The sequence below is a fragment of the Odontesthes bonariensis genome, chromosome 22 (genome assembly GCF_027942865.1).
Source record: "Odontesthes bonariensis isolate fOdoBon6 chromosome 22, fOdoBon6.hap1, whole genome shotgun sequence".
Taxonomy (NCBI): Eukaryota; Metazoa; Chordata; class Actinopteri; order Atheriniformes; family Atherinopsidae; genus Odontesthes; species Odontesthes bonariensis.
This window is the reverse complement of record NC_134527.1, coordinates 21,799,678-21,942,456: the sequence shown is the minus strand read 5'-3', so window position 1 is coordinate 21,942,456 and position 142,779 is coordinate 21,799,678. Positions and strand designations below refer to the sequence as shown.

At 39.7% G+C, this 142,779-nt stretch overlaps 4 protein-coding genes across 7 annotated transcripts; 3 read left to right on the top strand and 1 right to left on the bottom strand.

Annotated features, from left to right (window-relative positions):
- The first annotated feature begins 21,142 nt into the window (after positions 1-21,142).
- Positions 21,143-34,799, top strand: tbca (tubulin cofactor a). The gene is made up of 4 exons (XM_075455529.1): positions 21,143-21,303; positions 28,282-28,387; positions 30,397-30,483; positions 34,398-34,799. Exons 1-4 carry the CDS (start codon positions 21,251-21,253, stop codon positions 34,476-34,478), a joined length of 327 nt encoding a protein of 108 aa, XP_075311644.1. The 5' UTR covers positions 21,143-21,250; the 3' UTR covers positions 34,479-34,799.
- A 4,711-nt stretch (positions 34,800-39,510) lies between these two features.
- On the top strand, positions 39,511-44,441 carry otpa (orthopedia homeobox a). 2 transcript variants are annotated; one of them, XM_075455624.1, is made up of 3 exons: positions 39,511-39,770; positions 40,309-40,718; positions 43,034-44,441. In XM_075455624.1, the coding sequence occupies exons 1-3, from the start codon at positions 39,734-39,736 to the stop codon at positions 43,550-43,552; spliced, it is 966 nt and encodes a 321-aa protein (XP_075311739.1). In that variant the 5' UTR covers positions 39,511-39,733; the 3' UTR covers positions 43,553-44,441. The 2 variants fall into 2 exon arrangements, with proteins under 2 accessions (XP_075311739.1, XP_075311738.1); XM_075455623.1 differs by having other exon boundaries at positions 39,511-39,809.
- A 12,887-nt stretch (positions 44,442-57,328) lies between these two features.
- Positions 57,329-71,911, top strand: wdr41 (WD repeat domain 41). Of its 2 annotated transcripts, none has more exons than XM_075456263.1 (14): positions 57,329-57,533; positions 57,629-57,707; positions 61,245-61,360; positions 62,133-62,181; positions 62,293-62,421; positions 62,517-62,579; positions 64,093-64,204; positions 64,299-64,361; positions 64,434-64,538; positions 64,638-64,822; positions 66,047-66,168; positions 69,169-69,254; positions 70,810-70,943; positions 71,036-71,911. In XM_075456263.1, exons 2-14 carry the CDS (start codon positions 57,660-57,662, stop codon positions 71,174-71,176), a joined length of 1,353 nt encoding a protein of 450 aa, XP_075312378.1. In that variant the 5' UTR covers positions 57,329-57,533; positions 57,629-57,659; the 3' UTR covers positions 71,177-71,911. The 2 variants fall into 2 exon arrangements, with proteins under 2 accessions (XP_075312378.1, XP_075312376.1); XM_075456261.1 differs by having other exon boundaries at positions 57,626-57,707.
- Positions 71,912-72,329: 418 nt separating this feature from the next.
- pde8b (phosphodiesterase 8B) lies at positions 72,330-135,646 on the bottom strand. 2 transcript variants are annotated; one of them, XM_075456260.1, is made up of 22 exons: positions 135,392-135,646; positions 108,174-108,230; positions 101,704-101,894; positions 100,016-100,075; positions 99,306-99,363; positions 99,038-99,126; positions 98,851-98,929; positions 97,900-98,040; positions 97,722-97,810; positions 97,578-97,632; positions 93,605-93,656; positions 93,255-93,332; positions 92,735-92,811; positions 89,070-89,234; positions 87,945-87,990; positions 87,070-87,199; positions 86,284-86,482; positions 83,334-83,551; positions 81,808-81,946; positions 80,791-80,958; positions 80,439-80,568; positions 72,330-75,302 (listed from the first exon to the last, which is right to left on the bottom strand). In XM_075456260.1, exons 1-22 carry the CDS (start codon positions 135,428-135,430, stop codon positions 75,193-75,195), a joined length of 2,370 nt encoding a protein of 789 aa, XP_075312375.1. In that variant the 5' UTR covers positions 135,431-135,646; the 3' UTR covers positions 72,330-75,192. The 2 variants fall into 2 exon arrangements, with proteins under 2 accessions (XP_075312375.1, XP_075312374.1); XM_075456259.1 differs by lacking the exon at positions 135,392-135,646 and adding an exon at positions 128,850-129,934.
- Positions 135,647-142,779: the final 7,133 nt, after the last annotated feature.

Below are 142,779 nucleotides of genomic sequence, written 5' to 3'. Positions count from 1 at the left end.
CCCAGCGGTCACTTGTTAAATAATCTCTCCCTTTCCCACTCAGTCTTATTCTCTGTCTCTCAGTTTTGTTTGTTTCCCGCTCACCTCCCGGGACACCCAGAGACAGACAGCCTTGCCAGATTCATTTTCTGATCAAAGCTGTTTGATTTGGTCAATTTTGCCACATTGGAGACGTTCTCTATTACTGAGATAAATAGCCTTGGGCTAACTGTCAACGAAAACTTGTAAGCTAATAAATTATTCCAATTTCTTCCAGCTGGATTTCTCTTGGGAGTCGGCCTCTAGGAAATACACTTTTTGATTAGTAAATTTCTGCCCGTGTGTGTCTGTTTGAGTGTGCGACTGTGTGCATGTGTGTATGTCCGGACATTCGGATGTGTCGTTTTTGATTAGCGGGCAGGCTTCTGGAGTGGAAGGCGGCAGAGGGGGCTGTCAGTGGAAGGAGGCCTCTAATGCATAATGCATTGACAAGGCTTTGGATGCTGCCACCTTCGCTGGCACGCCTGGGAGAGGAGGCTGAGTCGAGCTCACCTGAGGGGCCGCAGGACTGCGATCACCTCTCTGCTTCTCAGTCCTTGCTTGCACTCCCGGGAGAGGAAACTTTGACAGAAGCCAGCCCCCCTCGTCAACACCAATGCTCCCCTCTCCCTGACAACCCTCAGGTATGTGCTCTTTCTGTCTCTCCACCTCTGACTGACACACACAAACATGCACACTCAAGACAAATACACACAGCCAGTGTCTTTTCTTGGCCTGGAAATGGGCCGATGGGCAGAGAAAGTGTGTCATCAGCAGAAACGGACAGAGTGAGAGGACATGACTGATAGGCTGGAGGGGAAAATTGATCGGCTCCACATCTCCTAGCCAGGCGGTCTGTCCTTCTTCCATCGCTCCATCCTTCTAAATTCCCCCTTCCTCCTCCTCCTCCTCCTCCTCTGGCCTGTCTCTCCACTCTGCTAGCCCTGGTGACTCAATAAGGCTCAGCATGCTCCGCATCTCTAGCCCTGCTCGGCTGGGTTTAGGCAGTAGCAGATAAATAGGTATGCGTACGAGCACCAAAGCCACACACACCATTCATCAACCTACCAAAACTGTCCCTAGATGATTACCTCTTCCAAGCTCCCCAAAACCAGGGGGAGGGAGATAGAAAGGGGGAGATGGTAAATGAAACTTTTGAGGGGTCAGTGGTTTTGTACTTTGGCTATTCATCTTCTCCCTCACCTCGCAGGGCTGCAGAACGGCAGGAGTGCTGCTGGGTAATTACCTCTCAGCGTGCCGCACTGCTTCATTATGTCCTGCAACTCCAATCCACTGAAACATTTGTAATTTAGACTGGGAAGCTTCACGCAGGCCAAGCTGAGAGCAAGATGGCTGTGTGTAGATGCCTGTGAATGTATTTGAGTGTGAGAGCAGCCATGTGTGCCTCTCAGGGTAATATGTGTATGCATATTATTGGTCGGGATCACTTCTATTTCTACCAGGCCCATTTAGGAAATGAATCAAAATTTAATTCATCAGCTGCAAAGATTGCCCATTATTTTCAACGAGCTTTGTTTTTCAGATCTGGGAATGGATTTACTTTCAGCTCCTCTGGTATACAGGACACATGCAGAGATATGCCGTACATTCTGCCTAAATATTGAGTTATTTTGAGATGATCTGCAGACAGTACTTAGAGGAAACTGGCCAAAACTTGTCAACATGCCATCATGCTTGAATTCAGCAGAGTGCTAAAGAGTCTCCAAGTTCCACATCTCACCTGTCATGACCCACAGCTAATCTTCCACGGTGTCATCTTCCTGGCCAATCACGTCCCGCTTAGCTGGATCCAGACCTGGAAGGAGGCTTCATCATGCAGACAGACTGGTGACAACACACTCATACCTCCAGCCCCTGCGGAGCTGTTGTCCAGGCCAAGGCCCAGCCTCTCAGATGTGGACTCAGATGAGAGGACGGATGGATGAACAGGCCTTTGTTTTGACAGAGCCGATGGGGCTGGGGTTACAGTCCCTGGCATGAGTTTTGTTGTCTGATCTTCTAAAGGCGCCAGAGAAAACACAGAGCTGTCACTCGAATGGGCTTTCTAGATGACACATGTTTTATCTCTCACTTAACAAACCCCAAAGCCCAGCAGGTGCAGGTCTGCTAAAAAAAAAGATTTTTACTATGTTTCACAAAGAAAAATACTTTAAGGGCTTTGTTTAGTTTGTGTAGATATTCCAAGTGTGTAACTACAGTGGCTGTACCAGAGATATGGCTGACATTCTATATGTTTAATTTTGTCATTAAATTTAAAGCCCAAACCAACAATGTATTTCTGTTAAGGTTGTTGGAAATAGTTGAAATTATTTCCTAAAAGAGCTGAGCTCAAGAATAACAAACAACACTTATGAGCACAAGTGTTTGCGCTCGTGGAAAAAACAACAACATTTTGATTATTGTTAATAATGAAATAACCAATTTGGTTAATGCTATAAAAATACCGAAACCAGACAGTCTCCTATCAGAACTTCATTTATGGCACATCTTTCTCAGGATTAACTGATCCTACATATTTTGATTCATACCACCCCTGACTGTTATGAATTCAACCAGAAAAAAAGCCATTGAAGGTATGTTGTCTCTTGAGTAGAGCCCTAGGAATAGTCATGTCATGAAGCCACATTTAGAAAGCAATATAAGTTTAGTCAGCTAACTAAATCACATGCAAGTATCAGCAATCGATAAACAGCAGTAAAAGTAAGTGTAACGTTAAACCTGCAGTAAAACAACCCCGAACACTACACTGCCTTTCTTTCATGACTGCAGATAAACACATACAGAAAATGGTAGTCAAGTCTCAAAGTGTGTAACACCAATCTAGAAGGTGAATGGCTGTTAGCCAACTGCCATTGAAAAAAAAAAAGAAAGCGTGCAACGCATAGCTGAATAGGTGGAAACAACCCCCTATTTTTTGTTCCACCTTTAGTCTCTCTGAAAATCTCCTTTAGCTCCATATTTGTACTGTAATCTCCTGATTTAATCTTCCACTAAGATTAATTTGTAAATCCAAACACTGTTGTTAAAGCTACATAAGTACAGTAGTCAGCACAGCAGGACTCTATCGATATACTGCTTCCGCTTACGGTAAAGTTAAAACCACCAACTCCAGCAAGATTTGCTTTAGATCCATCGCTACCTGTAAGCTCCAAATCCCAGTGCTGTCCTCCACTCCGCAGTCCCTAAAACCATAATGGATATCTGTGTCTCAGGGGGTAGAAAGGTCATCTGCCATTCAGAAAGTTGGTTGTTTGATCCCAGGCTCTGAACCACACAGAGTCCCTGATGCATTTGTTAATGTGAGAGTATGTGTATGACAGAGAAGAAGCACTGCTCTATGAATGAATGAACGTGGTTTATAGTGTAAAGAAGGGCTGTAATGATATCTGATCGTCCCTACATGATTATTGTGAGCACGGTGGCAATATTGACTGAAAACTTGAAGTTTTTAAAAAAAAAGTTATTTGTCTCCTTATTGACATTAAAATAACACTCAAAATATGAGCTGAGGAACTTGTAAAAACTGTACAAAAAAAAATCAACATTGAATAATATTTGGATTTTATTTGCTCAGATCACAATCACAATATTATCGTATCATCAACATGATATCAATATTTTACTCTTTTAATATTACAAAAGTTGTGACTAATATTATATTATAATACCCTACAGTGCATTGAGTGGGTAAGACTACAAAATTGCTACATAAGAGTAGTCCATTTACCATTTAATCCTCAGAGAACCTGTAGAACTGTTTGGTCCAAATGCACCTAATGAAATAGTAATATCTTTTACCTTAAACTATTACTGTAAAATTTAACATATAGGTCCCTTAATTAATAACTGGTACAGTAAGTCAATGTGTCCTCATGTCATTCCCATGACTAACACTTTTTAAAGTCCGGGATCATTTCTTTTTTCCTGTTACCCACCCCCCTCCCTCACTGCAGCCCCCCACTGTCATCTGAGAGTTCCCTCTAACTAAGCAGCTCCCAGCCAAGTCCCTATTAGAGACTGTTGGCCTCTAATCTGCTAATCAGAAAACTCATTTTTCCCCTATCCATGAACTCCCAGCAGACCACAAGAAACACACACACATTTTGCTTGTTCACTTGGATGTTTATACACCCACCCACATGCACACACACAAACACACACACGCGCGCACACGTCTCTGTGTTGTTCCTGTAAAAGGCGGGGCCTTACAGTAGGACGAACAACCCTCCAATCTCCCCTCTTCTCCCCCTCAGTGGAGAGCTGAGAGTGTAGGGAGGGCAGGAGCAGCCAGCTGGGTTGTAGGAGTAATAAAGAAGGAGAATCAATAGGGCATGCAATGGAGCCAAGGTGCTGCCATTCATCACGCCGCCTCCCTGACTCCCATCATTCATCATGCTCAATGAGGCAGCAAATAGGAAAATGACTATTTGTATCAAACACATCTGCACTCATCCACCAAGGTATTTTATTCCCATTAACTCTCAGAGTAAAATACGCACAGGGTTGTTGTTTTTTTCCCCCCCTCCTTCCAGTGATTGTGTGTGTTGGAGTGTGTGTCGTCTTTGTGTTGCACGTGTCTCTCTGTTTGTAAAGAATAGTGGTGAGAAATTTCTCGGCCAAAGAGCGTGTTTATGGTGGAGTTAGTTCCCCCCCCCCCCCCTTCCATTCCCTCAATGTCTCTCTCTGAAGTACTTTTATGATTTAGCCACACCCCCATCTCCACCCACCTCAACCCCTCCCCTCCCAGGTCTCCCACTTACCTCCCCATCATCCTTTATGTGCTGTCATTGGCGAGTTTTCATGGATGTCTTTATTTCTGAACATCGACCACAAAAACACACCAGCGGGCCGATTCTATTTGCCTTTTGGGTTTACACTCCTGTCATAAATCTCCCTGGTTGACTCTAAGTGTGGATTGTATTATTCCAGAGCAGTTTATTCATGCCTTTGCACTATAAATTACCCACGCTAGGTAAGATGGAGATGCAGCTCAGCAGCTAAAGGCTGGATGGGATGCAAATGTTGGGCACTATCATCATTATAGTGTAATACTCCATGAAATGGTGGGATCATTACAGTCTATGGCAGGATCATTATTGTCTATGAGCTTTATGAGGTTCTGGGGAATGGCAGAAAAGTACGAGACAGGGAAATGGGCTTCTGTGCGCTTATGCTCGCACATACTCCCTGTCTGAGGTTCTGTGATCCAGCCCCTCAACCTCTACATTAAACTTGTGCTGTTTGTTTTGAGGCAGCTCCTCCTGTGGCAGCCCCATTACATCATTATAGGCCTACAGTTTTAATTGGATCTGTCAAATTCTAATTAATGTGGATGATCCTCAAAACACAAAACATAAACAATCAGACTCTCATTAGAATGAAAATAATCCAGTTTTTAGTTGCTCCTTTTTTAAAAAATTATTATTCAAATAAATATAGAGACTAAACAGCAGGTAGCAGTAAAGGAAGTATCAGCTGAACACAGATTATTGTCCACATTTCCCAGAAATAAATTGGTTGATAACACTTTATGTAGCCATCTCATTTAGCTATCATACCCAAACTATAAACAACAGTTGAGTACATTATTATAAACCACAGTTTACGCCAATGGTGGAGGAGGTATTCACATTCTTTACTGAGGTAATAGTACTCAAGCTGTTCTATGAAACTATTCTGTTACCAGTAAAAGTATTGGCATTGGAAATATTACTCAAGTAATTGATGCAGAAAGATGTCCCGTATATAATCAGATACCGTGGAATTAATGTAAAATCATGTTACAACAATTCCAATTCCAAATGTGAATAATAAAAAAAAATGTTATTGAAATTTTCATATTTCACGACAAATATGGACTTTTCTTGAATTTGAAATGTCAAAATGTCTGAAAAGGTTTCGACAGGTCCACGTTTCCCACTGTGTACCATCCCCTCTTCTTTTAACAGTCTGTAAACATCTGGGACCTGAGGAGACCAGCTGCCTGACCTTCTTTGTTGTATTTTGTGTTATATCATGCTAAAAATGTTTTGAATTGGTAGATCCATACGATGAAGCCATGCCGTCGTAATAGATGCAGGATGTGGTTTAACATAGTCTTGCTGAATTATGCAAGACCTTCATTGAAAAAGACTTCTAAAACCTGTGTATACCTGTCAGCATTGATGGAGCCTATCTAGATGTGCAAATTGTCAGTTTCATAGGCAGTAATACCCCACAAACCATAAGAGATACAGGCTTTTGAATTGAGAGATTATAACAAGCTGGATTGTTCTTCTCTTTAATCCAGAGGACGTGGGGTACATGATTTCTAAATAGAATTTCAAATGTTGATCCATCTGACCACAGAATAGTTTTCCACTTTGTCTCGGTTCTCAGAAAATGAGCTTTTTGGTCCAGAGAAGACGGTAGTTTTTCTGGATCATGTTCACATATGGCTTCTGCTTTACATGAGCTTTAACCTGCATATGTGGATGGCACGGTGACCTGTGTTCACAGGCAATGATTTTCTGGCCTCTGGATGCAGTGATTTCCTGGACAGAATCATATCATATCTGTTTTTAATGCTGTGCTGTCTGAGGGCCCAAAGGTCACGAGCACCTATTATAGTTTTTATTTTAGGCACACAGCTCCAGTCGCCAGATTCTCTGAATTTCTTTATGATATTATGTACTGTAGATGATGGAATATTCAAAGTCACAAAGTTTTTGCAGATTGCAAGCTGTTTCTCTTTAGTACCACCTACTTTTTCCAGCCTTTTGATGCCCTCTGTCCCGACTTGTTTGAGAAATGTTGCTGCCATCAAATTCAAGGTAAGCTAATATTTTACTCTTGTGAATAGCATATTGGTTTCAGAGCTTTTTAAATCTTTGCATTCTGTTTTCCTTTTATCTAATTTTACACAGCGGTCCAGCTTTTTGGGAATTGCGGTTGTACTTTGTTAAGTCCCAACACTTCATGTAGCAGATAAGTGTTAATTCAGTGCTTACTAGTGGGAAAATAAACTTGTTTAAAACGTTTGTGCTGTTAATGAGTCCAAACAAAGTACTAAAGGCAGACAGATGAAACTTTGTTTTAAATGGGAATGCACTGTTTTAAATGTTGTGCATTTTTAAGACAATACGTAGTCAAATTTGTGTTACGAAAATGTTTGCTTTTGTGACAGAACTTCTGCAGTAAGTTACAAATTGTTCTTACTGGAACATTAAAGAGGCTAAAAAATAAAGAAAATTAAAAAAACTGACTGGATCACTTTTTTCTGTGTTGGAAATGTGTTTATTTCAAGAACGATTATTTGTCACTTTAATACAAATTCACAATGCTTTTCTTGTGAAGCCATTAATTAAATTTCGTGATTGAGCCAAATACTGAAGTTCAGTTCAGTGAAAGATAATCTGAAAATACCTGTGAGACTCAAACATGTAACCTGTATTTATAGAGATTATTGATCTTTTTCCTGTTTCCTAACCCACCTGTGACATTTTATATTGTACTAATGATTGAAAAATGTTTTTGTTTGCCTAAATAAAAGACCAATATGACACATATAAAAAGCAACTTTCAAACCCAATCTGTGTTTTTTTTGTGTAGGTGTTTAAATTTAGTTATTGACTGCGGTACTAAAATACACAACCGATTCGTTGTACAGTTGACCTGATCCTTCGCGATGCTCACCTATGACAGAAACTATATACAAAAACAATATACTCTGCAAGGTTATCAAACGGTAATTAAATGCTAAGATAAAGGACCCTGCTGGCATTGACATGTTTTGAAAAGTACAAACGGTCCGATAACATTGCTGTGCCCCTTTTAAATGGATCAGATGTGAAGTGTCCTTGGGCAAGACACTGAACTCCACGTTGCCTACCGATGCAACCATTGGTGTGTGAATGTGTGTGTGAATGATTAGAAAGCACATAGTGTGCATAGACGTAGACGTGCTGTATGAGTGTGTGTGAATGGGTGAATGTGCCATGTAGTGTTAGGAGCGCTTTGAGTGGTCAGATAGACTAGAAAGGTGCTATACAAGTAAGTCCATTTACCATTTATTTAAAAATCCATTCTAAGAATTTCCTCAAACTGCCTGATACAGTAGGTGTTAACAAAGGTTGGGACTTTTTTCACTGGCGTGTTAATCCATCTTTTTGCTGCTTAGGAATGATTTGCAAGACAGGGAGATTGTTGTGTCAAAAGCATAGAGGCAACAATGGAGCGTTTTTGACACAGTGAAATGGCGTACTGCATATCAGGGTCTGGATATGAAGATAAAACATGCTGGTGAGATGCATTCCTTGTTATACCTTATTTTTATCAGTTCTTAACCATAACAAAAGTAAAGAATCCGAACTGACTTATCATTCCTGTGTGAAAACAAGTAAGTAAATAAATAAATCCAATCTCAAATCAAAAAATGTATTCTTCAGGAGAAGTATGTTCAACTTCACAATAAGCAACTACTGTCACACCTACACTTATCATACACATTTAAAAGATGCCATGAGCAAATGTGATCTTTACTGATATGTATCATGGTAACTGTAGGTGTGAAATGAAATGGTGTTTTATATTCGCTTTAATTGGAATAGGCTAGCAACAGCAATTGTTCCAATTATGGATGACAAAAAAACAATCAAGAAACGTTTATCTTCCATCTTACACTAAATGCTTAAATGCCTTCGGATCATCTTTCATTGAGCGAAAGCAGCTCTTTTTGTTATCATGTTGTTGTTATGTTGACATAAGGATAACTTATATTCTCACTTGTCCACAACTGAAAACTTAAAGTTCTGTTAAAGCCCTTCTTCGCTTTGCCTTTTCTCTTTTCAATCACCTCCATCTGGCCTCCTGCCTGCGGCCCACTTTTCCACCGAGTTCCTCGGGGAGCAGCCAGCAAAGTCACAGACTGCAGGAGCAGGCCTTTCAAATTCATAAAATTCATAGGATTTTTCACAAATGAATGAACACAATTTTCTACCAATTTCCTCATTATGCAAATATGCAAAATATCGCATTTAGACCAATTAGGCGTCCACACAGTTCCAAATTTAACCGTTTAAGCCATAATTGCAGAAACTATCAAATAATTACCGCCTCTAATTGTGAATATTTGTGACAGATACAACAAATTCTCACACAAATTACATTTTATTCAAGTAGCCACTGAAAGGCACATCAACTTTCTTTTTTTTGTGCAAAATCTAATTCAACTTACATAATAAAGCGAATTGAGTGCTTGTTATCAAATTTGAACAATTCATGAGTCTGTAATGTGGAATGATGAAATAAATTGGTCGAAGAACCACACAGTGTTTTACCGATCTTCTTCACTGGCCTTTCTATTTGTGGGGAAAGGTGTCTCCCGCTATGATTGCAGGTGCCACAGAGTCTTTCATACAGTGACAGAAGCTGATAAACGTTGATGGGCTCTTCTCACTAAGCCTCGCTCCTTCATGTGGACTGAGGCTGATTCAAGAAATACTTTTTGTTGAAATGAGCCATTTAATAACAATCTAATAAAACGTTTTGTGAAAAAGCCTTTCTTTCTCCTTTTTCTTTATTTTGCTGTAATAAACTGCTAGGAGCAGCGGGTGCTGCATTCAGGGAAGGTCATCTTTGGACACAGACATCTATTCTACCCCCACTACCAGACGCAGGCATTTATAACTGTCTTGCTAGTGACCCGTTAGCGGATTATGGATGTCCCCCTCGGGCAGTGATTTGTTTAATCCGTGGAAATGGTCCTGGTGCTATGTAAACAAGCCAAGTGCGGAATGAAGGTGGCCGCCCAAGCGTAGCAGGGAGGCCCTATTTGTCAGGGTCCCTTCATAAAATACAGGGCTGGTGTTGGAGATCTGATGTCTTCATTTTGCACCGAGGGCAAAAAACACCCAAAGACAATTCTAGCAAATTTAACAAGAGATTATTTGTTCCCCCCCCCCCCCCCAACTCATTGTAACTGCTGCTGTTGAGAAATTCAGTTTAATTCAGTCAGTGGATTATAATAAATGATTGTTTTTCAAGTTAATTGTCAGGTTGGAGTTTTTCAAAATTACATTCTTCAAAGTTAATTAGCCAACAATAACAAAGAAAACAGAATCATTTTCTTTTAGTGACCAAAATGAGTTTGTCTGACTAACAATCTTAATCTTTAGGGTTATAATCATTTCCCGTGACAAAATCTGCTCAATTTGTACGAATTTTTAGCCGAGATGTTTTATAGAGCCCATACGGTAATAGTTTCTTATAAACTTGCTTTCTTATTGAGGCCTAAATGACAACCGACACACTAAAAATGAAGTTGGAGTAAACAGGCAGTTATCTTAAAGCCCGGTCATAGGAGAAAACCATCAGCCAAGGCAAGCCAGTCTTTCACAGTGCAATTAGTTGTATAATGAAAGCTTTAAAATTGAAAAATACCTGAACTCATCACCTTGGCTACTTAGAAAAAAGGACATAATTTCAGCACGCTACGTTCCCACCACCTTGAAAACAGTGGCTATCGACTTTGTTCCGGTAGAAACGCAACTCGACTCGTCACACTGGCTTTGGGTTCCTCTGACCCCCAAAAATACCTGTTTAGTGGTAGAAGGGGACGATGATGAGGTGGAAAGAATGCAAGACCCTGATGCAATTCATCTGTAATCTGTTATTTTCTGTTCTGTATTGTCACTTTTACTTTTAGTCTTTGTTCGTTAACATCTAAGTGGCAAAAAATGAATAACCATAGATATTTAGCTAAATATATAGTTTAGGCAGCCCGGCCATTAACCCGACAAAGACAATAACTAGTTTTCTGCTTAAAATTAATTAACCACATTAGGTGGTCTTATAGATGTAGGTGACCTCTTCATTCTATAAAGTGGATCAGTGACAAGGTTGCTGCTTTCAGTGGTATTGCCACATCATTTCAACACATATTTTATCTCCATTTCAGGTATTTCTGTGCAAACATTTTAATCCAACTATGATCTTTTCCTAAACACCAAAAAAATCTGTGTCATTCCCCAATTTAACACCAGATGAACAAAAAATATAAAAAATATCGGAAACCAAAACTAAGTCTAATAATTAAATTGAAAAGTTAATCTTAGCAGAATGGTACAAAACACAACATAAATGATAATCTCCTGGGTGAACATCCCAGGACCAGGTCTAGCCAGAAAATAAACAACATAGGGAATGAAAAGTAAAGCAAACAGCAACTGAAAAACAGACCCTAAATGCAAACAAAAGTAAACCTAAAACTGAAATCAAACAAGGTTAGAAAATATTAAGCAAAATAAAAGACCAAACAGGACATTACTCCCATAACACTGGTGAAAGTCCTACAAACAGGCAGCAAGTAAACAAAACTAGAGAACAGTTAAAAATCATAACTCCAAAATGCTAATATGTTGCTTTAAATCCATTTTGAAACTCTAAATCAAGTGAATAGTTACTTTCAAAATCTCTTATTCGATTGCTGCTTTTGATTGGAATTTAGAAGCATTGGACTTGTGACTCACAAGCAGATTCCGGTCTGAACAAGCAAACAATAAACTCATATGACTGACTGGTGTCTTCCCAGATATGATCAAATATTTCAGATATGCCCAAAGATTAAAGTCATTCCTGGAGAAGCGCTCTCTCCATTTTCCTCTTTTGGATGTCCACCACAGTTGTTTTTGTTGTTTTTTGTCCTTTTCCAGGTTTGTTTAAGAGCTACTTCTTCTACTGAATTACAATTTCAAGCAATATACTGCCACCTTCTGGTGAAACTATGCAGCCCAGTTTATTCACTTCAAACGACTTAATGGAAATGTGTCTTTTTCACATTTTTTCTTGCAGCTTTTCTAAAGATTACAGCAAATTTGTTTCGCTTGTGAATGGAAGCTCCGATATTGTTCCTCTCGTATGTTCTTTTAAAGGATGACACACTGCCCACATCACGGGTGGCCAACATTAGCATCATTGCATTCTCATCCGGTTTTATCTGAGACATTTAGATCAAATTTATTTGTGCGGCTCATTTTGCTATATACAACCCAATTAATTTGCTTTGGCTGATTTCTGTGTTGTTGTTGTTTTTTTTGTTTTTTCAAGGTCCCCTCTTCCTGAAAGACACACACGCATATTGTCACACACAAGGCTGCAGAGTTGGACCCTCATGGAGAATGATTTTAGGAGTGAATAGAGATGAAGGGGGGATATTAAGTCACTCTATATAACATCCAGGACACAATGCTGCAGTGATTGATGGGGACAAAGTGGGAACAGCAGGACAGGTGGCGGGGAGGGGGACGGGGGTGGAGGTGTGGCGGTCCTCTGAGACAGCAGGGGGAGTAAATATGGGAAAGAGAAGGAGAAAAAAAACGGAAAGAGGGGGTGAACAGAGAGAAAACACATTTCGGGAGGGACCAGGCAGAGTTTGAAGTCTATTTGTATGAGTAATCAGCCGCCTATCTACCACCTAACACTCACACACACACACACACACTCACACACTGTGCTCCGTCTCTCTCTGTCAGCCGTGTTTACTCACTGATTTTCTCAACAAGACAGCCATTGACACTGGATGGATGGGGCTAATCCGACACACAGAGGAACAGCTCTGCTGGGGTTACAGGTCTGAGATGGAGCGCCCGGGACACACTCCCCTCACCTAATCTTCCGGCAAATATTTATCACTATCAATTTGGCTTGACTCTGTGGCATTAAAATACCACATATAGATAACCTCTTGCTGGAGAATCGATCGGGGGCTCCCGCTGGCTCGTCCGGCCCCGTCTCTCTGTGTCGCAGACCAGCGGATCAGATGGAGAAGGTCACTGTAGTGGCACATCACACCTGGTACCAAACAGGTCATCTGTGCTGCTGCAGTGCCCGCGGAGGCCCTTTGCATTTTAATAAAGGTTCTGACAGACAGTGGTGAGTCTCAAAGAGAGGCTCAGGAGCCAATGGGGTCCTTCAGAAGAGGGAGGCACACCAGCGGCCTCCTAGAAACAAAGTGACAAACAGATTTGTTTCACTAGATATAACGGGACACATGTTTCAATGTCCCTTCACAGAATCCAAGTTCACTTTCTTTGCTTTTAGTCGTATTCATTAAAAGAATTGTAGCTATTATTTAATGCTAATTCTTTGAGTCAGTCTTTTCATTGTCTCACATTCAGTGTGAAGCTGTAAACTTTTTTTTTTTTTGGTATCTTTGGTAATAGTCGCCTAAAACATTTATTTATTCTTGAGGTAAGAACTCAAACAAGAATGAATTTTATGTAAAACAATTTAAAGAAAACTAATTTGACATGTTGATTAATTAAAGTCTATGACTGTTTGTAAATCATTAAAATAATTAATTATGTACAGTTTTAAGAACATTATTGGATGTTTAGTGATCTATAGACATGAATGATACTGTCTAAAAGCCCAATATCAGCACCTTCAAGTGGTTTGCTCAGCATGTCTCCACATGACATACAAATAAAAATGTTTCAGCACGATGCAGCAATGTTGGTCCCATCCTGCTTGTGTAGACAATATGTGGACAGGATAAGAGCTACAGCACACAAGGTAATTAATAGTAAATGGGTCATAATAACTTTTGCGCACAGGTGAAGGTCCAAGTAAAATGTTTTTGTGACATCACATTTCAAAACAAGAAAAGTTCCCCAAAAGTGCTCTACAGTCGAGCAAAATTTGCAAGCCAAACAACAAGGTGATATATATAGGAGAAATATGATAATATAATAAATATAATAAAATATAACATATAACAATACAATTATTGAAAATAAAGGCAAAATAAAACTAAGAGAAACTGGCCATTCAGCCACAGCACTCGTACAGGGGAGTAAATGTTGAGAGGATCTGATAAATAAAATGGTGCCAATCCATTTTAAACTCCAAAAGAGAGCAAACAAATCTTAAAAGCAATCTGGAAATAGACAAGGAGACGTGAAGAGAACGTAATAACCTGTGTGCACAAGGTTACTTTTGCACACAAGGATTTTTTTGATGCAATAGCTTTTTACGGCGTCTGTTTTAATGTTAGCCATTATCTTCTCCTAACCCTCAACCAAGTACTGTTTAATACCCAACCTTAACCGAATAGTTTGTAATGCGTAAAGCGGGAATGAAAGAGCAGGCGAAAGTTTGTGAAAGAAGAACAACTCAAAATAAAGTTAGTTGAAAACATCTGTGGTCAGGATGGGACTCGAGCTTGGCTCTTCAACTTCTTTAGTACTGTCCTCTACACCCTTCAACATCCAAATGGGAACTTTTTGGCTTATTAAATGCGAATTTCAATTTGTGACTTTTTCATGAAATGGTGACACTGCACTTCTCTATAGACGTATTTACGTGTCTGTGTGCTTAAAAAAATGGTAAAAATCATGTCTGTAGACAAGTTGTCATTGTCTATGTCTATGTTACTGAGTTGAATATGCAGGCACTGTACACAAAGTACAATCGAAAAGTATTTGCACATGGGGTCAGTTTAAGGAGAATCCTCATTTTTACTCTATTCATTCAATTTGAATTACGGGTACACCGCACTTTTGATTGGTGCCACGCTTGGACACAGTTTGTATTTTAGTTTTTATCCAAATCACACACATGTTATGGTTACACACTGAATATATGCTTCTTTTCCTTTAGTTTAAAACCTCATGATTACAGCTGAGAGTCTGCACTTTAAGCCAATGTTCATTATTATTTCATTGCAGCTGGAATATGTTTTTATAAAGAGCTAAATCAAGACAACATGTTTCACTTTCTAGACATTTACAGACATATTGAAACACCTTTTTGAAAAACTGCACCTATATTTTAGAAATATTTGAGTGTTATTATCAGCTCAGTAAGCAGGTTATTAAGCTGTTGGAACTTTTCATTGCGATAAGTAGCCCCTATCAATTCTGATAGGAGAAACTATAGGGATTATATCTTGAACAACACCTGAATGTCATTTATCTCTATTGTAAAAGGGCAGAGGCACAAGTGAGAGGATCTGATGTCTCAACAATCCAACAAGTGTTAGAATATGTTTTTGTAATATGAGTGCAATTTATAAAAGCCAATAATGAAGGTTTAAGATAAACAGCTGACGTAAAACACTTCTCTCTCATCACTATGAAAGTTACTATAACATTTGCTGTGTGCATTTAGATTTTTACATAATTTGAAGCTAGTTCTGTTAGAAATGAGCAAAACATTAAAAAACAAACAAAAAAGCTTCCCTTGGCATAGCAAATGTGTTTAGCATAAACGGTATTCAGATTACAATTCTGCTGCCATAATGCTGAACAGGACAAGGGAAAAAAAAAAAAACAGTCAGAAAAGTGTAATTTTATTCCAAGAAACAGCAGATTTGTTCTTCTAATTCAACATTTTGTGCTCTGGTGTTGAAATAATTTAAGTATTATGATTGATATTATATTATCAACCTAATAAGGCCAACAAGCTTTAGGCTAATAAACTTTTTTTTTTTTTTTTTTGTAATTTGAGTGGGATAAACAATCGTCATCACAGTCAGATGTGTTATTTCCCCAACTTTATTCTAATTCAGATGAAATTACAAATAGCTTCTGAGAGGGAGGAAAGACAGAAGGCTGGGGGGAGTTGCTGGTACGTGTGTGTGTGTGTGCTCTCTCCAGGCAGATCTGCACTGTGTGAGCACCAGCTGATTTTCTCACCTCCTGCCTCCTCTTCCTCTCGCTTCTCACTAATTGACCGACAGCGTTCATGCACACATTTCTCACTAATTTCACATTTGCTATTCCAGCAGTGGCCGAGGCACGTCTCTAGGAATACATCTCGCCCTCGCTGCTGCAGAGTCCATCCAAGATGTGCCCCCCCACCCCACCCCCACCGTAATAAATGAGCTGTTTTGTTTGATAATCAAATCTCTTCGATTCAGCCCTGTTCCCTCACGCGCGCACGGTCACGCCCGCGTACACAGTCAATTTCTGATGGCAGAAAACTGCCGAAATGAACTGACACGGGATGCAGCTTGCAGGCGTACAGCATGCAGGACGCAAACAGATACACACACAGGCAAGACAAGGCAGTGGAAAACTCCAAAGTCATCCAGTTTGCTCTAATCATTACAATTAGTCGTGAATTATCACTGGACTCTGACAGACGTTCCTTGTAACTCTCTTTTATTTCCACCCCGCGCTAATCAGCGGCTCTCATTACAAACGCTGATTAAACTGCAAATTACCCAGCAGCGGCCCCGTCCGCGCCTACCAGCGCTTCGCTCAATATCAATTAAGTCGAGCAGCCCGTCTGTACTCTCACGGCGCTTCCAAATGCTTGATAGTGCCACTTATTAGTTTGGAAAACTCGGAAAATACCAATAATCAACGGCCATGAAGCTGCGGCGAGAGAGTCCAGGGTTTTCCCAGCACTCAGATGCAATCACACCAGCTCTGTCCGATAGGCTATAGGATTTCTCTCCTGCAGGCCTGGAGCACATAGAAGGCTCCACTAACCTCCAGTCAGCCCACATCTCTCACGTTGGAGTAATATGCATGCAAATCCCTCATCTAACACTATTGGGTCATTGCAGTTGCATGGAGAATGAGCTTGTTTCCACTCTGGCGTGTTGGCATATTTAAGTCTTGCTGTAAAAATAAATGAATAGCAGCTCTTGTAATTATTTGGAATGAGAACAGAATCCCGCATCGGGAATCCTGTGTGTTCCCATTCAGTGTTACACAGGGCATCAATCGACTATAGCGCAAGAAGAATTCATCCTTTTAGAGAATCAGGGAAACATAAAGGTGAAAATATTCAAAAAGAAGAAGATATCTCGAGTTCAAAAGGAAAACACTTGCCTAACTAATGTGCTTTCATGATAAAGAAACATGACGCTAAGTATAAATGATATTTCATTACTGGGTTATATCTTATTCAAGCACCAGCACTGTGTTTTCATCCTCATACCAATTGGGCAGTTAAATCATAGTAATTCCTCATATTTCATGCCATATTTATCTTTACAAAGAGTTGATGCGCAAATATAAAAGAAGCTGTAGCTTTCAGATAAACGTGGCAGAGAAAATTCTCAATTATTTCCCTCAATAATTGTATAGAAACAGCCTATAAAGCAGCACATTTTTCAGTTGTCAAACTGCAAATTCATTAATTTTCTACAAAGTCAAAACACATGTTTATGTTTGTTTCTCAATTAACATTCCGTACTCCCATTAATAGAAAAAGTATCCAGAAGCCTATCTACTTATAAGATGACTTTATATTTTATCTGTATTACTTGATCTTGGAATTGAGTTTGACTTATATTCATGAGAAGATACAACACATAATGAGTTACTGCCACAGGATCATGGATGTACGCTAATATGTTTCTTAACTTTACCACATCGTGTGCTGTGTATAGTTTTATTTTATGCGGCATGTATAAAAGTTAGCAAAACAATGCAAAAACAGTCATATAAAAGTGGAATTGTTGCCTCCAATGTGACATTTAGAAACTATAGTATAGCCCTATTTGCTTATTTTTTTCCTTCTAACTGTGACAATGTTATTCTACAGCTAAAATGGGTTCATCTGCGCAAATATTGCTTCTGTACATCATTCTGATGGAAATAATTCAATGGATACTGAAGTCATGAGTAACACAATTAGCTTTTGTTGAGATTATGAAGAAAAAAGGACTCTTTATTCACATTTCAACCTATCGTATAGTTGTTTTTTTTTTATCTGCAACTGACATCCACAGGGCTCATCAGTTTTGTTGTTATTGTCAGATGTGACGAGCAATTAAGACCTTTAAGTAAAGTATTGAACACTTTGTACATAATTAGTGTTCTGTTGTTACGGAAAAGTTGGGGGAATGCTGCTGGTGTTCAGAAGTGTTGTAAACTTTCAATATTAATGTCAGACACAACTCTGGATTGTAATGAAGTATATATCAACACATTCTGCCTTGTGAAATACTATGAAATTGATTATTTTCTCAGCGATCACACAAATCAATATCAGATGCGCAAAGATTCAAATGATATTGAATGCTCTGTGTTTGTAACACAGCTTTATAAGGCATGTCAATTGTTTAGCTGAAGTGATGTACTGTACAAATAAAGAAATGGGCTTTTTTGAGACTTAACTTTAAACCTTAACCTACACACAGTGTCTAAAAAACTTCAGTTTGTGGAGTTAAGATTTTGTTTGAATTGAATGTGAGAGGCTGAGAACATGTAAAAAAAAATGGGGACATTTACCTGCAAATGAATCCATGCTGCAGTCAGATGTTTCACAATGAAAAAAAGATTTGAAAAGTAAGGTTTTCTGAGTTTTGGGTGAACCACAAGACCTTTAGGATCTATTTTTTCTTATCCTGAATCAGACTGATGGAGAGGAGCTCATTCAATTGTTCCATAGCCTACAGTGTTTATCTTTCTGGATGATCTACCATGCCAGGCAACAAAAACAAAAGGCAAAGCTATATTTTACTGCAGCAGCATGACTTTCAAGAAAGATCACACAGAAATATTTTGATAGAGGAGAATCCACATAACTGCATATATGCAAAATACCATTATATACTTCAATCTTAACTTGTTGCTGACAACAACATTACACTAAAAATGTAACTTACTTAAATGTAAGCTTAATCAATGATAGCAGCTGATACATGTACATGGTTTGTGGAAGTGTTGTCAATACATTATTGGAAATGCACACACGAGGGATTTGATGATAGTGATGAAAATCTACAAAGAATAATATTTGTATGTAGCTACACAATAAGCCCAACAGCTGAATGGGCTCTGTCGACTTGACTCAACAACAGCTTCTCTCCAGATGTCAGTAACTGAAGTTGGTTTGCTGTAATTTGACGCTAAAGTGCGAAAATTTAATCTGCAAAATAAGCGAAGGTTATATCATCCTTCAAACAGGTGGTATCTCATTGCAGGTTTCAACAATAAATTCTAGAACCTTTAAAGATTTACGAGCCAGCTCCTCCATCCTGGAAGCTGCAGAACCCAGATCAGGACCATGGTGAGTACCTAATGTTGTTGGAACATTATTTACAGGACAACATAATGGAAGCACAATGTCAACTAACTGTTGTACTCTTCATATTGTTTTGGTCCTCATTAGGAACTCATATGTAGAGAAATATTGGCATACAAGTTTTGGAAAGAGGATATAGGGAATCTCAATCCATTCCTTAACCAGAGCCTGTTCCAGCTCTGTCAGAGATGATTTTGTGGTTCCTCACTTGGTGCTTCAATATTTTTTATTATATTCACATCTGGTGACTACAGGGCCATTCCAAGAGTTTCCCATTACCGCCCTATTTGGGCCAGTTTTGAACTATTTTAGTTTCTTTGAATCCACATTATCATCGTGGAAAATGGCACTATCATTGGGAAAAAAGACCCAAAATTGACAAATACTCCTTAAAAGTTACCCTACCCAGCAGTTATATTACAGGACCAAGATAATTCCACAAAGAATCCAACCAAACCATCACAAAACTGCCTCCATTCATCGGTTTTTGGCTCAGGCATTCAGGATTAGAGATTTTTTGGGGGTCCTCCATACTTATATCTCTCCTGAACAAGGACGGGCATACATTGTCTGACGTATCTGGCCCCCAACCATATCCCCCACCCACCTGCAGATGATTCTACCTGCCCTGTCCAACCTGACTCTCTTTATGCTGTACTCTCTTTAGAACTTCTAATATTGAGCTAAGCTAGCTATAAATGTTTGTGAAGTCAAGTCAATTCATCGATAAGGACATTTAAAAACAACAACCGTGGACCAAAAAAACAAAATGATAAAAGCGTTTAAAGTACACAAAATTAACAGCTAAATTAATTCAAACCAAAGGACACAAAATAAAATCATATTTTGAAAAAACAGTTTTTTTACTCAGTTTAACTTAAATTCCAGAGAATAAAGTAAGTACGCATAAAAATAAGCGTCAACCAGAGAGTAATTCTAAAGAAGAGGAAGCTAGATTATACAAGGTTGCACACAAGTGTTGGTATCAGAATGGTAAAATATTCATCTTTTTGATCACTTTTTATAATATTAGGCTCTCCATGTCTTTTTCTCTCCTGGTGCCGAGGCCCTCGGGGCTCAGAGTCAGTGGCTCCCATTATTCACATGGCTTTTCTGGCCCCTGTCTCTCCCAGGTTGTTTGGCTGCAGGAGGCAGAGCAGCCTCTTGCTTTGGCCTGGCTTTTACTGTCTCCTCCACCTTACCTGTGTTAACTTTCTCTTCAATTTTTACTCTAGCTTCTCTTTTAATCATTACCCCACTGCAAAATGCCCAAGCAAGTCTTTGGGACATGTTCCTTCAGTGTTCTATGTGGAACATATATGGGCTGTCCGACCTCACCTTCCCAAGGATGTATGTGGTGCTCTGCAGATTCAAAGCAGAAATCCTTAGTTGTAGTTTTTATGGCTGAATTTTGGCTGAATGTCATGTTTTGTAACTTGATTTTATGTGCAGGGGGACTTTGACATTCCAGCAGATTTAATTGATCAATGGTTGTAATCTACTGTATGTATCTGACAACTACAGTAACTAGTTACTTTATAGCAGGTTTTGGACTTTCAAAAACTACAGTTTGATGATGTTATTAATGATACAAAATATGATCATTTGTTACATCATAAATCAAACAATGTAACAGCAGGCTATATAAATGAGGAGAACTAACTGTACCTCTGTCAACTAAAATGTTCAAATGCTGCTGATATTAGGGATACCTCTTCATACTTTAATTACATTTTGCTGACAATAAATATAATTTCACTTAACTTTGGTTGGAGATACAAGACTTTTACTTCAACCAACTGTTTAATTTCATAATGTGTTGTGAAATATGCTAAGACCAGCTCTTAAGTGCATCTTACTGATGCTACACATGCATCCATAATCTGAATTTATAGGGCCAATTTACAGGTTTAGGTTATATATTTTAATATTTATTAAATGTTTGCGCTTTTTTTGTTTAGTTTACCTTGCTTATGGCGAAATAAAGTTAAAATAGTGTAAAAGGATCAGCCTTGCTCAGTCTTCAGAACTGGACTCCTCAGTCAGACCCGAAAACTCCAGAATGATCTAAGTAGAAGATCGATTTATCTGGAAGCAGCTTGTCATCACTGAGTTCCACCTGCACGCCGCTTACACAGTGAGCTCGCAACATTACATTAAAACTGAATAATACTCAACATTCACGACCATGGCTGATCCAAGAATACGACAGATCAAGATTAAAACTGGAATCGTTAAGAGGTAAGGATTCGTTCCATTTAAAGATGCTCTAGTACGCTCATACAACCTATAGTAGCAGCGTTAGGCTAATGCTAACAAGCTAGCTAGCTAGCCTGACTAATCAAAAAGCTAGTCAGCTAGCCATTCAGCTAAGCTAGCTGACGAATCAAAAACCCCGCACGCCGTAGAACGCTTGCCGCATATAACCTCAAGTATACCCCGGTGTCGGAGCGCGGCCTAATCGCAGTTACTATCTTGTGACGCATTTATCTTTTGTTTTTGTCCGTCGTTTTAAGGCTCCAAGCGAGCACTGCTGGGTTGACAACAAGAGCTGACTGCATTCCCGAAGACAAATAGCACTGACTGATTCTAATGTTCTGCATAGAGTAGTTTAGCTAATCATTGAGCTATTTAGCTAGCACAATGTAAGATGAGGTTGTTTGCATCGGGTGGCGCAGAATGCATGTTCACATGTATTCTGAAGAGGGTCCTTCAAGCGTCATATTATATTACTGGAAAAAACAATACAGAACCGGAGAGAGAAATATTTGTCTGAAAACTATGTAAGTTCAACTAACCTTAATTCGCATTGATGTACTTGATATAGTATTCTTTAGAAGTTTGCTGTTGTATCTGATGATGGACATTTGAGGTCACTTAGATCAATAAATGTTATCGGTGGCAGGTGTTATCGTGGCTGCTGTGCATGTGTATAAAATATGTAGGAACTTGCAAAACAGTCTAATAATCGTTCATGCAATTCATGCATTCGCAAATTATGTTGTTGTTCTTGGAAACAGCTTTTGTTTTGTTTTTGACACATAGATGCACATAGATGTTTAAGGTTTGTCAAAATCAGTGTTAGGAAGCTGAAGGATTGATGGTTTAAATTTACAAACAAAAAAACATGCATGGGGGGATAATAATGGTCATAATAATTCGATTAACAATTTTTATGTTTGAAATTCGGGCAGAGCATCAAGAAAAATAACTGGCCATTTTGGAAATGCGCAGCTCAAAAGGAGACGAGGCGGTACGTTGTTTTTCTTTTGAGAAATGGAAAGATTATACGAAGGTCGTGAAGTTTAGCATTGGGCAGGTCTTCTTTAAACCCTGCTTTGTTAAATGCTCATTTAAAATAAAAACACATAATTAACCAATCTTGCACCTGTTTGTGGAGGGGTTAAGAAAACTGAACCACTGACTAGAAAGGTTCAAATAATTAAGTAAAATACAAAAGAACGCGTGTTGTGTTTAGTGTGGAGTTTTCAGGGAGGAAATATTAACATTTGAAGTGATGGGCTTCATCTGTCACACTCGCTCTAATCTTTCAGGAGTACCTGTAATGCCTGTTCTGTGTTTTTCCTTGAACTTTTTTTTTAGCCATTTCATCAAAAAGCATGCTGTCTGAGATTTAGACGGGCATGGACAAGTCTCTGTGGAGTGGAACCTGAAAGCGTTTATAGCCAAGTCTGTTGGCAAAATAACAGATTGGTTTGCTGGCCAACCTCGCCATCGCAAGAGAAAAGCTCTATGGAGCTCTAATATTGGACAGAAAATACTGGACTTTTCTGATCTAGGACATGCAAACTAATCATGTTGCGGAAGCCACCCTACAAATACAGGTGGCGTCCATTTTGATCTCAGCTCTTCATTTGTAGAGTGAGCAAATTTACCGTGCTTGAATAGAAAATACTGTAGACATTATGAAGAGTGTTGGGACAACGGACTCGGTACGGTGCATATTTGATGTTTTTCCCGTTGATCAGGTAGAACTCTCATCCCCTGCTGTCGATGGCGTTTGTGTAATGTGCTATCGATTGTGTTTTGATGAGGGTCGGGTTACTAACAGGTTTCTTCAGGGGTAATGATGGAGGCTGGGTTTCCCATCGAGGATAATGTCACAGGGTGTCTACGGCTAGTCGGCCAAGGCAAAAAAAAAAACAGCACAGTCATACAGTAATGATACTGTCCCTTCCTACTGTCCTGGGGTTTTTGAGGTTGAGTAAACTCTTTGAAAGTAAGACAGGAGATATTACATCTTGCCCTCTGTCGACCAAAAGCACTACACTGCCATGAACCTTTAATCAAGCTGTTAGGTTTAAACATACAGGGTGTCATTGCTGTGTCTCTTCATAATCTCATCCCCTCCCTCATACCGCTGTCTCCCTTTGCCTTCCTCACTCCCCTCGCCCTTTCATATATTCGAGTTTAGAGGAAACCTGCCTGCTCTTTTATAGCCGGGCCTGTTTCCAGTGGCTTTCGCACATTCCAGTCAGTGCCTCTCTGCCCTAGCGAGGCGGATGCCCTTAATAAAATGACAACAGTAATTTGCCTTTGTCATTCCGGTCCCAGCACGGACTACATGATGGCTCAAAAATACAGTGCTGGAGAAGGCGGCCGAATGTGCGTGTCGGCTGGCTCTAATTCCCTTTTTTTTTCTATTTTCCAGAGAGCTGCCTTTTCCATTAAGTCTGAGGTGGCAGGTCTATTTAAAACCAGCCGCGACCCCACCCCTCGTTCACACTGCGCTCCAAGTCTGGGAGAAATAAGAAATTAACATCAGGACTGGAAGGGGAAGGAATGGACGTTTTGTTATTAGACTGTCCTTCAGTTTTATTCAAATGATTCCAGCTGCCCTTCCTCCATCTTTTTCCCCCCCTTTGTGCCAGCCTTTTTTTTACTCTAAACAGGCAATATCACTCATTCTGCATCAGGCATGAGAGTGGAAGACAGGAGCTGCTATTGCATATGGTGCCTGTTTAAAAGCGTCTTGATGGAACTGCATTACAATGAGTGGTAATTGATGTAAAATATGACAGAGTGCTGTTGGCTTCCTTGGCTAGGCAAGGAGCGGTGCTACATGGAGGGAAGGGTCTCCAGTAATGTGACTGACTAATGAAGGATTACTCACTTACAGCACACAGCTGATTTTATGAAAAATGAAATTTGTGTTGTCATTTCGACAAGCGGCCACAGCCGGAAAAAGACAATTAGCTGGAAATCATTATCAATAGCGATATTTTCAAACTCCATTATGCCAATCAGGGTGTGAATCTGTTTAATAGATTTAGTTCCATTTGGCCCATAATTGATAAATAATCAAAATTTATCAATGCACTCAAGCCCATTTTCACTACCAATCAATGAAAAGAGGCCCATTTACCACCTGACTTGGTCCAAATTAGGGACTGAATTGATGATCAATTAATCTCTAAAAAGGACTAGTAGTGTGTGGGAGTGTCTGTGTCTGTGTGGGAGGTAATAAAGGTGGAGAAAGGAGCCACATAATCATGTTGATAAGGTGGGAGCTGGAAAGCATTAGACGTTTAACATGGACAGCACAAGGTTTAGCGTGAGTCTGGCTTCCTGTTGTGTGTAAACGCCGAGGTTCAATATTACCCGACACACTTAAATGACAAATTCACATTTAATGTTTTCATGATTTATATATATATATATTAAAAAAAAACACATGGAAACCATAAATTAAATCCAAATTTAGTTTTAGCAAATATGATGATGATGGAAATCTTGTGTTTAAACGTTAAAAATCATTAAAAAGTCATGTTTTATCAGCTTTGACGTTAAGAAAAGTATTGATTTTTCTGTTCTCTCTTGAACATTTTGAAAGGAATAAAGGGATGAAACGTTTCTGCTAAAGAAGCACTCAATATTTTTCTTTACATAAATCAAAGGGAAAAGTAGTTGTACTTTTAATAAAGCAGTTTTCTGTTCCAGCCTGCTCAGGAGATAAAAGGTATAATTGATCAGAGATAAGCTAATTAATTACTTGATAATTAGACATTTAGATCTGAACTCAAATGGGAGGATTTTTGCCGGTTCAAAGTGACCTCGTGTTTTTTTTTTTTTTTTTTTTTTTTTTTTTTTTTAACTCTTGAGACACTTCATTTAGGGTTTTTGAACATTTCTAAGAAGTAAATATAACAATTTTTGGGTTGGCAGCCGCTCAGGGAATAATTGACAGAAGAGTCGATGAATGATCATTAGTTTCAGTCCTGTATTCAATGATATGTGATTCCAAACTTTCCTCCAGGCTTTATGATATGCCAGAAAAGAGCTCAGAGGCCATTTTTATGTTCATTTTCATAAGTTTTAGTTCCTATAATCATCTAGATTTAGTAAGTGTTACATTTTGTGTTGACACTAGCTATTTCCCATCAGACTGGTTTATTTGGATTTAACCAGGATTCCAAAATGAACTTTTTCTCTCATTCAACAACGGCAGGTAAACGGAGAAAATGTATCAATCAAAAACTACCTTTAATTGGCTATGAAATTACATCTTGCATTCTTTGATTAAAGCTAAGTATGCTGAGATTAACATTTGGTGTATCTTCATTCTTGAGATGTCAGATTGGGTCAACAGATGATGATGTAATAAGAAGTTAAGTTAAATGCTCAACAGTTTCTGCAGTTTAGAAGCTGCATAGCTTTGAAAAAGTGTCTTCGAAGTGTTTGTGGAAAAAATAAATAACACGATAAAGAATGTGGTCATTTCTCTTAAGGGACACATTGTTCCACTTACTTTACAGCAGGCCCAGCAGTTAAAAGCTCCACTTTAAACCTGAACTTCTTAATCCAATAAGGTCTGTTTCCTTCCTTTTTTTAAAATGTATTCCTGATTTGCATCATGTCATCGCTGCTGGCTCTAATTATGAAGTGACACAGAGCTACAGATTTTTTTCTTTTAAATCAATGTTCAGTGGAAGGGTTCACTCGTCGTGATGAATTTTCACCTGGGTCTTAAGCCTTTTCCCAGCTTTATGGTGGATTTGCAGCTCATTATAAAGCTGTCCGCTCCCACTACTCTTCTGGTTTTGGTTTTCTCTTACTGCTGCCCTAACTTTATGGCTAAAGGAAGCTACTGTTTGCTTTGACACAGCTCCAAAGAGGTAGCAGTGTTTTTGCCTGCTTTCCCCCTGACTGGAGACTACCTAACATTGTGGATCCTTTAGCAGCTGGTCAGCATGTTTACACAACACTCGGAAAAAAAACAAAACAGAATATTGTGTAAATCAGATCATAACTGGCCATTTACGCATGGAGAAGAATTAATCCAACCTGAAACGCGTCATAAATTGTGACTGAAAATCAGCCTGCTGACACAATGTTTCAACTTGTTGCTGTCACCTAAAGCAGACTGTTGCTCTGCTCTGATAAAATCCAGATTTTCTTTTTTTATCATCACTGTGTCATTTTACAAAATCATTGATGGTGAATCACTTGTACAAACCTGTTTCTGTAGTTCCCATGTGGCCAAAATGTGGACTTTAGCTTTTTGAAATTGAAGTCTAAAGGACAAGTACAGGGTTCTAGCTAGGATGAAATTATAGCGTAGTGGTGTAGGGGAGGGAGCGAAGCGACCAAGCCCGGGGGGGATGGTGCGGAGATTTTGGAAATTTAAGGCAAAAATTGGCCATTCTAGGGGTACCCAAAGGGAGAAATTGTACTTTAAAAACAATAAAGTCTTAATGGGAGATGTTCCCATCTTTGCTTTTGGCAGTGCCTCTGCCTTTCGTCTGTCGGTTGTACTGACCGCGCAACCTTTCTTGGCTGTAATCGCCAAAAAAAAACAGTAGAGTTTAGCCTACGTGTGACAACAAGCAGCAGGAGAGAGAAAGAGAGAGAGCATTTGTTGTTACTTTATTCCATCCTCTTTCGTGGAGAGGACTGTTTTCTGTTCTTTTCTCTAGCGCCAAGACTGCACGTTCAGCTTTGATAACCTGATCAGCTCATCGCATAGGCTACTGTATAAGAAACGTAATAATAATTTTTAAAAAAAGCACAGCAACATTGACACATGCCCGTTTTTGCTTACTTCAAATAGGGACGGGTTAAAATTAAATTTATTCTAACATGTATGATTTCTGCCGAATCCCCTTATGTACTCAACAAACGACTTCTGCGTTTGTTGAGTAGACCTAGTTCGGCTAGGAGCACTCTTTACTTCAGCTGCTGCGAGCCGCTGAGCGCCTACTGTTTCGTCTGCAGTTGCACTAACTACTGCGCAACCTTTCTTGGCTGTCATCGTCAAAAACAGTAGGGTAAAGCCTAGGTATGACAACAAGTAGGACAGAGAAAGAGACAGAGCATTTGTGGTTGCTTTATTCCATCAGCTTTCGTGGAGAGGACTGTTTTCTGTTCTTTTCTCGAGCGCCAAGTCAACTGCACGTTCAGCTTAAATGATAACCTGATCAGCTCATCACATATTGTATGTAAGAAGCTTTGAAAAAGCACAGCAACCTTGACCGTTTTTGCTTACTTCAAATAGGGACGGGTTAAAATAGGCTACAGCTATTCTAACATAATTTCTGCCGAGTCCCCTTACGTGTGCGCTTCTGCGCGTGTGAGTAACCATGGCTACGGAGCACTCTTACCAGAGATTCTAGGAGCCGCGGACGCGGAGTGCCTTTACCTAGAGCTACAGTTTCGTCTGCGGTTGTACTGACAGGCAGCGCAACCTTTCTTGGCTGCCATCGCGAAAAATGTGACAAGTTTGTCAGAAAGGTGAAAATGGCATTGATCTGGCTTTATTGTACAAGTAAATACAGACAAAATGCCGTTACGCTGTATTGAAAATAAGCGTAGCGGTCCAAAATTATAGCGTAGCGGGCCCTGACGCAAGTTTGCGCTAGCTAGAACCCTGAAGTAGAATTTCTGAGCAAAGCTGAAGTTTGATCTCCACTTTGCAGCTGTGGGGAGGGATGATGTGTTTGCTGGTTGTTGTTGAGGTGTGCATCTTACCATCCTGCGGGAGATGATCTCGGTGTGTCCCCTCAGTCTGTGGAATCACGGAGAGAATGAGGATTGATGGCTGAGTCTGTAAAAAGTGACCATCACAGCTTGCCTGTCATGGTTCAGCCTATGTTGTCTCTTCGGGAACCTGTGCACTTATGCTTCATGTTTGAAGAACCAGCACTGTGTCACTGCCTTTAACCATGTCTATTCTCTTCTCTCCGTCTTTGCCTTCTTCAGGTTGGCGAAAGAAGAGATTTCTTACATAACTGAATTAAAGCAGCAAGAGGAGAAAGTCGAGCGGATGAAAGCAGAGGCAGGAGATGAATATGTCATCAAGAAACAGGTATTGCAGACGCACTTTTGCTGCTTTGATGCCGTTTGACCATTATGCCTTTACTTGAGATCCTTCGCTTTGTCCGTTTATCACTACTTGTTGATTCCAAAAAGAGCAATTAGACGAGATAAGGTGCAGATGTCTGTGCCAGCAAGTACTTTGTTTATAACTACAGTGCTTGTAAAAAGGGATTTGTATCAGTTCTTTCGGCCTGCTAATTAGATAGTTTACGGCATCAAGATATCATTCTCCTTTTCTTTCTTTTTTTTCTTTCATTGAAACATTAGATGAACACAAACATTTATGGCATTTGTCCAATGAGAAACAAGCAAAAAACAATCTTAAAGCAACACTAGAAATTTGTGAACCTCACAATGATGTTTTTCTGATTTGCTTTGAGGTACACTAACTTTTGTTATGCACGCTCTCGAGCTTCAAACTTCCCTGCGGCGCCTTGAGGTTTCCATCTGCAGCCATTTTTTGCGCGTTTTTGTGGCGTCCTTGTGGCCTTTTCGGCACAACGACAAAATTCATGTGCCTGGCTGTGCATGTGCACGGTTCACTTAGAGATTTTCTTTTAAGACAGGGGTGTTACAATCCCATAACTTTAGGAGGAGCCAAAGATCAAAACAAAAATGGCCAACTTCCTTACTTTAACTTGAAATCATGGACATTTAATGCGCTGCTGTTGTCCAAAGGTGCACGGACTTTACCAATATAAGCTTGGTCTCCTGCAAAGAGTTCATTTGTATCTTTAATGTTGCAAGAAGAAGGCGTGATGTCAGTATGTAGTTGGATGATTAAAACCTTCATATCCATCCTGAAAAAGAGAGAATATGGGAAACAACAAGAAACTTTGGCTGTGGCAAAGATGATGATTCTAATGCTAGAACAATTGGACATGAGAGAACGGGAGCGCAAAGGATTGCTGTTAAAGGAGGGTGGTCATCGTAGAACTGTCCTGGTTGAGGGCCACTTTGGCGCACCAACACAAGATTTAAACTTAAGTAAATCAAAAATTCAGTGTGTGTTTTGTTTTGTTTGCTCATTCACAGAGCGTTTCAGGCTGAGCAGCAGGCTTGGTTGGTGTTAAATGGGTAGATTGGGAGGCCAGATGGATTATGGTAGAAGATGAGAGGTCTGAGGCAGGATGGATTAGGGGTTTATATTTTAATGGAATCAATACGCTGTAAGTGTCATCTTTATCCTGTGCTGATGGGATCATTCCACTGCACTCAGAGGGCACCGTGACTTTCCTCTGTTTCAGCATCCCTTCGCTTTGTCGAGCTCACCTTGTCGCATCTCGACGGCAACAAGCTCCGCCAGTTGTCTGTTGTGTCAGTGAGGCACTCGGATGCACTCGCACGACGCCAAACAGGCAGATTTTTAGTGCCGCGCACGGTCCATGTGTGTGACTGTGTCACTGTTTTGACTTTCCAGCACAACTCGGAGGGATGGTGAGGAAGCATCTGTCAGGACTGAGTGTGTCTGACAATGTTAGCCAACTCTTCTCTGCTCTTTAGGGCGCCAGCTGGGGGAATTCCACATTAGCTGCGGTAGCTGTGCAAGTTCCCCCAGGCTGTAACAGTTTGACTACAGGCGTAGTAATACCTCTTTACGCTTGATCACAGTGCCCTCGGCTCAAGGTTTCTTCATTCATCCAGGTGCGCAGGCAGATCGAGGTGGTCCCCTGCTGCCCGTCTCCCGGCCCGATCGATAACTCAATAACATTTTTCATACTGCCAGCTTGTTGGGGAGATGTTAACCACAGCGGAGCGTATGTTGGACACCCTGCATGTTGCTGCCACAAACGAGGCTCGAGCAGAGTCCAGTGAATGAATACGCCTGTGTCTGGCTGTTCCAATTAACGTTCCAAACTCGGAAAAACGCACGTTCGATAATGAGTCGATGTTCCTTTTTTAAAGCGCATAATGAAAAATACTGATGGGAGCAGTGGCAGGGGTTTTCAGATTAATGCGGGCGGCGATGGCGCTGATGTGGTCTCTGTGTGGTTTCAGGTGGAGGTGTTGCAGGAGTCCAGAATGATGATCCCAGACTGTCGCCGCCGGCTGACCATGGCACATGGAGACCTGCTCCAGTTATTGGTAAGTAACACTTGGTGGCACCACGAAGTGTTAAAAACAACAGCTGTTGATTATTATGGCTGTGCGACATTAACATTATAAACACAGATGTATTATATATCGGCTTTAGGCGGGTGATCAAATTATGTTGTTTTATGATCCACCAGCCGAAAATTCCTCTCCACGTCTTAAACTGTGATCACATGATTGCATAAAAAGTAGGGCTGCAACGATTCGTCGACTTTGTAGACAAAAATCGATAATAGAAACAGGCCAGTAGTTCCATTGTCGACTATTAGGTGCTAGCCAGGCTGGCTCTAGTTTAGCTTCCTGCCAAGCTTCTGGGCACGCGTAATTCGTTCACGAAGAAGGGTACGCGCAGAGGGGGAGGGAGGGGGAGGGAGGAGCAGATTGCAGTTTGATAGACTCATCAGAATCCAATCATCGTTAACAGTCCGTTCAGTATGATTGGATAGTGTTTTTCCTGGATTGTTTGTTCTAGAGGCCACTAAAACTTTTCATTTTTGTGTCAAAACTTTTAATTAATTGGTTGCAATGGGGGTGTGAAGAGTATTTCAAGCAATATGTAAAAAAATGCTCCAGAAAAAGAACCCCTACCCCACCTTAATGCTTGGAAGGTGCTGTAGCTGCTCCCTCGTGAGTCTTTCGTCCCATGGAAGGGCTCCAGCTTTATCATATGCTGACCACATCTGGCAACATTGTTGGTTGTTATTCTCCTAACTTTATAGCGTCCTTGCTCTACCGCGTTCACCCCAGTTGCAGTGATTCTCCCAGAAAGCCGAAGAAAGACCAACCTTGCTGGCTTCAGTCTAAAGCAGAATTAAATTGAGGTTCAGCAGTTGGCTGACTAACCTGCAGAAAGGATAACAGAAGTATCGGCATCTGTTAGAAATATTGTACTAACTTATAGCACACCTAATGATGCGATCTACCGACTCCTAAAATTAAAGTGGAAAGCATGTCAGGATTAAAGATGCACAGTTCTGATTTTATTTCCTTATTCCAACCCTGAATCCAGCCTCGAGATGTTTAGCTTTTTTCACCACCTACATGCTATTTTTCTCTTGGTTGATCTTGGCTTTCTTTTTTTCTTTCATCCATGTGAACAACTTCTTGATTGTTCCAGGCACCGAGACTGATAGCGAGTACAAAATGATGAAATGTTCTGTTGATCCTTGTTTGGTGAGCCTGTTTGGATACCATATTTCCTTCAAATTCGTACAGCTTCACAAGGGCAGCAGTATAAAGCCCTATTCGGACGGGACTAGTTTAATGGGCGGACCTGGGGTAAAGTAATAATAACCGGGAAATCTAGTCCCGTCCGAACGCGCCATGTCAGTAAAGATAGCGGAGTATGTCGGTAAACTTTGCCGAGAATTCTACCTCCTGTGAAACGGTCCGGAGTATCTACCATAGGTAATACTAATCCCGTGCAAATGCGACCTTCGGTAATAAGTACGGAATATATCGTCACATCCTTTTAAAGAGAGAAACAATTAGGTGTAAAATAGAAAATGACACTTAAGTTTCGTTGTGCAATCCTTTTTTTAAACTATACTTTACATTCAGGTAAAATTAGTATCCTGAGCAAAACCTTTGGTGAACAGTACTTTACATTAAGGTCAAAAATGAATAAATCTTCTGTTCTGTTATACTGTACAATACGTTTTAGTAATACTTATCATTCAGGTAAACAAACAAAAAAGTCTTCTGCGTTTGTATACAATAATTTTGGAGCAGAATGCTTTATATTCAAGAAAACTCCTCCCATGTTAGATGAATATTACAGGGATTTCTTGTCACGTCCGAATTGGTCATTTCTTCTCCCTGGCGTCGTCTGGTTAACCAACATTACCATACGTCCCCCCATTGAACTAGTCCCATCCGAATAGGGCTTAAGTCAAGAAATAACCAATAACCATAAGTCAAGATTTAACCAGAAAAAAATTTATAAGAGATGTCCTGATCGGAAATCGGGGTCGATCACGTGGTTTCAGACTCGATCGGAATCGGACGTTACATCCCGATCAGGGATCGGATATATATTTATATATGTATATTTGTTCTCTCTTTTTTTTTTTTAATCAGAACTATAATATTTCAAAACAAATGGGTAAAAAATAACAGCTTAGTGTGTACTGTTATCTGGTGGTACAGAGTCAGACTGTCTCAACTCCACACAGAAACAACGCATGCGGCACGACGTCACTTTGCTGCGTGCCGTAAAGCGAAGCAGAACACGGCGGCAGCTCGAAGCTGGGGGCGCGAATGTCTACGGTGTGGTGGCATTTTTTTAAAAATTGGGGAAATCCTGGATCTGTTTCTTCGCTGTTCTTCATTTTTTTTTTAAATGTACTGTAGAAGTATCAGGTCGGGACTCGGTATCGGTAGATATTCAAAATCAAATGTCTTAGTATCAGTCTCGGGGGCAAAAAAACCTGATCGGGACATCCCTAAAGAAAATGCTTTCTTTCAGGGGAAGTGTTGAATGTTGAGTCACTGGATGCTAAAACAGATAACCCACACAAGAACAACAACCAAGATAAAGACACAGACAGCTTTATGTGTCATGATACATACATTCGAGCTGCGGTAAAAGACAACTGAAGCTGTAATTCACCAACAAATGTGTCACACTTGTTTATGAAAGGAGAACTGTCAAATGTAGTTTTTCCTCTTATGAACCTAAAATAGTGATGATATTCTGGTGTTTAATCAAAGAGATCCATTTGGAGGTGGCTAATCAATAGCTCATTTGTTGAGCTGACTTTAATTCATTTACAATAATGTATAAATATCTGTGTTTTTTAAATTTTTATTTTTTATTTTAAGAACAGTATTAGACTGTATCCAATCGAGAATGAATTGATGTTATTTCTGGATTTGAATCCAATCGTCTTTTAAGGGAGAAATGTCCGTTCTTAGTTTGTTTTATGGTAGTGAGCAGCTATCAGTGCCTCACTGCAAACAAGACGGCACACGGGGACCCTTTCCTTCTTACCTTACTTTGTACACCAATGAAAAACCCTGTAAACGCTCAACCAGGATGCTGAAGGGGGCGGTCATACCTACGTGCTGAAGTCAGCGTTTTGCCTCAAAGGCATCATTGTGTCTTAAGCAGTATTCGATGGATTTCAGAGGAAGATGGTCAGAATTGGAATCTCCACAGGAAAAACTCTTTGAGATCAGAAGCTTCCAACTTCCAGTTTTCCATAATTGAATAAGAAATGACACCAACAGGACGTTGTTTGTGTGGCAGCATCCTTCAAGGTGGATTGTAAAAGGACCTGAACATTAGAATATGAACCATTACCTCACACTGCACTGTCTGTACATCCACGGAGCATGTCGAAGCCCTTGGGATTTAAGTTGATATGGTGAGAGGCAAACATAAGCATGCGTGTCTTGGGGTCATCTCAATTAATGCCGAGCAGCAGCCGGGCTGCTCGGGCTGCGAGTCGCCAGCACGAGAGCTGAACAGTAGGCAGAGGGAGCTAACCTTAAGTTGGAGACGTGTCCCCCTCCTACAACTCATCCTCCCCTCTTTCTGCCCTGAGACAGACGCGCGCATGTGCACCTGCTCATCACAGTTCATTAACAGCACTGTCACCGTGACCACCACGGGAACTCAAACACGCGCCGCTAAAAGACGCGGACACCTCACAGTCACGTTATCCCTCAGTCCAACGTCTTCACTGCTAAATTTAGGCCCCCGGTAACAAGTTTTGTGATGACAACCAAGTGACAGATTTTTTTCGTAGTATTTTTATCGAGACCGTTTCGTCAAAAAAAGTCGAGAGTTGTAATTCTTCATTTCAAGTGCAGCAGATGGCAATGAAACAAAACCTGTGTGTGTCTGTGTGTGTGTGTGTGTGTGTGTGTGTGTGTGTGTGTGTGTGTTTGTGTCCCTCCAGGAAACAGAGGAGGATCTGGCTGAATCAGAGGAGTACAAAGAGGCCAGAAACGTATTGGACTCAGTGAAGCTTGAAGGATGATTTCTGATGTGTTTCGGCTCTCACTGTGAGATTCACTTGCTTAAATGTCCATTCCTTTCGTCAGGGCTTGTTTGGAGCCGTGGAAGCCAACCGAATCCATTCAAAGTCCCTGCTCTTGATGTAATTATTTCTTCTGTTTACTGTTAACGTGCCACCACATTTGTTCACGCTTCTCCTGTGTGTAAAATCCCATAAGAACACGATAAAACATTCGGCTTGTTACTGTAGAGGAGTGGAGGGTTTTTTCTTGGTTTTGTCATTCTAACACCATCAGAGCTTTGTAGAAGTTGTCTTTTTTTTTTTTTTTTTTTTTTTTAAAAAGACCAATCAATAGGATTAATCTGGTTTCCAGGCACTCTGATTTATTTTGAAGTATAAAGTCTTTACTCTGGTTGCTCTTGACTATTTTTTTTTTCTTCTCTTTTTATAAACAAGTTTTGTGTGGATTTTTTTGCTTTTCTTAATCTTGTTGGGCCTTTTTATTGGCTCTTTTTAACCCAAATGTTTTCCGGGTTACTGACTACGTCTGCAGTTAATGGTTATTTTCACTGTTGATTTAATCAATTATCTGGTCAATAAATAAAATCGACAGAAGATGGTGCAAAAAATATCAGATGATAGCAATGTTTCTGAGTTGAAAATCCAAAGAGAGCTGAAACAAACAGCTGAAAGTGACATGTTTATCGAATTTTATGGGTTTTTTTCTTTTTCTTTCTGATTGGCTTATCCATTTATTAGGATGGATTTAACTGCATGTATTCACCTGCTGGTATACCTGTTAACAGCGGTGAACTGAAATGTGTCCGGATACCCACAATAAAGACCAGAGCACTATGGGAAACCCTGTCAGTTAAATGAAAAATGTTGGTTATGGTCATGAATGACAAAGCAGGCCTGCCTCATGTCTCTGCTGCCCTTACATCTATTATCCAAATGGCCTAAAATAACGACACCTTACATGAAGGCTGAGAGACTCCTTCCTAAATAGTCATACTAATAAATGAACTCAATTGCCAGACAAATTAAGGTTACATTTGACTTGATCCTTATTTTACAGATTTCGATAATTATCGGGATCACCCCAAAGTCTCATTACCGCCCTAATGAGGCGCTGCTACTCCGTGACATCTACCCCGCTCCATCTCGTTAAGGAAATCGCTCTTCAATGCTGATTATTTTATTTGGAGGTATAATTATATTTCTTTCGGATAAATCACGGCCTAATCGAGTCCGTGCAGAGGGCAGCGGCGCTAATTGAGGCATGAGATGCGGCGGCGGGGCGCCACACCTGGGTTTGTGTGACCGGAGGACGCGCGCAGGCTGCTCACTGCTCTGAAACACTTGGCTGGATAAGACGCGTTGGTCCTGTGCTGTGGGGGAAGCGGCAGTGGCAGTGTGGTCTTGGGTTGAACAGGAGATACGAGAACAATCAGCTGAATTTAACCAAGAGCGCCATTCTGAATCATTTCGTCATATGTGACAGTAGGATTTTAGGTGGACAGGTTTATTCAGAGCTGTTAAAATACACGTTTCTCCAACGTATAGTCTTCATTTGAACATGATTAGACACGAAGTGCTCCAAAAGCAGAAGTTTTACAGGCTATATAAAAGGTCTGGAGACCAGTAGCTCCACCGCGCGTTATTACGCACGTTTCATAGAGAAGTGTGTGGACTTTGGAGGAATATTCTACTCTGCACTAAATCTCTAACAACACAAAACCACCAAATGGGGGCCTAGAGTCAACCTTAGGTGGACCGGTTGTCCCTTGCGTCAAGAACAGTCAACATTTCCAATCTAATAACAAGGAAATCGAGATAATACATGACGAAGGACATGAGCTATAACGGCTGAACAACATTCATTCATTTCAGAGTGGTCAGTCAGTACTTTGAATTTGTTTAGAGGGGAATATCACACATTTTCGCCCCGTAAAAATGTAACTGAGACCTGCATTGGTGTGTAAAATTGATAAAATGCGCAAGCGACGCAACTTGCTACATTAAAATGCTGCAACATTTAAGCATGATTGCGTCATTTTGTTTCTTTCGGGGCCAAGGAAAAGAGTGAAAGCTCGTTTTGCTCTTAATTAAGATAAGAGGCGGTGGCGGACACGCGCTGCCTGACATTTCACAGGAAGTGGGAGCTTTTTGGCTCAATAAAAAGTAACCAACAGGTTGTCCCTTTTTCTGCCTTTGAAGTTTGTCCATGTCGAACTTTTGCGGCTGCTTGCAGAGCCGCAGCATCAGGAGCAGCTGCTCTCCTCCTCCTCCTCCTCCTCCTCCTCCTCCTCCTCACCACAGTAACTTTTTCCCTCCTTAATCCCCCAGACTGTCACCGAACCAGCTGCATGAAACAAGAATCTCATTTGTTAAAGTGGGAGCTCGTGCAGACGGAAGATCGATTGTTTTTTTTTTTCTCCTCAGAAATCTCTAATTGAGTGATTGCAGACAGAAATAAAAAATTAAAAAAAAAACAAAAACGCGTGCACTCTGCTGTTTGGAGCGACTGTGCTGTGGGTAACCAGGAGGTCGTAGGTTCGAGCCCCGCCAGTGAGCTACCACCCTGTTCCGTCCTGTACACTGGACACAGTTTCACAGTATGTTGACTTCCTGCTCTTTTATTAGGAGCCACTCCTATCCACAACGCGTGTAAACGTCTACTTTCCACTCAGATGCACCGCATTAACTTACAAGAGGCGGATTTGTTTGTTGATTTCAATATATGTCACAAATTAGATTGATGTGAGCATGTTGGATGATTCTGATGTAGAGATGCAGCTATGATGTGCTTAGGTGACTTTTGACCTCGATTAGAACCCCACGAAGCCAACAAGACCTCCAGATAATAATTACTCTAAATTTAAAGCTGCTTTGAGTTGGATGCACTGTAGGAACTTCGAATTAATGATAACGCAAAAATAGCTATTTATTGATGAAATTACTTATAATTCAAATGGATATAATTGCACATTTTTGTTTATTTGTCCTCTTTTCCCAAAGAAATTGGGACATTTTGGGGTAAATTTGGCTATCTGACTGAATTTAACTAGTTGAATATGGCAGCCAATATCTCCACCATAACTAGGCCTTCGTGTTACAAAACAAAACGCTCAACTTCCGTTTAAATAACATTGAACACGTTCGATTTGTAAAAAAAAAAAAAAAAAGAAAGAAAAAAAAAGCTAATTACGAATAGGCCTATAACAAAGTAAATTAAAGTAAAGTAGCTAAATGACTCTTTCTAAGCTTGTTTGACACAAATCGCTCAAGCTAACGTCTCATGATCTCCTCTCTTGTTGTTTGGGTTAAATATGAGCTGCTGCAACGAGAGGAGTCATTCACTTGTGTTTGTACAACTATAAAAGCGTGGAGCCATTGAAAAGTCGTAAAATGAAGCGCGCAATCCATCATCCCGCAAAGTGAAGGGTTTAAATTATTCTCACAGCTCTGCTGCCGGCGGCAGGAAAAAGTGCGTAAAATAAGGCACCACAAGAAAACACCGTGAATTTTTTACATGCTATTAAGGATTAATAGGCTATACACTCTAGCCTACTTTTGCATAAATAGCACAGATCTTCTTCTTCTTTTTTTTTTAAAATAAACACGCGTATATCCTTGAAAAAAAAATGTAGGAGAAAATTGTACTTATAACGCTAGATCCCGTGTTACACCTCCTAAAGTCTGCCTCTAAAGACGCTTGCTCGGATAAAGGAGAGGACAGGAAATATCTCCGAGAGCGCATCTCCTTCTCTTCACCATCTGAAGACGCAGACATCAGTGCAAACGCGAACCTCCTTCACATCCCGAGCAGACTCCGGCACGCGACTCCTCACCATCCATCCCTCCCAGTCTGTCGCTCGCGCCACTAGATTGAAGGCAAATAAAAGATGTGCTTCAGCCTGCGCGGACGGAGAAAGGAGCCCCGGGTTTTCACGCTCGGACGCCTCCTTTGTGGCCGTTTTTCAGCTCATAATAAATAAATCTGCTCTCTGAAAACGTCCCGACATCTGTCTAAAGCTTGCTGATTGTTTTTTTTTCTTCTTCCCTAAATATGTAGCAGACTGGTGTGTGTGTGTGTGTGTGTGTGTGTGTGTGTGTGATTAGTGTGTTATGTGTGACCAAAAATCTGTTGTGCTAATTGAGTCTAATGGTGGTTTATTCCGTGACAAACGGTTTAGTTGATTTTTAAGAACTTTTTTTCTTTGCTTTGCAAAAAAAAAAATCTACTTAATTTAGAGAAACTATGAGAGAGAAAAAAGCATCAGCAGGAAAGAAACTGGCCTCCACTGAATGATAATGTGTTTGCACATGTAAGACTATCTGTCTGCGTCAGGTTATTCACAGCCTTTCTGTCACATTAACGGTGCCCCTTCATCCACACTTTATACACCCCCACCACCCCCCTCGCGCATCATTTACACCAAATCCCTCCTTATTTGTTAGTTGGCACTAAATGTAAATAACGTGCAACTGAGCTATTTGCACCAAAGGCACTGGCATATAGATATGACACTAATGGCGTAAACGCGCCATGACCTCGAAAAATTAGCTGGGATTATATAAAGTTTGTTGTTTGCTTGTATTAGAAATCAAGGAGATTAGAAGAAGTCCACCTGTTCTCCGGGAGTTATTTTGGTGTCATAAACACGTTGGAGAAATCATACATCTAACTACAAATGTCGTAAAAATGAGAAAAACTCACGTGCATGGAGCTAATTCACTCCATGGAGCAACGCAGAGTGAATTAGCCAAATATTTGGCTCATATGAATAACTCTAAATCTTGTTCCAGTGGCCCACTATAAAAACAAGAGCAGAACAGCATGCACAATTAAACAAATATTGTGGCGATCCAACATTTCTCGAATGAGTCGAGGCTTTCGCTCAGATATTAAATCAGGTCATTTTATTGGATGTAATTTGGAGGAGAAATCAAAGCCAATTACAGGAATGAGGAGGAATGAACTTGTGGGATGTGAGAATGGAGGAGGTGGATAAGGGGGCGCCGGGGGTCTCGCGCTAAAGCTGACATACCTCGGGCTTCAGTTCTGATTGGTCCTCGTTTGGAGGAGCTCATGGGTTCATTCCGCTGTTAAGCGCCTCCCCATTTCTCTAAACTACATTATAATGCAACGAACCTCCCTTTTAACCACAAACCGAATTTGCTTTCATTTAGGCTATATATATTTCTTAAATAGGTTAAAGTCATAGAGGTTTTTTTGGGGGGAATAGCATTTCGCCCTGGAGCGGTGCGCAATGCTATCTCATGCCGACCTCCTGGATGCTCGCCTCGGTGAGTTAACATCACCAAACTCCGGTCTTCAACTCTACTGTAAGCTGGAGGAACTTCTAATCTTAAATCAAGCTCAGAAAATTGTCAATTTGCTTCTTATATTGTCTTAATGTGGTTGAAGTGAGCTAAATTCGCTTAATTCATTGGAAAAGTAATTATTATTATTATATTACTGCGTAATTTGATTTAACAATTTTCTAAGATATCAGTGTGATCGAATTGAATGAACAGTATTTAAGGAGCAGATTGTAATGTGCATGCTGTCTCACCAAAAAAGAGCTACAGTCACTGCTTCTTTTAATTCTTCCGTTTGTGTTGGGGTCCTTTAATGCATGCATGACTCTGCTTTTGATCCATCTTTTATATTTCTGCTAAAATAATGCTTCAGCAAATCAAAATTCCGCCTTTTGGCCTGTAAAGCATCACATTTGTTTAGTGTTGTTTAAAATCTGCTTGCAGTTGTCTAACCACGTCTCTTTCCTCCCCCCAGAGAAGGTGTTTAGTGTGCAATTCTCACCTGCTGTGGTTGTCTGTGCAGGGATGAAGGATGCCGCGGCAGAACTTCTAGGCCACAGGGAGGCTTTGAAGTGCAGGCTCGGCGGTGCTGGACCCGACCCGGGACACTCCGGGGAGCTCGGCTCGGGCCCGGACGGCGTGGAAGGAGCCACGATGCTCCCCGGTGACGATATCAGCAGCGGGGGAGGATCCAACCCGGTGCAGGTGAACAGTAAGGAGCAGGAGAAGCAGCAGCAACAGCAGCAGCAGAACAACAGCAACTCCAACCAGTCTGGGGGGCAGCAGTCCCAGAAACAAAAGCGGCACCGGACCCGCTTCACCCCGGCGCAGCTCAATGAGCTGGAGAGGAGCTTCGCCAAAACCCACTACCCAGATATCTTCATGCGGGAGGAGCTGGCTCTGAGGATCGGGCTGACGGAGTCCAGAGTGCAGGTGGGGCCCCTGGAAATGTGCTTTTAATAGTTTATGGCTGGAATTAGTCGGTTAAAACAAACCTGGACACAATTTGTCAGCTGAGAGGGACAGAAATGTTTCACCGATTCACAGTTCGAACATACAGGCGCTGCGTTTCACCACAGAGTTGGTTGCCACATATTAAATAACAAAGCTTATGAAAACACTGACTCACTGGTGCCAATTCGCCACAAAAAGCGGCTGATATTTAACATTCGGTCCATGAATTCAAACATCCTCATGAGGAGCGTTTAAATCCATTTTATGAGCCAAAAGACGCAGCTCGCCATTTTCTTTTTCATCCGGTTGAATTAGCAGAAAAAAACAATATAAGAGTTTCTTATTTATCCGTCGACGTTAAAATGATGGAATTTAAATACTTTAACTAAAGCAAATTATAGTAATTACAAGAATGTCTGATTCTAATAACAAATAAACACGAATAATTCGTCTTTGTTGAGGTGTTAGTTGCATTGAAATGACTGTAGCTGCAATACAAACAGGAGCACAAAATACACATTTGAGTCACTTTTACTGTTGCGGTTTGTTTGAATTTTTTTTGTTAAAAAAAAAAAGAACACAGACGTAGTTTATCATCAGAAAACACACAGGTTTGGGACCTTTTTGTTTGTGTGCGTCCACTGTGCGTATTGAAATATTCAACCTGGTGGATTAAACACGTGGTTATACCTCAAGGAACCTTTAACATATAGAGGCGTTATTACCACCAATCACATCAGGCCCTGACGCTCTGTTTCAGCTTGAATAATAATATCAAATCCTGCTGCAGTCCTCCCTGCGTGAGTGGAAAAAAAAAAAAAGATTTAAAATGATATGAACATTGCCCAGCAAATTTAGAATACACTTTCTATATTTCAGTTTAAACCAAGTTCCAAATGGCAGCATTACAGCAATAAATTCTGCCTGATTAAAACTGGCCTCCATTTTGTGCCCATCCCATATAATCATTCTACTGGGAACCAAGCGCTGATCGCGGCTTTATTACAGTCGTTTAATCTGATCCAGCTGATATTAGTCATCAACCTATAATGGCCAATGCCATTCTATAGCGACGACCTCATTGTATTTTATTCTCCATATAAAGCTGCCCATTGTCTCTTATTCTTCCACCTACCCTGCACAAATTTAGAGTAAAATATCAACCACATTACTGAGATTGCGGCGCCTTATTAGATCGCAAAAGTAATTGCTCTTGGGTTGCTCACATGTGAAATAATACCCCGATAATCATTATTATCATTGCAAGGGCCCATTCGCTTTCTGCACCATTTACATAAAATCAGAATTAGTGAAATGATGCTCATCCGCTATTATGATAGGGCTGAAAATAAGAAGGTTCACTTTAGCGATGGGCCTGTCAGCGCGCTCCACATCTTCATGCCGGACGCGCTGAGAGCGCACTCCGTCTCTCCAAACGGAATGAAAAATTGCGTTTTCTTTTCTTTGAAGTGCAATGCATTTCAGGTCGGATTTCACGGCTGGCTACGCCGGGAGGCAAGAAAGTGAGATTGTCCCGTTCTTATTACTGCGCCCCACTTTCTCAAGCAAATCTTCACATTAATCATAGACGCCCGATTACAAGCGATCCAACAGGAGCTGAAGGTCCCCCGCAATAAACAGGAAAAAAAAAAAAAAAAAAAAAACTAGCCTATTGATCTCAGCAATAACATCATCTGTAATGTGTAAAGCGTCTCCGAGCAAGGTAGTAAAAATGATCTGGGGTCATTTTAAAGAAAAACAAAACAAACAAAATTAATTAATTTGATTTAATTCTATTTTAGCAATCTTTATAGAGTTAAAAAAAATAGAACTGAAAGCAAAGGTGACAATATGATAAAGGAAGGTTCAATTGAATGGAAATTGAGCCAGTTTATTAAAGTAAGAAAATATTTTCCATTCTTCCGAAAAAAAAACCGATTAAAGGAAAAATATAAATGTTTAAACTTCTGTGACCATTTGGAAAACAAATATGATGTGTTTTTTTTCATTGGTTAAAGTAAAATAAGTCATTATTAAAATAATTATAAAGTTGCCCGATGGTTATATATTTTATTAAATATTATCAAAAAATTATAAAAATATTTTTTAATGGAACTTTTGAAAAAAAAAAATCAAAATCAGTGTTTTCGTTCAGCTGATTTATTCTTGATCGTTGGGTTTGTGGTGATGATCACACACTGATATCATAGTCTTTTCTATGATGTAACATGACTACAATACACCAACACCTCTCACACCACCTCCTAATAACTCATTCTCGTGTCTGGCCGCAGGTCTGGTTCCAGAACCGACGCGCCAAGTGGAAGAAGCGCAAGAAGACCACCAACGTCTTCAGAGCTCCGGGGACTCTCCTGCCGACGCACCACGGTCTGCCCCAGTTCCCGTCCGCCGCGGCTGCAGCAGCGGCCATGGGCGACAGCCTCTGCTCCTTCCACGCCAACGACACCCGCTGGGCCACAGCAGGGATGCCCGGTGTGTCTCAGCTGCAGCTACCGCCCGCTCTGGGCCGCCAGCAGGCCATGGCGCAGTCCCTGTCACAGTGCAGCCTCGGCGCAGGACCGCCGCCCAACTCCATGGGTCTGTCCAACATGTCGTCAAATGGCACCATGCAGTCGCATCTCTACCAGCCCACTTTCCCAGGAATGGTACCCGCGTCCTTGTCCGGCCCGACCAACGTGACCGGCTCGCCTCAGCTGTGTAGTTCCCCGGACAGTGACGTCTGGAGAGGGACAAGCATCGCGTCGCTGCGCCGCAAAGCGCTGGAGCACACAGTATCCATGAGTTTCACTTAGAGACGACGTGCGGCGAGAAGAGATTTTCTATCACTAAGCAGTGATCTTCTGCATCTAGTTCTCATCCCTACAGCCTATCCAAAGGGTGCACCCGGAAAAATGCAACCAGGATACTTGTTCACATCACAAACTGCAGCTGCGCACCTGGCATTTCTGTTCCTCCTGAACCACTAACGAGAGGAGAACTGACGCTCTTATTGGGCTTGTTGGCCTCTGTCAACGACTGGGCTGGTTCCGTTTGAAGCTATAATTTATTATTTCGCATGTAGCCTTTGTCAACTATTTATTTGTCTATTTAAATGAACTTATCGGTTTATTCAGTATTTATTTACATGGCACATACAGGCAGCCTTATTGCTGCTGGGCGTTCAGTGACATTTGCTTGGTGACTGATAGTTTTTGATTCTGAGGATTGTTTGAAACTCAAGATTCCACTTTTCCTCCTGTCGCACGACATTCACCTCCAAGGGGCCAAATGCTTGAACATTGGACGTGTAGAAACAAAAAAGAACCTGGAGGTTTAAAAGATTGAGAACAGGAACGATCCAGCAGGAGGGAGAAGGAAGCTGATCTAACAGGAATCGGGACAACCTGGAAAAAGAACTTGACTGCATGTGCTGTCAAAAGCAAAAAATAGAAAAATGAAAATAAAAAAGGGGGAAACACTTTAAATTATGACAAGGGAACTGACTTAACTATAATCTGTTATATAGGATGTTTTGTGTAGGAAGCACTCTTGTTCCCATTTGGTCAGTTTGTGATAACTTATGTTTCCAAAACTCTGTCTGTGCTGTCACATATGCCTTTCCTAAATGTTTGAACCATTTTGTTTCATGGACATGTTTATATCAATTCAATGTAAATGATCAAATAAAAATCAATTTCGATTATGCCACATCATGATTCAACCCTCCTTTCTTGAAGTAGTTCTAGAGCTCATTCCTGCTGTTTTTTATTATCATTTATTTTAGTAAGAACATTAGAAAAGACATTTTTGGAGAAATTGACTTTGAAAAGATGAAGGGGAACAAAAAAAATATACAATATGCTACTTTGATTGAATCCAACCTGTCACTGTTCCTTCATGACCCAACTGAGAGTCAAATTATTTCAGGAACAATCATCAAATGTTTAATGACACGCTTTCTTTTTCTGCTCAGTCTGCAGTCTGAGATGCTTTCGGCGAAAAGTGTCAAGTTCCCCAGGAAAGCATATTTACACATGTGCAAGTGTACTGTTTAAACTTGTTTTAATTATTCTATTCTACAAAGAAACGACATTTTGCATGAAAACATTGCTCTGTTAGTTTGCAGATTTTATACAAATCTTATGATAAGCAAATAGAAAACGCAGTAAAGAGGCAAACTCAAAGATAAAACCTACAACATCATATAAGGCTGAAGAAATTAGACCCATTTCAGCATAAAATGCACTTGGAAACAATGTTTCCATGATCATAACAAAACATTGAAACAAATCTTTTTTTAAACAACTGTTTATCTTCTAAGTTTGCATGTCTTTCGCGGTTGGACAAAAGTCTCTTTTGAGGAATTAAAAAGCAGGTTAAATGAAAATAAAGTGTTCATACAGTAGGTCCTCGTTTGCAAGCAATTTAACCAAGATCTGGAGTGTCAAACTCAATCTCTGTGAGCACTAAATTGACAAATTAGTAACGTGCCAAAAGTTGATCTATTCATTTCATCCGTTTTTTTTTTGCAGAAAACCCCCAAATAAGGAACTGTTTTGATATTTACTTTGAAGCCCCTAATGACATAAAAAGCCAGTGGGTGGGAAGTTCGTGTGATACTATAATGCTCAAATCTCCTATTCAGCGTTCAAAATCATTATGTTAACATCAAATGACTGGCTTCTGACACAATATAACCAGTCAGGTCATGTTTATTGTGCTATTCCTTGATTATACATTCTCTTATGAGGATGTATTTTGTGTCATTACAGCTGTGTTTTACTTAATTGTCATTCATTATCTGCTCACACACCAGCATGAGTGCCCGTCAGATGCAAACAGATTAACGAGTCAGTTTTACTTGAGCACATAACAACCACTTTTATCTGCTTACAACAACTCTGTAGCTTTCAATTGACCATTCTTCGAATGTTTATGTGGCTTTATAGTGAGTAAAAGTACAGTGTCTGACAAAAACACAAATGACAGGAAGTTTAAAACAATCTCACCCGTTTCCATCCTCCTCTGAATGCCGTATTTTGACACCTGCGAGACTTTGACATTTGGAAAGATTTTCATGATTTATTCATGAATTTGTTTAACGAGAAGATAAAAAAAACCTAAACAGGTCCAACATGATGGTATCTTGTCTACAACCAGCTGTGAAAGCGTCTCTTGCTGCAGCTACACATATTTCAGTGCACCAAATTAAATGCTCTCACGAAATATTTCTTTGCAGGTCTGGCCAAAAGGATGCTGAGTGTGCTCCATAGGATTTGTGCTGATTGCCAATCGTGATGCACCTACAGTGAGAGACATGGTTTTGGACTGTGGAAAAACCGTCATTTTCATCCATAATTGTTGTTCTTTCTAAGCACTTGAACAATTTCTTATTTTTTTCACTTTGTTTTGTTTGTCTGATTATATTCCAGCAAAGTAACTTTAATTTGCAGCATGGACTTTGAGCGTTTCCACACAGTTTCTTTGTGCTTGATTTTACTTTGGACTATTAGAGACAATCCATGTTGACTGTGCGTCAAATTTTAATCTGGAAACCTCACACTGCTCCTATTCAGCTGCTAGTTACCAAAATGATGTGGCAACGGTGCAGCATGCGTGTAGGGGGGTGGGGGTGTAAGACAACGTTAGTACTTATGATGCTGGCTTCAACATCAGCAAGTCCTCCTTTGGTTTAATGAGAAAAAAATATTAATTCAAAGCTCAATTTGCTCTAACTGTTACAGAACCCGTAGAAGAATTATGAGAAAATGAAAAAATTTTTTCATTACCGCCACAGCTGGCATAAGTGTTTCTCGTGAGTTCTGCCTGTTTGCACTGTCTTTTCAGTTTAATTTAAGATTTCAAATGAGTGCTGTGGCTCAAGCTCCAGAAAATATGTGAAGGCTTTTGAGTTTTAAGAAAGAACTTCAAGAATGCGTTTTTATGCTCCAATTATTCAGTTTTCTAAAAGGCCTGTTTCCTTGTTGTGTGAACCCTTATGTTTTGTATTTTAATCAGCCTCTGAAAAAAAGGTTCAGTGAACTGAAAGTCAACCTAGCAGAAGGAAAGGCCCTCTAATGGCAGAATTAATATATTTCATTTAAGTTGCTAAAAACTTCCACCGCGAAGCACAGAGAGCAGATTTCAACAGACTTTGAAACGAGAGTGCCTGACTGAACATCTGATGTAGCTAGTTTGTTCGTCACTGTTTGGCCGGAAAGAGGTTTTTGATTAGAACTGGGGCAACCTTTGGATAAACAAGTGTGCTGGTATCCATTTTGAAATGAGGGCCTTCACACCGAATATCCCACTTTGATTATTTGTACCTGTCAGATATATATATATATATATATAAAAAAGAAACTGAAATAACAACATTGTGTTTATCCTGGGTCAAAAGATATATTTGCTCTCAAACTTTCAGTGTTACTGTTTTAGATCTTTAAAAAGTGAAAACTTGTGTGTTGTAACGTGACGTTGGGATTGTGTTTAAGTTCAAGCTCAAACGTATGAGTATGAGCTTACATAGAAGTTTGTTTCATCATTTTATACTGTTAGGTCAGTGATTTCAGAGATATTATATATAGGATAAGAGCATACGGCAAAACAATCCAGCTATTATACAGTATGTATCTTACTCCTAAGTTACAATGGGAAATAACAGCTGCTACTTTTGCATTCAGCTCTTGTAGATATTCACAAATGAAAAAAGTAGAAATAATACAAACATTCAAACAAAGATTGCAGAAGCCTAGTGCAAGCCATCCAGAATGCAGAACTAAGCTAAGAACTGATCACAATGGTCAAACAAAACATGCACATGTGGCGTTTGTTAATGCATACAGATGTGGCCAATAATTAAATAAAAAAGAATATGCAGCCTGAAGTGGTTGTGGGAACAACTGCATGTGAACTGTGAAAGTGGCGTCCATGATGGTAAAGTTGTGTTATAAAAAGAATGTATTTTATCCCTAAACAATCATGCTTAGAGCTAAAATATCAGAGTAACTCGATGTCTAACCCCAACCAAATGATTTTCTAAAGCCAACCAGAAAGTGACAATATCTTCTCATAACAAATGGTATTTACATGTAACCAAGGCAACCAGCCAGATGGCATCCTTGAGGGAGATTATCACATTGTAAAAAGAAAGTATTTTGGAACTAACCATGATTGTTTTTCTAACCCTAACCAAGTATCATCATTGCCTGAACCCAGCCGGTAGGTGACCAAAGGGTTTTACTTAAGTGTTATCATGTTATTAACAGAGCATATGATGGTCTCGATCTCACATCCTGCAAAGACATATGGTTAAAAGCGCCTTGCTAAGCTGCTCCACCCATCCACGGTACATACTCCTCCTCATAAGAACTTTGTGGTTTTCTAAATAAAAGACTTGAGAATGATGTCTGCTCTGATGCGAAAACACTTGTATAATTTCTATACAGTATCTCTTTTGCTGCTTGTTGGGGTTGTGCTTTTCAGGACTCCATTATGAGCTGTATTGAGGGGTATGAGGACATCTTGATAATGTGAATTTCACTTTTTCATTAGGCAGTTTATTTCGACTCCATTTTCCCAATCAAAGAACGTCCTCATCGCTCCCCATCACTGAATGTGCAGTGGCTGGTCAGTGTATCCTGCAGACAGTCAGCTTTGATGCTAAATTCCACTGGTCTAATTCCAAAATACTACTATGAGACAGGTAAAAATGAGTAAAAAGCCCGGTTAAGCACAAGCTCTTACAATCTTTTAAATCTTTGCTAAAGATATGCAGTCATCTTATAGTCCGACACAACTCCTACTGAACTCTGCTGATCCACAGCAGGACACTGAGCAGCCACCATGCATGCTACGGTGCATAGCAACACAATCATTATTTGGTTGAGGAAATAGTGAAGTAGTACAAACCCTGTGATGTAAAAGTGATATAAAAACAACTGTATGTGGCGTTCACTTAAACCCCTATGAAATTTGTTAGCCTTAAGTTGTTTTACATGGTGAAAATGTGCTTTTCTTTGGTTCCATTCAGAGTAACTGCTAGCTTGTCTCTTCTTTCATTGAGTCCCTGAAAAGATAAATATGAAGAAAAAGATGAATATAAAATTTTGACTAATTTCAAGTGTGCTTTTGAAACAAAAGTCCATTTCTGTCCAATAACACATTCTTTATCAGTTCTATGCTTTATACATGCTGCCTGCATATAGCTTTCACAATGTCTAGATGGGATTCTGCCACAGAGAAAAGCAATCACAGGGTGGGGGGGTATGGGATAAAGATTTCTGCAGTCTAGAGAGATGTGAAATAATATTACATAAATGTAAGAATGTGTTTCACTATCAGCCAGGTTAATTAGTTTGTGGAAATGGGTAACCTGTTTTTCTTTGGGTAATTTGTCACACAGTGACGAGGTAGCCAATCAGTGACCCTGCTTTTGGTGGGATCATTTCTCCCAGAATGCTGTGCAGTGAGTGTGTCGCAGAAAATGTGAGTGCAAGCCAATGTTTACCTCCTACTTATTCCACACAAATAAATGAAATCAGTCAATAAACCATCCAAGGGTGAATATGGCTCTCTCTATTCTGGATTATGAATGAGAGCTCATTAATTTTCCTGTATGTGCGTTTTTTTTGTGTGTGTGAGGCACAGTTTGTAGGTGTATTCATTGGCATGTTTAGGTTTGCATGTGCAGTTGTTTATGTCCACATGTTTATATTTATGTATAAAGAGAGAATGTCAGAATAAATTTATGTGCATTTATATTTATGAATACGGATCAGGCTGTATCAGGACTCCATGCAAAGGTCCACTATTTTGCAATTATCTTTGCAAATGAACAATAATAGTTTGACATTTTGGGAAATAAGCTGCTTTGCGTTCATGCAGAGTTTTAGGTAAGTAGATCAATACAACTCTGTCCATTAGCAGTAAAGCTAAAGGTAGACTGTCAGTTTAGCTTAGCCTAAAGTCTGTTGAGAAAGAATTGGGACCCTGTAGAAAACGCAAATGAAAATACATAGAAATCAATATAGAAACTGCGATTACATAAAGGCTTTTGTGTAATAATAGCTGTTGTTGGTCCTGTTTAACTCCTATGAAGAAAGCAAATATTCACAGTTCAGAAATTGCTAAAGTATATGTTCATAGTTAGAATAGTGTCCTGTTAATCTACCTATACATTCAAAGCAGATGTAACTAAAACCTAGCATTGGATAAAAGTTTATCAATCCAAATTCTGTTCTGAAATGAAACACAGAGAAAAGGGGAATTGTCTCTATAAAGTCAGTTCAAGCCACACTTCCCCTTACTTAAATTCTAATATTGTGGGTTTTAAGAGGTAAATTGGTGATTTCACATCCTTCTTATGAATCTAAATTTATGAGAACTTTAATTTTATTTGACAGACAGAGTCCATGAGAGTCTTGGTGATTGTTATTCCAGATGGTGGCGAGAAAATTCCATTTGAAGGTTTTATTCGTTTTCGCTAAAACAGATAGGTTCGCCGATGCTGTCTTTGCTTTCTCACTGATGAGGCTGACTGACATCCCACTGCTCCCTCCATTTGTCATTGTTTGAAAAGGTCTTAATTGTATTACATGCAAATGAAGAGATTTGATTTTTGCCCATTATCTACTCATAAGAGAAAATGAACAGAACATTAGTGGGTCACCAAATGAGGGAGAGAGGAAGGCGGGAGATAGAGCGAAGGAGGCGTGAGAGATGAGACGGTGATGATCAGTTAGACAAAGAGGAAGGTAACACAGAGCAAAAGACAACTGGCAGCTTTACAGCATCATGCTGTAATGTCTCCTCAAAGTTTTGGTGTTGTATAAAAATAATCCTTTCACCCTTGTGAATAGACTGTGGCTGTATGTGCGCATGTAAAACTGTAGGTCAAGGCTGATAATTAACCTATGATAACTGAAACACAGCAATTACAGTCATGCTGATGTGACAAATCAATGTGACAGGAGCTTGAATACATTTCTCCTTCCTGGTCAGATTTTGACCATCATTAAATGCCATACATATATGTATATATATATGATCAGTCCAAATGCACATTCTGTTTTTGTTTTAGTCAGGTCTTATGGCAAAAGTGACATAAAACAATTAAAACATCAGCACGGGAAAAAAACAAATAAAAGAACGTCTGATTTCATATGAACTACTCTGTCATGAAAAAAATCCAAACAAACACAAGTCTAAGGACATAAATGGAAAGTTGATTGTTGAAATGTAATTATGCTGTGCCGTAAGGATGAGGCAGAGAGGAAATACAAAAAATCTGATGTCTCTAAAAATAGAAAACAATCTGTAAAACTGATCCCCATGTCTGCATGGAGATGTGAATGATTTGTTAATGTGAACGTTTGTTATTGCAGTCAACTATCCCTATCATGAAAAGAGTCAAGTAGGCCTCTTCAAAGAAGTTTGAGTGTTTAACACGTACATCTTGATAGAAAAAAATGATTTAATAAGTATTTATTTCTAAAACTGATCAACTCACACACATCAGACCTACAGTAAACTCCTCTCGTATCTTCTGCACTTTTGGCACTTTACATGTACAGTCATGAACTGTCTCAAAGTCCCGATGTAACAATTATTACGTCTCAACCCCTCTTACAACTTTGTTTGTTTGAAGCAAACTGAGACTTTTGATAATTGAAATCTTTTTCCACTGAAGGTGGTTTTCCTGCAAAATTTCGAGAATTTTGTCCTACAAAGGCTGTATCTGAAATAAATCCCAAGGGTAACTCAGATTCCTTAAATGTCATAACCATAGCTAAACTTTGGAAAGGACAAACAACTTTTGTCCCCCATATCCCACATAGGTGCTATACTTTAAGGTGTCTCTTCATGGCCTGTGTAGGTGGATTACTACCAGTAATTCCTTAATTTTACTTTGGAGTAAGTGAGTACTTATGAAACATAATTTAAAGAAAACAATATGGCTCAAATCCCAGACAAGCCCACATTGTTGTTATAGCCCAGCAAATTGTTTGCAACATAAATCAAAATAAGTTCATCAAAATATGTGTTTGTCCATCCATCCATAAATCAATTTTCTGCTACCAATCCAGGACTGGGTTATGGTGCAACAGTCTAAGCAGAGAGCCCCAGACCTCCCTCCCCTCAGCTGCCTCCCTCAACTGTTACATGGGGGACAACGAATCATTCCAAAACCAGGTGAGAGATAAAATCTGTCTGATTAGTCCTGGATCTGCAACAACTCTACTCATCCCTTACCAGTGACTTATTGAGCTCCTCAGCTTGTCCCTGAGGGTGAACCCATCTTTCCTTCAGGTGATAGTTGGAACATAGCTTGTCTTTTAAATCAAAAGCTTTACCACAGGCTCTTTTTCTCTGCACCACAATAGACTGGTATATCATCCACATAACTGCAGATGCTGCATCGATCCACCTGTAAATCTCCTACTCTGTTCCACAGTTACTCATGTACAAGTCCATAAACTACTTAGACTCTTACTCTTAAGGCAGCAACTCATTCCCAAATCAGAGTTGGAAACCAGCTTTTTACCAACTGAGGACCATGGCCTCAGACCTGGAGGCATGAATTCTCATGTCAGTTGTTTCACACTTACCGGAAAACCACCTTAGTGCCTGCTGGAGGTCTCTGCTTGATGAAGCCAATAGGACCACATCATCTGCAAAAAAGCAAAGACCAAATCCTAACCAATCAAACTTGAAACTGGATTTCCAACTGCGTTTCCAGGTTTTTTTCTTCAAACAAAAAAGCTGTTCTAATCATTAGAGCAAGTCAGGACAACGACTGTAATTACTTCTTCAGCTCCATTAAAAACATGAACTGCGCAGTTGCTGAGGGTCATGTTTTGTAATTATGAAGGCTTACACTATAGTTTATGTACAATTAATCCAGCTCACATAATAGATCCTCCTGTAAATATTCACTCTAGCACAAAATGTGTAAATAGCCTTTAATGCGAGAAATACCCCAGAACGCCACTGTAACCAAAACTATAGCGTGACTTTTAAGCTTTCATGGACTGTAGATTGAGTGGCTCAAACAATACAGTTAAATAAGAATACAGTGATATACATCTACAAGAATAATGGACATATCAATATGATGTGTTTCAGGGTCTTAAAAAAGAATATTTTACACTTATTTAGACAGGTAGCGGTTTCATTATTATTGGTGTGACCTATAATCCTGATAAACCTGCAAATGGAGATTAAGTTTTCTGCTGTCACGTCTTTTAACTTGTTGTTAATCAATTATTTTAGTTGTCTAAATCTATCCAAACAGCAAAAATGTGGAAATTGAAATAAATTACAAGTACGGGGTAAAACAGATGTCATTCCAGCCCCAGTGTCCTGGGGAAAAGTCCCTTTTCACATCCTTCACATGTGAATGTAAGCCCTGTCATGTCTAAATAGTACCTCATATCTGCAAGCACTCATAAATGCCAGTCCTGAAAACACTTGCTGTTGTGCAAGTCATTGGCATTCATCCGACTCTGTCATTTAATTACAAGGACACGTTTAGAATATAATGAGGTGTGGTGCTGCCCTGTGTGTCGAGGTCTGAGTGGAGGCATAGGCCAGAGTAGGTAAAGTAGAACACAGTGAAACCCTGATGAAGAGGGACAGTGAAGTGTGTTGGTCAGGAATGAGACTCTCTCTGCTACAAGACCCCTTCGGACAGGACGGGAGGGAGCCTGTTATTGGATGCTGTTGTTGGCCCATTGTTAAATTACAGCTTAATTCCTCTTCCATCATCATATCCATTTGTTTTCCTTCCAGGCTGGAGATAGGAGGATGAGATCAGGCCCGAAAGTGTAGGAAGAGGTGGGAGCAGGCAGACTTTTTTCTCTCTTGCTCTGGCTTTCGGTTGGTCTTTAATGGTGTGAGTGCTGCGGTGGCCATCACATCATGACTTCACCTCTTAGCTGATTCCTGCCATTGGTCATGTTTGACATCTTGTCTACAACAGACCAAAGTCACTGCACTCAGAAACCACCTCACCTTTTTTTACCCAAAGTTCTTTCTTACCTTCTTTTCTGTTCTCTCTCCTCTGACCTCGTTTTCTTCTTTTTTCATTCAGACATTAACGGTTCCTAAAGGATTATTCATTGTAATGTTCACACTGTATTGAAATATGAGGACATGGACTGACATAAATATTTGGTACAGTGATTCATGGTTTGCACACAGTGTATCTTAAATAACTGCATCAATAACCTGATACCTGAATACATTTTCAGATTTTGGAATAATTTCTTTGGTCATTGGTGATTGGGGTAAATTTTTACCAGTACTAAAAACAAATTTCGAGAATTTTTCATCCTTATCTTACTCTTTATAGGTATATGACAAGTTTTGTCATATAAAAGTTGTAAAAACACCCTTAAGTTCTTTTAGCTAAAATGTTACTTTTCTTATAGTTATCCTGAATTTAATTATTTTAATTATTTAAAAAATGTCTTACTTTTGTGCATGTGGGGGTCATATTAGACCTATAAAGACCCACGGAGACAGACTCATGAATTTGCCATGAGGGAATTCCCCATAATCTTACACTTGTACTAAACACAGAAAAAAAAGATTAAGGAAACTATAACTAACCTTTTGTTTTGTTTCATTAGTTGAATGTTTGTTAATGTTGAATTCATGTTTAGTAGTTCTCGTTAGATTGTAGTTGGGAAGAGTTTCAAGGTTTAGGTTATGACTCACAAGTCCCTTTGAAATCTTAATCAATCTGTTGGTGTAAATATAATTTAATTATCAGAACACTTATTATGTAGAAATAAAATCATTGTGTTTTTATTCCCTGTGATTAAAAAAGTTTATATCGAGAGATGCAGTGGGCCCTTCTTCTCTTCTTCTACTATATTATGCCACCATGTTTCCGTAGTGGTCAGATTGGACTAACCACAGACGCACAGATGCACAGACAGACTTTTCTTGCTTTTGCCCTTTTTGTAGCCACTGTAATTTTCCTCACACACTTGGATGGGTAGGGTGAAATGGGAAGTATTCAGTTGGTTGCAGCTGGCAATTTCTGCCACTAGATATCACTAAATTCCACACAGCAGACCTTTAAATCAAGTGTACAATTGAGCATAGTTAGACTACTTGAATTGAGCTAGTTAGGCCAAGGTTGTTGATACATCAGGCAGACAGTATTAATATTTTCAGCCTAATGACCTTTTTCCCAGAGTTTTTCTGCTACTTTGGGAGAGGGTGGATAGTGTGTTAACAGAGGGAATGCATGATGGTCAGTCTCCAAACAAAGGGATGACATCCCCAGATCATCCATTGTCACTGGACTACCAGAAACATACTATGAAATTCTATATACACAATTATGTCCCTCTTGGAGACTGAATGGGATATAAGATAAAAATTATCAGGGGAACTTTTTCGTCAGTTTGTGCAATGCTTGGATTTATTGTTGCACACACCAGCAAAACTAATGAAATAAAACATTTGTTTCTGTGCAAATCAGTAAAACTAGGACAATAAAAACATCTAAGCAAGCTAAGATTAGCTCTTAGCTCCAATAGACGGTGTGTAGAAAAGCATCATTGAGTAGTCAACATGCCTGTGAACTAATAAAATTGTTGTGTTTGTACTTGCATCCCATTTCTTCACAACTTTTTGCAATGATTATGCAGTATACAGTTGAATTTACATATATGAACAACCTGCTTAGATATCTGACAGCTACTGTAATAAAACAAACAGAGCCTTACCCATTCCCACATCAAAAACCCATTCACTCTACCTCAACCAATCCCTCCTCTTTTCTCTAGCTGCCCTTGAGCTTTTCTATTACCGCATGGAAAGCACCTCGCAGCCCCTGACAAGCGCAGCGGATCGACACTAAATCAGAAATCAGTGCCAGCCGCAGATCTGAGCCACCATGAAGGTCACAGGCCCTACACTGCATGTCGTCTCAATCGGGGGAGCAGGAGGAGTGTGACTTTGTGTATAGATATATATATGTACACACAAAGTGTATATGTATATATATGTATATATGTGTGTGTGTTTTATTGTCGACTGAAGAAAGAAAGTCTGGATGGAGAGCAGTTCAACATTGATGCAGCAGAGCTGAAAGAGGAAAGATCAGGGAAAACAAGAAAAAATAATTAAAGATAGTGTTGAACTCCAACAGCAAAATAAAATGTATTCTCAAGATATTCTGTTTTGTTTTATTAGGGGCTACTCTTATGATATATATAGATAAAAGTGGAAACAGCGGACAAAAAGGTTAGATTTCCCATCTAATGGAGGTTTGGACTCCTCCTGATCTGCTGGTATTGTTACACACTGCCATCTAGTTGTAAGAAGGTGAATGACACCCATTTAAAGCCCCTAGTGCAGGTCACCTCTCCCAAATGTGTTGTTTCTTCTCCCCTTGTGTGTGAGCCTCACTGTGCAGGATGATGTCAGTTTTGTTTCAAGTTCATCTGCTAAAGGGAGAAAAAATGTTTGTGCTCACTTTGACATATGCTTAGGATTTATATGTAGAGGCTAGACTTATTTTGGGAGGGCTTTCGTAGACTTGTTTTTGTACTAAATTGTCAGTTTCTGATGATTTTGATTACATTTTGCGAAATCTTCACCTTCACTCCTCTAAAATGTGAAACTAATATTGACAGTGTAGACGAGCGAAATTTGATTTTGATAACCAAAACAAGGTTTTTCTTTGAAATGTAATTTTATCATGTTGAAACCTGTTTTGTTATTGTCTTAGCTTTGTCCTATCCTTAGGCTGATTCCTAATGCTTCCCTCTCAGACGATGCAGCGGGGTTCAGGGGATCGGTCCCTGATTTCTTGGCTGAAGATCTGTTTTGTCGAGTCTGTGAACTTTCTTTAGTATTCAAGAATATCTTTTGTTAAACTGATTTTGCTCCATCTGGTTTTAGATTCCCTAAAACAAACACCTCAACAAAGTTTGAGGTGTGTTTCTGTTTTCTTTTCAACATATATGAATATGTCCTGCATATATTTAATTTCAATGTTGTCTTAATTGATTTGATTTTAATTAGGGACTCTGACATTCTTTTTTTTGTTTGTTTTTGTTCCACCATCTTGTGATTTGATGGACAATTTTTTCTTAAGCAGTGGTGGGAAAAGTTCTGAAATCTTCCTTGGTTGTAAAGCACTATGTAACACAACTATAGCTTTTTCAAAGGTTTAACGTAACATTAGGCTATGCGTAATCATAATTTGAGTAGTTGTTTTGAGTTTTTCTATTAAAATCTATGCAGATAACTGTTTAAGCAGAGTACAATAAAAAAAAAAGGGGCTACTTGTATAACGAGAGGGTGAGTTTGGTGGGATTGGTCTATATTCATACAAGTAATGAAATAGCTGGACTGGATGTAACTTTTGATGGGAATAATGTGTGCAAAACAAAACAAGACAAAACACAGTTTTTTTATTCTCTTTTAATATGGATCTGGGCAGTTTGTTTCAAGGGAACACGATTCGTAAAGGACACACAACATAGCCTGTTGACGCCAAGTTTCACTTCCCAAATATTAATCGACCTCCGCCAGTCATGTCCACGAAAGCTTCCGTAGTTTGTGTCACATGAAGTGGTTTGTTGTGGTCGTGACTTAAATTTACCCTTTACGCTATGTAGCTTTAAAGCGACAGTATTAACATAGTTTTTTTCATAATAAGTAGAATTACACGGCCAATAAACCGGAACTTAACGTATAAAATCCCTCAAATACGACGACATTAAAGCAGGCGTTCAAGACAGCGTTTTTTAGTTACGTAGATGATTGGTGAGACATAATACACCTGCAGCGTAAGCCACATACATGCCGGCTCTTTGAAAATAACATGTCTAACCAAAATGTCTGTATCTGTGTACCAGTAGTTAATATTATTTGGTAAAAGAAGAAGAAGTAATGCTTCGGTGGATTCTTGGTGGTCGAGAGGCTCAGGGCTCAGTGGAGGTAAGCTAGCTACTTCTGCAAAGATAGCTAACGTGTTTACACAGATTCCTGTTTATTTCTAAAGTATTACTCGAACTATCACCGTTTTATTTATGATAACCATTATACACACGTCAGATATCCATATTATCAGTTATATTGTCACAGATTTGTAAGATAGAGGCATGTTTCTAAGCTTATTTTTCCCAGTCACATGACCATATTCTCTTTTCTATTTTTTTGTTTTGTTGTGACATTCATTCTCATAAAACAGGTTCACCACCTCCATCTTCTTTCTGTATCAAAAGTGCGCCCAGAATGGATTGTATGCATGGTTTCATGTAGAAATAAACTAAACTCTTCTCTAACTGCTTGAGGAAGTTGTAAAGCTTTTACTTCAGTTAAAGTGCAGTTATAACAATCTGAAAACGCACTGTTATGATTAGCTGAAGGTTTTTCTGTTACGTTGGTATGAAATCTTTATCACATAACATCATGACAGCTTTGAAATGCTCAGTTTTAATCAGTTTTAAAGGAGAACTGCGGTATTTTCAACATTAAGCCTCTTTTCTGAGTCGTCTGCAATGTTTTAGAACCCCCCCTCACCGCTTTTTTGATGTTTACTGCTGTCTCCGGTATTTGCCTAATTTTGATTCTTCTCAACCTGCTTCAGAATGGGAAGTACGTTGCATGTCCAAAAAGGTCCGTAAAAGCACCATAAATGTCCGTTTTCAAAATCATCAACTCACCGGAGTGGTTACTGGTGTGCACTGGTAATCCATATCAAATTTCGTTGCGAAAAGTTGCTTCTGTCGTGTTTTATTTGACATTTTGTACTGGATGTTCGTTGATATTACTCCGCCACCGCTAAGAAAATAGTTTGAGCACGAACGAGCTGCCAAATAAAACACGACAGAAGCAACTTTTCGCAACGAAATTTGATATGGATTACCAGTGCACACCAGTAACCACTCCGGTGAGTTGATGATTTTGAAAACGGACGTTTATGGTGCTTTTACGGACCTTTTAGGACATGCACATGACTTGCCATTCTGAAGCAGGTTGAGATGAATCAAAATTAGGCAAATACCGGAGACAGCAGTAAACATCAAAAAAGCGGTGAGGGGGGTTCTAAAACATTGCAGACGACTCAGAAAGGAGGCTTAATGTTGAAAATATCGCAGTTCTCCTTTAACATTTTCCACTGAAGACTGTTCTTTCCAAGTTTGAGTCCAATATGAATAGGTCATATTTATATTTTCAATCATTATGAAATATTGAATCAACATCTTTGGCTAAGCCCAGACGTCTACAAAGCACTGACTTTTTGACCAAATTTAGACTAGATGTCTGGGGATCACTGAATTGTTCTTTTAACCAAAAAATGTCAAGTGGGAAAGCTTTCTATTTTTTCTTTTTCCCTCTGCGAGTTTTGTGTTGGGTAACTAGTTCATCTACTGAATTACAGTCACAAGCAATGTAGCCTATAGAGAAAGCAAAGTTGATGTCACATGCTGGCTTGTTTGGTCGCCTTTTTTGTATCCTCTCGAACTCTGAGGTTCTTTTCAATGTACGGATCCTGAATTCTAACATCAGGACGCTCAGTGTTTTGGACGCTCAGATAGGATCAACCCTTTAAGGACATATCTCAGCCCATTTTTAATCCTCGTAACAAAGTGTTAAACATCTGTCCTCCGCAAGTAAAAAAACATACAAACAGCGTTTTTAATGAGTCTGAATGTTAAAACACATCTTTATTATCAGTATAGTAGCTCATAAAATCCACCACATGACTCGATAAAATGAACACTTCGCTGAATCTAGCTTGTAGAATTGTTTACTTTTGTGAATTCGTCGAAAAAAACACAGAAGGTGGATTTTGCGAAGAATCAGATTTCAGCACATTATCAGCTTGCGAATCAGCAGATCTTTCATTCAGCAGTGAGATTCATCTACGGTCGATCTTCTTTCTCCTTCTTTCTCTCTCCATCTCTTCTCTTCTTCACTACATAGGACCCTTTTCTAGGAAAACCAAACCACAAACTAAGCAGACAACAATGGTCTGATAAGGTAAAAGGAGAGCGTTCCTCACAAGTTGGCGCTGAAGTCCCAGCTTACAACACAACGTGACGAGTCCTTACGTTCTGTATACTGCCACCCTCTGGTGAAACAGCACAACTTAGTGTTTTTGTTTCACTTTTTAATTAATTATCTTAAGATTTGCTTCCGAAGTGAACGGAAACTCGACTCGTTGATGTTTAGCTGATGTTGATTTTGATCGGCTGTGAGACCACTAAAGAAACTGTTCACCAAATTAGCGTCCACTAAAATCTCTTACTTGAAGAGCAGGCAGCACAGTAATACAAGCTCAGAGAAGAAAGGGTGGAAGAATGATTTATAATACGTCAATATAGAAATGCCCCACGACACACCGGGCGACTTTATCATCAGCTAAATGTGTATGGAATCTATAGAAATGCGTTAAAGGGGAAGTTCTTTTTTTTTTAAACCTGGACCTTATTTCGTTCATCTACTCACCGATAACAGTTTGGTGAAAGTCGGGGTCCTTAAATATAGATGGAAGACGTATAGATGACTAGAGATCCGTGTGTATCCATATAACGGGAGAGAACAGGGCATAGACAATACAGCCTCTAAATAAGGCATTATCTGTCTTTATTTCACCAATAATTTAAGAGGAATGAATGAATGAACGCGTACTATTGCACTGTTAGCTCATAGCTGCCGTGTTGTTGTTATGAGGGGCTATCGGGGGGCTTTCTACACACGCTTCTACTGGGATGAAGTCATCGATGCGTGCCGCTGCAGCACAGCTTATTTACTCCGTGCTCTGTGACAGTCGGCTAACTTCACACGGAGTTTGCTACTGCAACTTTTGTGCAACGTGGCAGGATATTTCTCAGATTTGGACGAAGTGGAAGACAACTTTGAGTACGATCGACGTCCTTACCGGAGTGAATGAGCTGTGCTGCCGCGGCGCGGGTCGATGACGTCATCCCAGTAGACGCGTGTGTAGAAAGCCCCCCGATAGCCCCCAATAACAACAACACAGCAGCTCTACGGCAGTGCAGTAGTACGCGTTCATTCATTCATTCGTCTTAAAGTATTGGTGAAATAAAGACAGATAATGCCTTATTTAGATGCTGTATTGTCTATGCCCTGTTATATGGATATACGCGGATCTCAAGTATCTAAATATTGTCCACAGGACGCTGACTTTCACCAAGTTATCGGTGAGTAGATGAACGTATTTTATGCCAGAAAGAAGGTCCAGGTTTAAAAAAAACAAACAAAAAAAACCCCGAATAACCCCTTTAAATGTTATTAAAATAGAAAATCAGAATCTGTTTCTTTCTCGACAACACAGTGCAGTGAAGAGCGCAATATTTCCCTTTGAAACGCACTACCATAGATGGTAGGTGAGTAGATGTAGTGAATTCCTTCCCACCACTTTCTGTTTGTGCTGTCTCTCCGGTCCACAGTCTGCTTCTCCACCACAGCCTGTTTGTCTCACCACTCTCCCTCTCGTGTCTGCAGAAAAGCCCCGTGTTGTGCATCGGAGAGGAACAGCCCAAAAACTGCTTCACTGAGCTGCAGGTGCTGAAAGGACATTTTGACATTGTTCGATTTCTGGTGCAGATTGATGACTTCAGGTGAGCAGACCACAGCCCCCCCTCACCCCCCCACGTTCTTTCTAACCTCTCTACCCTTGGCTGGCCTCTATCCCTCTGTGATTGACAGGAGATCCTCACCTACAGCAAACTTACAGAGCATGACAAGAGCCCAATCATCACCACTGTGTGATTGTGGGCTCACAGTGCAGTGTAACCAAAGCCTCTGAGTGCTGCCCGCACACATCCATAAAGCTTCTTCACCTGCTGGCCTCTCTGCGCTGCTTTGTGTGAATGCACTACACACCGGGATGGTAGAGTGGCTCTGCATAAGTGGTCAGATTGGGATTTATAACAGACCTAAGAGTGTATGTGTGTGTGTGTGTGTGTGTTAGGAGGTGGGGGGGGTTGTTTTACGCCTGGTCTCCTCCAGTAATAACCCCCTCCTCGGGGTCTCGTCCTCTCCGCAGGTAGGTCCACAGTCGAGGGCAAAGGCCAGAAAATTCTCTCCAGATTGCTTCTGAAGTCTGAAAATGTATATCCTCAACAGTTCCTCTGTTCTCATTTTATCTCTGTTTCATCCGCTCATCCCTGTGTGTTGATTTTGGGAACAGGCAGGGTGGATGGTTCAGGGTCAGAGGGCGAGTTAAGGTGGTAAGCTCCAGGACAGATGTATTGTAGAATTTCTCAGGTGGAGATGGACCTGTAGGAAATGATTCCTCACATGAATGGAGTGAGTTTGGCTAGTCAGCCTGCTAAAGATGAAAAATGGACGGTGCAAACTGAGTTATCGGCGTTGTCTCGTGTGTTCCAGATGTGCCTCAGCAGGGGATGATGGCCTTGTTTTGGTGTGGAATATCGAGGTAAAATGTTGCAAGCTTATTATCTCTGTTCAATCTGTAGTTGTTCACAGCACATTTATAACTAATTAAGGTGTATATATATGTATTTTTTTGTTGTTGTCTAACTGGCAGACTGGCGAGAGGCTGCAGGAGCTGAGGGGCCACTCCCAGCAAATCACAGCCATAACCACCTTCACCTGCAGTAATGAGGTCACATCGCACACGTCGCTCATCACTGCCTCCTCAGACCGAAGTCTCAGCGTATCCTCAGACTCCGCACAACGCACACACCAAACTGTCCTGATATTATCGTTGTATTTCATTCAGGATTCATTCTCCTTAATCACAGCCGTCAGCTGTGGGATCCTGATACAGGAAACAGGGTTCAGACCATTTCAGATCTCCAGTCTTCTGTAAAGGTAGCTGAAGTCCTTTGAGTCACTCGTTTTTTTTATAAAGTTAAATACGAACATCGTGAGATAAACGTGTTTTTTTCCGGGTGAGTGTAATAAATGAATACTTTTCTTCAAGCTGATTTTGGACCACACGTTTTTCAGTGTGTTTTTTATTATTAACTTTACAGTCTGATGAAAGCTGCTACTGGTTATTCAATCTGTTTTTGCTCCCCTGTTTTTCTGAGGAGAAATTTTAAGTTTCTTCAAGGGACATCTCTCTAAAGTCCATCATGATATTACCAACATAACAAGGTCCTGCGCAGTTCCCGGACCGAACCGCAGTTTCTTCATCGAGCTTTCCGTCACGTCTTTTGTGTTTTTGTTTGTTACTTTCTTCTTTAAGGTTTCCCTCCTGTGTTCCCTGACCTCGTGCCATTGGCTGTAATTCCTCACCCACCCAAAGCCTTCCCTTCCATTTGCTTCAGAATATTAAGCAAGCTGAAATCCGGTCGGAGGCTGGGACGTCTTTGTAGTGGTCAGACGTGGTTATTGGCGGCTGCCGATCAAACCGCAGATTTGTTTCAACCGACCTTTGTGTGAAAGGAAAATCAAGCTTGTAGATGGTCTTCAGACATGAGGGATAGGCCAATTGTAAAACTTTGGCATCTTTGGCTTTAATGCCTGGGATGCACTGTAAAAAAAACAGTTTTAAAGTATCTCCTCCTTTCAAAAGACTGTTTCAAGAGACTTTTTAGCCTAGTAAACCGTTTCAGTTTCAGGGCAAAGTCGATGCGATACAACCAGGAAACACCGGATAGATTCTGGCCACTGCCATCAGCTGACAGGGTTTCATTTGCTCTTAGGCCAGTTGTTGGTCATCAAGCTGAATACCAGCTGATAGAAATGTTTGTCTGTGAATCCCCTAAGAGCTATAAAGCTTAAAGTCGTTTTCTTCCTCTCCTGAACTGCGATTCGTACTCCGGGCTTTTCTTCCTTTACTTAATGACGCCATCGGGGGACACGTTTGCAGTTGGCTCACGTCAACCAAAGAACGAGCAGCTCTCTTGCACTACCCCGTTTTTAATCAATCCGAGCTGGTCAGACCGTTTGGAGAGGGGGCGTGGAAGAGAAAGGAATATCTGATCGTGTAAAGCAGTTTTAGTAGAGCCCTGAAGCCCCCCTGTGTTTCCCTTTTTTAGTGGAACACAAATCATATTGCTCACCGCCGACCAGATCAGTTGTGAAATGTGTCATACGACATATATTTGAACCTAACGTTAAAAAGAATCACAAAGTAAAAGTATTGAGGCTGAGTTATCCCAGTTATAATTCAAAGTAGAAACTGGCAATTGCCTCCTTGAGCGTAGCTGAAGGTTAATTGCAGCATCTTTAGGTTAATTATATTTGATTTCTCATCATCTTTGATGATGTTTTTGGTGTTTGTGTGTGTATGTGAAAATCAAAAAGAGCCTTTGTGGTCACGCTCTGATCCGTGTGTGTGTGTGTGTGTGTGTGTGTGTGTGTGTCTCTGTTCCAGTGTTTGCTGGTGTTGGAGCGACTGGGTGTGTGCGTCTCTGGCGGAGAAGAGTTGTGCGTGTGGAACAAAGACTTCCAGCTGCAGTGTCACAGACAGAACCACAGCGACACCGGTAAGGGAAAACACCAACTGTGCTCACCCATGATGCTGCTGTTTGCACATAAACTGATAGAGGCCTTTTTTTGTGTGTGTTACGTCGTTTACAGGAATAACTGCTTTGATAGAGCTCCCCAAGAACTGCATAGCAGCTGCTATGGATAAAGAGATAGGTAAGAGTCAACTTGTTGTGATTAGATTTAATTTGCATTGCTGAGAATACGTTTGTCCCCTCTTCTGTGCAGTGATCTTTAGGTTGACAGTCTCCACCGATTCATCAGTGTCGGTGGCTGAGATCCGCTGTCTGTCCGACCACCACGACCAGATTCGAGCGCTCATTAACGTCAACGGTCAGTCGGTGCGCTTAGACTCTGAAGCTTCGATAAAACCGAATTCTATCGAGTGTTTTGAGATGCAGAGAAATTCTGCTTTTTTTTTGGGTTCCTCAGACAGGCTTTTTGCCAGCGGTTCCCATGCAGGCGAGTTGATCTTGTGGGATTCCATTGAATGGAACAATTTGTCCTATGAGCACATCCTGTGGGAGGAGTCACAACCCAGCTCACCGACTGAAATCCGACTGGGGGCTCCCAAACCCAGCGAAATGTCTATACAGCACCTGTCTACCAATGGAAGGGTGAGTGCTGATAAAAGACAGGACAGGTGACGCTGGAACGGTCGATCATGCCGCCGTTAAAAAACACAACAACGAGAAAAAACGTGTTTGCTTGTTAAAGAAATATTTATATTAGTACTAAGGCTAAAAGCTACTTAAAACGGTGTCACCACAGGAGCACATTTTCCACCATTTAAAATGACTTGAACCTCAAACATTTCACTGTATGTATCCACACTAAAGTGTTTGCTCAGACTGCTTTGAAATGTTTTAGGTTCGAGTTGCTTTAGATAATGAAAAATCTTGCTCTTCCGTTGGTTCCGTTGTAAGTAGCTTTTAGCTTTAGCCGGCAAGTACTTCACACAACCCCACTTAAAACAAAACAAAACAAAAAAACCTTCGTGTTGATCTACTTTTGTATTTCAGGCCTGCAACACATTCCAAAAAAAGGTTGGGATGCGTTTAGGCTTGTAATGGCGTAAAATAAACAGTTATTTCAAACAGGTGATGTCAACAGATTTTAATCATGGCTTGAAACAACAGCGGGTCCCACAAAAGGCTTATTCACCGAAGAGCAAAGATGGGCAGAGAATCTCCAGTTTGTCAACAGATGTGTGAAAAAATTATTAAGCTGTTAAAAACAATCTTCCTCAAAGAAAGGTTGGAAGGAAATTGCACATTTCCCCCTCTGCACATTGTAATATCATCGAATAGTGTGCATTGCATGAAAGGATTTCAGCGTATAAAGAGGCGAGGGCATCTATGATCTCCACACCCTGCAATTATGTATTGTGGTCAGACCCATCAGATGGTTTTTGGTCGTATTAGTGCTCTTGGCAAAGCTCATTTACACACTGCGCTGGCAGCATTGATGCAGAAAAGGTTCAGAGCAGGGTTTTCCGAGCAACATCCAACAGCAACCCCGTCCTGTTGCACACCGCCTGAAACTCTTCGCCTTTTTGGCGTCCTCAACGCCACAGCGAGCCTGGCAAGTGCTTGTTGATATTACAAAGAGGTAAAAGCTGTAACGTCCCTGCTCTTTTCTGGATGGGATATAAATGTAAAGCTATTTACAAATGAAATGAAGTCAAAACATGAAACATCTTGGGTTCATGGTGTCTGCAATGAAAAACAAGAACTTAAAAATATATATATATATATATCCTTTTTTTTGTATTGTCCATACTATCCTAACAATGTATCATCAAAACAAACAAAAAAATTTCATATTTGTTTGTTTTGCAGCTCATCCTCGCAGCGGTGGGCAGCGGCCTTTACGTGTATGATGTTGCGACCAAGACTGTGGTGGCCTACAGGAAGGCTGCGCATGACTCTAATGTGCTACACACCATGCTGCTGTCTGACTGGTAGGATCTTGTACATGTTTCACACCTTGTTCTTGTTTCATGTCTCCCTGAAGACTTGTGACAGAAAAAAGGGGGTGCGGCGTGAGTCACGTCGAGAGAATATTGGTTGCTCTGCTGAATATTTTATTTGTCCCTCAATCTTATTTACATAAAAAAGATTTCGGAATCGTCAGCATGGCTACATGCGCAATAGAGTCGGGCCACGCTTACAGCTGAACTTGGCCATTTAAAGGGACCACTCTCCTTGTCCCAGTATACATGTGTAGCGTTATTGGGCATTTATATATGCATCAAATATAAGGATTTATAAGACGTTCTCACTGTCTCAAATAAACCTTAAACCTCGAATTTAGGGCACCACCTTCCTTTGTTTTAACTTGTTCTAAGTTGCAGTCAGGGAGGAAAACTGTTAAAATCTTACGATCCTGGTATGTTAAATTAATAATCAATTTAATAATCAATTAATAATCAGTCTCATATCTCGCTACTTTCGTGAAAGTTCTCGTTTGGTTGGACAGACATTACGTAAAGAAAGCATACGACACAATCTGTGATTATAACATATATATAGATATATGAGCTATTTATTAAAATGATATGACCAAAACATGAACCTTTAAAACAAACAGGAGATGCATTGAATATGGGTGATTATATAAAACACTTAGTGAATGGAAAATAAAATATGGGAATGGAGGGATACTGGATTCATTCAAATAGTTTAGGTTGGCTTACTATTTGACGCTAAATACTGACATTTTGGATTAATTTATCATTCTGTGAAAGCCTCGAGACATCCATCAAACCCACTTTAAGGTGAAAACGGGTCGGTCTTACTGTGCTGAAGTTCTGTTTAGTCAGCTCGGAACACGGCAGCGGCCCACCGGGGTCCGAGGGGATTTCTCTTCCGCTCTCTGGGCCTTCCTGGTTGTGGTGGCTGACTTTAGCGGACTTCTCAGTTGCTTCTTTTCACCGGGAAACGGGAACGATGGTGCCGAGGGCTGTGGTTAGATGATCGAATCTTCCGAGTGTCAGTGGGTCCGTTGCTTCTCTGATGAAGTGAACTTAAGTTCACAGAAGATTAATAAAAGGTTGCTTGGAGTTGGCTTTCTGGGTAGGAAAACTTAATTCTGTTCTTATCTTTGTTCGGGTCTTTCTTTCTCGTCTCCGGGGTCTCACTGGGTTATGGAGGGCTTCATCCTCTCGTCTTTCCGCTCTCTCCTGAGATTATGGGAAACTCCCAAAAACTCTGGTGAGCTCTTCTTTTCTTCTCAAGTCATCTCCAACTCTCTCTGAGCAACTGTGATCTGCGTCCTGTTCTCTGCTCTGTGTCTGCTCAAATCTCCTTCTTCTCTGTCCTCTTTCTTCTTTCTTCTGCTCTGAGTTTGGATTCGCGGGTTCCGTGATTTGACTCTCGGAGGCGGGGCATGACGTAAGCTTACACTACTCTTTCAGCCAATGATATGCCTGAACTGTGGTGAATGTCTGCCTGGGTGTCTGTGTAAGATGATCTGTTTTATATGGGGATTTCTGGATGAGACAAAGAAACTCTTATTTCTCCATTACTCTGTCTCATAGAACATTTGTCTCGGTGATTCTGAAAACACTACATCTTGTTAAGATATGCAGATTAAAGATATAACATAGACTTGCAATATAAAGACATCAAAATAACACACAACGTAATTGATGATTATGACTTTCAAAATTCAGATGGATATCTATGAAGTCGTGACACATGAATAGCGAACCGCACAATGTTGATTTTCTGTGTTAACAATGGGGATACCAAACAAATACCAAATAGATACCGAAGGGACATCGTTAAAAGTTAAATTGTTGCATATATTTTGTCCATCTTACTGAGTCCTTGTGTTCAGCTATTCAACAATATAGACCACTAGGGGGCAATGTTGTTCCATCGGCGGGTTTGTCTTTTCCCAACAAGATTATTTCTCAGTCGATATTTAAGCCAGAATCGTACAAATTGTCTCTATATGCGTCTTGTGATCTAGCTGGAAACCTGAAAGAACGTGTATATGGTTATCAAACACATTTAATACAGTTTAAGATTTGATTAAAAGTGAGTCTTAGTGAAGTATTCTCAGTTCGTGTGTAGCCATCTGGTCAGTTCTCTGGTGGGAAAGGGTGTTAAAGTGTCAACTTCGATTTATGGTGAAGATAAGATAGTACGGTGTCCCACTTTTCCAACAGAAAGATCCTCTGTTCATTTTAGTTTGTCCCAATTTTATGGCAAGTGTCTGCTTATATTTCCACTCCCAAAAGCTTTTAAAGGGCCGAAGGTTGTTGTAAATTAGGCAGTTTCTGTCTCTTTTTCCTTTGTGGAAAGAAAATGAAGATCTGTTTTTTATCCACATACGTAAACATCCCCCACAGGAATGTTGGTTTTGTCAAAGTTTGAAAAACTCTTAATCCACACGGCACTGTGACTGCTACACATGCGTGGGGGGCACTTCCACTTAGCTATTTTTAAAGAAAGATGCAAAAAGATGGAAATTTGAAGCATGTCCAGAGCACTTAGGCCCATTTGAGACTAGTTTAGGGAATACATGCACCCACATTATCTGGGTGTGCTAGTTTGGCATTGAGAAGCTCAATTTCATACATTTTTATAGTCTAGTTTTGGTTGGACTCACACAACAACAACAACAACAAACGTACTGTGCTGCTGATCTAGTTGGATGAGCGAGAAGCGTGCACTCCATTTTTCATCCACATGAGGGCGCCATTGTCAACTTTTTCAGCCAGACCTCACGTTACAATGTTTGCCTGCGTTAATGGATGCAAAAAGAGCTTTATTATGGCTTTAATTCAACAGCAGTGTTGTTTAGTTTGAGTCTTTTGTGTCTCCCAATCTCCAGATCCAGCCCGTTGCTAGTTACACGCGTTCAGTTCACTCTTAGCGCAAGCAGCAGAAGAGTTTAGCTTTTATTCAACATGCAGGCTTCTGTCAGGCTAAGCTGTGTTTGTCTGTTTCAGTGAGCTGATGTCGTGCTCTGAAGACGGCAGCGTGAGGATGTGGGAGATACAAGACTTACCGTTACCTGCTGAACCGGCCTCTGCAGGTTATCACACACACACACACACACACACACACGCACACACACACACGCACACGCATGCAGCAGGATGCAAACACAAACATAGGATTGCAGGTGTAATTTCAAATCTTACACAACTGATAGGATGGTAAGTAGTTCATGCACTCCTGAACAAACATGTAGCTATTTGAAGAGTCATTCACCGTCTCATTTCCTCCTGTAGATTTAATAATTATTTAAAAGCAATGATACGTGTCCTGTTATTCATCACAAGCATTCAGTGCTGTGTCAAAGTTATGAGTCACCCTTCAGTTGCTTATATATTGCCAGAAAAAAGCAAACCGAGGTCTGAGCACCTTTATTCTTCAGCCTGAACCCTCTTAGACGAGCTTTCTGTCTTTTCTTTAAACAGTATTCAGGAATAGTTCTCCAGGCTTCTTGAAGGACATCCCAAAGCTCTTCTTTGGATGTCGGCTGCCTTTTGTTCCGTTCTCTGTCAGGATGATCCCACACTGCTTCAATAATGTTGAGGTCGGGGCTCTGGGGAGGATTCATCCCTCCATAAGACCTGTTGCCACTGATTCTCAGTCCACTTCTTGTGTCATTTGGCACAGCTCAGCCTTTTCTCCCTGTTACCCTTACTTTGGAATGGTTTCTTGACAGCCACCCTTCCATGGAGACCATTTCTGATGAATTTTTTTCCCCTGAAAGACCAGATGCATCTCTCAGGTCTTCTAGTCTCTTTCAAATGGGGCTTTGAGGAGTTTGGATGGCTAGTTGACCACTAATCCTAAATGCCTAAATGAAAAGAAGCATCTTTCCTTTGTAAACAGACGATTGGGGTCAAGTGTCAGGGCCAAAGACAAGGCATTGGGCTGTGATACCTTTTAATTCATCATGAAATGCCAGTTATCTCTTTTTTTTTGTTGTTGTTGTTGGAAATCAATGTCAGTCTCTTACATTAACTGCTGCCTTAAAGGAGAATTTGTGTGGTTTTTTTTTTTCTCTTGGTATGGTCCTCATTTCCTTGTGAAATGAACAGAAAGGGCAGTTTAACGTGAAGAATCTAAAGACATCTGTCGCTCAGCTCTGCAGTTCCCCAGAGCTCTGCTGCACGTTTTGTTTGTGACTTTTGGTTTTTCAGTCTTGTAATGTTTTAATCCCCACTGATCAGCTGTGTTTTTATTGGGGGAGTGGCGAGTCCCTAAAATCCATGGGACAGCACAGCACCAAACGGCACACAGAGAGAAGAAAGCAGCTGACCATGTCGCAGTTCAGCATTTAACAGGAGCAAACAAAGAGTTGGAAAAAAACTGTTGCTGCAAATTTATTTTTCTAAAGTATTTAGTCTGAGAGAGTCCAATTTTATAAACGTTGAATAAGCCAAAAAAAATGATTTGACCAAAATTTTTATACTTTTACAATTGGTCTAAATGCAGTGGAGCTGGATCGACTTCCAGCGTAGAGGTGGCTCAGTGTGGGCTGCGTTTCTTCTTTCAGCGGCAGCTCTCAGCAGCGTTGTGGAGGAGAGTTGGAGGCCGACAGCAGGGTTACTCATTATTTTCTGATCCTCTCGCAGGGTTTTTTGGGATGTGGACTTTCAGTCGATCAAACAAGCAGTCCGCTCCTCAGTCAAAGAAGGTCATGGAAATCCCCGCCATGAGGACGCTGGAGCTGACAGGCGATCTGATCGGACACTCGGGAGCTGTCCAGGTATGAGTCCGCGATGTCCCAGCTCGATGTTCTACTTCAGTTTCATTCCATCGCGGCGCGCTCAGCTGTACTTCTTGCACTTCTTGTTTCAGATGTTCGTCAGTTTCAGGGAAAACGGTTTGGTCACATGCTCCACGGACCATCTGCTGATTCTCTGGAAGAACGGAGAGAGGCAGTCGCATCTCCGCAGCCTGGCGCTTTTCCAGAAACTGGAGGAGAACGGAGGACTTTGATCTTTAAGCATTAAGTCGGCGCCTGTAGCCGAGAGAGGTGGGAAGTTGCTGCTCCCAATCATTTCGTTCGTAGTCTACTGAATGCTCTTTACTTTTATGGACATTCAACAGTTATTGTTTGGCTTTGGACTCAAACCAAGTATTTAACAAAATAAAAAAATGAGAAGGCACCTCATTTCAGAAACAAATTGAGATAGTTTTGCTTCTGCTTTGGGGTGTCTTGATGTTGGCGTGAAGTTGGTCATTTTGTACCAAAACTTAAGTGCCAAAACAAAAAAACCATTGTTGTGACCTTTAGTTGTGCTGTTATTCTACTGTGACTTTTAATTTGCACTGATGTATTTTGACATGTTGAAAGAGGCAGTCGATAGCCGCTCGATAGCCTGGGGGGGGGCTGAAGTCGGACCTCCCTTTCCTGGATTTTCTCCTCATGTTGGTGTTACCAAACCAACTGAGAAACAATATCTCCAGCACGCCCTCGGTCAGACTCAGGGTCCCCTCCCAGCTGGACGTTCAGGAACAACCTCACCTGGGAGGAGGGCCTACATCCAGCACTAGCTCAGCTCTCTGTCCGAAGTCCACCCCCCCCAGCATTATGAGATGCTGACTGAAATGAAAGCTGTGCCTTTTAACGCAGAATTGTTGACTTATTGTGTGGTGGAGTCTGGTCGTTGCCTTGTTTACGTGGAAATAAGTGAATAAATAACTACATTTTGAATTTTATTTCTAATGTGAGACGCATGTTTGCTGTGATTATTTAGAAGAGGCACAAATGACCTTACCAAGGAAATACTTGGAGGCCATCCGTAAATGAAAGTCAGCAGCCTTGTTGACATGACTTTTAGGACCACGAGAGCGAAGGGCTGGGGTCCTCTGACTCGTTCAAACCCCCCCGAGCTAAGGCACCCCACAATGATGTTAAAGACTTTCTGGACTCAACCCCTAAAACTGTTGCCAACCCCTGAAATTAAGAACAAAGAAGGTAAAAGAAGCACTTGCTCTTCTGAACGCGTTGCTGCCACTGATGTCACAACTTAATATTTAAATAGTTCTTTAATCGTCTCTCACAATACATTTTTGTGTTTGACAGAAAACATCAAAGTAAGACATAAAGCAGAGGGCAAAATACGTTAAACTTTCCAAACAAACGTGGGAGATTTTAGCATAAAGCCTTTATAGCAGAAATAATAAAAAATTACAGAACAGTTACGGTCATGGCCAGCAATGATAAATCTTTTCATAAAAATAAGTTTTGTACTGTATATCACCATCTGATTATTGTTCTGTTTATAAATGATTACCAAACACGGAATTGGCGCGTTCGCAGTCACGGCCATCAGTGTTAGGGACGAAAGAGAAATCCCTGTAAGTGATGAAGGCTCATTACTCAACAAGCAGCTCTAAGAAGCCTGGTTCTGCCTCAGTAAACTCAAAGCAAGGCTTTAAGAGGCTGGCTGTCAAGCTCATCTAAAGGATGTCTTCATATTCCAGTCATCGCTGCTAACAGGAAAGAGGAAAAAAAAAAAGGCATGGTTGTCTGACATGTAGATCTGAAATATCGAAATCCTCTTTATGAATAGAAATCTTGATTAGAGATTAGCAAAAATATCCTCTCATGATCAGAGATAGCGGCTATGAAACATTCAGAGCTGGAGCTGCGTTTCAGGTCACGATAAGAAAAGAAAAAAAGAAGAGATTCCAGAGATTTTGGAAATCAACAACACTTAACATCCAAAACAAAAGGTGCATACTGTAAGCAAAACATGTAAGAAAGCAAAGCAAAAATGATGTTGGCTGAGTATTTACAGGAACAGCAGGTACATTAGGTAGTTTACAGTGTGTTGCAGCGACAGCGGACCCGAACAGGGGAGACGTGACGGGATTAAGGCGTTTTTTTCTTTCTTTTTTCTTTTTTAAGACTTGGAATACTTTGACCACATAAATACATTGAACGTTGATGTGACCAGTTGAATCTATTTAAAGTGAGTTGAAACCATAGAACAACGGTGGAATACATATTGGAACCGCTCGCTTCAGTTTCTGTCTTTAAAACTTCAGTTGTACAAAACACTGGATTAAATGTCGGGACCATCAACACTGACTCACCAACTCAAAACCACCGCGTTGACCATGAAGCAACACATCGGACGTATATATGTATACATTTTTCTTTTAAAAGTCCTAAAATACTTTTTGTGTTTTTTTTTATTTTTATTTTGTGCAGAGGTGGGGAAGAACTATTTCAACGAAAGAAACATGTTGTGTCAGTAAAGAAGACCAGTGAATAAGGCACCTGTACGAAGCTCTCTGTGCCTTTGGTTGAATCTGGAATGTGCCCCTTTTGGATTATACACACAGAGCTACAATTCATCCTACTTCACTCTAATAGGGAGACAAGAACTAGTAAAACATTATATAATCTCACAGCAACAGTAGTTTATGGGTATTAGATTTAGCCTCTAATCTCCATCTCAAAAGATCCTCCTGCTGGCTTTAGCTGTTTCCTAAACTGTCTCACCTGAAAAGTGACCTGAGAGATGCTGGGATGGCAAAATATTTCATTTATATATGTATTCATAAATGAAAGATGCTGACTTTGATAGATTATCATCCCAAATCTGGTGAGCCAATTACTAATTTCCTCTCTCGTTTGTTTTACTGTGCATCAGCTCTTTATCGCCACTAGAGGGCAGGCACGTCATTCAAATCCCGTGATGTGATTGCCTTTTTTGCCTTCATATCTGAAACCAAAACCAATTTAAAACATATGCCAAATGATTGCAAGCTGAATTGTGTTTAAAGGACTTTACATATGCCTTAAAATAAAAAAAAGGAAAAAAAAAAAGGTCAGAGCCACATGCTTCTTCGTATATTATTCAGTATTCTGTGAGGTCCAAACGAAAGCTCCACATGCGCAAACCGCAAATTTATATATACTGTTCTGATACTCACAATTTGTTTCTTCTTTTCTCTGTGTCTACAGTTTGTGTCATAAAGCTATGGATGAAAAATCTGATAACCAACCAACTCTGGTAGTGCAACTCTATTTGTTCTGACATACATGTTTGACTAGCCGCTTTCACAGTGCTCGAAAGACGGTGACATAAAAGGAACTACAGCAGTAGGTTATGTGGTGAGACGTTTCACAACGTAGTTATTTCTCTGCAGCAACAGGACCCTAAAATCCATCCATCTCCACAGAAGAAAACCCTTCAGGGTCAGCCTCGTGTATGTGGTTGGAAATTTAGAAATTCCGTCTGCTGGCTGGGACTACACCCTGGTGCTTGACTGTCTCTGGAAGTCTGCTATTGCAATCTTTAAGGAGGGACAGACGTCGGAAGAATTTGGTCCCAAACACAAGTCAACATGTCTTACAGCTAATAAGAATGAATAATTCCAGCTGAGCACTTTCGCAAAGTTTGCAATTGAACGTTTTAAGATGTGAACTCACATCTGCTGAATAGCATTAGTAGATACTCAGTTTTAGCCAGGCTCTGGTTTCTGTCACTCCTTCAATATGCCTTTTGCAATGACATACAAATATAAAATAAAACAATTTTAATTTAAGAACATTTAGGTGTGAAAAGCAAACGGCAAAAAAGTAGCTCTAAATAAAAATGTCTCGATTAGCTAAAGTGCAGGTTTCTGGTGTGTTACACTGTATGGAACAGATTGTCAGGTGAGCCATGAGGTCCACACAGTTTCATCGAGGTGCTATGAGAAATACTTCAGGGGGCCACAAAGTGGCAGCAAACAGTCGACAGGGCCCCCAAATACCTGTTTTCTGCTGGCAGAACACCACGTCCAGCTAAAAGCACGCGAGAAAGGATGGAAAGTGCGCCTCAGTGTTTATCTGCCCTTTGAGTCCTAAACTGCCCAGTTTTCTAGCCGATTTCAGGGAAGGCGAGGGCACAGAGCTTCGTCAAATCACAGCTGAAAAGTCTTATTGTTCCACTGCTGGGCTGCCTCCGCTGTCCCATCATTCCCTGCTTGGAGAGCTGGATGAGAGGAGAAGGTCAAGATGGAGGGGGCGGACGCAGGCTCTTACACTTCATCTCGTCCAAGGTCTTCCAGTACTTGTAATTCTCCGACAGGTGCTCCATCAGGCCAGGCAGGCAGGCAAAGGCTGCAAATGCACAGAAAAAGTTCAGGTAGGTTAAAGAAAATGCAAATTTATGGACACAGGTGCCTTTCTTGGTTGATTTAAAGGATAGATTTACATGATTTTAATCAGACAATCGATCTGTGTACACGCACAATAATATTCCAACTATTGGTCAAAAAGAAAAAATATTCCAAACATTAAATATAGATCAGGTACAGATAAGATATTCCAGTTCGTTACACAGCAGAGTCCTATTAATATCTCATGTCCATATTAGGTTCCTCTACTTCCAATACTTGTACCAAAGTCTTCAAAGTCTTTATCAAAACATGGAGCATTAGCCTTCTCGAGAATTCCTCCCTGCTCCAAAGCTGAGTTGTTTTTCTTTTTTTTTTCCTCCCCACTAACCTGTGCCTGTTGTGCACTGAACACCGTCGGAACTGATGTTGCCAGATCTTGTGACAGAAACAAGCAACTTGATCTGTGAAAACCAGACCAAAACAAGCGACTGTGTCCAAAAATCCCTCATAATAGGCAGATCTGGGAACTCTGGAGCCCAGAGTGTGCGTTGTAACTCTAAAGGGAGTATTGCAGAACTCCAATAGGATGTAATATTTTGGATTAAGTTGTATAAATATATCTGCAAAATGTGAGCGATATCAGAAAACTACAATGCTTTATATGATTATTTCTTGAAAAAGGCTGCGTACATGGAGGCGTTTTATTCAGAGTAAGGTCTGAACCAGGTTATTCAGAATGTAAACACAGCCACTGTGTACATTGAAACAGTTTGTCGTTGCAAATCCAGAGTTGAATTAGTAAAAAAAATGAGGGAATTACAGCTTTGAAAAAGGTGAGCTGAGATAGTTTCCAGAATTTGGGAAAAAAAAAAAAACAGTAATATGCAATTGCTGCAGCTAGGGGTCTCTCAATCAAAGCAATAACAAAAGGCGTCGTTTGATGATGATAACGCAGTGTGGGGATCATGGGAGATGTATTTACAACCACTGAGGACGAAGATCTGATGGGATACAGGAAGAAGGGGTCATGTGTTAAAGTTCATTCATGTTATGCTGAATCCCAAATAAAAATAAGAACAGCTGCAAGTAAGAACATCTAATGTAATGGCATCTGCTAAACTACATTAGATCAGGGGAAGGCGTCTAAAGGCACAGAAGGCGAAATGACGCCACCGTTACATCGTTAAAATGACATCTCCCTGGATTTGAATACTGAAAGAAATATCTGGTACCACTAGTCTGCTGCTGTGCTGTATCCATGAGAAGGGGTTAATACTGATTTTTCAGACCATGTCTGAACAGTATAAGAGGAAGTCACAGGCGGTTTGGTTAAAACACAGGTAGTTTAAGCAAGAAAGCTAACTCATGTCTTGTGTTTACTGAAAACAGACAAGAGATTTATTTCTTTTCATTCATGTCATTAAATGTTAACAACTTTTGCCAGAACAGATTAAAGTGGAGGGGCGAGCTGGTGCTTCAGAAGTCCGAGCCAAAGAAAACAAACATCTCGAATAAAGTTAGTCCTCTGTTAATCTGGGAACACATCGGCTAATGACTCGGCCTCAGAGGGCAACAGTCAATATCTGTGAGCTTCCGGTGCAGCCAAAGGATGGCTGAATGACTCATTTGTGGTCAAGACTTTGTTTCTTCCCTCTTCATATGTCTGTTTGAATACGTGCAACAAAGCCATCCCAATACAATTCCTGCGTCAAATGAAAACCAGAGAACTTCCGGTTTGAAAAATCTTGTCCCTTCCCTGCAGATCCTGCAGATATTTGTTTATGGAGTTTAGTCTGGTCCACTGTGCTTACTCCCTCCACAATGGCCTATGGTTTAGTATAGATTTCTGGAATAAATAGTGCAACTACTACTATAGATAAAATGGTTCAAAATATCCAGTTTTCATTAATATCAAACGGTTAAAAAAAAGAGCAAGTTATCACATTTAAAGAGGTGGAACCGCAGAATAGTTGAATTGACTTAAAACGCAGTTTTATACAGAGTGGAGACCAACGGTTGTCTGCTGTCTGTTACATTTAACTTCCAAAATCAAAAGAAGGTTTATAAATAGTTAACAAATAAATTAATATGCCAATAAATACGACCTCAATTAAATAAAAATATAATTCATACTATAGTTATTGTATAAAACATATTAATGGATATTTTTGCCTTATTTTTTAAACAGTATTTATTTTATTTTTAAATTTCTATAAATGTTGCTTTAATACTCCTATTTATTGATGGATATTTTTAATATAGCTGTTCATTCATGGCTAATTTGATTTATTCATCAATTTAATTGAATAATTTATTATATAATATTACTATTACATATATGCTTTTTTTTAAATCCCCATATTGATTTAATTTTTCTTCGTATTTTCCTTTTATTGTTATTTGTAAGATGAAGCGCAAAAAGTTTAGAGACATTTTTACAGGAGATACAGAAGTGAAAAGAGAGAATGATTACATCCATACATTAAAAAAAAACAAAAAACCTTACAGTGATCTAATGAAAAGTTTTTTTCATCATCATTTAATGGGATTTTCTTTATTTAAAAAAAAATCCTCTATTTACATATGTTTTGCATTTGTTTTTTTATTTGGGTAGATTCAGTCTTCACATGATAACAGGTGTACTCACATTCAGACTGGAGGAATGATGACAGAAAAAGAGGCTTTAAGGAATTTGTAAAACTGAAATCCTCCTCTGAAAATGAACATAAACACCTCCAGTGAAACGTAAACCGACTGTAACACCCGTTATCATTCCACACGGTGCTGCTTGGCAGGAACGACGTGTTCGTGTGAAGATGTGTGCGGTTCACTCATGCACGGCGCCTAATGTTGTGAACACTCTGCAATGTTGCTCCAGCATTAAAGGACTGCTGGGGTTGAAAGGTCTCCCTGCCTCCGTTTCTTTTGCTCTGCAGAGTGTGTGCGTTCCCAGTGTTCGTCCTGCTCAGAGCTGTTTACATCCTCATTTCCGGCTTGTTAATGACCCACGCTGCATCCATGACCCTCGCTGTGGACTCCCAGTGACCCTGGTGAATTGAAAGCGGCTGTATTTGTGTTTTGTGTTTATGCATGAGTGAAGTTCTGCTTTACTGCTCATCCCTCCCCAAATCAAGTGATCGTAACCCCCCCCCCCCCGGCCCTGCCACTGTTTCCCCCAGCTTCCTCTCCTCTGATGCTCTTGCAGTATCTCTGTCCCACTGGCATTTAGAATCTTTCCGTGACATCAGAGCTGTGCTGACAGTAAACAAGTTCCCTCTCGGGGAGTCTATACAAAGACTGTAATTCAGTGGGAATGGGGGGCTAATACAAGTACCATAAGTAACCTTTTTCCCTCTATCATTTCCTATCCTGCAATCTGCCAGGAAAAATGAAGGCAGTAATGGACATCAGGAGTAAAGATACGGCTGCAGGAAGTTTTGTTTCAAACATTTTAGTAGAGCAGTGATTCAGAGTTCTGGACTCAAGCTTGCTCTGTTTTCACTCCACAAGACTTTATGGGCCACCATACAGGGGTCTGTCTTTGTATATGTCCCCACAGAAAAGAGAAAACTTAATAGCACCTTCATTGAATCGACCCGTCTGCCCCTCTGTTCCAAACTTAGAATAACAGCTGCTGGACAGGAATACTACAAACTTTTTAGAGATATCCATGTTGGCTATTATCTTAAGCAACTGGATTTTTGTGAAATAGGTCATTTGGGTCTTCGTCCACCGACCTCCTGTCCGATTTTAAGACTGCACCTTTAAGAATTTCTTAACGACTCATCTCGTCGGAGAACACATCCTTACTTAACACCTGCAACACCCCAACTTGCACTCACTTGCACTTCTATGCTTGCCCTAATTGTACTCATGTCATTTAAATCAATTTTTTTTTTACTTGCACTGAGGTTCGACTGACTGACTGTTGTTTCCTTACATGTACAGTAAGTTGCTTTGGATCAAAGAAAGTAATAAATGACTGAGTGTAAATGTAGTCACTAAGCAGCCAGTAACTCCCACCTTGAATCTGCACTAGCTTCTCATTTTCATCAGTACCTTTGAGTGCATGGAAAATAGCTGTAATTTCCCGCCTCCTATGTTGTGAGGCTGGTTCCTCCAACGTTTTATGTGTAACATACGGGCTTGTCATTTATTTTTGATCACATGTCTTGCACATAAAAACATCTTATGGACATGTTACAAAAGTTAAAAAAAACATGATTATATTTAGGAGAGAGAAGGACTTTATGGTTCTAAATGGCTGGCAGCACCTTACCCTTACAGATCTCTGCCTATCGGATGCTCTTGGACATTCCAAGAACCAGGCACAAAAATAGAGGTAATCATGCCTTCATGGTGGCTGCTCCTAATCTCTGGAGCAGCTTACAGTATAGTATAAGAACCGCTCAGACTTTAAATCTTCAAGTCGCCGTGGAGGACCCACATCTTCTTTGGCCTTTGAAAAAACGGGGTCTATAGTGTTGAGCTCCACCTTTATCATTGTGTTTAATTTTGTTTCAACGGAAAGCTTTTAGAATAGGTTTTGTGTTTAATGGCTTGCCATTTTAATATCACAGCACCTTTAACAACTGTTGCTGTTAAAGGTGCTGTATAAGTAGAATTTGACATTTACATTGAGATATATATTTTTTTTTTAAAAAGTCCATCTTGCCAGGTGTCAAGCAAACACATTTGTGGCCAAGGCAAGTTTATTCAGACCAATCAGTGTCTAATGCTGACAAGTCCAGGTGAGGTTTTGGTGTAATGACAGTCAGCAGTGGTTCCTAAAAACTGTTAATGCTGCTTAAGCATCTGCTGTAACAGGAATGGAGCATTTGTCTTCATTTTTATAAAGAGCCCCCAAGTGGCTTTGGATAATTTGATGACTAAAGGTGAATTCCTGCAGTAAAGCTTGCAATTAATGGATTTTACAACATATGGTGGCTTTTATGGCCAGTTTAAAAAATGTGAGGAAGCTCCAGCAACCTGATGACTTTTTCTGTAAAACAGAAAGAAGTGAGAAACACCTCACTTTATGAGCCCGACCTTTTACTCGCACAACCAGGCGTGTCATTAGGAGCACATACTGCATACGAAAAATACCCAAGAAAGAGCAGAAAAATGTTGCTCTTACCATCCCAGGCATCAAACATATCAGTGATGAAGTAGTCTATGAAGGAGATCTGCGATTTGGGCACACTGCAGGTGTTTCTGTCAAACACCGGCATCACCACTGGCAGCCCCTGTCGCTTCTCCTCATCCGTCTGCAGGGAAACACCCAGAGAGAACAATGAGGTAACATGATGTCAATCATCACCTGAGATAAAGAAGCCGTTCGGAAGATGAGAAGTCATAAATTAAATGAATTATTCACAGTGAAACAAAGAGCTGAAAAGAAACAAATGGTTGCATCTCTTTGCAAAACACAGTGAGCACTATAAGCTTTTTGAACTGCATTGCTCTATTAATTTCAGCTTCCCCCTCACCTGTGCAAAGTACTCCTCAGAGATCCGTCCAGCCCACTCGATGCAGAGCTCGAGTGGCCTGCAGGGGTTTGCCACATCTGCACACTTGATCAGCATCCTCTTTATCAGCAGGCGATTCTCTGGAGAGTTCCTGATGTTAGCCTGACCCTCGCAGTCGCTGTTCACGCTCTGTCGGGAATACACAGCAAAAAGGAACATCTGTGCATCGAGAAAAACTAGTATATTCTTCCTAATGCTGTCTGTACGTTGCTTTTACATTTATTTACCAAGACACACTTTGTGTGTGTGTGTAAATATTCAGCAATTTCCAGGAAACAACTAATTTCGCTCTATTGTGAAAAGAGAGATTACATCTCATTTTATTAATTGCTTTAGTCACTACAGAAGTGACTCGTAGTCCTGTGCATTATTTATGGAGGCCCTAAAGTGAAAAGAGGAACAGCGAATGCCAGGTCACGTTAAAACAAAGATTTAGACTTATTGCGCTCGTACATATAGAATAAAGGCACCACAAACCATAAACTGTATTTTAAAGAGTTTATGCTGTCTGTTGGATTATTTCGTCCAAACTTTGATGTTGTGTTGTAGTGTTGTTTTTCATCTGGATATGTCCAAGTTGTCACGAGCCCCAAAAGACACTGAAAGCCCTATTCTGCGTTTCCCCAAACTGCCTGTTCTAACTTTAGCGTTGTGTTGCTGGATGCAGTGAGTGGTGGGAAAATGGCTCAAGGAAAGCTGTAATGGACTTCGGTTCTGTCCAGTCACAAGCCAGAACCGTTGATTCTCCCTTTCCATAAAAATTAAACGTCCCTGTATTTTGTTTTTATACACCAGGGCTATCATAATAAAGGATCAGTGGAATATGAGAAAACGTGATTAAAGTCTCACATACTCACACGATACATAGAATTCTGTTGTAATGGTTACAAATTTGGTGTAAATGCTTTTATCAAGAAGATAAAAAAATAAAAAATACTAAATCTTAAAATGATACAAGCTAAGCACACCGTCACTTACGCTTGTGCTGGTTTCTTCTATGGCAGCCATTGGCTTGTTGATGCTGTTGACGAACTTGCTGACATGTTCAAAGTGTCTGGTCATCTCTGTGGCCAGCACCATGTCGATGATGGCCTGTCGCAGTGTTCGGAACTGATTCCTGTCAGTAATGAGGGCATGAGGGAGAGTATAAAGTAAAGTTAGGATCAGTCCATCACTAAAACACCGACAGATTATAATGTCACACTCTCTTCTACCACTGCATGAACAAAAGCATGTCAAGGTAGCTTTCTCATCAATTTGATTCAATCAACACATTTAAAAAAGCTGAGGAAGATGCATTGTTCGGGGGGGGGGGCTGTAATCTTCATAATATAGAGTGGGGACTAATAATAACTATAGTTGTTTTTCATGGTTGTGCATAATGGCTGTGGAACACCTTGCTAAAGTGACTAAAAAGGTATTTAGGGTTCATTTTGATTTTCTGGCACAAGACTGGCTCATGTGCTGCTTTCAGCTTTCAAAGGCTGTTTAAGAAAACAGCCAACAAACCATGATCCAGAAATCTCCAGCTCCGTCTAGATCATCTTTATGCAAGGTTGTGTCCTTTACATTCCATAAGTTCATCCTATGCTGATGAAGCAGAAGTTGCTGCCCATTATCTGCCTGTATCCCTGATGCTGTTCCTGTGTGAGGTGATGCATGCTTTTGCCGCTTGTTTGTAGTCCAACTATTTCTCTGAACTACCAGAATTGTTCATGATTCATGAGTCTCAGTTTAACATTTGGTAAAACTGTGCTTCTTCTACACTACTGTTTTCATTGAAAAGTGTGTTTGGTTGTGTGCATACTGTATTGATATGCAAATGCATAATTGGGGAAGTGTGTGCATCCATCCATGGATAAAAATAGGAGTGGAAATCAGGTTTGTGCACATACATATAGTTGACAATGATTTATATTTATAAAAAAAGAACAATACACTGCACTTATGCCTTCATAAATCTGGAGAAAAGAATGGACATGCACATTTCTGCTAGTATAATGCGTGTGGCCCCTCGATTCCAGCTTTTGAACTGTTCACTAATAACAGGCCGGATGGTCCCTCTCCTTTTTAGCCCAGCGGTTGTGGCATCTATGATTTGATTCATCCAACCGTGGATTGCTTTCCACTTGGTCCCACTCCATCTTCCTTAAGATCAGGCTCTTAGAATGCAGTGGTATTTCTGGATCATGTTTTTTCTTTAAATGGTAGAGTTTTAACTCACACTTTTGGACAAAGTGACGAACTGGAACATGGTGAGAACAGTGCCTACTTTCACAAGGGTTCCTGTGCACATGTTGTGATGTCCACTATAACAGAATTGTGTCTGCATATTGATGTGGTGCTGCTTGAGGGCGCACAGATCAGGACCATTTAATATTAGTTTTCTGCTCTGTCCTTTGCTTTTATTTTTTTCCCCCTAATTAAAATCTTACATAGTAATCCATTTCTGTTGGAAACCACTGCAGACAAATCCCAAACCTCTACTCATTGTCAAAACTGACCTGTCGATGTTCTTAAAGATGTTGCTCTTGCTGTCACGGACGGTGAGCTGGAAGGCGAGGGCTGCGTGGTGGCTTTCCAGCACAGCTGTGTCATTGTACAGAATGGCCAGTTCACTACCTGCGTTACACAGGAAGGAGTTGGTCCTGCCCGGGTGGTCCACGTCATGGACTGTGGCTGCTATCAATGCCGCCACCTCATCCAGCTGGTCCAGACTACTCTGGAGAAAACAGCAGAAACAAAGCAGAGACGTCAGTACTGGACTTCACTGCACATACTGCGCATATATATGCAGATACTAGTCAGAGCTTGTTTGGGTTTTCACAAAGATATTATTAACAGATTCATCTGTATATTTCTGTTTTGGGGCCTTTATTGTTTTTGTTTTTTTATATCTGCTCCCTCTTCAGCCCATTTTTAGCACTTTTAAGGACATATGCTATCACTGCTATGCAGATGACATTCAGTTGTATATCTCTTTTAAGCTCCACTAAGTTTCTAGGTAACAGATCTGGCATAGGTGCTTAGAGTTGAATGGCTGACAACTTTCTCCGACTTAATGAAGAGAAGACTAAATTCCCTGTTTATTCCCCCTTAGATTTGTGTCTAAGGTAATGGAAACTCTAGGTCCCCTTGCTTCTTTTGCTAAATCCTCTATCAGGAACCTTGGGGTAACTTTCCACTCAGCTTTTACTTTGGATGCTCATGTTAAATCTCTGGTTTGCTCTTGTTTTTATCCCTTAAGAAATATTGCAAAGTAAAGTCACATTGTGTTACGCTCTGACCGTAAAATGATTATCCATGCATTTATTTAATCACATCTGGATTATTCATACATACTCAAGTGCTCCAAGTACTTGCATGTCACACAGTTGCTAGTTCAGCTGCACTGGCTCCCCATTAACTTCAACTTTAAGAAACTGGTTTTGACTTTTAGAACTCTGCATGGAGAATTGCCAGCGTACACCAGGGAACTTTTACATCGACGCTTCCCCAGCAGGCCCCTGAGGTCATGTGATCATGGCCTGCTGGCTGTGCATCATACAAGGCTGAGAACTAAAGGAGACAGAGCTTTTGTAACTGTGGCCCCCAGTCTCTGGAACTCTGCAATTTCTTTTAAAAAGCAGCTAAACACTCATCTTTTTAAACCTGCCTTTGGTTAACTTTTGTTTTTATGTTTTAGCATTTTATTTTGAAGCACTTGGTGATTTCCATCTTGAGAGGTGCAAATTTGACTTCTTTACTTATGTCGCCCGATTATAAACAGATCAGACATCACTTTATAGGCTGCTGGAAACACTCTTCATTTGTAAACAGTAAGTAAAAAAGTAAAATGTATATATAAAGTACATGTTTATAAAGTTCACACTGTCCAAAGTGTGAGAAAAAAGATAAACACAGACAACTGCACATCGAAGCATATATGCAGCAAGGGAAAAGACACAGATGTAAAATAGCAATAAGACATGACTTTAAAAAGGCAGAGAAGGCCTAGGAATAAAGGTGATAAAGGTGAGTTGAGCCTTGATTTAAATATTGTAATGGGGGGGGGGGGGGGGGGGGGGCTGTGATATACTGGCAGCCAGAGGAGAGAGGCTAGGACTGGAGTAATATACTCACGTTTTTTGGTATCAGTGAACAATCTTACTGCTGCATTTTATTTAAGGGTTGATCTTGACCACAGAGGAGATTTGCTAATTAAAGCAAAGCAGAGCTCAGAATTAACAATAATACCAAGATTCGTAGCACAGGGCTGGAGAAATGAGGTGAAATCATCAAGGTTGGTTGTGGGGATGTTTCTGGGTTTGGAAGAGCAAAAAGTAACCACTTCTGTTTTGTCACTGTTGATTTGAGGGAAAAAAAAATATTCCCCATTCAGACTTTGACTTCCCCTCAAGGGAATCTCCCCAGATCTCTGAAAAGAAGGTATAATTGTGAGTCGTCGGTGTGAAAGTGAAAGTAAAAATCATATTTTTCCGATTACTCCCCTCGAGGGAGTATGTATAAACATAAGTGTATTGGACCCAATATGGACCTGTGGGAAACTTTTTTTTTCCACATTTCCTTTTTCATAATTTCTTATTTCCTTTAATTTTTTCAGGTCCATTCAGAATATCCGGCCCGATAGGCCAGTTTGAACAGGGCAGCCGGGACTATGTTTACACAAGTACTGGGAGGGGAGGGTTGAGCTTGTTTTGAGGAAAACACAGCCCAGTATTGTAAAGTTTGATGCATGAAGTATATTGTTTCCACTCTCATTTGCCCTTTTGGAGACAGAAAAATAAATGGCATCCAATTTTTGGTTATTCATGCCAGTATAATGTTTTGTCCTTCCCATGTATACACTTCAATCCTCAACATGTGCGAATCTGACTGATTTAAACAGCCCAAATAACACACATGATGGTGAATGATTTACAATTCATACATAAATGACCCCGTTCTATTCTTTGTAAAAACTTCCTTCAGATAAAAAATAAAAATAAATAAGTTACTGTTTTGAGGAAGACCATTGCTTTCTTCAGGGCTGGAGGAGAGCTTACACTAGCTGTCAGGACCCACCTCTTTTGGCCAGCTAGTAACAGCACAAGCCTGGAACCAGGGAAGCAACTACAGTTCCTAGAAACTGCTGCCACAACAACGCAAAGGCCAGGAACAGCGCTGATTGCTGAAGCTTCCAAGAAGATAGTTTTCTAAGAATTTACTGTGGCCATGAAGGACCTGCATTGTACAGGGCATTACATGGGCCAGTAGGCAAAGGGCCATCAAGTCTGTCAAAGAAGCTGAAGAGGTTTTATTCAAGATCACTGTGGATGAGGAGATGAGGGCTGTGGGCAGTGGACCTGTTCACAAGACTTGTTGATCAACCCCAGCTGGGTCATAAAGGGGGCCCAGGTTAATCAAAATGGCATATCTTTAAATCTTTAAAAACGGTCAGTTATGCCCTCTAACCTTAACTCTCTCTTTGCGCAGGAAGTAGGCTGTAGCATGCAGCACATCTGCAGCGTGGGTGGAGTTGTGGTAAGAGTTAGATGAGTGGTAGCTGGCCTCCATGAGCTGCAGCCAGGAGCGCAGTGTGGCCTCCGAGCAGTTTAGGAAGTCACACACTCCAAAACTCGTGAAAATCTTCAGCCCGAGGTACGTCAGCGGTCTGCAAAGGAGGCCAGAAAGCGAGTGCATGAAAGAAATACAGAGGATGAACGCTCATAAGTTAATTCGGCCACTGTTTTAGCTTCATTCAGGTGCATTCTCATCCATTTTACCTCCATTTCTATATTCTTAAAGTGTTTTTTTTTCTACATGTGGGATTTCAATACATAATGATTATCTTTATACTTCTCCCCTGACAAATATAACTCGTTGTTAGTCTTCCATGTTCTGATGAAAAAGTTGATGTAGTTTTAGAAACAGAAATACTCTGACAGGAATAGCAGTTTGTCATAATTTAAGTATCGGAATAGTCTAGCTAATATGAAGGTAGGGTTAGGCCATAGGAAGTTCTGGAACCTTGTTTCTCTTGGCAACCTAGTTACTAAGCTAGGCTGATTGCATGCTTCTCGTGTTAAGAAAAGTTGTGAAAATGACACTGATTGAACATGCCAAATAAACACCTTTTCCAAAGTCTAAATCTGATTTTTTTTTAATGCCTCTACGTGAGGTAAATATGGGAAATTGTTGGGTTTCTGGAGTGAAAATGAAATCATTATCTCAGCTGCCTTGATGAAACTGTCTCGGTACCTTTTGTGTGTAGCTGTCTCCAGCTCCAGGATGTTGAACTCCCAGCACTCCTCATCATTCAGCATCTCAGCGATGGATGGAGGAACATCATTCAATGTAACTGGGATGGCCAGCTGGCTCTGGCTAATATCTAGCAGACAGACAAAAGCATGGCACACACGGTTCTAAGTGATCTGACCATAAAAAGGGGAAACCAAGGATGCTCTGTGGGGGGTATGACAGATAATAAAAGACTGCATCACTATTGGCTCTGTGACATCTATGTGTAAACATGCTGGTTATATGTCTCATCATATAAATCTGCAAAGGAAAGATGGTTTGTGATGAGATTGCTTGAAGGACTGCGTGACAGCTTATGGTTTGGATACTGGAGACAAATTCTCAGAAAAATAGTCTTTTGATTCAGATCTTCTTTCAGTTGAGCACTCTTATAACTTCAATCGTAATAATGGAGTTGCATGATAAACCAAGTTGCAAATATACATATTGTAATCTTAACCTTAGGAGTCTGTACTATAAATGTCAGAGAATGCAGTGCGTGCTGCCTTAGTGGACCGATAATAAGCTCAGTAAATCTCCCCCCCCCCCACATACATGACAGACGTCTTTTACACAAAAACAACTATTGATTAAATTGCTGAAAACTCAATAAAACGTGCAGACTCCTAAGGGTTAAACTGCATTTAATCATTATTCTTCATTATCTTGTGCAGTCTGGAAAAAGACATGTTACTACTCATGTATCTTACACGTAATTTAACATCTCAAAATCCTGATCAGTTTTTTTCCAGTCTTAAATCTTTCATTTCTTGTATAAAGTGTGTCTAGAAACCCTCCGTCTTTGGTGGTTAACATGGTGATGCTCTTAAACTTACTTTTGCAGAAAACATATTCATTTCCAGAGAGTCGCCGCAATCCATCCTGGAAAGAAAAGGAAGAATAAGTTTTATGCTTAGGATCGGGATTCAATAATTTCCTCACTGTTTAAATATCCCATGAAGAGAGAAAAACTAACAATGTTTTAAGCTGATATTTTGAAGCTCTCAAGTTTTGGCCTAGCAAAGATATTTTCAAACAGGTTTCCTCTACTGGAGTAAATGGTACATTTTTGGGGGACAATTATCAGTTCTAACTTTTGACACTACTGCGATACGTAGATAGACTTGTAAGTCTTGTAAGCTTGAAAGTTAATATTTGCTGTGAGCACCTATACTCTCCAACCTTAACCCTCTTAAACAAGCTTTCTGTCATTTCTTTAAGTAGTCTTCAGGAATAGTTCTCCAGGATTCTTGAAGGACATCCAAAAGCTCTTCTTTGGATGTCGGCTGCCTTTTGTTCCGTTCTCTGTCGAGATGATCCCACACTGCTTCAATAATGCTAATAGCTCTTTGGGAATTACCTTGTTGGAGCAAAAATACTATTTTCTGTCTGTCAAACTGTGTTATCTTTGGTGTTTTTCATAAATTAAACTAAATAAATGGGAACAAATGATGTGTCTTTGTGACAGGCTGCTGGTAACAAAGTGCCTAAAGATAGGATCTAAAACTGGTTCTTTGCTAAGTTGTCTGTTATGTGTCGACACAGCACTGGTTCATCCCTTGAGTTATGTACCTTTTTTATGCTAAATGATTCACAGGTCAGTGTTAAGATGCTTAAACAAAAACGCATTCATCTGAAAATAGTCAGGTACAAGAACTGAACTGAAAATCAGTAAAAAAAGCAGCCAATTTAAAAAAAAAAAAAAAACACTTTGAAAGACCTGCCAAAAGCCTGGAGAAATATTCATCAAGACCACTTTTAAAAATCAAATCTGGCTGATTGGTAGCAGCTTTGTAGGCGTTTTCTTTTTTGTTTTCATGGTAGAAAAGAATAGCAGTTATACCAATCCTTACTATAAGGCACCAAATGTGAAAAGGTCACCTAACGGAAGTGAAAACTTTCAGAATCTATATCAAGATAGAACCTAAAAGCTTAAACAAAGTAGACAAACGGCCTCTTACACTCATTAGCCCCCCAACTAGGTCATTGGTGTGGGGGTCATCTTCTTTTGAGGCAAGCTGAGGAGAGTAGAGCTCAGTGGTCCTCAGGATCTCCAACACACGATCCAGGGCCTCAGCTACCGTTACAGGACTGCTTTCCTGGGCTGCATTGATGATGTTTATTACCTGCGGAGGCAAAAAAGAAAAAAAAAGTCCCTATTAGCTTATAAACAAATACTATACTATACTATATTAAAAAGTAAATGCACAAAGAGCCCTCAGAGTGATTCTTTGTGGATGTGTCATGGAGATGTGCATGCGATGCTGTGAAAATCTGGTCTGGAACAAAACAGCCAAATGAGGCTACTTATTAACACACACAAGAGCATCACAGGACCTGCATCAGAAGACAAAAAAAGAGACAGTGGGACAAACTGTATACTGTAACACACTATGCAGATCCAGACCACAGCTTGACTAGGGCTAAAACTGTTGCTGCATCTGCTCCCTTAGACTTTCAAGTCATGATGCTATTATTAAGACTTAATTCTTAACAGTTTTACACTTTTAAAAAAAAAAAGTGTTTAATTCACAAAGAAACAGTAAAAAAAAGAAGAAGAAAAAAAAGGAAACTAATGTTGGACAACAGCCAGAATCTATCCAAACTGGACACAAAAATTTAGATTCCTGCAGTGCGTCGTTTCTTGTTCTAAATCAATTCTAGTCCTTCTGAACCATATTGAACTCAACACTGAACAGTCTGGTGTTTTTATTGTGCTGAGACAGCTCTTACACAGAGAGCAAAAGCTTAAACTGTTGCAGATGGCATATCTATTAAAGGACAAGACCGGTTTTTTGACATTGGGCCCTTGATTTCACATTATAACATGATGTTCTACTCACCCCTGCTTGTTGTTGGTAATTTGGAGCTGTTCCGAAGATATTCGCAAGGCGTCTGGCTGCTCTCTTGAGATATTCGGCCATGAAACGGTTTCCTATGGGCAAAGTTATACAGGCACAAACTATGCTGTTTATAATTTATTAATTACTGTACACTAGCACTGATAACGTGGAGGTGCGTCGCTTACTTAAAAAAATCCGGGTTACTGTAATTTTGAATTTTTGTCGTAAAGTGGGTGTTACTGACGTCATCATCGTGCTACTACCACAGACAGCCCACAGACCTGCTGCCTATTTATTCATTCGGCTAAAATTCAAAATTACAAGCGATGCACCTCCACGTTATCAGTGCTAGTGTACAGTAATTAATAAATTATAAACAGCATAGTTTGTGCCTGTATAACGTTGCCAGTAGGAAACCGTTTCATGGCCGAATATCTCAAGAGAGCAGCCAGACGCCTCTCGAATATCTTAAGAACAGCTCCAAATTACCAACAACAAGCAGGGGTGAGTAGAACATCATGTTATAATGTGAAATCAAGGGCCCAATGTCAAAAAAACGGTCTTGTCCTTTAATGCTTCTAAGATGCGCCGACACTCTTGTTAACAGAAAGGTCCCAATATATCCATGAAACTGTTGGATGGGGGTCGCATTTATTTTAACCTGCTCATCATTAAAAAAAATGTAAAAATGCTGCCACTAAATATTGATGGGCCAAGGTCTCCTGCTTTGATTGCCATCTTATCAATCTCCAGCTGTTCCACAAGTGAACAAGGTCAGCTACTTCAGCAAAGTTACAGTTGGCTTGTGCAGAACAACTGGATCAAACACCATGAGAGGGAGGTTAAGGTGTGAGCTTTCTTTTGCACAACATTTCTAGAAAACTGTATGAATCCTTGTTCTCCTCAGAACAAAAACAGCTACTATTGGGTAATGCAAGTTTTACATTTCATGCATATACACCGTTCAATCTTCAACTTTGCAAACATTTCTTTGTGTTATATTAGAAATGTTGAACATTAAACTGTACATACCTAGAGTGTAAAAATTGCATAATCCTTCCTTGTTGTAAGTGATCATTTCAATGAGACATGAAGAAAAGATGTGACACTTGTTTGTAACCATGCAAAGAAACCAGGGCGATTTTGTGGGAACTTTGTGAGAAATAAAAGCAAACACCTAAACTTCCCTCCCATGATGTTTGATCCTGTTTTCAACCCTGCATTTTTCTGTACAAGCCAGTTTTAATTTGGTTTGAGTCACTGTCAGTCATGCGGTCATTAATCTTCTCATCAATACAGAGGGATATATATATTATTACCATCTTTGTCTGCTAGAACTTGTATGAGAAAAATCCTCCGTGATAGTGTGGAATAACCTGAAGACGCTAAGAGCATATTAGCAAATGTGCAGCTGTAAAAATATTATATCCTTGAAAGGGTAGGACTTAGTTAGCCTGGGAATTCCCATGCTGCTTTCCGCGCAATTTCATTCACACTGCAAAGGCAGCCTGGAAACCACCGCCCTTATTTTTTGCCTGAGTTAGGGGACCAATCACAGAAGGGGGGGGGGCAGCAAGACGATGACGACGTCTATGCGCGACACCGAAGCTTGTACAGTGTTAATCCAACATGGCAGCGGACACAACGTTACCGTTCGATGCAGCCTTAGAAAGTGTTTTAGGTAGCTTAGAACGCAAGTTTTCTTTTAAAAAAGAGCAACGTTTGGCGTTGAAAGATTTCATTTGGTCGAATTTCTGTCGCTCTACATTCGTCATCTGGTATAAGTGATACAATTGGCTATGAATTGCGCGCAAAGCAGCATGGGAAGAACCAGACGCCATTTGATAGACATTCGTAGCGCCCAATAAACGGCTCTAGGCATTCGTAAACCACGCCTCAAAAACGAGAAAATGCACAAAATGCCTCAAAATAAAATTCTGCTTAGGGCCCCAGTTTGGCCAGCGGCCCTGATGATTGCTAAGGTAAGTTATCCATATATATCGGAAGAAACATGGGATTTAAAATGCTTAAGGCACAACTAGGTCAACAAATTCAGCATGAAATTGTTATTTGACTAAAGAGTCCAGACTGAATTTTGGAGACAATTTAATGGTTGTCTCAGATGTCGAAAATCTGTTGAGTTATGCCCGTTTGAACCATATCTAACATACAGATTACATTTTGAGGTAACCTCCACCGAGAAAGTTTTTTTTTTAAAAAAAAGGTTCAGTATTCTTTTTAAAAATAAGATGAAAATTAATAAAAAATTGTAGTTTAGTTCAAACGAGCTCTAGTTTGACGTGATATACAACTATTGTGCAAATAAACTGTTGTTAATATGATAAACCTGAAGTAGTTCCATTGGATTTTTTTTTAAAAGATAATTTTCTAAGTCTGAATTCTGATTTTGCCAGTCTGACCTCAAAGAAGTGTGCAAAAGGACAACGAGCAACTCAAGGTGGAGGCGCAAAATGTTTATGTGTGCAGGCTTTACCAAATATTCACAACAAATTACTATTTAAATTTAACCATGATATGCATTGCGACATTGATGTGTTCACTCTGATCACTTAGGACTGTCAAACTTTTCCTCAGATTGAAACGAACAGGCGTTCTGTCACCTAAAATAACCTAAACCGTTTTATAGAAAATACTCTAACTATTATGACTTTTTGTTATTTTGGCATTGCTAGTAACGGTACATGCGAAATATTTTAGAAATATGTAATTCAATGTTGTTTTATTTAATTTAAAAAAACTGATTGCTTTCATAAGCAACATACCTTTGTGATCGGAGCCTCAATGGTCATTGAATGAATCCTGGCGACAGAGGAATATCTTCGATTCTGTAAACTTGGAGCTGCAATTAAGAAAATAACAATTGTGTGTATTGTGAAATCCTGAGCACTGTCGTTGGATATACAGCCCTCGTAGTCTATTAATTAACAGAGGCAGAAAATTAGCAGAAGCAGGCAAGGCAGAAGAGAAGCTACATTCAGCTGAGATACCTGAAAATAGCAGCAGGTGCGTCAGAGTGAGTTGAGAAGGTAGCATGTCATCAGCCCACAACATCTCCCTTTAGTTCAAGTACCTACCATAACACAGTCTGACTCACCGTCTGATTTGTCATCTCTAATCATGCCCCCATTCTTCCTTTATGTTCCTGTCTGCATTGTATCACCATTGCATTGATCTCATTGTGTCTCTCCATTGTTTAATGCTTTTTATCTACACAATGGCTCAAACTGAAACTCTACTCATGCATTAAAAAAAGAACAAATAGAGAGTTTTGAATAGCCTTACCGTCACTACTACGAGAACTAATCGATCTGGCGTCAATTGAATCTTTCCTCCTGTCCCTGTGACGCAGAGAATGGCACTCTGTGCAGGGAATTGAGAACATTAAATGAACATTATTTATAGTGACAGAGTTTTGTAACTATATAGATACCTTTGCTGCTTTGTTTCATCAGAAAATGTTTATCAAAATTTGCTTCAAAAGCTAAAAGAATACCTCACTGTTTGTTGTAAAAAAAAATAACTAAAAAGAAGTTCTGAAATCCGTGCTTTTTAACCCCAACAGTAACACTAGGCTGAATCTAAACTTTTACAAGAAAAACAATGGCAACAACAAACATTTTGTGGTAAGTTACCTGACTGAGGATGTTCCCCGATGCACCTCTCTTCCTTGTTCAACTTGTGGACCTGACAGACAAATAGCAAGAAGAGATTTAGGTCAAGGGATTAAATCGACCTAATTTCCTGCTCCCTGAAAACAACATGCTGGAAGGATAACTTCTCTTGACGACCAATAATGTCCATGTTTTGAATGATGTTCTCACGTCATTGTAGGCTACTGTTGTATTAAAAATACAGATGCTGGTGCTTCACTTTTGGCTTTAAAACTTTTAAAAGAGTGATGGTGTGTACTCAGAGCTTCAGTGTTTTGAATTATTTGTAAACAGGATGCAACATGATTCTTGCACCGTTCAAAGATTTTCCAACTGTAAAATGCATGAACAATAGACAACACACTGGTGTGCAGTTGGTGAGAGGCTGAGGTAGCTTGTGGCTGTAAAAAGATGGTTGTTGTGGTGTGAGGAGCAGATCTATATAGGGAGTATAGGGAATTACTCACTGAGTCTGGTCCTTTATTTTATTATTTATTTTTTCGTTAGCACAAGTTTCTTGTGTTTACCTTGAATAGGGATGGCTCAGGTAATCCTGAAACATCCCATAGTTAAGCTGCTATAGGCCTAGACTGCTGGGGGGCCTCATCTGTCACACCTTTCCTCACTTTACTCTCTTTATGTATATGTGATATTATTGTGGTCATTAACTCGTGTTTCCCTGTTCCAACAGATATCCTTTGAATGGTGTTACAGTGCCCCCCCCCCCCCCCCCCCCCCCCCCCCCCCCTTTCTGTCTTCTCAAACCCCAGCTGGTCGAGGCGGATGGCCACCCTTCCTGAGTCTGGTTCTGCCAGAGGTTTCTTCCTGTTAAAAGGGAGTCGTTTCTCTCCACAGTCGCCTCAGGCACGCTCAGGCCGGGAGATTGGACCGAAAAACAAAAAGTTTTCAGTGCAATCTGTTGGTTTTCTTAGCTAGGAAATTGTTTTTGAATTGGCTCTATATGAACGAATTGGATTATTTTATGAATTATGATTATTATTAATTAATTGAATTCCAATTGGCTTGAATTGGACTTACTATCTAAGTGCCTTGAGATGACATTTGTTGTATTTGGCACTATATAAATAAAAATGAATTGAATTGAATTGAACACTGCCAACATGCATACACACATAAAGTGCCCTAAGATTATTGGTAATTAAAATAAGAAAGGAAACAGTATATAACTGAATACATGCAAGGTTATCCTTTAATTCAAAATCAGAATATGGCTTTTCCATCTGTCTTACTGTGTAAACACATACAAAAGAAGTACTACATAAACCTTATATTAAAATCAACCAAGTAAGCAACATGCTAACTGCTAGCAACTAAACTAGCAAATTATTGAGCAGTTAGCATATTAGCTGTGGATTAACACAAAGGAGGATTTGATTAATGCTGTTCTGTGCATAAATTAACTTTAAATTGTGCATTTAATTTATATTTGTACATTTTAATTGCACATAGGGCAGGCTATGGGCTATGACTATCGATCCAAGAAATTTTCCTAAAAGCTGGTACAATGGCAAAACAAGCCAGAGAAGGAAAATGTTTCGTATAACTTACTGAATTCTCTGAGAATGAGTGTAACATTTCAAACTATTTTCACATTTTGTAGCGCATACATTTGCACATGTGGATAAAGTGCAGTTTGTACACTTTATCCAGTTAGTCACACCAAGGTTATATAGCTTTGGATCTGTAGTTTCTATAATCTTATTACACAAGATTTTCCTCATCGAGTGACTCACTGCACCTTTATTCTGCTGACAGTGCAATATGCACATTTACGTTATGAATATCTACACATATATCAATCCATCTCTATGTATAAAATTAATTAAAATATATATATATTTATATATTGATATGGATCAATGAAGAAATCCCTGAAATATCAGTTGAATTCAAATTATATTTAATTTTTAGAGTCACCCTTCCCACAGTTACTTATTTTTTATTTCATATTTTTATTCTATTTCTTCATTTATCTTACTCTATGCATTTATCTTATTTATTTATTTTAGGGACTTCATTTTCAGAGTTGCTTGCTTTCAGGTCTCCACTGACATACTAACTAAATAGGATTAAGACAGTGTAAACACTTCGAAAGACATTCAAAGCTGCCAGATTTAGCTGGCTGAAATTTAATAGGCTTCTTGGGCTGTCGAGCACAAACAGGCTAAAAACCATCTTTTAAATTAACGTGACTAAAGCTGGAAAACAGCTGAGATCTTGATACAAAAACAAAACTAACCCTAAACCTGGTGCAAGTCTGTAGTGTTTGGACAAGTGCTGCTAACTAAACAACACAATGAAATGGAAACCGTGGTGTGGAGCCAAACATCTGGGTGGGAAAAACCAAGGATAGTATATGATTTCAAGAGCTCAAAGGAAAATGTATTGAGCAAAAGTACTGCGTCAGATCAGTGGTATCCTGAAAGGACATCTAAAAATCGAGCTGTTAAATGGAAGAAGCATCTCAGTGAAGATGTAGTTCACGACATGATTTAGTTGAAATGTGTCATCCAGTTTAATACACTTTTGTTCCTACATTGCGGTCCACTTTTATTTGTTTGCAGTGTAAATAAATTACAAATGGCACAACATTCAGTTTGCCGATGCAAAATTCAGGTTCCGCGGGAGGACTTTATATGATTTCGAGAATGGGATCCCTCGATGCCATGGCTAAGGATTCTCAATCCCAACAAGTAGGAATGAATACCATTTGGCTTTGGCAGGCAGATGCCAACGGCTGACTCACCTTATGTACACACCATGAAAGTGAACAGTGAGCTAAAGCTGGGTCCTATGCAGCTCTGCCTGAGATATAAATAGCCTTGGCGCCTGGCTTCTAGCCTTCCTAGGCCTTAGTGGGGGATCCTGGTGCTTTGCTGTAGCTTAGCATAGTATGACGTTATTGGCCTGGAGCTTAGATGAGTGCAGAAACACACCTGCTTCACGGTAACTTTGCACAGGGCTCAACAATGCTGGAAGCCTGTGAAGCGACATTCCCAAATGAAGTATTTAAATCTGACACTTTGACCTACAGATCATTTGAAATATTTATCTAAAACTAACTGCCAGCAGAGTTTGCAATCCATGCATGTCCAGCTCGGTCTCAGTTGTTCATTTGTTTGTAGGCTTGATTGGGGGCGAGCTGTACTGTAGCATAAGCACTGTTGATACAACGAGATTTATCATTAGAGAAGTCAAGTAAGTATTAATGTCTGAGTCTTTTGCAAAGTACTTTCCCCCTTCAAACAGCTTCCAATAGTTTAGGTTACAGATGTATCTGAACCTGCAGTTAGGATTGCAGATACATCAGGTAGCTTATCCCTTTTCCACCAAATTAGTTCTGGTTCTTGAGCCAGTTAAGGATTTTTGCAATATTGTCACAAGCCAGTAAAACAAGCCTACATTTCAGTACTTTTCAAACCACCGTAATCAATAAAGTGTTACCAATTAAGAGAGTTGTACATCCCTTGTTTCAGACATGAAGAATATGACATGCACACTGGTTCATCACAGTGCCCAGTTGAAAACCTAGTTTGAAAACCAAGTTATTGGTTTCAGCTGCAGATTTGCAGGTGCCAAGCCAATTTATTTTTGATTAAAAGGCTATGAATTATTCAAAAATAGGTGCGCAAGCCAGAAAAACAAACTACTAACACATTGGTGGAACAAATATTGAAGAAAAAGAGGTTTGAGATCTTGCAGCACTGCAAATATGTACGCAAAATAGTGCAGGATCCAGGTTAAGATTGTTACCTCAGGGACCTGAATGAGTCCATATCTGATCACTAAAAGATTTTATTGCTACTGAATAAAGTCTCATGTGTACACCACCAAAGTGTGTAACTTCACAAATACTGCAGTTGTCCTATCTGAAATCCACTACAGTATTAGAGAGTCAATAAAAACTGAAAAGAAGGTTATTTGTGAAACTCACCTGATTATTGTTGTCAAAATGAGGTCTCTTGATGGCAACAAAATGCCTAATTTTCCTGTGGAGATAAGAGTAGGAATCCCTCAGGCATGTCCGATTTCTTGGAAATTTACAGTGACCGCTTTGAATTGTTCACATTTGGCTTACCCTCCTTGGCCAATGACGGGCACGATCTTCACATGCTGCTGTATGCTGTCCCCCGACTTCTTTCTGGCATAGTAGAGACCCTGCCATTCCTTCAGATGCAACAAAGCAAGTCAGGCTTGAACCACCGTCTAGTTTCGCAGATTGGTCAGATGGATGGACCGGTGGGTGCAGAACTCACCTTTCCTTTTTTGATGCAGGTGTTGATCGTGTCCAGCAGGTCAGCTCTGTTCTTGTCACTCTTGGGAAGTTCGGTCAGTTCCTTCCCGATCAGCTCCCCTTTGTGGTAGCCCATCATCCGCTCAAACGCCGGGTTAACATACTGGGACACATCCAGAAAGGTTTTAGATACAAAGTTTAGATTGGAATCCAAGATTCTGTCATTGTTTTGGTAAAAGCTGTTTGATTAATACGGATACATTTTTTGTTGGTGAACTACCCACTAGTATAATATGTGAGGTTCTATTAAAAAGTCTTGCTTGCGTTGCCAAGGATTGATACCATCTGTCGGAGTCATAAACTCGGTTTGAATCCAAATGTTCTGAAGAATTTGAAGAGAATCTGCATAATTAAAGGCAAGTATACGTGTCTTTCCTTTTACTACCGTTACGAGGATTCAATTTTGAAATGTACCCATCACACTGTTAAGGTTTTTGGAGCAGGAAGTGACCATATTTGGGGGATATTTTTAACCATACTAGACAAAAGTACATCTATTTAAGGGTAAATATCAGCTTAATTACAAAATTATTTTCAAAAGGACCTCCAGCACATTAATCTCTTTGGGGTGAATATTGTTTTAACAGAGACTTTTGGAAAAATTGATTGACTTTGCACTTCTGTACTGGTTCATGTGTCACACCTGGTGACTTTCTTTTGTATGTAGTCTACTCTCTGAACCAGAGAGCATTGATATCGTTTTCAAATACCACAATATTAAAGAGTTACACTGTTTTAGTGATATAAAACAGACATAGAGAGACGGGCACATTGTTGGTTTGGCTATTTCCTTGTCCCCCCCCCCCCCCCTTACAACAAACATTCAGCATTTTGGAAAATCTGACATTTCATCTCTAAAGAGTTTGCACGGTATGTGTTCATGTGCAGGCATTTCTGTGTGTAATATCTCCACCTGTATTATGTGGTCCTCACTGGTGATCTCCACAGCCTCTTGGCAGTGCTCCAAAGCAGTAAAAACAGAGTTGCAAGCCCTGTGGATGAAGAAAAACTCCAAATTAGCAACTTCACTATCAAGAACATGTTGCATACAGTATGTGTGCTGTTTTGCCTTGTTAAGGAGACTTGTTTTCCTGCTGTACCTGAGTTTGAACTGGCAGCGCACCTCTCCATGTTCGATCTGTATGAGCTCATTATAGCAGGCTGACACGCTGCTGTTCTCCACAAACCTCTGGGGGCCAAACAAGGTTAAGTGGTGTTTGAAGGAGAGGCAAAGAGAAAAGTGGGAATACTGAATGAGTCAGAATTCAGATTCCTTTTAAAGCAAGTCCTGGAGTAAAAAGCAGAGAACTGCTGGGCCTACATCTTTTGTAAATACAGTCATAAGTGCAGGCAAGTGGTCGGACGTACCCTGCTAAATCCAGCACAGAGGAGAGGAAGAACAGATGGCTCCTCCTGGTCAAGCAGTCTACACAATGACAAAAAAGAATTATTACCATCTGCAGGCGCAATCATTTTTCAGAATTATACTTGTAGATGTCCACACCTACAGTGAGAAATATAAAAGTTTATAGGCCCTGAAAACTCGCTTACTCCAGACTTTTAGCTTGAGTGATGGGCTCCAGCTTGAAGAACAAATAAAGCTGGTTGCAAATATAGAAATCATAAAAATAATTGAGGGAGTGCAGGCAAATTATTTGTCGTCGACCGTTCACACGGGAAGTTTCATAAGCACAAAGCAGGGACGTGTTAGAATTCCTGAATTCGTCAGATATAAAAGCCACAAACGGATGCCTGCAGGACTTTAAAGTGAAAGTGTTGCGGGACATTTTTTAATATTTGATGAATTCAAAATTTCCAAGCGGAACACATGACTAAATGCTTTTTAATGGTGTTTATTCTAAAAATTACTCCTCCAAAAAAAGGCCTTCCTGTCAGTCATTTGTAAAAATATTGAATTTTGAGGCTTAACTATGTGAAACTATGTGTGTGTTTTTTAATTTTTTAATTTTCTTAAGTTAAACTCAAGCTTGATTTGCAGACAAGTTTTAGGGTCCTTTTTTTTATCTCAAAATTCATCCTTATAACAGAGAATATTAACATTTATAATTCAGACTTACTTTTGTGGGACGACAGCTAAAATTACTGTGTTTTCAGAAGGCTTTGTGGCACGGATCATCCTGGAAATAAAACAAATGCAGAGTCAAAGTCAACAGAGGTGTCAAAAGGAGTTCATTTCATCCACACTCTGAGCTTCGGAGAAGTGGCTTGGACTCAGGTACAGGATAAACATGTGGGCAGAATGGGAGTGATGTCATTGCCACAGAAGAAGGGCAGAACATTTCTGCGCTTGACACAGAAACACCAAACACAACATGTGCATTAGAGGTTCGGCCACAAAGCCACATCGCTGGCAGAACATACGGGAAAGTGGTCTGGAGGTGGAGGAGGAATGAGTAGACAGTGATGGAGGACGAAAGGAGGAGCTGAGGGAACAGATGATGGCACAAATCCTCATAAGAAATATAAATGGAAGGGGGGGAGACAGAAAGAAAAAAATCATATTGAACTAAGGACACACATAGCAGCTGCCAAGCTGTGGTAATCAGGAGACAGCAGAGACAAATGGATCTGTTCCTTTACTTGGGAAAATTATGGAGCACTTACAATAAAATCACTCAACAAAATATATAGCAGTGGCTTTGGTGGAGGGTTTTGGGTTGGTCAGCACTGTATCTAACAATAACTGAAACCCATAACTCTGAGGAAAAACTAAAGCAAGCAAAAGATAATAAGGGTTAAAAAAAAGGACAAATAAGTTATATTTTATAGAGACCAAAAAGAGCCAAAGAATATGCAGCTGTTGTTCATTCAAAGCAATAATCGGTACCTTTACTGTTGCATTAAATCAAGTAAGGTGAGGTTCAGCAGGACAAAATACAGCACTAAAAATATCTCCTAAATAAATCCTGAATACCACGTTCATGTAGGCCAGAGAGTAATGGGGGACAGACACACAGACCAATATGAACTTAACAGCTGGGAAAAAAAAAACAGGGAGCAAATGAGATTATTCTACAATAAAATAAGTCTCTAAAAAGGGGCCAGGGGCTTTTGGTGTGGAAAAATGGTTAAAAAAAAAAAAAAGCCTCATTCCCAAGGGCCACCATCCAGCTGTCAAGTAAACAAACAAACTCACAATGTGTAGCTCAGGCTGACTCCAGCCCCACTTTTCTTTAATATCTTATGACTTGTGACAATCAGTTATCCACAGCTTCTTCATAATGCAACACTAGATTAAGTGATAATGAAACTTGTGGAACTTCAGTACGCTTTGAGCTTCTCTGAAGTCGGTGAAGTCTGTGGTGCTTCCAGCAAACACCAGATGGCACCAACGAGCCCGCCACTACCAGTGTTCCAGAGCTTTACGGTTTACAGCGCAACTGCATTTAGACAAGCTGAACTCTCTGATCTATTTCACAGATTTTTTTGGTAAAAAAACCTCCTTATTTCAGGTTTAAGTTTGATGAAAATGAAGGATTACATGCCATTTGTTTTTACTTGAGGCTGATGAAGGCTGATCAGTGCCTTTGTTTACAGCAACAGAGATGAAGCCAGATTGCAGACAATGTAGGGTTGCTTATTCACTCTCTTGCCAAGACATAATGGAGCAGACTAAAGTCATTCTCATTTCTTTGGGTTATATCAAGCCACAGCCAGTACAGCAAGATCGTATTTAAAGTGCAAAAATTAAAGTCATTGTCAGTCCTATATCTCCACGTCAGGAGGTCAAAGAGTCAAGGCTCACCGGCAGACTGCTTCAGGCTCAAAGTAGCGCGAGTGACGTCCATCGATGACAACAATCTCATGGTGCTTGTCTAGGAAACACTCGACAGCTGAATCAGGTGTCCGTGCAATGTTGCATCTGAACCCAGCGCGGTCGCAGGCCCACCAGAGGGCATCGCTCTGGCTGTCCTCCTTAGCGAACACCAGCAGGACCTGAGGAGACAAAATGACATGAGTATCTGGATGAGACAGTGAACCCATCACCACCTATCACAGGTTCTGGACAGATATGCATGTTCCATCAATCGGAACAATGCAAATCAATTTGGCTTAATTAAGCATGCAAATAAATTCATCTCAATCATAAATCTTTCGCACAGATCGGAATCATATTGGGTAAAAAAAAAAGGCGAAATACAGCTTTGACTCTTTTGGAAGTTGCAAAATTCAGACACTCTTGTTAATAAGGTGGAGAAAGGTAACTACATAAGGGCCAACATGGACACCTCACCAAGGGTACAATAAGTAGGACCATTTCTGGTTCTGCACCCTAAATTATTCATACACAAACCCATATCCTTGTTTGCGCTACTCTTACCAACGTTTTTGAATCCCAGCATTATTAGATGGATATTTTAGTCAAGTATAATTAACTGACAAGAAACATGATGTTTGAATTGTAACAGGCTATTTTCAAGGCCCTTTCATGAATTATTTGAATGCATTTCAAGCTCTTTACAACACTCGCCTCCATTTTGTCCTTACTTCAAAGACTTTACCTATCCCTAAAGTTTACTAGTTTGATCTCGGGTGTTGACTCGTCCACACAGCAAATTAGTATTTTGTAAGTGAAGTGTCCTTTATTTTTTTTTTGGCTCTTCCCTTAACTTTTACTGTGAGGTTTTAATATATTTTTCCAGCAATCCATGTATTTTTGTCCCACAGTCCCAAGACACAAGCACACACACGCACGCACACGCACACACACACACACACACACACACACACACACACACACACACACACACACACACACACACACACACACCTCTGGAGAACTGAACTGTCATTAATTGTGAGCTCATCTGTCGGCCTGTTTTCTCTGATAAGCTCAGTCTGTGCTGGGTGTATATATCTGTTTTTGCTCAGTGCATGCAGGGGACAACTCTGGTCACATTCATGATTCTGAAAAGGGGAATCTAAAATAGATGGAGGAAGCAGCTAAATAGCCACCACCGTGTAAATGTCATTCTCCCACAATGCATTATTCCTCGCTAAGCTGAAACTGAGCAGCACAGAACCACAAAAGGAATCTGTATTTCACACCATCAGACGAGTGTGGACCCGTGTTTTTGATCCCACACTGTGTTTTGACCACTAACACGCCAACCACCTTTGGTACAGTGAGGAAAGGCAACACTCCATGAGACACTTACAGCAAAGACGGACACATGCTCTTGAGCACTCACAGGCAGCTGGACTGCAGCCAGAACCAACAGTACTCAGCTCTGCCTCGCAGCAGCATCACCTCCTGACTCGCTCAAAGGACAACAAAGGATAGGGTGACAGAGCGAGTCCATGGAAGTGCGGCAGACCGGGAGGGAGAAGATAATGAGTGAGCGGGTAAAGGAGGTACAGGAGAGTTAAAGTCATGACTCTCCACACTTCCTGCACTGTTTTAAAAACTCAGGAGGGGAGTATTTTCATAGTGTGATGTGCTGTCCTTCACAGCTGGTGACAGTAGAGTCAGAAATCTAAAAAGAACAGTTGAGAACGGAAGAAAAAGAAGTTAAAAAGAAGAAGAGGACAGAGCTAGAAAATGGAATCGTATTTGTGAGTGCCTGTGAAAGGTCTACAGTCTTTGATCCTGCGCTGGCTTGTGTAACCATGGCACTGGTTTGTGTAACCATGGTGCTAGCATGTGAAATTCCACACACAGAGTACCCAGTGGAGCCTGGGACAACACAGACTGCACACATCTGCCACCCAAATATGTCACCAATGACAAGCCTGGAGGCGCCGCTGGTCTTAATACCGTATCAGATGTACATTCAAACAGATGGCTGCCCTCACACCAACATATATCTGCTATACGTACACGCACAAAGGTATCTCACTCTTAATGGTACACAAAAGACTGAATGCTTACTTAGCTGCCTGGCTAAAGCACCTTTAAATCCCATTTCTACTTCTAATCATATCAAGCTACACAAACAGTGCAGTCACTCACTGGCATCATTGTTTGTATGAAAACACTGAAGTTAGCGCTCAGCTGGCACAGAGGCTTATCCTCGACGACTGATGTGGCCTGACTCACATTTTCAGACTTCAGAGGTTAATCTACCGTGTTTGCAAACGCAAGGCAGATGGCACAACGTTAGGAGACCCTCAAACACAGAGAGGAGTCTTGGACTAACTAGCTTTTACATCATCTGTGTAGAGGTCGGAGCTAATAAGAGATAAATTAGCATTCAACTTTTTATGATGTGACGACACTTTGCATTGAATATCAGTAATGTGTGAAGCGGCCCTCGGTAACCTTAGTTTGTTGACAGTACATGTTAGCGCTCTCTGATTGGTGTTTACACACGTGGTACTGGTCCAGTTTGTTTATCTGAATTCTATCCCATGAAGGCCTGGGGGTCTGAAACACGAAAGGTGCAGAATATGCCTTCCAACATTCTTAAGTATCATAAAGAAAACTGAACGTTAATCGTAGTCTTAACTGTCAAACATGTGCAACGTCAAGCAATTTGTTAAGCACGCAATTAGGTTTTTACTATGCATTTTAGGTTTCGTCTCTCCCTTATCGTGTCTTCATGTGAGAGGTGTGCAGAGGGTTAGGGTCATCGGAAAATGTGAACAGTCAATAATAAATACATGGATGAATACTCAAATAAACATCTAAGTGAAATAAATCCTGAAGTAAATAAATGAATAAATGATAAACATGGATAAGTTGATTATTTCGATAAATGCATTTTTTTGAAAACATGTTTTTTTTAATGCTCCATTCAATTCCCAGGTCTTTTTTATTTTTGTCTCTTTTATTCCACTGGAAGGTGGAGGTTTATATGACTGAGTCAAACAACAGCTGCAGCAGTTACCAGGGTTGGTACTACGTCAGACTGGATCGGATCTGCTGTCTGACCCAACCCATCTTTGGTGCCATTGCTTTGTGTGAATAACCCTAAAAGACTGGTTGCAATTTGCAACTTTACAACTACATAAGTTTCGTCTACTCTAGATAAGATTTATTTCTTCTGAGCTACTGCAAAAACATGGATGTGGAACAGGGCAGAGGGGTAGGAGGACCGGCATCTTTGGATGTGCATTGTTCATTCTCAGGTGAAGAAAACACGGCATTGTGTTTCATAGGTCTCTCTCTACAAAAATAAAATCATAGCAGTTATTGAACACATTGTATTTCTGTCACTGGGTTACCTTCAATGTTACACACTGTGACTTTAAAGAAACAGGAGCTAAAAATAAAGCTTCTCAGACAGGAGAAGCTGCAGCAAAGAACAGCGGGTGGAACATGTAGTGATTCTCATTTACACGTAGCAACAAAACAAAGTTAACCAGTAGAGCTAAAATACAAAAAGAATGCTTTTTTTTAAAACCACGTTGACATATTAGAATCGAGGGTTTTTACAGAAGGAGGTTTGGATATATCGTTTTATTACTTTCTAAATGATAGAATACTGACAACAGCCAAAAAATATAAGCAGTTTTCACCATGTTTTTGGAATATATCTGGCAACGTTAAAAATAAATAAATAAAACTTTTAGAATCTTAGTAATGAACAGAAAAGTTTAGTTTGTGTCAGTGCTGCTGGGATGGAGAGTCGCATTTTAAAGAAACTGCTCTTAAAGACACGGCTGGTCAAAGTCCAAACATTTTTCCAGGAAACCCAAGCTCACCAGTTTGAACTGAGTTTGATTTTTTTGAATGTCGTAAAGAAACTTTCCCCCTCTGATAACTTAAATCAGAATACTTCTTAGGTTTTATCATCCGTTGTGTTTTGGATTACACTATGAATGAGCACTTATATGTAATAAATGTACTTTTTCTTTCCTTTAATCTGGTAAAAGAAATGCTGAGGAAGCATATCGGCAAAAAATGACTACATTTTAAAAAGTGGTCTTGTTAAGCTGTATCCAAATAATTTCAGTGTTCTGCAGAAAAACTTGTAACTGAAACAGTTACTAAACGTGCAGTTAGTTGATTTCCAGAAAATTAATCAGGCGTCATTTTAGGGATTTGTTTATCTGACTTTTCTCGTTTGAAAGCAAAGTTGCAGCCTTTTTAGAGGTTCACATCTTTGTTTTTACAAGTTAAAAACAGGTGGTTTTAATAGCTTGAGCGAGGCTTTCAGAAATTCTGATACACATTTTCCATTACTGAACTCAAATCAATAATCAGGAAGATGGTCATCAGATTAATTTGTTCATTCAAAATTTGCAGTGCTACAAAAAGCTGAGGAAAGAGCTATTAAGTCAATGGGCCATATGAGTGAATTACTTCACATAATGGAGGGACGATAAATCTCAGCTTTGTAGATTTAAATCCAGCCATTAAACCTCCGACATACGGCACACTCTCAGATAGAACACTTGAATTACAACATATGGACTAATTTCTTACACTTGCAATGAGGGTTTTGATAAACTGATTGAGTTTTTTTTATTATTGATAGAATAACTGATTGATCCAAAGTTCTCAGAAGAGAAGTGGTTTTGCCTTTATGAGGCTGCAAGCTATGAATTTTTATTTAGAAATAAAAAAAAATAAAAAAAATGTAATTGATGAAACAATTACACATTTTTTCTGTCGGTGTTCTAAATGTTGACATATGACTTTTCCTTGTACAGCCAGTGACTAAAAGTCCTGCAGGGGAAAACACAGCTGCTAAAAGTATACCGCCAGATTTTTACAACTACATCACATGTATATGTTTGAGAAATATAACAAAAGAGATGCCTCTCATTCTATCATCTGTATCATGGGTGAAGGTGGAGGTATCTGGCAAACTTGAAACTCTCCAGCGCTGTCAGGCTGTAAAAGTAAATGTCAAGGAAAAGTCCCAATATATAGCTCTCTCCTGCAGAGCATTTTATCTCTCTTTTCATCTCTCTGTTTCCGTGGAAGGAGCAAAGTGGGAGAGGGTCGGGTTAGGTCATGGATTCAGCAGAATGTTGGAGGTACAACTACAGTAAAAATGTGCTGGTTTTGGGGGGTGGGGGGCAGTTCTGGGGTTTTATGAGGTATGAGACAAGTTCTTACAAGCCTTTTTTAATAAAGCCTTCCACCTGCCCGCATACTGCCAGAGATTCCTGCAACAACGCTTTTTGGCTTGTTCAATAAGAGGAGAGGAGGAGGGATGGAGCGGCACACTGAACATTACATTACTGTAGCTGCCAGGCTTCTCACATCACTTCACTGGAGTGAGCTGAACTCAGAAACCCCTGGAGATTGGTCAAATCAGCACAGCTCAAACCAAAGCAAATCAAATCAAGGCAAGAAACGAGCACCTAATAAAGCAGCTCATTCTCAGGGTAGGAACTGCCAGAATAGAGGAAAGCTTTGTGGTGCTTGCATCCCAACCAGCCTGTAACCTCCAGGAACTCTTACTTTTTATGTTACGTAAGCATAAATCTTACTGGCACATGTCCTAAGCCCTAACCAGAGGATGAGCCAAAGCCCCGACTCAACCCTGCAATATTCCAGAGCTCTTGACGGGTAAGTTGAAATCCCAGCCAGACTGACACAACAGAGGACAGACAAGGTGCCTGCAGGGTTAGGGTTAGGGTTAGAGTCTGTGGTACCACATTAACTATAGTGCTGGGAAAAAAAAAACAACATTTCAGGAAATAGGTCACAACGGATGAATGCCAGATTTGGGTCATATTATGTTAAGTGCAAGATCCAAATCTGACCATAATTTGTATTTATAAAATTGATATTAACATGAGAAATCCTTTCAAGAACGGTCTTAAATAGAAAACCTTGGAAGATGTCCTCCTGACATGACTCACTCTGACAATTAAAATATCTCATTTTTCCTCAGACGAAGTTTTGAATACATTTTTCAGCCACACTGTAATCATACTAACAGTTCTCCTAATAAATACTGATCTCTCCCCAGTTTTAATGGAACAGTGTATATAAATAAATATGATATAAACAACTGAAGATGAAGATTGTTACCATCCAATATCGTGCATATCTCTGGAAATTCTGTATTACATTCCTCATGAGCAAAAGAACAAAAAAAAACTACTGTACATATGAAAAAAGTTTACTAAGAAAGTACAGAACTTTGCAAAAAGAAACAAAAAAACAAAGACATATGAAAGATAATTTCAACCGAAACAAAACTGAGCCGCATACTCCTTTTCTTCTAATCAGAGACCCTTGCATTTAAGCCCACCCAAACCTGTCCCTGATCATCCTAAAAGCAACATGTTTTCAGAATGCAATGCTCTTACCTGAATTGGCTCTTGAGTCAATCTCATTGGTCCGACACATTCTTCTGTAGCTGAAACCTGCAGAGGAAACAAGGATGACATGAGAATCTGTGAATCGTTCACAGACTGAGCACACACACACCAAGCAAAAAAGGTGCAAACTTTTCTTACCATTTTACCATTAATGTCCAGAAGCATACTGGCATATGCTTTTCCATGCACAACCTGCCCGTTATTATTGCACTTCACCACTTTAATCTTCTTCTCCACCTATTTTCAGTTTTAAATCCATGGAGCAACAGGCGCTTCTTCTTATAAGGTAGATGTGTGGAGTATAACAGGACAGCAATATTCTTCTACAACAACAAATATCTGGACATCCTGACGTTCCTGACTACAGCTTTTGTGATGAACCTTTCCTCCACTGCAGACATGGATATGTTCAGGGAGCACAGGCAGTCCACTGCAAACGTATTTAGAGGGTATTAGCCAGCAGCCACAGACTGAACTCACAGGTTTACCTGTATAATCCTACAGTGAGAGCATCACACGATGTGCTGTATGTGTGTGTGTGTGTGCATGTGTGTGTGTGCATGTGTGTGTGTGTTTGCAGGCTGACTGGTCAGCCTCATCAGGCTTCTTAAACACAGGCGTCACTCTAATGTGAATAAGCAACTCAGCTACATGTGCATCCTTACAACCAAACGCATGCACACACATGCTAACGCCACGCTACATCATACACAATGACTCAGCAGTGTACCATAACACAATGTACCGTAGTGGGCAGTGCGTGCGTGTCATGTCTGGGTATTAACGCCTGCAAATCCAGTTGTTTTTGACAAAATTACGCATGGCTGGATGGTTTTAGTTAGGTCTTTGATAGAAGATGTGGTGAACGTGTTTCTGAACACAGACTCATAAATCCTGGGAAAATGTTCCAAATGTCTATCCCTTCTGTGAGAAATGATCATTTAGAGAAAGGGGGGAGCGGGGTTGGCTTATGCTATGCACAAACTCTGCTTACAGTCATACAAATTGTATGTGAGGCACAGTTAAGTAGGAGTTAGTGACTCAACCGCCCATCATCACACAGTATTATCGGTCACTGATGATTAGGCTTAAACGTGAACATATTTTTGCCCACATATGGACTCAAGTAGCCACTACAAATAACTGACTAAGCATCATCAAAAACCTGTTAATACTACTCATGAATAATCTCAATAGCTTAATTTTGGTTGGTGTGCTTCTTTGTTGCATCAAGCACAAACATTGAGACATACAGGGACTCTAGTTTGACCTCAAGTTATTTGGTAAACATCTTTTGTGTGCATTTTGTTAGCATTAACTGAATAATAAAAAAAAAGAGTCCTGTAACATATAAACAGAACACAATACAGAATGATCCAAACATGCATCATCTCACATTCAATGAATTACTGCAAAATAATGTAGAGCATTTGCTAAAAGCTTTTAGATTGATCAAAAGACAGGTTTCACGGTAGGAATTCAGTTTAAACAAGAGTTACCATACACTGTTGAGCTCAAATTTTTTGATTTGCCCATATTTCCTCAGCATGGAGGATACCAGTTTTGCAAAAATTGCATGAGAAATATTCAGTCATTCTTCAGAGGCTGTTTTTCTGAGCTTTTCTATGCTGCATGACTTGTGTTGCTACTTTTCAAACACACCTCTTTTGGATTCATGTTTGTGGACACATCTAGCCAGTAATTTCTTTTTTTTCTTTCTTTCCTGTTGTGTGATCTAAGCATGTGTGTTTACATCATTATCATAGTGGAAAATTCAAATGGTGTTTTGGTGCATTTACGGGCATTCATAGTGCAATCAATACATAGGATCATGCAGGAAAATTTATTTAATGAGGTCGTCCTGGATAGGATCACGTCACATATTCAGGACCCTCTTGATTTTAACAAGAAAACTTTTTTTCTTATCGGATCACAGAACAGACAGGCTCCTTTTCATGTTCAGTAACTTTGAAAATAAAGCATTTTGCAAGTTAAAGTTCATGGATTCCATTCATGGAAGTAGATGTTATGCAGTTTAAAAAAAAAATACATTTACTGAGTTATCACAGAAACACTGGTTTCCAGTCAGATTTTTTATTTAGATTTTGCAAGTTGTGCACTCTGGTGTCCTTTTAGAGGGATTGAGTAGGCATGCTAGGCTCATTCTGCATCTCGCGTTTACAACCAGTTGCCAGAAATAAACATTATTCTTTTACATTTCTTGAAATCACTCAAGCAATTTGCATAAATATGTACCTTATGACAATGAGCTCTAATTTTCTGGCACAAGTTGGCTCATGCGCTGTCTTAGGCTTCCGAAGGCTGTTTAAGAAAGTCCTTCTTTTTCTCTACTTCACTAATGAGTGTCTCAATTTAACATTCAGTAAAACTGTGCTTCCTTTCTTTTAGTTTTTTTTTTCCTTTCGCTGTCGCTTTGTCGTCATGTCTGTCTAGTTGTGGTGCAAATTATGTTTTAACTTTCAAATGATTTATTAGTGGAGAGTCCGCATCTATTCATGGCTAAAAATAGAAATGGAAAACAGGCTTGTGCGCTTGCCTAATCTTTCACGATGACTGCGATTCACAAAAGAATCTGTCCCGCCTCTACGAATGCGTATGCACATTAGTTACTTTGTGAGTCTTATGGATGTGGCCCCAAGAATTCCCTGGTACCGCTATAAGATCTTGCAGTAAGGTATGAAGAAAGTCATGGGTACTTAGTCTTGTGTCAGTATTTTCGATTTTGCATAGTTTCCAAATGTATCTACCTTTGTTTCAGTAATTTCTTGTTTTGAGGCCTGTATTTTAAAAAAAACATTTCTTAAGTATTTGTTTTCATTTGCTCACAAGAGGACATAATCTTGTCAATGAAGAAATAATTAAAATGATTCAGGAGTAATTATTTTCAGTCAAGTCAAGTGATATTTTTTAGATGGGTGTAGACAACTCTGTGTACTAATCTTCTTGTGAGGCAATTTGTCTCCTGTTGTATGACAAAAGAATCTGATTTTTAATGAATAATGCCATACATGTTGTTGGATTTTGAGTCCAAAGAAAAAGAAGACATCCTTTGAGAGTTTAACGCTTAAAAAACATGATTAAATTGACAGGGCTGGCAAAAAAAGCCAAAAACTTGTTGACTCATGCACAAAAGTGTGTGGTCTCATATTTTCAGTGAAACCCCACCCATACTAAACAAGTGAAAATGACAAAAAAAAAAAAAAAGAAAAACACAGAAATGCAGACATTTCTCAAGTGCAATAACCCAAACTTTATCAGGAACTTGTCTCCTCCAGTGGAGTCCATCACAGTCACTTTTCTTCATATTAAGAAGCTATCACAGCCGTGAATACCTGCTTCTAGATGCATTTTTTACTGCAAATGCAAAGCAGGTGTGTGATGCCGTTAGTGATTTTAATGTTCTGCTCAAAAAGCAAAACGCTTTCTGGACTTGCTTCACAGTAAAAAGACAAGTGAGGATTATTTCTTCTCATTTCTACCATGAAGCAGATGATGAAAGAGTTGAGTACAAGGACCGTGGGTAAGAGATTTCCCCCCAAGATTAGAAACTCGGTATAATCTTTATTTGACTGTCCTGCCAAGAAAAACAATCTGTAGTCTGAGCAAATGCCAAAAAATTATATGTTTAGATTCTAATGGAAAATCTCCCTAACTGTGGTATGGATTATAACTCTTATATGTCATGAACAAAGGAACCAGTGTGACATTACAGAGCCGCAAAGCCCGCAGCAGGAGAACATCAGGGTTGTCGGTGGTTAAATCTATAAAAACTGAATTTTTTGAAGACATTCTAGCATCCGTTGGACAGTCAACAGTGAAGAAGCAGATAGGAAACATTGGGGAGGAGAAAGACGAGTCTTCTTTTAACATTAACTTAAATATTTGAACATGAAACCATGTTCTTCTTAACATATACAAAGCTTAAGAGAACAGAAAAGATTTTTAACATTTCTGTACTAATCAAGTATGCCGTCCTGCCAACTGGCACATTAGATCAAGATGTAGGAGCATATTGAATGTGTGTGGTCTGTCTTAGGCTGTTCCACAAAATGTCACAAACAGGAGAGACTGAGTGGACAGAACACGATTAGCCAAACGATTCAACGCATCTCCCGAAGACTGTTTTTTTTTTGCTTACAGTCTGGCAGGGTTATGTTGTCACTGACATGTGGTCAGCACATCATATTTGTTTGTCTCCAAGCACAAAGACTTTCCTGGAAAGCTGAGCAGGAGTCCCTGTCAGCAGTCATGGTGTGGTCTGACAAAACATGAGGTCAACCAGAGATGATCCAAGGGAGTCAGTAAGAAATACTAAGTGTGTTTGGTTGATTTAAAGACAAAGACAAAAGACTGGCATTGCAAGGCTGAGAAGACTGAATCATGGCTGTGCTCTGACAAGAAGCACAGACTCAAAATATCAGTGCGGTTGAGGGTTGGCTTCATGGGAACATGAGTAATTGTGTTTTACTTTAGGAAGACACAGCCAGATGTGAAACAGAACAGGAAGGAAGGCAGCAGAAACGGGGACACTACAAGAATCATTGTTAAGAGAACAGCGTGGAGATGTAGTTAGTCGACGGTGGAGGAAGTGCTGGGTGAAGCCGTCACTGGATGCAATGCCCTCATAGAGTAGGTGGGAAAGTGCTCATAGAGAGACGCAAGGGGGGAGTAAGTGAAGGAGGATTTTAGACTGATTACTGATTACAAATATGTCTTAGAGTTAAAAAAGTAGTAGAGACAAGATTGACAGAGATGTAAAATAGTTAGAAATTCTGTCAGCGCGCTCACTTGATTAATGAGGATTCAAACAGCCAGCAAGCGGGCGAGGAAAGAAAGAGGACAAAAAGGATAGATACTAGAGTCTGCAGAAAGTCGGAGATGTCTTGAGAAAGACAAGGGGGAAAAGTAGAAACTATGGTGAGACGGTTGTAAATATGAAAGTTGTGAAAGTACAGAGTACTTTTTAATCCCAAAGACATTTTGCACTGCTACAGCAACCACTCACATTAGTCACATAACACTTAAAAGGTGTAGATAAGAATATAATAAACAATCAATTAAAGCCACAATGCTGTCTCTGAACGTGTTGCATATATACCTGGTACATTGGTCCAAGAAGCTTTACTTCTGGTATGCAATATAATCATCATCACTACTAAATATGCAAGTCAGCTGTAGCTGTGGTGATTTATTCATGAAACCACCCTTATAAATAAACATAGAAACTTAACAACTCAGCAGTTCCAGCTTCTGAAATAGGACAGTTTAGGGATGCCATACCCTACCACCCTCCACCATGACCTCAATAACAAATGTGCAGTGAATGATCACATTTGACAATGCAAATAAAAACTGAGAACGTAAAAGCTTTGATGAAGTTGAATTTATGGTAGAGCTCTTGTGATGGATTGTTTCAGAGCTTGCATGTGGACTTAATAAAGTGGGCAGTGAGTGTAGGTTGCACACAAAGCCTTGATGTGCAGAAAAAAACTGAATGGAATAGGTCATGTATATAGAAGAGCAAGAAAAAATAAATAAAGGCAAAGCAATGTAAAATAATATATATCTGCAATGAATAGTAAGACTTTATAGTGAAAAAATCCAATAAGTTTTTAAGCACAGAGAGCCTATTAAAATAGTAGGAAAAAAAAGATTGCTCATTCTGGTACAATTAGAAGGAGACTGTCAAATAGAGGGTATGCACCTATGTCACTGTTCAATCAGATTCGGAATATAATGAAAGATCATCCCAACTTAAAGGGACGTACCAAAGAATTTGTGGACCATGGACATTAACGTCGGCCCTGATATTAAGTCTCCTTATATTTATATGCATTGCATGCTGGGAAAATTTATGAAGCTTAGCCTGAAAGCATTTAAAAATCTAAAACTCTGGTTGAATTTCAAAGAGAGATTTGTCAGAGAAAGTAAAGGTGGCCCAGTCGACATCCTGGTTGTAAGCATCTGTTACAACAGCATCATAGTAGAGGAGCTTGGGTGCTGGACCGACCTGCCTGCAGTCCAGACCTTTCACCCATTGAAAATATTTTGGGCATCATGAAACAGAAAATACAACAAAGAAGACCAGGACAAGACAAGAGTGGGACAGCTTTCCTCTCCCAAAGATCCAGCAACCGGTCTTCTCAGTTTCCAGATGTGTACCGCCTCTTAAAAGATAAAGGGATGCTACACAGTGGGAAACATGGGCCTCTCCCAACTTTTTTAAGACATGTTGCTGCCATCAAATTAAAAATGGGCCAATATTTTTCACAAGATATTCAATATTTGACATGTTTTCTATGTTTTATTTTTTAATAAAATGTTTGCTGATCATCGCAAATAATTTGAATTCTGTTTTCATTTACATTTTACACAGTGTTCCAACTATTTTGGAAATGGGGTTGTATTTACAAAAGGCATGGGATGTAATATCTGTGGGATGTATAGTTAGTCACACTGAATCTGCGAGTGTTTAGTATCATTTGCATTCCTCTCGTTGCTACTGCTGCTAATAGGCCAAACTATAAGAACGTTCTACATCCTCTTGTCCCTTTAACCTCACAGTACATCTACCTCATGTCTTTACCTTCTCGCCCTTCCAGGAAAAACTCACTGACTTGACTAATAGAACTTCAACTAATTTCTAACATTTTAATGCTTTTTTTCCCCTTTGCAGACCATCTTCATCTGGGAGTCATTTTGTCTAATTCTATGTTTACGTTCTTTGTGAGGCACTTTGTATTGCTGGCTTTGAAAGGTACTATATAAATAATCCATTAATTGCTTGAGGAGGCCCAGGTATATCATGTCGCTGCATATAGTAAATACACATTGTTATAACACAGATCAAACATGGCTTTTATAATAAAACCTCCTGCACTGTTTCCACTGCACATTTAACAGAGCAGCTTGTTCTTAAGAACGCAATAAACTTAAAGTTACAGTATGTTTAGTTCATTCTTTTAAAGGGGTTTTCGCTGTTTGCTACACTTCCAGTAACATGTTTAATCTGTTTGAGTAACCGACAAAGAGCCTGTAATTCTCATCCAGACCTGACCATGTGATTGACACTTGCTTATAAGTCAGAGTGTGTAGAAAATAGAAGTGATACGGTATCACAATATTGTATTGAATTCAGATAGGGCTACATCTTTTATCAACATCTCCAAAAATAAATATGTGATTTTTTTATTTTTATTTAACACGATAGATGCCCATGCATCACTTTTTCAGTATTTTAACCGTAGGCCCTCATGTTTATGTGAATCACAGTCCTTGTAACAAGGCCTTATTTTATCTGAAGAGCACATGGCCTTCTGGAGGTCCTGGATTGACCTGGAGCTGGCCTCAGTCTGTACACAGCTACACGTATTCGTATTATCTGTTAGACTTCTGTCCACACCTTAAAGTCAATGATAAGCTCTGACTGATCATATTTTATTTTGATGTAGCTTAACCCTGTCAAGCGAGCAGGCTTCTTGACTGCAGCCTCCAGATTGTAAAAAAATAAATAAATAAAAAAAAATCACACGATTAAAGATAACATAACCTTTCAGAAATACAGTGCTTGTTTTTCACTTGGAATGGAGTTTTGTCAAAATTTGACAAAGAAAATTGAGTTTGTACGTTTTGAAAATGACAATAAGCCTAATAAAACACATCAGGCAAGAAAGAAAAAGCCAGTGAATCTTGCTCCAGGTCTAAAGGCATTATTCTATAAGACTTATCCATATGATGCAGCCAGTATGAGTGGGTTAGCATCCTTTATGACCTGCAAAGAATAATAAAACACATTGGCGCAAATATTTCAATACAATGTCATGAGCTTTTCACATCAGAGCAAATGCCATTCCAGTGCTTCCTTGGGAAAAAAAGAAAAAAGAAAAAAAGTTGACTAATGAATGAAGAAGAAGGGTGTGCAGGGCTTTCAGCTATGGGAGATGAGTTTGACACCTAAATATAAAAACAGTATTTTTCTTAAACTTCTGAGTTACAACCATTCTGTCACACCACGGTGAGGTCAAGTGGGTTTTTTGTCTCGTCTCCATGTCATGTCTCGTCACTTCCTGTTTTATTTTGAAAGATTAACTCCCCTCTCGTTTCAGGTCACTTGCCCTTCCTCTTGTGTTCCAGTCTGATTGTGGCATGAGTGATTCCACCTGTTCCCCGTTAACCCTGTGTGTAGAAGAGTTGACATCTCCCCTTGTCTTGTGCCAGTGTGTCGTTATCGTTGTAGCCAACATACCTCACTCTTGCTTTCAAAACCTAAGTCCATGTTCTATGCCACATTTCAGATCTCGCAAAGAGAGTTTTTGTTTTTGGATAACTTTTGTATTTATAGCCTTGTTAAAGAACAGATTAAGATTAATAGCATTTTTGCGTTTTCCTCCGAGTGCAGTGATTTTTCGTTTCTTAGTAAAGTTTCATATCCTAGTGCCTCCTATTTTTACAGGAGAGGGTTTTTGTTTTCCTCCGTAGCAGGAGTGATTATTAGTTTAAAGTATAAAGTTTCAAAGCCTTTGTTTTTCCTCCTCAGTGGAGTGATTATTATTTCTATAACTTTTCATAGATATACTTCTCTCATTTTGGGAGAAGTATATGGTATTATTGATAACTTATATATAGTCCTTTTTGTTCTCTCTTGGAGAGTTTGGACAACCGTGTTCCTCCTGAATAAAAGCTTTGGATTTACAACACCTGCTCCTGTGTCCTGCATTTCTCTGGGTGTGACACATTCAATATCGCAACAACACTACTTGGCTTGTGTTGAAAATGTCATGGTTTGGACTAAATTTCATACCTTTGCACATATTATCTTAATGCAGTTATCGCTCATTACTTGCCTGCATGAACATATGACCCATGAGGTCATTTGTGAAAAGAAGTCAGTCTCTAAAAGAGACAAAAATGGACACAGTTCTTGATGTCAATGAGAACGCGGCGCTGACAAGTAATAGCTGAAAGTAGGAAATGAGAACAACTAACTTGAGCCCTGGTGCAAACCATTGCATCAGCCACTTCTTCAGCTGAACATACAAAGACAAGCAAACCCAGTAGAATAGGTACTGGGTCAGCTGGTCACTAACACACCAACCCGTTATCTCACTGCTGAAGTTGCACACACTGCTCCTCCCGTCTAAAACTCCCCCTGGCATCTTTTTTCCCCTCCCACCAGAGATGGAAGCATGTTTTTGGACCGTGGAAGGAAACCAGAATACCTGCAGAGATCCCACATATGCATGAGGAGGGCATGGAAACTCCACACAGCTGCGACTCAAACCAGGAACCTTCTTGCTTCTTTGTTCTTGAGAGGCGACGGTGAGGCAACAGTGGAAACCATCACACGGCTGTGCAGCCCGGCTCATTTCACCAAATGAGACATTCTGGTTTCCAACCCGTTACCATAAAGTGACGTCACTTAAATGCGATGTGTGACACAGTTGCAACATGTAAACATCACTTTCCGGTAGAATACTGACCATCGTTGAATCTTCGCAATCGAAATATTTAACTGTGAAAAATGACCAGGTCACAGGCAGAAGGAGGGAGAACAGAGGAGGCTCAAATTAGATAAAAGTGACGAGCCTCAAATGTTGCTATTAAAATCACCCAAAGAAACCACATAAACCATATATGAGGTATGGCAAAGTCAGAGTAATTATATATAACAATATTCAGCTTTCACAAAAAGGTGTCAGCACAACAAAGAAGCAAGTGTGTCACACTGAAATGATATTCACAGGAAGAAGGAAACCTGTTGAAAGCTGCTACTGGTGTAAATTGTAACTACATCCCTCGAAATATACGAGTAAAAATCCTGAAGCTCCTGATGTTGAGCTGCTTTAACATGAAACAACATTTTTTAAATTCCTGCTCACTCTGCACGGTTTTAAAGAGTATATGAGTTTGTTCAGTAATTGCTTAAATATCTATGTCGTTTTTTTTAATGGAGCAGTTATTCTCAAGCGTCGCTGCATGAATCATGTTTGTCTGTTTCTCACATGTGGGGGCATGCAATTTAAATGAATTGATTTAAGTTTTATCTTGTTAAGTTTTATAACCAAATGCTATATATACCTCAGAATAGAAGCGTATAAACATGACTGCACAGAAAACACCTCTGCTTCAATGAGATAACATGAATGTAAACACACACTTTGCCAGTCAAGCATTTAAACTATTTCCCACTTCAGTCTCAATGATTTTCCCCTTCCGACACCCAATCTCAAACTGTGTCCATACAAAAAATGGTAGAATTTGAAAATATCCTATAAAATATAAAAAGTTATAGCCTATTGGTGCTTTACGGATGTGCTTCAAGCACACTGCAGTTTAACAAAGCCAGCAAATGCTCACACCGTTGTAAAAGATCACTGCTGACAAACGCATCTGTTCTTCCTGCTGCGTTACGTCAGCCAAACTTTAATTTACTCCCTCCTGATTGGGAAACTGATATTGTCAAGGCAACAGATCAAAAGACAATTCTCTGATAAATAACAGCAAAACGATAACAATTGAGGATCACTTACATAATTTAAGTAAACTTAAATTTAATTAAACTTTCACCAAATGTAGACATTTTTAAAGCCAGGTTAGAAACATTTCTTTTCTCATGTGTCTATGCACAAAATCTGCATGCTTGTTTTTAAAATTCATTTAAATTATTTTATTTGTTTCTCTTTATATTCTTTTATATATTTTTAATGCTTCTTACACTCCCTGCTGCAATGCTTTTATTTTATGTGAATCACTTTGAATTGTTTTGTACATGAAATGTGCTATACAAATAAATTTGATTTGATTTGATTTTGATAATCTACGCATCCTATTATGTGGAACACAGGTGAAAGTACACTCCTGCAAATGGAGAAGCAGGAGAGCCAAACCCTCTAATCAGTTCAGGTGCTCCTCATTAGGCTGAGCTCAGGCCCCGGCCAACTCTAATCTGACACCTAAAATCATGCTTTTAGGTTTCAAAACGTGGAACAAGTTCTGCTCCATACCTATTTTTGAACCTTTCAGAGCATTTTGACCGAAACTCGAAGGAGGCAATTCCCACCTAGAGCCAAAAAAATAGCAGGTTTCAGTTGTGAGTTGTCACGACATTAGTGGGAAATCTATATTCTACAGGTTATGATATGAAGATGTTTAATGGCTTTTAACAACGCTCATCAGATTATAATAGTTCTGTTCAAAACAGCTGTAACCTTGGGCTGAACTTTTTGAAATTACAAGGGTTATAATTATCATGAATTCTTAAGCTAATTTGATGGAAAAGGGGGACAAGAGACTTAGTATTCTACACAACTTTTACTGCTGATTTTCATAATCCACCCGCACTGTTAATATGAAAATGATACAGCTGGAAGGTAGATGTACAGAACATACACCAGCCACAAACTGAATAGTAGTTTGGTCTTTTTAAACTTATTCATATTTTTTATAACTGCAGGCATATGGCCATGCATTAATGGCCATTTAATGCTGATACATTAAATTGTGCGACAGCAATGTCAATAACAATGCAGAGAAAATGACCCATTACCTAATTTTTTTGTCATCCATTATTGTTATGACTGCTATATATGCAGTCCTCTACATATACAGGCTATGTCCACATTTCTGTCCAAAAAGGAAAGCGATTCAGAAGCAAAGCTGAACACGACATAAGTAAGAAGCAAGACACGTAAGCAAATAAATATTTTACCGACTTAAACCCAAAACTAAGTCTTTAAAATACATTTAAACATAACAAACAGACCAAAACCCACATAAAATCAAGCTTCTCAAAGCCAGAAAAAAAAAATCACCCAGATAATTAAGTTGGAGATCAAATCACTCCTGCATGTAAATGCTAAACTAGACTCAAACGGACCTAGGTGCTCCAAACAAGACGTTTCAATACAACTGAATTCCCCATAAGCTGCTCTCATTCACACATTTTCCTTCACATTCACACTTTCTTTCTTAGAAGGATAAACAAGTCAGAAATTGTGACAGAGTTACAGCCCACGTGTCAACTTGTGGTCACATAACTGCATAACTTCATCTGAAAAAAAATCAGTATTCAAGTAACGTAAAGACAGCGCCTGTGCAGAGAATCCAGCTACATTTATCATGATCTCCCACAGAGAAAGTCAGAAGCAGCAGAATCTCTTGAATGTTTCCCCTCAAAGACCAAAGCATCGCGGCATTGGACAAACTTCAGTCAGTAACTCGATTTCCCCTATCTTACATGTAAACTGGGTCAAGAATGGTGGTCCAATTACTGGCCAAGTCAAACGGTAATTATAGCTTCACTCAACTTGTCATGTTACCGCGTGATGACCGAACATATGTATGCAGGCTTAAATTGGGCCTGGGAGAACTGGACCAAGCTCTGCCTCGTGGTCCCTATCAGAGCTCTGTCAATCTCAGTATAACAGCATCACCAAGTTACACACACCTCAAGAAATCTGCCTTCAAACAAGAGAGTGAAAAACTCATAGAACTGTAGCATCAGGCAGCATCAGGGCCAATAATGTTTCTAAATTCAAATGTTCTGTGTACAATCTATATTGTATGCTGCAAACCAGTGGCGAATAGGCTTATTCATCACCAATGTATAAAGTTTTTTTATAACTATAATTTCACACACACAAACTAATTGCTTTGCGACACAGCTGAGCTTAGCCGCTACTCATATTTACAGTTTCTCCAGTGAAATCATTGGGAGCAATGCAGTCTTTGTCAGGGTGAATCCAGCACAGAGCGGCTCATATGATTTAATCAAAAATCCAAAATGTCACTTCCACTACAGCCACAGTTTTTTTTTTTTTTTTTTACTGATGTACTGAGTGGATTGTTCCAGAGAATTCTCCTTCTTCGGCAGCAATAATATTTGCATTGGTGACAAACTGTGAGCATGAACTTATCTGAACACTTAAGTAAATATGAAATAAAGAAGGAAGCCTGGTAATAAAAACACAATGTGAGACACCTGACTCTAAAATTTCATCCGAAAAGTGGCAGTTAAAGAAATGCTTATTTATCTGATTTGCAGCTTCTCTTTCAAGATCCAGCGCCTTTGTTCCCCACAGAACTCAATGTTTTAACTGGAACCACTTCCTATTGAGGATATATTCGTTGTTAGGGTCTGTTATATATAGTGTGGCCCCCAAACCTAAGCCATGTGTGCAGAACAGAGAATGCTCTGGTTGGGTTTGTTTCGCTATTCTCAAATAGTTGTTTGAGTGCTAATTTGAAATCTGTAGAGTTGGTATTACAGCTCAAGCAAGGTGGATTATGCAAGTTTTGTAACCGGAAAAAAAGGGGCCAAGTTTGGAAAGTTTTGCCTCCTTCCATAATTCCTTATTCCTGGCCTGCATACAGGGGAGCTGCAGTGTTTGGCTTTGTAATTAAATGCATGATACAAATGTTAATAGATGGAGGGGTTGAATAAAAGAAGCTATGAATCTTAAGACTAAAAGACAATGCGAGTAATTCTTCAGTCAGGTGCAATTAAACCACAGCAGAAGAGAAAAGGGGGTGCAACAAGATGATGTCATTATAAGGATGGCAGTCAAACCTCCAACAGTGGAAAATTATGCAGAAATAATGATGGAAATATGACATGTTAGTTTCATCCAGCTGTTTTCATGCATATGAATAGAGATGATTAAAAAGATTACGCCAAATTATTGCGGTCAGCAGAAATAATTGCTATTACGCAATAACTGTGACAGCCCTACTTACAGCCAAACACTCCACAACTGCGTAAGGAGACGTAAGCCAATATTTCCCAAAAGCTCTTTTTCCACACAAAAATTACATTCAAACCCTGTTAACTGGCAGAGTATTCTTGAAAAAACTCCCTTTGCCTGTGAAAAACAGAGACATACTGAGAAAAGAAACAGTGGGAAAACAACTCATTTGTGAATACTCTCCATTGCTGCCATCCGAGTTGCCAAATAATTGCGTCATGCACCACCCAGTGCTGTGCACGCCACCACTGATGTGTGTCAATGAGATCTATTATTGAGTTACTGTATATGATGAGAATGATTATGTAAATAAAATGGGACTGTGGTGTTGTGGCTTTGGTTCTGGCCTTAGTTCTGGCCTTTTTAACACATCGTGGTGAATACAGCCTTTGCACACACAGAAGTTTCTTATACATATTTACAAAATCATGACATGCAAAATTAGAACTTGCAAAGGATAATTTACTGGGGTTCTTCAGTGGACGTGTGTACATGCACAGCAATATTCTGACTAGCCACATTATTCTAAATTAGACAATATTCCAATTATAGTGTTTATGCATGAGATGCATAGAAGAAATTCCATTTTTATTTCCATTTACATGTTGCTTTTAAAACACAGAGCATTACAGAGTCTGTGTTGCCAGATCTCTTGAAAGAAACAAAGCTGATCGAAGAAAACCAATGAGACGACCATGTGAGTCGTTTGCTAATACCCTTGAATACGACCCCTAACGGCATTCCCTAAAGTAGCACCCATACAAGCGGCTCGAAAGGAGATACAACAAATATTTCCACATCAAAGCAGAAGTCATTCTAAAGTAATTTGTTCAAGAAGCCACAAAGTCGTAATAGGGAGGAAGCAGGGGAGGATGGTGTGGCTATGCATGGCCCTTTAAATCATATGTCTTTGTGTAACGAAGATCAAGACAAACATATAGCCACCATCAGTAACACTTTAATAAAGGGTTTAGGGAATGATATTACTTTGTTATGGTTAGGATCGTTGCCATTTTGCCTGACCTTATTCAGATTAAGGTGATCAGAAGATGCTGTTTGCATGGTAGTAAGATTTTGTATCAGGGTAATATCAGAATATTACAATGCATGCAAACATAGCCATTGTTACTCGATAGCATCCCTGTTTCCCACCTATTGAATCTCCAAGCTCGATTGTACAGACTGCGTCCCCACATCATAACTCTGCAACTCCATGTTTTTATCTCTGTTGAACTGGTCCGGCGTAGTTTTTCTATTAATTCTTTTATTTCTGTGACCTAACTTAAAAATAGACTCTAACTTTCTGCAAAGTTGTGCATTGGAGTCTTTTTTTAGAACACAGAACCTGCATTGTTGATCGCTGAACCTTTGCACGTTTATACGAGAGGTGTCATGATGGTCAAATACTGTGACTCTGTACAAAGCCCTGCAGAGATATCTGTCCAGGCCACCAGCATCAGCTCCTTCACATGTGACTGTTCACACCCCTGCTGTACTCACCAGAGGGGTAAACAAATTACTTGTAAACATGCACAAAAGAAAATGCAAGCACACACACACACACACACACACAAAACCATGTGGTAGCGTGATCAACACCATGGCAGATTATCAAGTTCCTGCAGGGTAAGGCAGATGGTTTTAATAATAAATGGTATCATTGATCCTTTCTCAGCCTTCAGAGATGGAAGGAAACAGAGAGAGAGAGCAAAAGAACAGCTGACAAACCAGCACACATACATACACACAATCCCTGTAGCAGAAAACTCATGATACTAATCTATAAAAAGTATTGGTGCTGAGCCAAAATATTATGAAGATGTTACGACGTGTTCTATGATTTCAGTTTCTGGTTGAGAAGCAGCATGTCATTTTATTCCTTGAAACGGCTCACTGTGTACCGATTTTCTTCCATATTAGGACCATTTTGGTAAAAATGAATGAAAAATGCAAATTAAAGAGGCTCTAAAACTATCAAAACCCCAATCAAAACAGAAGGTACAGCATTTATAAAAAAGCATTTACTAAGTGTAAATAGATTGCTGTTTGTATTGCTCAATGGTAAAAACAAGTGTAATCAAGTTAATGTGTCTCGTGTCATCACATGTTTTTTGAAGCATCCGTATGCCTGATCATGCTCTCTTTTGGCCTGTAGATGATACAGTTTTATTCCTGAAAACATCGCAAACTGACATGGGATGTGCCCAGCTCAAAACAGTAAGTCCTCCAGCTGAAGACATGTCCTAAACCCTTTCAGAAATGGCCGAATTATGTCCTTATTTTCAAAAGCACAGCTTTTTAATAATGTTTCATCTCAACATGAGAACATTTTGAAAGAGGTCTTATTTTTCATAAAAAGAAACCATATTGTCTCCTACGGGTAACCTGTGCAGATGCAACGTAGTTCACTGTCCATGGTGGGAAGTAGTTTTCTGATGAGAGGAAAATTATATTAGCCACAGTAAAGTACGTGATGTAGGCTGTGTTATAAAATTTGCACAAAAGAAATAGTTTTCATTGTCTTCACTGACCAACCTCAATTTGTCTGGAATTTTCTTTCTATTCATTTAGCATTCGATGCCAGCAACAGACTCTAAAATAGTTATAGAGATAGAAATAGAGAGGCAAAAGAAGAAAGAAAAGACTACAGAACATACAATTAAAAGCATTCTGGAAGATTCTACAATCAGCAGGTGGGGGTGTCAGAATTGGGTATAAAAGTCTTTCCAAGCAAGGATGGGTTGTGGCTTACAACTTAGTTTTAAACTTGGTCAGAAAATAGTCCCTCAGAAAAAAATCAGCGCATGAAAAACCATTGTTGGACGACCTTCAATCCTTAGCTGCATGAGAAATCTTCATAACAACATGATCAACAAGCTTCATGGACTCATTAGTACCTTGAAAAACCATTTCCACTCAACAAAGTCCACTGCCACATCCAGAAACATAACTGTAAACTGTATCACACAAGGAGGAAGCCATATATCAACTGTGCGGAAACATGACCGAGATCTCTGGACACCAGCTCATCTCAGATGGACAGAAAGACAAGTGGACACGTGTTCTGTGGTCAGATGAGTCCATGTTTCAGCTGCTTTGGGGAAAAACTGGCGTCTGTTTCTACAAAGATGAGAGAAACCCCATTCAGGCTGTTATCAGAGAAAGGTGCAAAAGCCAGCGTCTGTGATGGTATGGGGGTGCATCAGTTTCCATGGCATGGATGACTTCACATGTGTGAAGGTACCATTGATGCAGAAGTGGATGTTAGAATTTTGGAGAGATATATACTTCCATCAAGGTGACGTGAAGTCTTTGGTTATTTCAGCAGGACAGTATCAGACCTTGTCATACACAGTGTGTGTGTGTGTGTGTGTGTGTGTGTGTGTGTGTGTGTGTGTGCTTGACTGGCCTGCCTTCAGTCCACAATTGTCTGCTACTGAAAATGTATTGGGCGTCATGAAAAGGAGAATCAGACAACAACCATGGACTGTTGAGCAGCTGAAATGGAGTATTCAGCAAGAATGGACACAGATTCCTCTGAAAAACTGCAACCATTAGGGTCCTCAGTTCTGAAAACATTAAACAACTCTGGGGTGGCCGAGGCTGCACCTCGGGATTGCACCTCTGTGGTGCAATATTTTCTACTGCAGTCATCCACTCTGGTATCGCATGTGTTGAACGTGGCTTTTTGATAACCCCGATCAGTGATGCTGGGGATGTGTCCTCTCGAGCAACATCCTGTTCCCCATATCTGACAAGCAATACAGATGTACCGGCTGCAGAGTTCAGAAAAGTTTAGTTCATCACACTGTAAGAGCTACTGAATTTATCCTTTACATTCCACCACCAACATTGTTTTATTTGAATGACTTCGTTATTCAGTGATTCACTTATAATTTTTGTGTTTTTGTTTTTTTTGTGATATGCATCAAGTAACTAGATCCGCTATTTGATTATCAGCCTTGGCTTCATGTTGATAATTGAACTCTGAATGGGTTAATGTATTCTGAGAGTCTTATGACTCGATCATTTACTGCACCACTTCTTAGCAAAACACAACTATATCCTCCAGAGATGGATTAGAAATATCCAGATGTATCTGTTCACATGCTTCCTCGTGGGAGGGATCCATTCAAAACTTACACGCTACATATGCATGACAAAACGTGATAAGAAAGCTGTGCTGTTCTCAGTGGGAACTCTGGTGTCTTTAGGACACACGAGCTTGTGAATAACAACTTGCTTCTATAAAGATGAAGGATTATAAAGGTTAACAGTTTAACTAATAATGTATAAAAAAAGTTCTAAGTTGTAAAACCTCACAAACTTTGTCTGCGGATGAGGAAGGAAAACACTGAGATGAAACTGACATTTCTTGGAAAAAGTAACCAGTGCACCATGGGCATAACATGAGGGATAGATTTTCTTTTCATTACAGATTTTTTTATTTTTTTATTAGAGATTTCTGATTTCTTTGCCAAATTGACAGCTGAGGTGGATTGTTTCAAGTGCCTTTTGTTTGTCAGTGAGCAAAATAATGCAAAAAAATGTAATTTCATGAAACTCAGTGGATGGGCAACAGAATAACTTACAATGCTGAGACAGAGCACTGGCCATGGTGGAGGACTGAGCTTTCTGTGTGCCCTTCTGGTTTGAGTTAATAGCTGATTACTAACAGCATCTTCCTGATGATTGAAATGTGCTCTTAATTTAAAGACTTATTTCTACTTCATGGCATGATGATTTTGTTTATTAGATTATTAGCTTTTTACTTATATGACGTATTTAAGCTTTGAAGGAAACCTCAGGAAAACAAAGGCAGCTGGGCTGTCAGTGCCATTAATTGTCCAGAAGAGTTCACTTATTCTAAACCCAATTTGTCAAACTGCAAATTATCCTTTGACTTTTGGCACTTTCATGCACACTGCCTTTGTTGCTTAAGAACGAACCAATTGGATTCACATTTTTGCTCACTGACAGTCCGTTGGTGGGAACCTGTGGCTGGAGCTGCAGAGCTGAACTTGCAGAGAAAAAAAGAACAAGTTTTCATCTATTGAACACATTAAGACTGTTTTCCAACATGTGGCGGCTGATAAAACAGAAATGCAAAGAAGGTATTACTGGAAACAACTGCATCCACTATACAGGTGAATGGAAAATGCTGAAGGAGTTTGAATGTTGATGGTAAAACTTTACTGAAATGTTCCCTTGAAGTACAGGGCTGTAAAAAGTCTTGTTATGTCTCTCTCTTCTTTATATTTTTGCTTCCATGCAGCCAGACTCTCTTGCAATCCTTTAAAGTGTTCTTGAGCAATAGTTCTCCAGGCTCTTTCAGGGGTTTTTCAGTTCAGTATTTTTACCTACATTTTTTTCAGAGGAATGTGTTTAGAATGTGTTCTAAAACAGACCAGACACTGAAAAGGCTCCTAACTCAAGGAATGAACCAGTGTTGTGTCTACACATAACAGACAACTTAGCAAAGAATCAGTTTTAAATCGTATCCTTAGACACTTTGTTTCCAGCAGTCTGTCACATAGACACAAAATCTGTTCCTATTTCTTTAGTTCCATCTATGAAAAACACCAAAGATAACACAGTTTGACAGAAAGAATGAGTATTTTTGCACCAATGAGGTGATATCCAAACACCTAGCTGAAAACTCTGCATATATTTTGTTGAAACTGAGCAAGTGGAAGCCTAAAAAACTATCTACAGCAGATGAACAGTATCTGAAAGTAGGGTCATTAAGAAAGAGGAAAAAAGTCCAGCAAAGACCTGACACAGGACCTGAGAGATGCTTTTGGACCTTCAGCTGATCCATCTACTGTTGGCCCAAGCCTCATCAGAAATGGTCTCCATGGAAGGGTGGCTGTCAAGAAGCCATTCTTAAGGAAGGGAAACATGGAAAAAGGCTGAGCTGTGCCAAATGACACAAGAAGTGGACTGAAAATCAGTGGCAGCAGGTCTTATGGAGGGATGAATCCTCCCCAGAGCCCGGACCTCAACATTAATGAAGCAGTGTGGGATCATCTGACAGAGAACGGAACAAAAGGCAGCCGACATCCAAAGAAGAGCTTTGGGATGTCCTTCAAGAAGCCTGGAGAACTATTCCTGAAGACTACTTAAAGAAATGACAGATAGTTGTCTAAGAGGGTTCAGGCTGTGTTGAAGACCAAATATTAACTTTCAAGCTTGCTAAAATTGTATAAATTCTAGTATTACATTATACACTGTATTTACATTTATATTTGCACATTTCAATAAACCACTGCAACTATTTCCTGTTTTCCTGACAAAAACGTAAAAAAAAAGGCTTAGGACCTTTCTGCATATATAACATTTGTTATGGTTTATCATCACACACTGTTAGCAGTATCTGTGTGCATGGAAGTTACTATAAACATCTACTGAATGAAAATAGAAAACATTTGCAGTCAGATTACATCCAGAACGCTCTCAACAAGTCGGTGCACCACCTACAGTCCAATCTGACAGCTCAGTGTTCAGCTGGAATGTAATCTACTTATTATTTGCATCACGGGAAGACATCTTATGCATTGTAACGTGGAGGAACATTAAATATTTGAGCAGGACAACGACTGCCACAGAACAGGTCAACGCTACATGATCATCATTGTCACACTATTGGCTGGCTGCAGCCAGAGTTTCGTGGATAAACAAGGTGCATGAGAGGAGACTGAATGTACCACAGTCAGATTCATAATTTCACCAGACCCGAAGGCAGGCCTCCTCTGGCGACAAAAACAAAAACAGGGACCCCCCCCCCACAGGGACCCCCCCCCCCCCCCTCAAGTGTCGCTGTCACTCACAACCCGGTAATGAAGGTATGCATGTGCCAACACACCTAGTTTTACTCCAACGCGCCCTGCTTGTACTGTACCTTGACGCTGGTGTGGCTGGTCTGCGTCTCGGCCTCGATGCGGACGTGTTCCCCGCTGTTTTCCTTGCGATCCCGGTACGAATTGTTGCGCGAGTGCCGACTCTGGTAGGTGATGACGGAGGGGATGGTCTCGGCCGCATCGGTTTTGATGAATAGCCCGTGCAGCGTGGCCGCTGTGCCTTGGGAGATGGTGGTGGTCTGATGAGGGGAGTTGGATTCGTCTGAATCTCGGCAGTAGATTACCCCGCTCTGAGAGACGTGGATACTGGGAGCGCAGCCCATACCTCAGCGACGCGCCTCCGGAGTCAGATCCCAGATAATAAACAGCGACACTTGGATACCACCTTCCTGTCGTCCACAGCTGCCTGCACACAGGCTGCTGTTTTCTCCGGGCATCGGCTGCGGGCTCAGATCGCTCTCTCCTCCACACACCTCCGTTTGAGGACATTAAGGGACAGAGACGTGAGGTGTGGATGATTATTTAATTCACGCGTCCCGTGAATCGGTTTCTCCTCAGCCTCCGCTAGAAAAGGATTTTGGATTTCGTTATCATATTGGGGACAAAAATGTTTTTCAGGCTATAATCTACCCAAACCCCGCCGATGGCCTGTACCACCCGCCTGCGCGTCAAAACGACCCTGACTTATGAACAAAATTAATAGCCTAAATGGACTAAACCACCTGGCTGCTCCTCATCACCTCTTGCTTCATATCCGGCTTTGTCTGCGCTCATCCTCTGTGACATTCTCGCATTTACGGCCTGTGGAGAGAAACTGTCTCTATGAAATCTCTTCTGTGTCTCTTCTTTAGTTACTCTGCTTGCTGATCATTGGCCACGGTCCATCTGCCTCTCTCCTCCCTCTCCGTCCATCACACTAACATTATATCACTTCCATCTCTCCAGTGGGACTCTCTAATCTCCCAGGAGGCCAAGCTTTGACTCATAGGGGTCATTTAAAGCCTTAGATATAATGCTATTAAAGTAATGAAGGCTTGATGAAAACCCACTTACTCCCTAAATCAACTTATCTTTCGGCTTATTTTTTTGTTCAAATCTACGCTTGGAGTTCGCTTTAAGTGCGTGTATGCTGGGGTCAGAAGTAGATTTTGAGCACATCTGACATTTAGGTTACAGAAGAGTGACAACAGCACCAATGTGAGAGCTAACAAAGCTGATGATTAATTTCATAAGTAGTTAATCTGCTAACTCTTTTCTCAGTTAATCAATTAAGTGTTTGACCTGTATAAATTCACGATAAATGATCAAATCCTTACGTGAGAGGCAGGAACTAAAGAACCAGGGCGTCCTTGCTTGAGAAGGGATGCACTTGACTCATCTATCAGTCCATTGATTGCTTAACCGCTAACAGTCTGTTACTGTACATCAATGTGATCCCATAACATGAAATACCTTCACTGGTATTTATCTCACAGAGTAAAATGTTGCAGTTTCTCAAATATAGGCAAAGAAATTGGACAGTTCTTATTTCCTAAGTATGTTCCTTACACAGATACAACTTAAGGGGTTAAACATGGTTTTACACATTTGCACTGGTGCTTTGCAAATACCCAAATACCCAAACTCTAAACCCCCCTCACAACTTTTATGAAGATTTCCACATCAGAGCAAATGTCCCTCTCAAGTGTGTTCTTTAACAAGCCACAAAGATGCTGCTTTCAACCACGGGACGTGAGTTCCACCCACAACGCAACATCTGGGTTATGTTCAGTCAATAACACAACAACACTTTACAAAAACACTTTTGTCTCTTCCTGGTTGGATTTAGGCAAAAATGTTACTTAGTTAGGTTTAGAAAACAAAACTACTTTGTGTTCGACATCATGATAAGAACTAAAATGTATTCTTACTACTCTGCCATCATTAACTAAACTGATACAATTTTCACATCTCACATGCACTTGGGAGTGGTCTCAGAAATATGTGGAACCATCTGAAGCAGAAGTTACAACAGGTTGGGTTTAGGTGCTGTTACAGTCTGTGCTTCAGCTTTGGTCAGCTGTGTCAAAGTGGATAAAGATCTGCTTTGTGAAATTTTGTGAAACTAAGTGCTGAAATAATAAAGATTGTCCAGTGCAGCTATTAACCACATTTTTGTTTTTACCGGTGTTCCTTCATTCTTTCACATTTTTGGTTTATTAGATGCAACCAGTTGTTGTCAACTTCATTCTCGCCCAAAAATGGTTTTGGTTAGGCGATTAAAGCACATGGTTAGGTCTACCCATTTTAATATTCGTGTAATGTACTTTTAACCAAGTCACGTGGAAAGCAGAAAACAGCCTCGAGATACAAAATCTCACAATTTACTAACTAATCATGGACACTTCTATGATTTCAAACTTCTACAAACATTTAAATGACATGTTTTGGGTTGAGATTGATGTGCCTATATTGTAGTGACATAATTCAGTTAATGATTGACAATAAACCTTTTGTTTTTGTATTAGTCCTTTTTTTAACTATATAAACTTTGAAGTTTATGGGCACATGGACATAAACACAAAAAAATATATGGCCAAAACTGTGATTAAATGCAATACAGTGAAGAAGAAAATTTATTCTAATTATATAATGATAATAATAATCATAATAAATAAATAAAAGTAACATGTGATAAATAATTGAAAAGTAAAGATAACCTGAAACCTAATAAATAAATACTTTGCTAATAAACCTAATAAATACTTTGCTTGTTGATCCAGCGGTTCACAGTTTGTAAATGAGGACAAGTCAAATGCATTTCAATAGCTCATGGAGCTTGCACGACACAATGACTGCTGTAGTCAGGGCAGCATGACCACCAAAGCACTCTGCCAGCATGTCAGACCATCATTTCTGCTCAGCACAGATCTCAGAACTAAAGAAAAAATAAAGATGTAGGCAGAGGTGTTACCATTCTAGAGTATCTACATCAAACTACTAAAGATATGGAGCAGCCAAACATATACATTTGCCAGTTGTTTTATTAGTTCAGAATTGGTCTAGTGGAAGGAAATAAATCAATATGTCACCCAAAGAGCAAAAAATGTTTGGCCCAAACATACCCCACATCTGAAGTTTTCTTTGGCCTACATTTGCCCTCTAATGGTGGTGTGCGTTGACTCTGGATCAGCCATTCACCAGATATGGCTCAATTCTGCATATTCTCTGGACCTTTTGGACACACCTGGCCTTAACAACACTTCTTATCCATGTCAAAATCTGCTTTTAACAGTTTGGTCACATCCAGGCAACATAATACTCGTCAGGGCCATAACTTGAGCCATAAGCACCCCAAGTGGCCAGATTAGGCCTAAATGTATTATCTGGGCCAAATGAGTGGTTAAGATAATATTCAAGTCTGAAGGCTCAAAGCTGCTGCTAGCGTGACTCCTATCTTTTCCATCGATTCAAAAGGAAAAACTTGGTCCCTATAAAAAGATCTAGTGAAACTTGCTTCTTTTTTTCTATCAGTGGTTTATATTATCACTTTGAAGAAATGAAAATGGTTTCTTTGGACCTCACTGTGCAGCGAGGTCCAAAGAAATGTGTTCAAATGACGTGCTGGAACTGTGGAAAGTGTAGGTCGCAAGCCAGAAGATGGAGATGACACCAGACCACAACTGCTGTGAACATCTCTGAGATTGTACATGTACTTCACTGAGAAGGAGAGCAAAAACTGAGTTATACTGTTGTTTTCCAGCTTTGCATTTGACTGTCCAAATCGCATCTTTTGCTAAACTTAAACCTACAGTTTTCTTTGGTTAAAGCAAGAAAAAGAACGACTAAAACTAAAAGTAAAAATGACTTGCATAAGCCTGAGCAATAAACCGAAAAATAAATCATTTAAGAACAGGGAAACAAGACATCACTCAGGAATTAAACTAGGTTTTGTTTGGTTTATAATTTCCAATGGGGACGAATAAAGTGTTTTTCATTTCATTTTGATTTAATTTATTTCAGCACATTGAATGTGTCCTTATTTACTAAAACTAAAATCTTCATCGGTAAGGACAAACGATAGCCTAGAGAAGTAATTAAGCTATAAAGAAGAAGCTTCTTAAGCTGCTGTAATCAATACATTTATATTTTTGAATGACATGACTGCAGAGATATAATCAGGACACAAGTATTTTAGAAAAAGCACACAGACAGGATTCAATGATTTTGCTCATCTCATTTGCTCAGCTCGTTGACTTGATTCACCCTCACTGCTCTCATCAGTGTTACACACGGTAAGCAGAGTGAGTGAATAAGGAGCCCAGTCTCATGGACTATCGTGAAAAATTCACCATGTGTCATTTTTATGTAGACAGACATAAATGATTCATTTTCTTTCATGGCATCACAAATGTCGGGGTGAATTTGCGTCAAGTTTTGTTTTGTTTGAGGCGGGAGTTTGGATGCTGGTAGCTTTCAAGGGTCAGTTTTTTGTCCAAGCTGGGATGGTTTTCCAGCCCGTAGTCTTGGTGCCTGTTCTTAACCGAGAGCAGCAAGTGGAAACGAAAGGCGTGTGTAAAAATAAAACAAAAGCAAAGCGTAAAAATTCTGGTCCCTGGTTGAGAATCCTCTCGGTTCCTCCACCACCTGTTCCAGCCTCAAAAAGCTAACCCTAATGCTATTTCAAACCTCAAACAATAGTCCAAACGTTATTGTTTTTGGGGTCCTTGTGCACAGAGGAAAATGTATTATCACTTAATTACTAATATAGACTTCTTGACAGTTTCACAAACTAATTTGAGACAGAAACATGATTCCAAATGAATGATAATGTTGCTCCATATCTGATGCATGCATGAATAAATGTTAACCAAAGCACTTTACAGGTGTAAGATGTCAGAGTATTTAAAATATTCTGTGTTTTTCTGCTTTCTGGTAGACGGATTACTTTACACTTGCTGTTGATCTATGATCAAATATGCAGTTATGTGTTGGTAACCAAAACATATTAACGTCATGATCCATCAAGCCTTAATCAGCTATACATTTACTATATACAAAGTTGAATGATAATGTTAAAAACTATCTAGGAATTAAATTTCAAAATTATAGCTGTAACACTGCGTCTCTGCCTTTCAAGAACATATTATAGGCAACACTGGACAGATTTCAGAAACTAGACTCTCTGTATAAACACATTCCCTCTGCCAGAAAATTAAAGCACGTCTTCAAATATATACACACTTGAGCGTGCATGTCAGAGCGGGTCTGGCTAACATCTGGGGTGAGGACTTAAGTGCAGCAAATAATGTCGATGACTGACTCTAAAAAGACTGTCAGAATCACTTCATTGAGTTTAGCCACATGTCCCGCATGATTATACAAAGAGTGTGATTTAATACATTGAGTCCTCTGTGGATCCTTTGGAGCAGATTTCTTTGAAATAGGAGATTCAAGAGTGAACTCTGTACTTTCAAAGCTCTGACACTGGAGTGAATAAAAAGGAGAATCATCATCAAGAGCTACTGTTAAAAAGTAAGACCATTTTTGGTGCTCGGACGTTACGACAATTCAAGGCATTTAGCTATGGTTAGTGTAGTCTCTTATCAAATATGATTAACCTTACATACCTTCTTAACAATATAAAACAGTTCAAATGAGCTCCATCGCTTCTGACAAATGAAGCATGTAAACAAATACACACCATTCATCTCTAATAGTGCAATTTAACATTAGAGCTGTGCTTTTACTTAAGTGAAGGGTCTAAATGTTTGCTCCAGGACTGCGTTTGAGAACAAACTGTTTATTTGTGTTCGAGTTTCTTGCTCAGCACTGTTTGATCATCTGTTGAGGCGGCCCTCTGGTGGCTGGACTCTTATGTTCAACTGGTGGTTCAAAATATAGATGTACTTATCAAAGCATTAAAGTAAGGTGAAAATAAGCTGTTTAGGATAAACCAGGTCATTATCAACCAGGTCACAGCTGTTCAATTGTGTACATTTGCAGTAAGGCCTCCTATTCAAGCAGAACACTCTTACAAACTGTCAGCAACCAAAAGTTGCATGTATTGACCCTTTTAGATGTTGTTGAGTTACAGCACACCTAGAACTGCTTATTTAAATACTAAATGATCAAACTTCTTATGCTATACGTGTTTTTCTTTATGGTTGTTGAAATCAAATTATTCTCCTTAAAACTAAAAGAGTGAAATTAATCTTTTTCTTGACATGAAAAAGTAAATTAGAATAAAAAGAGTAATAATCGGACAAAAATAACAATACCCCTACATACAATTGTTAGGTTTTTAACATCATTATCCACCTCCTAGATGGTCTAATTGATTTGTAACTGTTACCAGGGCTGACTGAATTATTTACCTCTTCATAGCAAACTTTATACTTTTACTCTTTTGTAAACTATAGACACTGAGTTCAGCAGTTGGTGTGTGCGTGGATACCAACCCAATAACTCACAAGAATAAAAAATAAAGAAAAACAAACAAAAAATGAAAAATTATTTGAGCATATTTAATGCATTAAAATGCAATGTAGGCAAAAAAAAAAAAAAAAAAAAAACGAGATATTATTCTTCAGTTAACTCTTACCTTTACAGGTCCATTGGGGGGAAAAGCCTCTGTTGACATTCCACTCGTGGCTTTATGTCCACGATGTTCTGACCTTGAGGATGAGATCAAAACAAAGGGAATATAAGCGCCTGTACTGTTTGCGCGCTGCGCGGATCCGCGAGTGCTGTCTCTGACAGCGGTGTGAGGGTCTGTGTAGGGAGTTACGTGGTCTCCAACAGGTACCGAGTGGCGGATAGTTAGTTTGATGTCGGCCTCTGAACTTCACAACCTTCTTGGTTCAGATGGCACCGGGCAGGCTCGGTGTCCGTGCGGCCCTAGTGTCCTCACTGCGCAGCAAGAGCGCTGAATACAATATACGAAGTGCACCACTAAGCTGCAACTATATTAATTCAACAAACAGCTACTCACAGCTATAATTTCAACCCCGATTGGGTCATTTGCTAAACTTTCACTCCACTGCTACAACTTGTTGTTACATCTGACATGAATAAGAAATCAGCATCACAGACTGTACAACCACCCAGTGTGAGAGGGTTAGACATGTACTTCAGTCCCTGTTCATTTAGATGTCAATGTACGTATTGTGCGGCAACGCTTTTTTTTTTTTTTTATTGGGAGAAAGTTCAACGACTTTATATTCCAGTTTGTTTATTCCACAGCAGTGTTATCATCACAACAACAATCAGACACAATATGACCATCTGCGTAATATTGAGTAGGTCTCCTCATATCACATAAAGAGGTCGGACCGGTCAGGGCATGGACAAAAACAAAGGGTGCACTGGAGTGTTCCATACCAGGACAACAGCAGCAACATATCCTTTGGGCCCACATGTGAGTTGTGGGGTAGGACTCTTTGTGAATTGAGTTTGCTTTCCACATATGACATCAGATCCCATCAGAAAAAGTTTTTTGGGAGTTTAAAAGCTGGTTGAACTCTTTAAAGTCTTTTCTGTGTTCTTTAAGCTCTTCCTAAACAGCGTTTGTGAGGCCCACTGCTTCTTGTAAAGGACTGCATGGGAATGTGGTTGCCACATGGGTGATGTGGCTGGTCTGCAAAATGTTTAGGTAGGTGGCAAATGCCAAAGTAACATCAATGTGAATGCCAGAACGCGGTTCTTCCCAGCATTGTAACATGATGACTAGTTCTTACCCGCTTTACCTGTCAGGGTTTTTGATGCTGTGTCTGATCAGTGTGTATTTAGCACCTGATCTGCCTGTCATCGTTGTTATAACCCCACATTTGTATCTTTGATATTAACCAAGATAATTAGAACATTTAAATAGATTATCCAAAGTTGTTGAACACCAACAACAAAAAAAGAACTTTCATTTGAATAAAACATCAGTTCTTAATGAAGTTCTCAAGACGTTTCACTCAAAACTGTGTGGATAGAACCATGTTTTGTACATGAAATGTGCTATACAAATAAATTTGATTTGATTTGATTTGATTTGATTTGATTTGATTTGATTTGATTTGATAGCTCCACTACATAGTGTAAAAACCTCAGCATGAAAAGTTTGTGAGGTTTCTGATATCAGAGTGAATTGTAGCACAAGAGATCTAAAAAAGCTTTGGGCTGACCTTTAGCTGTACTGACAGACAGTTTGAGCCTGTTCAATACACTGCATACCCAACCAAACAGAGCTCCAAGAAGATGCCCCTACTGAGAGACACCAAAAGGGCAAAAGAAGTGTTGACAAAACTTTCATAGCTAAGCTACGATCTCTCTATGGAAAGAGGAAACACAGTAAAACAAAGTGGAGGTTCTATCATGGTGTGGGGCTGGTTCGCACCGAAGGCACTAAGTGCCTCCGAAGTACAATCAGGTCTGATGATTACCAGAGCATTTTAATAAGAAATGGGATTCCCCATTGTCAGAAAACCAGGGTTGAGGTGAAAGTCTTTAAGCAATACAATGACCTGAAAGATGCCTAAATCCCACTAAAAATGGAATGGTTAAAAAAAAAGACGGAAGAGATGGACTGTTTTAAACTGTCCAGAAACTGGACCTGATCAGAATCTGAGTGAAAACCTTTGCAGGGAACTGAAATCCGCCATTAAAAAAAAATTTGTAAACTTCAAAGATCTGACCGAACGTCATTTCAAACAGGTGCATGAATCTCCAAGACAGACAAAAAAACAGCTGTTGTTGTAAGTCAGTAACTTTGGACGTTATACAGTGCACAGTGAAAATGAGTACACCCCTGTTGAAAAGTAACATTTTGAACAATATTTTAATACACACACAAGTTATTCCCAAAACGTGCATAGAGTAAGTTTAATACAACATCTGTTCAGCTTACAACAGAAAAGAAAGGTCAATAAAATAACTTAAATGACATATTTGTCCATTTTTGTGAAATTATGCTGGTGCAAAAGTGAGTACACCCCTATGTTAAACTCCCTGAGAATGGGCCGTGTTGGCCCGAAATGTCATGAAATGAAAAGGCATTAAAAGGGAGGTCATCGTTGTGCGTTTCATCCTTGCCTTACATTGAAATTTTACATTTTGAGTCTGCACCAGGCTAAAAGAGACGTGTGTGAGATTTGACTGAAATCCTATGGAGAGTATCATGATCTGCTTCAGTAGTCACAGTACATGTTGACAAGCATGTTTCTTTTGGTGAAATTCAGCTTCCTACTGTTGATGGCATCCATACAGCCCCAAACCATGTCACTCCCACTACTATGCTTGACTTTAAGCATGGGGCACTTTTCTTTGTACAAATCACTTTTTTTGACACCATCGAAAGCAAATTTGTTTATCATTGTCTCATCAGAGACAAACAAACTAAGGATATGGATTGCTGGAACCATGTCCTGTGATCTGATGACACCATTTTCACTGTGCACTGTATAAGAACATGTCAATGGTTCTGAAAAGCAATTTAAAGTTTAATATGCAAAAAAAAAAAAAAATAGAACAACAAAATCCACTGAATTAGACAAATACATGATGGAGAAAACCTGAATTTCATATTCATCAAGTAAAAGCCACTTTTATAAGAAGTGGGGCCAGTTTAGTCTCTACATCACTGACTGAATATACAGTTGGGCTTTGATTTGAATGAAATTGCTGCCGCCTTTGCTCTTATATACAAATCTCTTGAGTCACTGCCCATCTCCAGAGTTTGTGATTATTTTTGTTATCCAGCAACACTGTGTGTGTTCGTGGACACAAGTTGAGGTCAGAGTTTGTTTGCTGATAGTCACCAAGAATTTCTGTTTGATCTTAAACAGTAACAGAACTCAGTCTATGCTGCTGCTGCTGCTTCCAAATTTAGATCACTGTTCATCCAGTGTTGAGCGACTGGGGAGGAGTTCTGATCTTTTATAATTAGATTGCTTTATTTTCTTAAACTGATCATGAAACTACGCATGACTGGTCCTCAAAAATGAATTAATTTTGAAGACAATTGGACTGTATGTTTTTGTAGATATTTTCGACATCTTTTAAAAAAAAAATTTGAATAGATAATTGGATAAATGAATAAAATCCCTGTATGTTTTTGCTTTACAAGTTCATCAGCAAGCCAGCAGATGGCAGAGGAGGACAGAAAGTGTGATACTGTACACACTGAGCAGTTTTTTTGGAACCTGAAACTTTTCCCTGCCTCCTCTGTGACGTGAGAATGATAAACACTGAGCGGGAAAAAAAAAAAGAAGGTCGGATTTGCATGCGATGAAGCAAGATAGAAAAAACTAAAGAGACAAATGAAGACCGTCTTGGTGAGGAAATGAAGCCTTTTCTTTCCGAACTGCAAATACATCAATAAAACAGAACATTTGAAGGCAAACATGAGATGTGCCAAAAGGCGGTAAATCTTGGTCAGCACTCAACAGCGGACGAAAAATGAGTTGACGCGAAGCTATAATGTAAGCTCCTTAAAAGAGTGAGTTTAGCAGAAGTCAGTCAAACATACAGAAAGCAACATGCTCTCTTTTGGCAATATAAAAAGCAATAAACCGTGGCATCAGTGGCTGCCTGTGTTTCATACATACAAAAGTGCAAAAAATGGATAAAAACCTTTCCAGGAAGACACATGAAAGCTAAAGATGCTGAATGTGCTCTCATCCTGTTTATCCGGAAGCTGGATTTCAGTCTCTACTGCTTAACCTGCAAGAATGTCCAGCTTGGACTGTTCTGACATAAGCAGGCCTTTGTTTCTCTAAATCTGAATTATTCATGCTTGAACTGAATCCTTCACAAACACCCGGTTCGGGCTTATGTTACACTTTGATGCGTGAAGGAGGATTTTATATTTGTGTGTGTGCAGGATTGCCCATAAATTCATACATGAGGGCTGAGGTCCTCACGCTGACCTCTGTCTTCACTCCTCAGTACTCTCGGGACAACTCTAAGTGAATGTGTACGGAACATTTAAAAAGCAATGTTTGAAAATAAATGTCACATGTTAAGATGTGCATCATGTAAGTTAGATGCAGGCGGTGTAGGAAACTACTACAATTTTAGAACAGGTCATTTCTTTTAAAACATATCATATAATCATTTACATTCATCTATTTGGATTTTTGTCCTTTTCATCCCCATCTGTCCAATGTTTCTCTTGCAAAGAAATGGGGTCATTACCATAACTTTGGTAAATTTGGTTTGATTTACATGTTCATTCAATACTGATAAGATTTATCGAGTCAAAAGAAAAAAATGGTGGAAAAGCATCCGGATGTTTTGTTGAGTAACTGTGCAAAAAAATTACGATTAGAGTCTGTCACAGAAATATTTCTTATAAGTCAAAGTTCAATCAGGAAAATGTACATAGAGCTGTGAAAGTAGAAATAAGTTACTCATCAGAAAAAGCCAGTTTTACATTTTTTTACAGAGTTACTTAATATTTTGTTTCCGACTGCAACTATTATTTTGAAAAGGTTGAACCAAAGCCCAAGGTGGAACCTTCATGATGTAAATTTTATCCAAACCCCTACTGTGGTTGGCCCCTAATCATCCAAAATTAAATAAACTAATTAAAATTGCTATAACCTAAGCTAGAAATCATCATACCTGAAATCATGAAGCATTTAGATTATTAAAGTGCAAAATGTGCTAAATTTCCCACTGAAATGCAGTTAAGTGGATGATGCATCATGTAGCATGAACAGAAAATGATAAAGTAAAAGCATAAACACCTAATTTACTTCGGTGAAAAGTGTTGAGTGAATATCTGCTCTCACGTTCATCCTGTGGTGCATAATAACAGTAAATCCATTCGTCCATTTTTCTATTACTGCTTTGTTCCACTCGGGGGTGGCAGGAAAAATGAGACAATATCAATGAAAAGAATATTAATAAAAAGAAAAAAAACACGAAGATTACCTCAACCTGAATGAGATAATGCTCAACAATAATCAGACTGAGCCACATGGAGTAGTCCAGTCTTTGTCAGATTATGTAAAAATGTCCATCCATCCATCCATCCATCCATCCATCCATCCATCCATCCATCCATCCATCCATCCATCATCCATCCATTTGGAAGTCAGCATTTTGGCTGTTGCTAATTGCTTGATGGTGGTTTATTAATTAAATTATGCTCTGTAGCATCTGATTGGCAATATGAAAATATAAGCAACTCATGCTAATATCATCTTTGAAATGTTGTGTTATATAGAGCACAACAGTATACACAATAAATGTATTTTTTGTTTTGTGCTGAGGCCTACAGATACCCCAGAGTTTAACTAACACTCTGCACGTATTTCTGTCTGAATTCCTGGTCGTTGTGACGGCCGCACCTGCAGTCACACAGCGAGGTCGGTAACTGCACCTACATGCGCCAACGCTTTTACATGAGTTATTTTCATATGTTGTGACATTATTTTTGACCATACAGTAAACTGCTGCATCATGGGGGGGACAATGCATTTATCGCTCAAATATTTTGTATTTTCTTTGATTTTGGAATTATTTACTTGATATTGTTTGATTAGAAATTAGTTTAACAGTTACTTAAAACTAATTGTTTTGGTTCTTTGTTAGGTTATTTATTTCTCCTTGTTTGGCAGACTGGTCTGATCAGCCAGTATTTAAATCCTCTTTGTTCGTTGTGTGTCGGATCAGTTTGATTTTGTTGAACAGTTAGTTTGGAGTTACTTTGTTGGTTAAGTTGCTGTAATGATTTAAGTTCAGTTCTGTTTATTTGACCTCTTCTAAGGGCCCAATGTAGTTAGTTGATTTGGTGTGTTTTGCATTTTTTTGGGTAAATAAAACCCATTTTCTCTGGAAACCCACTGTGTCCTGATGTATAACTGGCTCGGTCCCTCACAGTCACGATGGAGGAACATACGTTTCATACATGAAGAACATTTCTTTCTTCGTTAAAAGACCAGCTTTACAATAAGTCTTAGAATATCTGCACAAGACTCTCTGTCCTTGTTGGAGCAGATGTTGGTGTATTCAGTAGGTAAAATATGGCAGAAGAGATTAAAAATAACTTCTGTATTGAACTGAATTTCATGTAGACTTTGTATTATTTTCTTTTTTGTTGTGGAGCTTGTTGTTTAACAATAGCTTTTGTCAAGGTCGGTGATGTCTGAACTGGTTCTTCAGAGCAGATGAGTAGAGGCGGTTCTTTTCTAAACTGAATGCACATATTTTATTCATGCCTCATTTAAAAGATAATTGAAACATTTCAACTAAACCTGCCAACATTCCTCAGAAAACAGACTGACATGGCAGTAAGTGCAGAAGTACTTCAGTTGATACACATCAGGCTTGTCTGTAACTTTATTCAGATGTAACGAATGCTGAAAACTGGGCAAATTAATGTAAAGTTCACCCCTCACCCCTTTGTATTAGTCTGAGCACCAAAATGCATCGACAGGAGACTATCAGTAAGGTGTGACAGTTTATGTCGCGATAAGAAATGCAATTTTCTTATTCGTGAAAATGCGAAAGCACCTGGAGTCTCACAAATAATTGAAGTGTTCTCTAAAAAGTAATGTTTTTGATTGAATGTGAGGGCTGTTTATCAGTGTCATGGGGAGCAGATACAAAGCAATCTCACAGTCCAGTCACAGCATCTCAGTCACAGCGTTTGGCTCAGGACCCTGTGAGGCAGTGTGTTCAGAACTTGTATCGGCATGTGTGCTGTTATCTGTTGCATGTGTTTCAGTTTGTGAAAAAAAATTCAAAAGTCGTGCCTTTCCATCTGAAATGGAACAGATTAAGAGATTTTTGGGGTTGAACTCATAAATCCTTATTGAAATGTCAGTACCATGATGCTTCAGGCTTTCAGTCTGACATTTTGTTCAAAGAGGCAAGACTTGTATGTTGCTGGCCTAACAACCCGTGGCTTTCTGGTAGCTGCTTGTCAGTCCCAATGTAACCCTACCCTAAAGCGTGCCTCTAAAGGGGAGCCAAACTCTACAATTTGAATGTCAT

Bases quoted from the DNA above. Each gene is read 5' to 3' on its own strand.
- wdr41 (XM_075456263.1), top strand. From the start codon at position 57,660: ATGCTTCGGTGGATTCTTGGTGGTCGAGAGGCTCAGGGCTCAGTGGAG. The intron at 69,255-70,809 runs GTTATCACACAC...ATCCTCTCGCAG, and splicing joins TGCTGAACCGGCCTCTGCAG to GGTTTTTTGGGATGTGGACT. The intron at 70,944-71,035 runs GTATGAGTCCGC...TTCTTGTTTCAG, and splicing joins GACACTCGGGAGCTGTCCAG to ATGTTCGTCAGTTTCAGGGA.
- tbca (XM_075455529.1), top strand. From the start codon at position 21,251: ATGGCTGATCCAAGAATACGACAGATCAAGATTAAAACTGGAATCGTT. The intron at 28,388-30,396 runs GTATTGCAGACG...GTGTGGTTTCAG, and splicing joins AATATGTCATCAAGAAACAG to GTGGAGGTGTTGCAGGAGTC. The intron at 30,484-34,397 runs GTAAGTAACACT...GTGTCCCTCCAG, and splicing joins GAGACCTGCTCCAGTTATTG to GAAACAGAGGAGGATCTGGC.
- otpa (XM_075455623.1), top strand. From the start codon at position 39,734: ATGCTATCTCATGCCGACCTCCTGGATGCTCGCCTCGGTGAGTTAACA. The intron at 39,810-40,308 runs GTAAGCTGGAGG...TTGTCTGTGCAG, and splicing joins CTCCGGTCTTCAACTCTACT to GGATGAAGGATGCCGCGGCA. The intron at 40,719-43,033 runs GTGGGGCCCCTG...GTCTGGCCGCAG, and splicing joins TGACGGAGTCCAGAGTGCAG to GTCTGGTTCCAGAACCGACG.
- pde8b (XM_075456259.1), bottom strand. From the start codon at position 129,131: ATGGGCTGCGCTCCCAGTATCCACGTCTCTCAGAGCGGGGTAATCTAC. The intron at 97,811-97,899 runs GTGAGTTCTGCA...TTGCATCTGAAG, and splicing joins CCTGCATCAAAAAAGGAAAG to GAATGGCAGGGTCTCTACTA. The intron at 75,303-80,438 runs GTAAGAGCAACA...GTGCATTTGCAG, and splicing joins TATGTTTGATGCCTGGGATG to CCTTTGCCTGCCTGCCTGGC.